Below are 127,368 nucleotides of genomic sequence, written 5' to 3'. Positions count from 1 at the left end.
TTCTGTTGTTTCCCAAATCACTTTAATGAGGTTTTTTTTTTCTGGTGCTTGTTTTCCATGCGCTACAAAGACATGTGTGTTTTTTTAGCTTATGTGTATGTGTGTGTGTATATATATATATATATATATAGAGAGAGAGAGAGAGAGAGAGAGAGAGAGAACTTTCTTGTCCTTGCTCTTGGCTCCCCTCCATATCTACTTCTCAATTCCTGTATTCTGTCCCTTCCCATTTTTAAAAAAATCTCCCCAATTTTTTTAAATTAAAAACCCTTTTCTCTTCTGTTAGGATTATAGTTAGTCCCCCCACCCCTTGCTTGTAGGTAGTTCAGTGTTTGCTTTTCTTTTGCTCTTGGGTGGGTGTGCTTGTGCCCAAATTTCATCTAGTTCTATGGAAACAGTTACAAGTTATAGCTCTTTGCTTTGAGAGATTTTGTTGAAAACAATGAAATTTTAACTCCGCCTAGCACAAAAACTAGTGGGCCAAACTGTTTGAAATTTGGCACGTGGGATCTACTCCATGGAGACTGAGAGGTCCCCACATTTTATGTATTTAGCCTGAAAACCGAAAAAGTTATGGCCATTTCTAGTTTCCAATGCAAGTCAAAGGGAAAATGTCATAGCAGAATGATTCGGATATCCGGATCTCACTCCACATCCAAAGCGAAGCAGGTGGGGTTCGAAGCAGCATCTGAAGTGAAGTAGGGCGTCCATGCACAGCCCTACACTACATTTGTGTCTGGCGATTGCACAGACACTCTCCTGCATTCACCATTCATGTATGCCTCCAGAGCAACTACTGCAGTTTGAAAAATACTGGCACAGCAATGTCCCACACACAGAAGGGGGTTTTGTGCAGATCCTCCCCTTCACACCTGGAGAGCGCCAGGTTGGGGAAGGCTGCTCTGGACTAATGGTTAACTTAATCTGTACTTTTTCTCTGTTGAAATGTTGTGATGAGCATGTTAAAATTTTGCAGCTTGTGCCTATCAGCCTATGTAGGTCTTTCACGGTGCAGCAGGTGTATAGCTACTCAGAGAATTAGGGAGCAATCCTATCAAGATAGGCAGCCGCCTCCAAACTCAGAAGCAAGGCAGGAGAGGCACAGGGGAATCATAGAATCATAAGGCTGGAAGGGGCCTACAAGACCATAGAGTCCAACCCCCTGCTTAATGCAGGAAGCCTGATTCCCAGGCAGACTCCCATCCAAGTACTAACCAGGGCTGACCCTGCTTGGCTCACCAGGCAGCCATTTTCGGCTGTCTAGCCATGCCGGCGGGGGTGTGTGTGTGACCGGGACAGGAGGCTGCTGCATGACACATTGGATGTGTCATACTGGCATCTCCACCTTCCCTGCCCTGGAACGCCCCTTGGAATGCCCCATTTTGGCCTCTCCGTGCTCCTCTTCGGATCATGGAGCACAGGGCTGTTCCGTGCTGCCTGAAAGGCAGCATGGAAGTGGGGGAAGGTCAGTTCTCCAGGAACTGACGTTGGAGCATGGGCTCTGAGGTCAGTTCCCGGAAAAAAGCTTTCTAGTGGCCGTAGGATTGCTCCCTCCACTTCTTATAAATCCTTTTCAATATCCCATGAATAAGGGATATTTGAAACACCTTACTGAACCAACCTTCCACTGGGAATAGAATCAGACTGAGGTTTGTTTGGATGTAACATTTTTTTAAGCTGCTGGGGATCTTATATAATTGAACCCCCTGTTGTATAGTAAACTAAATGCTGTAGCTGACCTATACAATCCTATGCTAACTATAGTATACATGTTTACTCGAAACTAAGTTCCATTATGTTCAATGGAGCTTACTTTCTAGTAAGTGTGTTGAGGATTGCAGTCTAAGTTTTTCTTCATGGTTTGTTAGATTTTTGCTGAACTCTTTTTAGGATTATCTGAACTCTATTTAGATTTTATTTATAGTTCCACATTTGCTCTTACAGCATCAGAGTCTTCGTCAATATTGGAAGCACTTATTGAGTCTGGTCAGGCAAAGTGACCCACAATCCATCTCTATAAATATTTGTTATTGGTGAATAAATATGATATACAGGGTTTTAAACAGGAATGGAACAGAGAATTGGATTGCCCCATTCTGCCTAATCAGTGAATTGCCGTTTTGGCGTCTATACCTGTCACGTCTATATACTTGTGTCTTATTCAGCAAAAATGTTTGCTTCATGTCTAGTGGACACGGAAATGTCTCTTTAATTAGATTGTCTAATTTGGCTAATTCCTGGCTGTGCAATGCAGCTAATGCTTCTCTTAAACATATGTTTTGACAATGTCCAGTAGTTGCTATTTTTTGAAAAGAAGTTATTATACCAATAAATTTTGTACTGGAACAGTCTTTAATAATCTCTGATGTACATGCTCTTTTAAATTATTTACCCACATCACGGAAATTAATGAATGGTCAGCATAAATGGATTCTCCACACCCTTTTGACAGCTAAAAGACTGATATTACAACACTCGAAGGATAAACACTCACCTCCTATTATGCAATGGATTGCAAACCTTACAATGCTTTCAACATTTGAATGCATGCATACAGATGCCACCTTTAAATGGACACTTAGGGTGCAATCCTGTGCATGTTTAGACAGAAAAAAGTCCTATAACTCCCAGCACTCCCCAGCATTGCTGGCTGGGGAATGCTGGGAGTTGTAGGAATTTTTTTCTGTCTAAACGTGCATAGGATTACACCCTTACTTGGATATCTGGTCCACTTATTTTGAAGCCTATGTATTATGGCTAGAAAGTTGTATTTTCATATATATTTGCATTTCATATGTATTCATTGCTATGGATATATACAAATGAAAAAAAAAACTCAAAACAGTTTCACATTCTATGCCATGGCAAAAAATGAAATGAAATGGAGAAGAGACAAAACTACACATTGAAAAGGGGAGCCCATGGGGAGCTTTCTGTTGACCTGGGGCCTCACAAATATGGGAAACCCCACATTTACCAGGGAGAACTCACAGACACAAGCAATACAGAGTTTAATCTGTTGCTTGTTATATCAGTGCCAGCTGACAACAGATATCTGTTGCTGATTCCCCCTACTGAGGAACTATAATGCAGAACACACCTCCTTTTGAGTTAGTCTTATTGAACCATAGTGGATGAAGCATAGGCAAAATGAATTTGAAAAGAGGTTTGCCAACACAAAACATTCAAATATTTTTGGGGCACAGGGAGTTCATCCAAACCATATCAACTTACATGAATTGCTCTGCAGTTGCTGAGATTTCCATGTGGATCCATATTAAATAGCTGTCTCTCTCTCTCTCTCTTTACTAATTTGCTTGTGTTGACTAACTTCCCCTGAAAATGCTAGAGCTCTCTTGTTAAAGGGAATTTATATCTAGTACAGTATTCTACGTATGTTAGCAAATCATATATGTTTGCATTGTTGCCCTGGGTGCATTATGGTAGTAACTTGCTAACAAGTTCAGAAACTTAACATTAAAGAACTTTTCGGCCCATGACCAGTCAACAGCGTGTACTAGTGCGAAACAGTAGGACAATGCTTGGTTGCTTGCCAAAACATCCCAGCAAGAATAGAAACGTTGTTTGCTGTATACATTGTTTTCTAAGGTTTTGCCTGCACTGGGAAGATTAGCTTAATTTTGTAAACTTCTGTTCTTAATCCTCTTCTGAGGTTACTAGCCCAATCACATTTAAGAATGCTTACTTAAAACACTCCTATCCTGCCTTTCCCCCCACAAAGTGAAATCAAAACGGCCTACAGAAGAAAACATCACAGAACAGAAACACCATTTGATACATTAAAACAGATCCAGTATAAAATTGTTGTTGTTCAGTTGTTAAGTCGTGTCTGACTCTTCGTAAACCCATGGACCATAGCACACCAGGCCTTCCTGTCCTCTGCTCTCTCCCGGAGTGGGCTCAAGTTCATATTCATTGCATCGGTGATGCTGTCTAACCATCTCATCCTCTACCGTCCCCTTCTCCTTTTGCCTTCAATCTTTCCCAGCATCAGGGTCTTTTCCAGTGAGTCTTCTCTTCACATTAGGTGGCCAAAATATTTGAGCTTCAGCTTCAGTATCTGTCCTTCTAATGAACAGTCAGGGTTGATTTCCTTTAGGATGGACTGATCTGACCTCCTTGCAGTCAAAGGGACTCGTAAGAGTCTTCTCCAGCACCACAGTTCGAAAGCATCAACTCGTCGGCGCTCAGCCTTCCTTAAAGTCCAGCTCTCACAGCCATACGTTGCTACTGGGAAAACCATAGCTTTGATTATACGGACCTTTGTCGGCAAGGTGATGTCCCTGCTTCTTACTATGCTGTCTAGGTTTGCCATAGCTTTTCTCTTATGGAGCAAGCATCTTTTAATTTCATGGCTAAAGTCACCGTCTGCGGTGATCTTGGAGCCCAAGAAAATAAAATCTGTCACTGCTTCCATTTCTTCCCTTCTATATGCCAGGAAGTGATGGGGTCAGATGCCATGATCTTCGTTTTTTTAATGTTGGGTTTCAAACCAGCTTTTGCACTCTCCTCTATCACCCTCAACAAGAGGCTCTTTAGATCCTCTTCGCTTTCTGCCATTAGGGTGGCATCGACTGCGTATCTGAAGTTGTTGATATTTCTCCTGGCAATCTTAATTCCGGCCTCTGATTCATCCAGCCTGGCATTTTTCATGATGTACTCTGCATATAAATTAAATAACCAGGGTGACAATATACAGCCTTGTCATACTCCTTTCCCAATTTTGAACCAATCGGTTGTTCCATGTCTGGTTCTTACTGTTGCTTCTTGACCCTCGTACAGGTTTCCAAGGAGACAGGTAAGGTGGTTTGGTACTCCCATCTCTTTAAGAATTTGCCACAGTTTGTTGTGATCCACGCAATCAAAGGCTTTAGCGTAGTCAATGAAGCAGAAGTAGACATTTTTCTGGAATTCTCTAGCTTTCTCCATGATCCAGCAAATGTTGGTGATTTGATCTCTAGTTCCTCTGCATCTTTGAAACCCAGCTTGTACTTCCGGTATCTCTCGGTTCACATATTGCTGAAGCCTAGCTTGTAGAATTTTGAGCGTCACCTTGCTGGCATGTGAAATGAGCGCAATTGTACAATAGTTTGAACATTCTTTGGCATTGCCCTTCTTTGGAATTAGAACGTAAATTGACCTTTTCCAGTCTTGTGGCCACTGTTGAGTGTTCCAAATTTGTTGGCATATTGAGTGCAGCACTTCAACAGCATCATCTTTTAGCATTTTAAATAGCTCCGCTGGAATACTGTAATCTCCGCTAGCTTTGTTGTTAGTAATGCTTCCTAAGGCCCACTTGACTTCACTCTCTGGGATGTCCGGCTCAAGTTCAGTGACCGCACCATCATGGCTATCAGGGACATTAAGATCTTTCTTGTATAGTGCTTCTGTGTATTCTTTCCACCCCTTCTTAATCTCTTCTGCTTCTGTTAGGTCCCTGCCTTCTTTGTCCTTTATCATGCCTGTCTTTGCACAAAACGTTCCCTTGAGATCTCCAATTTTCTTGAAGAGATCTCTAGTCTTTCCTATTCTATTGTTTTCCTTGATTTCGTTGCATTGTTCATTTAAGAAGGCCTTCTTGTCTCTCCTTGCTATTCTCTGGAACTCTGCATTCAGTTGGATATATCTTCCCCTTTCTCCCTTGCTTTTCGCTTCCCTTCTTTCTTCAGCTACTTGTAAAGCCTCATCAGACAGCCACTTGGCTTCCTTGCATTTCTTTTTCTTTGGGGTGGATTTAGTTGCTGCCTCCTGAACGGACCTCCTTACGGACCTCTGTCCATAGTTCCTCAGGCACTCTGTCTATCAGGTCTAATCCCTGAAATTTATTCCTCACCTCCACTGTATATTCATAAGGGATATGATTGAGGTCATACCTGAATGGTTTAGTGGTTTTCCCTATGTTCTTCAATTTAAGCCGAAATTTTGCAACAAGAAGCTCATGATCTGAGCCACAGTCAGCTCCAGGTCTTGTTTTGACTGACTGTATAGAGCTTCTCCATCTTTGGCTGCAAAGGACATAATCCATCTGATTTCGATATTGACCATCTGGTGATGTCCATGTGCAGAGTCGCCTCTTGTGTTGTTGGGGTATAAAATTACAAAAGATATAAACATCAGTCATCATTATGAAACAAAGCCAATCAATAAAAAGCTTTCTAGAACAGCCAAGTCTTTGCCAGACGTTTAAAAGAGCAGCAAAAAATAAAAATAAAAATAAACAAAAACGTTTGAGAACGTATTGAATTGAGAACTCCGGGGAGTTAAGAGTTAAACCCCAAGCTAAGGCTTTAGGTGGCTGTCTCATTCGCCGGTTCGTATTCATCTCCAGGACGCTAACTGGAGCTGCTGGAATTTCGGCCTCTGGTCGGAGCCTATTCCTACGCGCCACGGTTTATATTGCCCGTCCCCAGAGTTCACCCACGGCGGAGAACACATTTTTGGGTGCGGAGGAAAGGAGCATGAGATAGACAGCCCTCGGCAGAACGTCATTGCCGGCGCTACCGTTAGCGGCCGCCGAAGGGCCCTTTTCTTTTCCGGCTGTTCTCGGCGCCTTCTGGAAGCTTCGCGTCGGCAGGGAAGCGTTCGTCGGGGCCGACACGAGAGCGGAGGGAAGCAATCCGTCTCCATCGGGGGCTTCGGAGGGGCGCTCGGGCGCAGTCATGCCGGAGAACGCGAGCGCAAAGGGGGCACCACTGAGTGCGGCCGCGGGGAGCCGCAGCGCTGGCGGGAACCGTGGCTCCTACCAGGATCGGGACAAGCCGGCCCAGATTCGCTTCAGCAACATTTCTGCGGGCAAAGGTGACGGCGCTGGGCCCCGGTGGGGACTCGCCCGCGGTGCCCGGGGGGAGGGGGAGCGAGCGGAGCGCCCATTGTCTTCCGGCGGGCAGACGCGGCTGGGCTGGCCCGTCGTTGGAAGGGGAACGGGGGCTCCGCCTGCCCGTGCGTGGTGCGCCTGCCCCGCTCCTTTCAGCGGTGGGGAGGCCCCCTTGCCCGTGCTTGGGATGGTGCCGTTCGAAGGGCTGCTGGTCTTCGTGCCGCGGTTTTCTGGAGTTATTTTCGTGGCTGCGGGGAATGGGAAAAAGGGGTGTCTCTGCGTTCTCGTTGTCAGCGGCAAGATCTCCAGATTAAACTAGACTGCTTTCATAGCGCGCTACAGGTGTTATAGCTGCTTTCTGTGCAGATGAGCTCTCCGCGTGCTTACCCGAAAGTAAGTCGCACGGGTTTCAGCGGCCCTTCCTCCCGGAGTGGTCTCCATAGTATTGCAGTCTTAAGTAATAAGGCTTTGGGGGTAGCGTCTTTTCTGTTTATGAACCTCTTTAATGTGTCGTATATGTAGGTGATGCTGTAGGCATACGCTAAAAATGGATATTTGGATTTGTGCGTGTCTTTGTTATCAGAGCAAAGCTGTCGAACAGCGGTAGGCGGTGTGGTACGTGTGGGCACCAAAGTGCCCCTGGACATGGTTCTTGGTGCCCACCGAGGTGCCCTACCCCTCCCACTTAAAAATAATAATACATTTGCTTACTGGCAGCTGGGATGGCTGTGAAACAGGTTTTTTTGGTGCTGAAAACAGTGCACTCAAATGCATAGTTTGGTGTGTTGCCACCCAGACCCCACCTCTGCCTTGTACTTACTCTTTGGGGCAGGTTATTTGTTCTTTGCCATGCCTCCCATGGCAGTCAGTTTGTGGTGGTTGCCCAGGTCAGTTTCTCAAATGGTTAAATGTGTCCATGGCCCAAACAGGTTGCTTATCCCTGCTGTAGAATACGCAGGTGGTTTTGAGTTTTTATTTCTGAATACTAATACAGAATTATAGTCATCATAAGAGCCCTGTTGGATCAGCCCAAAGGCCTGTCTGTTCCAGCATCTTGTTTTCTGCTGTCAGCCGGATGCCTATGGAAAGACCAAGAGCAGGACATGAATAGCACCCCACCCCTCTTAGGGTTCTCCAGTAACTGGTATTCAGGGACATACGATTTCTGCTCCTGGAGGTAGGATATAGCCATCATGATGACTAGCTATAGATAGCTTTATCCTCCATGAATTTGTTAATCTAATTTTAAAGCTGTCAAAGTTGGTGGCCATCACTACATCTTGTGGCAGAAAATTCCACAGTTTCACTACGAGCTGTGTGAAGAATTACTTCTGTTCGTCTGTTCAGAACCTCCCACCTTTCTGACTTGTTGGATGATACTGGGTTCTAGGAGTGTTATGAGAGATGAAGAAGAGCTTCTCTCCCCACTTTTTCTGCACCATGCTTATCTTTATACACGTCTATTCTTTAGTTGCCCTTTTTCTAAAACACCTTGGACGTTGTAACTTTGCCTTGTAGGGGAATTGGTCCAGGCTTCTGATAATTTTGGCTGCTGTTTTCTGAAGTGTTTCTAGCTCTACAGCATCCTTTTTGAGGTGTGGCAACCAGTATTGTGCACAGTGTTCCAAGTGTGATTTGAAATAAGCATCACCTTCTGTAGTCCTGTATTTAGTTTTGTGTTGTTGAGTAAGGGATTTCTCTAGCTGTTGCATTGTGTTGATGTGGAGGTTGGTATTTTAAACACCTCGATAATATTGTTGCTACACAGCTGAGGGGCACCAGCCTGCTATATAGTTCTGTACAGGAAACAATAGTTATATACATTTTCCTTTTAAAATGTTAATAAGATTGTTCCTAAATAAAGATTCAAACTTGTGTGTGCAATACAGAGAATAAATGTTGACTAAGGGCACAATCCTATCCTGATAGTCACCAGCCTCTGAAATTGAAGGGTGCAGACTATCCTAGGCAGGGCAGCTGGAGCAAGGAGGGGATCTTCTCCTCCGTGCTCTGGTTACCCTGTATTTTTTACTAGATGGGCGATTTCGCCCATCTAGGCGCGGCTTTGGGGAGGGGCAGGGAAAGGGCCTGGAGACCCAATAGGAAGCTGTGTAAAGCAGCTGCCACGGTCCCGCCCCCTTTCCCTGTCTGCACTCTGTTTCCAAGCATGGAAATGTAGCCAGTGCGGAGAGAACCACGCCGGCTATGAGGAGGTGGGGAATATTGTTTCTGGGAACTCGGTTCCCAGAAACCAAACAATCCTATGGCTCTCTAGGCAGTGTATAGTGGCCATAGGATTGCTCCTTAATAGTGTAATCCCATACCCCCTCATGTGGGAGTAAGCCCCATTGAATTCAGTTGGATGTACTTCGGAGTAGATAGGCATTGTTAATTATTTTGAGTAAGCAGTGTATATTTTCTTTTTGTACAAAAGCAATGCCAAAGAAAGCTACACAACTGACCATATTGTTGATGTATAAAATTATATTTTCATCCCCATTTTAGCGGTTGCAGATGCTGTAAGGACAAGTCTTGGACCAAAGGGAATGGATAAAATGGTATGTCTTGAAGTATAAAAGTAAACTTGTTTTAACAGTGCCTGTGAGTTCCCATGGCTTCAGCCATCACAGCTATGAAGTTGCTGAATGTTCTTTAAATGTTCTCAGTGGAGAGAGTAAAGGCTCAATCAAAGAATATTGTCATGGGGAAGATTCCATGTCAGGGGGGATCTGTTATTTTGGTTAGGAATAGCCACACATAGCCCAGAAGATAGGGTGGATAAACATTATTTTTAATGGGATTTTAAAAATTTAAATCAATTTCATTTTTTTAAAGAAACATCATAAATAAAATACTAAATTTCTCCCTAACTTAAAGCATAACATAGTTACAACTAAATCACTTCATAAATATGTGAAAGCTAAATTTATAGTCTCATAAAAATATAGTTTTCTACTAATCAAACCTGAACATTAATTTCAGTTTTCATCTCATGAAAATGGCTCTTTCTTCTAATAGCTCTTGCTTCTTGAATTTATGAGCTTTCTATTTCTTTGACTAAAATGGTGTGTACAAAGACTTAGGCTACAGAGTGCATACAGTTTCTAGTATGCAGTATCAATCAGCACTTAAAGTTGTATTTAATTTGTAGGTTTCCTCTCTTTTGAGTTTGTCTTCAAAAGCCATTGGTTGTGCTTTTCCAGATCCAAGATGGCAAAGGAGATGTGACTATCACAAATGATGGCGCAACAATTCTGAATCAGATGCAGGTTCTTCACCCTGCAGCCAAAATGGCAAGTAACACTTAATTTCAAATTTCATGTCAGGCCCCAATGTGATGCCAAATTATGCACATATTTATGCTTTTCCAGTTTGTTAGCCATTCCCTGTAGAAAATAATAGGCTGTAGTACAATGAAGTAGAACCTGAGACCTTGTGCTGTTGCATGCCAGCCTTTTCCTTTTGAGGAAAAGGATATATATCCTTAAAAATATATATATGCTGTGATGGTATTTCAAGCTATCTGCAGTTTAGTGCAAATAATTTTTTTAAACATTTGGCAACATGTAGCTGGTGGAGTTATCCAAAGCGCAAGATATTGAAGCTGGAGATGGCACTACTTCTGTTGTGGTCATTGCCGGTTCTCTCTTGGATTCCTGTTCCAGACTTCTTCAGAAAGGTATGTTTAACTTTCTCTATAACATTTATATATAATGTTCGCATATATAGTCTCAATGGAAAACTCTTTATATTTTCTTACCTTGTTCATAAAGTGACCCCCCCTTTGAAACATGTTCTAAAATGAGAAAGTCATCCTTGTCACCTAATAGCTACTATTTGATTGGTTTGCCTTAGGCAATTCAAGTATGTATGTATTTATTTATTTATTACATTTCTATACTGCCCAATAGCCGAAACTGGGTGGTTCAGTTGCCCTGGAAGTATTCCTTGCAGGGCAACCACATAGGTATGTGTAACCAAACAAGGCAGGTTTTGTAAATCAAAAGGCTGGGTTGTTCTGTCTTTGCCACAAATGACTAACATAGGCAGGTTAATCAATTTTATTGTGGGCTAGTAACTTTTGTTGTCATTTGCAAGGCTAGCTAATGTGTGCTGGATTTGGGTGTTTGTTGCCTCCATATTTTTCTGCTTCCGTTACTCTCACCACTAATCAGTGTTGTATTTTGCCATCGCTAGTGACTGTCATCTATATACACTTGTACGATCTTCTAACACAGGTGGAGAAGGCCCTCCAGATGTTGGTGGACTGCATCAACTTCCATCAGCCCTAGCTAGCATAGCCAGTGTTGAGGGATGATGGGAACTGTAGTCCAACTTCTAGAGGGCCACACATTCCCCTTCCTTGCTCTAACAGCTGTTGCTCTCTATGGTATTGCCTTCTGTGATGGGCCTGATGTGTGGTTTGAAGCATCATGTATCCCTCAAGTTAATGGGGTGTGTGTGTGCCCAAAGTAAAATCGATAGCCTTTTTTTTTTTTTTTTAGTCAAGGCAAAACAAATTAACACCCATTCCCTCTAAAGAAACTTGGCAAACCTTGGTTTAAGTTTTAGGTTGTTGCTAGGGTTTGTTGTAAACTCATGTGTAATACATAGGTGTGAGGGTAATAATTGGAGATGGAATATATTAATGTGCAGAACTGCAAAATATATTTTATATGCTGATTTAACTGGAAACATTTTTCCCCAAACTATTTCATTTAAACTCTAAGAATTTACTGTGGTTTGAATAAACTTGTTTCTTAAATTCTGACTAGGAATTCACCCCACCATCATCTCTGAGTCATTCCAGAAGGCACTGGATAAAGGTGTTGAAGTCTTGACCAGCATGGGGCAGCCTCTTGAGCTGAGTGACAGAGAAACCCTACTTAACAGTGCAACTACTGCATTGAGTTCAAAGGTGGGCATAGAAAAGAGTGCTTGGAAGCAAGTGGTTACGGAACAGCCAGTATAAATACCAATTATATGTAACTGTATAATAATGAGACCCAAGTGGTGCCCTCCTTATATAATTTTAGAAGAAAGTGCAAAAGAAAAAAATCTTTTTTGTGGGGTGTTTGGTATAGGGAATATTTAATGGTGGTGAGAATGTTATGTTGTTTGCTTCAATTCTGCTCACAAACATTCGAGGAAGGGTGTTTGCCAATTCGAGCACCTCTCATCAGATGCCCTGACTTACTTGCAGAGTTGTCTTTAATAGTGAGAATTTCACCAGGTGCAGGTTTTCTCACTATTTGACTAGCTGCACTTTCCAGAATTGCTTTTTGCACAATGGTTTTAGGTACAGAAGCATTTTTGTCTTTGGGAATGTTATTAGACAGATTAAGAAAGTCCGTAAAGTAATCCTGTTTATGAAACCAAGGTACTCGACACTGACTAGTATAATGTTTACCTTTGCCACTTTTGCCCTAAAGGTGGTTGGTATCAATACTGATTCAGTTTGACTGATAGAATACAAAGATAGCCACAATTGGTCAGGAACCCCTTGGCTCTTATTGCATGAAATATACAAAGGAAGGACTGAAGTTGGCCGTGAGCCAGTGGTACATCAAGGGCAGGAGTTGTTTGAGCTTAGAGCTGAACTTCTGTTGTTGGTGCTGTCCTGTTTCAGTATCCTGGATAGAGATGTAAAATTTCTGGAAATTTTGAAGCCATGGAAAAATGCTGTTTTTTTCCAGAAAAAAATGGAAATGTTGGGGGAAAAGGGAAAAATAAGCAGTACTTATTTTTTTAATGCTCTTTACAGATCTAAAGTCTCTTTGTTTCTTTACGGCAGCCTTCCCCAACCTGGTGTCCTCCAGATATTTTGGACTTCAGCTCCCATCAGCCTCTGGCAGGATGGCCAGTGGTCAGAAATGCTGGCTATTGTAGTCCAAGACATCTGTAGGGCACCATAGTCCACAATGCCTCACCACACAACTGGGCTAATAAGCTACTGTGAGTAGCTTATTAAGTTACTGTGTGTAATTTGACCCCCCCCCCCCAACTGCAGTCCTCCTGCCTGAGCAGTGGTGCTGTTTCACCTCTGAAGCGCTGGAGGTTTGTAACCTGGAGGATCTGGACAAACCTTCATACACAGCCTCCCACAGTCAGGAGGCACCCGATCTACCATCAAAACCCTGCACGATCACTCACCAAGCAGCGAAAATCCCAAGTGTGGCCAAAAGGGGGATGTAGTTATGAAACCTTGGGGGTTTGCAGGATCAGGGCCAAACTTCACACACAGCCTCTCCTACTTGGGAAGCATCTGATGCACCATCAAAACCCTGCTCAATTTCTCACAAAGGAGCAAAAATCCCGGGTGCACCAAAAAAGGGGGTGGCAGCTAAAAAACCTTGGACATTTGCAGGATTGGGACCAGACTTGGAATACAATAGTAGGGTTGGAAGGGGCCTAAGACCATCGAGTTCAACCCCCTGCTCAGTGCAGGAATCCAAGTCAAAGCATCCCTGACAAGTGGCTGTCCAGCTTCATCTTGAATGCCTCCAGTGTGGGAGAGCCCACTACATCCCTAGGGAATTGGTTCCATTGTCGTATTGCACCAACTTCATGCACAGCTGTAGCACTCTTTTGCTATAATGCTTTAGTGAGTGAGCAAAAGGGCACTACAGCTTTGTATGAAGCTGTGTCTCAGTCCTGCAACCTTCAGACACAGCTGTAGCGCTCTTTCACTCATTTGGAACTAGAATAGGCAAAATCAAGGTTATCAGGAGCATAGGTAAGGGATGAAGATTGGGTCTTCCCCATCCATGATGAGATTGTGTATATGAGATTACAACTGTATATCTTTCTTTTTTGAATTTCACCCTGCAGCTATTATACTTTCAACTTACAAAATTAATTATAGTTGCTGTGTTGCTCAATCCAAGGTCTGTTTGGAGATCAGGAATGGGAGTGGCAAGTTGTATGCTACTTTGATTCTGTTTAAATCAGTCAGAATATATAGAGAGAAATTAAGAGAACAGAAAATGCCAAATACCTAGGATTATGAATACAAAAAACAAAATATGTTTATGTTGAAATTAATGTAACTGTCAGGTAGGTTGAAATGCATTTCAGTTGGATGAAGTTCTTGTGGAAGTGTGGCAAACTAAAGAAAGCATATTTAGTTAAATGTGTTTTTTCACTAAATCCTTGTAGGTTGTATCACAGTATTCTAGTCTGCTTTCTCCAATGAGTGTGGAAGCTGTAATGAAGGTGATAGATCCAACTACAGCTACTGGTGTGGATCTTAGAGATATCAAAATTGTTAAAAAGCTTGGGTAAGTAGTAATCTTCCAAAAATTCATGTTCTGCGTGTTGTTGCTGTTACTGCCTATTTTGCTTTACTTGCTCACTGAATACTTATTTCTAGGGGAACAATCGATGACTGTGAATTGGTTGAAGGGCTGGTCCTCACTCAGAAAGTGGCCAACACTGGCGTAACTAGAGTGGAAAAAGCAAAGATAGGTCTAATTCAGTTTTGCTTGTCAGCTCCAAAAACAGATGTAAGTTGGTTTGTTTAATTTGTTCATTATATGTTAATCTTGACAGATTAAGATGATTGCACTGTCTCACAAAATCTTAAAATAGGAATGAGCTAACATCAGTCTTGTGTGATTTATTGTTTTGTTACTGTTTAAGGCTGCAATCCTGTGCACGCTAACCTGGGAGTAAGCCCCATTGAACTTAGTGGGACTTGTTTTTGAGTAGATACGCAGTAGATTGTGCTGTAAGTAGAACTGCTGTGGCCCATCAGGATATATGTTAAATGTACAAAGTAAGGGTTCTTAAAGCAGGGGCAGGCAAACTTGTTGGGCCTGTGGGGAGATTTGACAATTTGAAAAAGTTTCCCAGGCACTACCGCAAATTACTGTGGGGCACATGGCCTACCAGAGCTCCCCACACTGAATTCTGACTTGGTGGGGGGTGGTCTTCCTCCACCCTTCAAGCTGTTTCTTGGCAGCAGTCTTCCCCCACCACCACTTCTGCTCAAGTCAGTAGAGGTGGGGAAAAGGGTGCCATCAGAAAACAGCTGGAGGGGGGGAGCCCACCCACCACCAGGACTTTATTACCCCAAGGGTCCTTGGTGGGCTGTGGGCTTCCCTCCAAGCTGGTTTTTTGTGTGTCAGGGGACTTTTTTCCTCACCTCTATTCAGGTCAATGGAACAATACCTCCTTCACCACCAGCCGTGCGCCCTCCCCACCCCTTGCTCAAGATTCCCCAACCCCTGCATGCTTTCTCCACCACCTCTGCCCACTTTCCTTAACTTTCCGTAGCGCCTACAAAACTCCCCCCCCCCCGCGCTTGGGATTCTCCCCCCACCCCCTGCTGCCTATCTCTGGGAGATGAAAGGGCAGCAGAGGGGAGGGGAGTGCAAGGGGTCTTGCGGCAAAACTTGGGGGTCTTGGCGGGTCCCTGCACTTGCCTTAAAGTGTGCTTAAACTGTGTCAAGAGATCTGTTAAGTATATAAGAGGTGCCTTGCAGGATCAGACCAAAGCCACCTAATCTAGGATTCTTTGCAAGAATCTCAACAACCAGCAGAAAGTAGTGGGCTACCAGTGGACTGCCCATGCATCTTCAAGTTGAGCCTGAAAAGAGCGCTTAGCATATAGGAAATCTGCCATTGGTTGCGTCGTCCTAAGAAAACCAGTGCTTAAAAGGACATTTTCCTGTTGAGCTTGCAGTTGATTGCTTTACTGTAGACAGTGAATTTTATGTTGTTATGCGAAAACACTCGGATATTTAAATTTTCTCTCTTCATTCTTCTGCTAGATGGATAACCAGATTGTTGTTTCTGACTACGCTCAAATGGACAGAGTCTTGCGGGAAGAGCGTGCCTACATTCTGAATTTAATTAAGCAAATTAAGAAGACTGGATGTAATGTGCTGCTCATTCAGAAATCTATTCTACGGTATGGTTATCCTAGTAGCTCATATCATATTAGTCTTGCTATTGAATAATGGGTAGTATTCAGGATTAAAATTGTTCTGATATGAAGTTGAACAGCTAGACTTGAGACTTTCTCTGAAAATTCTTTCCTTAAACTCTTCTGAAAATATGCTTAAAATATTTGAAAATTAATTCTAAGATCCCTAAGTAAAAAATATCAAGAGTTTTTGTTTCTGTACATTATATGGTGCTTTTCACCTGATTTGAATCCTGTAAATCCTTCTTAAAAGAGATAGCTATTAGTGAGGCTGAATTCTGTATTTTCTGGCTGGATTGTGACAGCCTTTTTCTCAGAACTGAAGTTGCATTTGAAGAACTACATTTCCCAGTGCCTGAGCAGTGTATCAGGAACTGGGGGTGCAGAGGAACCTCTTTCCAGTCTACCATTAGAGACAGAGCAGGTTCACCAGGGAGGTTTGAGGAAAGCTTGGAACCTATGATGCACCTGATGACACCCAATTGGGCTTAGAATAAACAGGTGTTTTCTGAATTTGGAGCGAATCCTCAGCCTTATCAGAGTAGGTTCCCTATCACTAATAACTATGCTGTGGTTGCAGTTGATTTTGTAGCTGATTCACTGTGTTCATTTCAGGGATGCTCTAAGTGATCTAGCTCTACATTTCTTGAACAAGATGAAGATCATGGTGATTAAAGATATTGAAAGAGAAGACATTGAATTTATATGTAAGGTAAGATGAGGTGGTGTTAGCTAGTTGTGTTTTAAGTGAATACTTGGTTATGGCTTTAATAGTTCTGATAGTCTGACATTGAAATTATTCATAATACTGAATGGCGCTGTCTTGGAATTTGTGACGCAGTTGTACATAGGCTGTGATAGGGAACAATATGAAAAAGAAGTAGCTGCTGCTATTTGTCTCATTCCTTACTGAGGAAATAGTAACATGGCACCTCACTAATAAAGGTAGCTTCTGTAAAAGAGGCTGTGAACTCTCCTACAGTGCAATCCTTTGCATGTCTGCTCAGAAGTGAGTCCAATTGGGCTTACTCTCAAGTAGGTGGGTAGAGGGCTGCAGCTGTAGTGTATGTGAAGTGAAGCATACTGAATCATATTCTACCTTTTCTAATGTGTGGTCTCTTTGTGTGTTTATTTTTAAAAGACCATTGGAACTAAGCCAGTTGCTCATATTGATCAATTCACTGGTGATACGCTGGGATCTGCTGAACTGGCAGAAGAGGTCAATTTAAATGGATCTGGAAAACTAGTAAAGGTAAGGAGAACTCTTGTTTAGCTATAGAGTCTGTCTTCTTATGAAACTCAGAGGAAGTAATGAGTATAAGGCATAAAAACTGTATTGCACAGAATAAAATTACACTGCATTAAAATTCCTGATCTCTCAACTATTGTCGTGCTGACCCCAAAAGGGTTTGTATCATTGCCAAATTATGTGGACTGTTGCACTTTGGCGTGTTGCCAAAGGGTGGTATTTTCAAGGGTGGGGCAGCTACTGAGAGAACACTCTGTGGGGCTCTTGCTGTCTAGACCTGACGAAAAAAGTATGTTTTTAGTCTGTCCTTTGTTGATATGAAGAGATTGTATGAGGGCCCAGGGTGGGCTCTAACGCAGGATTGGCTAAGCCATTTAGAACTTACAGATCAAAGCCAGCCTCTTGAATTGCATCTGGAAAATGTCGCTGTTGAAGCAGTGGAGTAAAGTGTTTCTACTGACCCAACCCCATAAGAGGGAAGGTTGCTACGTTCCTCACCAGCTGAAGCTTCCAACACTCTCGAAGAGTAGCCTCAAGTAGACATCTCACTAGCCTAGTTGGGCTGGATGGGCATGTACGATAGTCATCGGGTTCCCATCTGTTAAGGACTGCAGTCTACTCAGCAGGTGGGGTTGCTGGAAGGTACTCCTGGTCACAACTGTACGCTGGATTTTCAGACACAGGTGCAAATTAAGTTTCCCTCAAGGCAGAGTGGTTGGAGGGTGTGCCATCTATGATGAGTCCAATCTCCTCCAGACTATGGGGGTCTACAGAACACTATTCTGTCTTTCTTGGACTCAACATCAGTTATCTCCCCTGGACCTAGTTGCTCATTGCTGCCAAACACAACCACCACAAAACCAGGTTGTGGTGTGGTCTCTGGCAAGAGAACTGTTTTCTTTTGGAGTAGGAAAGGCTGACAGTTGATATGTGCTTTGTAAGAGAGGAAGAAATTACCATTGGGGCATGTTCTGGTTTGTGGGAGGAGACTTTGTGGTGGGCAGAGATATGGTCAGTGGAGAAGTGGGCAGAGCCTATAAGTCCACATCTAATTTCCTGCCAGCTTGGGAAATGTGGGAGGTGCTTCTCCTGAATACTCTTCCTTGAACTTGCTGCTATTTAATGCCAGGCAAGTTACAAATAAGATTACAGACCTACATGACTTACACCTGGAGGAGAATGCCAACCTGGTAGCAATAATGGAGCCCAGCAAGATGAGGCAAGTGGCCTATTTTAACTTGGCTTGTCCTGGGTGGCTAGTCTCATCAGTAGTAACCTCAGGGGAGGGTGGCTCTTAATCACCAATATTATTTTTCCCTGCTTAGTTTTCCAGTTAAAACAGAATCCAGTCTTGTCTATGTGGTAGCTTACATTTAGAGCCAGATAGATTGAGGATTCTACTTGTGTACTGCCAACCTAGCTGCCCAGTAGGCATCCTGATGGAGATGGTCTTGGGCATTGTGTTGAAGTTGCCTATGTTGATTGTCTTGGGGTACTTCAATGCTCATGCTGAGGCGAACTTATCTGGCATGACTCAAGATTTCATGGAAACCATGAGGCTATCCCAAGTTGTATTGGTCCCTACACATGTACATGGGTACATGGTGGATTTCCCTTTTTACAATGGCAAAGCCTCTGATGGTAATTTATTACTCACAGCATCACCAATAAGCAGGACAGCAATCTCCCCATCAGACCAGGTATTGAGCCTTGGAGCATTGGTCAATCTGGTCTTGCTTTTTTGACAAGCAGGTTGCATTTGTGGCCAGGAACACTTTTCAGCTCCATTTTTAACTTAAACTCGGTCCTTGGATAGAGATCTTGTTATGCTTATCCGTGCTTCTGTAACCTCCAGGCTTTACTACTGGAATGTGCTGTATATGACACTTCTCTTGAAGACAGCTTAGACGTTTAGCTAATGCAAAATGCTATAGAACAACTTGATAAATTTAGAGAAGTGCACACAGCTTGTTTTGAACAGCAATAGCTGCTAGTATACCTCTGGGATTGATTCAAAGTGCTAGTTCTTACCTTTAAAGCTTTTTATGGCCTGGGCCCCACATATCCCATAAATTACCTCTCCGTACATTGTCCCCAATGACAGCTCTGGTTGTCTAGGCAGGCCCTCCTTTGGTGCCATGTCTGCTCAAAGTGAGAATATTGCAGCTAGGAGTAAGGTCTTTATCTTTGTTGCACCAAGGCTATAGAATGATCTCCCCAAGAGGTGTACAATTCCTCCAAAAAGCTCACAGAGAGGGGAGTATAATACACATCTTTTCTTCTTAAGACTTTTGTATGGCTGGATAGTTATAGTAAGCTGGCACTTTTTGTTTCTTGTTTTTATAAAGCTGCCTTGAAAAGGAGGCCACTAGTTTTTTTTCCTGATTTTTTTTTTAAATTAAAAAAATCATCACCAGCATGCTGTTGGCACCTCTGTATGAGCTGACTTGGCAGACTTTCACCTGCCAAGCAATAGGTGTGGGTGGAAAAGTAGATCTCAGGGAAACTACAGAAGGTACCAAAGGACAATGAGCTGCTATCCTTCACCTCTCACTGTGCCTCTGCCAAATCTAACAAAACCATTAAGGAGTAGTCCACTGACCTTAACATCCTTCAGTCATACCATTAATACCTCGTGAGCGAGACTATCAAAATCTGCATACTCTGCACAATCTGCATAGATGACTGTAGAGGCAGGCGTGCAGTTGCTTTGGCTGACTTTTCTACTGTGTCGTTTGTTTAAAAACTATTAATGCATTGATTTGGAGAAAGCTTGGTACTTACCAATAACTGCTGTTTAAATTATGAGATAATATTATATGATACTTCTAATTCGTTCTGTGCTATAACGTAATGTAAAGTTCTATTTCCTCTGAAATTACACTTCTGGTAGAAATTGTCAAAATGACTGTATTCAGTTTTTTTTAGTTGCCATTGTTACTTCCATTGCTGTGTAGTTTGATTCTGAAAACCCTATAATCCACAAAGCAAGAATGCTGTGAAAACTGGATATTGTAATAATACTATGTTTGTACTTCAGATTACAGGCTGTGCTAGTCCTGGAAAAACTGTAACAATTGTGGTACGTGGCTCCAACAAACTAGTGATTGAAGAGGCTGAGCGTTCAATTCATGATGCTTTATGTGTCATCCGCTGTTTGGTTAAGAAAAGGTACAGCATCAGTGTTCTGTATCAGTAAAATCATCATTCCATCTAAGAAATACCTCTTAACATTTCAAACTGCGAATTATTAATTTCAGAGCCCTGATTGCAGGAGGTGGAGCACCAGAAATAGAGTTGGCATTACGCTTGAATGAGTATTCTCGTACCTTAAGTGGTATGGAGTCTTACTGTGTGCGTGCTTATGGAGAGGCCCTGGAAATTATTCCGTCTACCCTGGCTGAAAATGCAGGCCTGAATCCTATTTCTACTGTAACAGAGCTGAGAAACAGACATGCGCAAGGAGAGAAAACTGCTGGCATTAATGTGAGAAAGGTAATATACGAAGTGGCAAGACAAATACCACCCTGTATGATCTGATTCTTTTGTAGAATTTTGACTTTTGATGTTGGAGTTCACTATTTTGTGGGTGGGGCTGGTCTGTGACCGCAGTTCAATCAAATTCACTGCTTTGTGGGTGTAGTTCAGTGCTGGGCGACTTGTAGGCCAAAACATGGAGGGCCACAGCTCCCCATCAATCTTAGCTAGCATAGCCAGTGGTGAGCAGTGATGAGAATTGTAGATCAGAACGTCTGGAAGGCATGGGCCACAAGTTGCCCATCCCTGGCTTCGCTTCTCACATGCTGTTCACTGCATTGTGTGTCATTGAAACAAACCAGCAAAATACCTTGCACAATTCCAGTATTATTTGGCAGCAGGTGCAAATGAACACATCTGATTAATCTGGCTGTGCTCGGGTAGCATGTTCACTTTCCAATGTCAGAAAGAAGATGTTGACCCAATTAATATATCCCTTTTCATAATACATTGCTCTTGAACCTTATAAATCTGATATTAGATTAGCACATTTTGAGCTTCATAGAATATGACTGCCAGTAGAAATGGCTTGCAACAAGTTGCTGGTAAGATGCTATGTAATAGCTTAACATATTCACTAAATTAAGTTTAAAATGGTTGAATTGATGCAATATAAGCAGGCAGAGGAGGGAGTTATTAATTCTTCAGAGTAAGGGTAGGAACCTGGGTTTCCTGAGAAACCTTATCAAGTGGTTTAATAAGATAAGTAATGGCAGTCAAGCTCCCCAAAAGCATGCTCATCCTTGCTGATTTTTCCCAATAATGTGTGGCTGCAGGGGACCATCTAGGGATTGCACAGAGGAATTCCTCAGTGCAAAAGGCTCATGATGATGCATGCAAACAAGGAATGTGCTCTGGAACTTGACCTGAAATTCCTTGCAGTGCACAGGGATTTCTGTGGCAGACTGGCAGGGAGAGTTTCCTTGCCTGACAAGCCATGGCAAAATAGGGTTCCCTGGAGATAGGAAGTTTTGTAAAGCATCGTACTGTTTCTTTCTTGTCTAATGCATGGAGTTAAGTGTTCTGATTTGCAGGGATGGCTATTCTGACACTCCTGGTCTTGCTCTTCCCTCTTTGTCCTTCCTTTCATTAAATATAAGCCCTGACTTGTCAGTATCCAGGTAATTGTTCACCTTGAATAGAAAACAGTAATATATTATAAAAGTAATTTGCTTCAGAGATGGGGGTGTTCTAAAGCCTGTTCTCCAGGTCACCTGTTCCATCTCCTAAATTGGGACCTAAACATAGATTGAGATGTGTTCGTTCAACATGATCCTTTTGGTTCCAAAGTTTTATCTTAGATGTGAGAACTACTTGTCAGTGCTTACTTTAACTTGAAAAATGCCATCTACTGTTCTGGACATTCAATATAGGAATGTTCCATCTGCTCAGTGATTCTGTATCTGAGTCTTATTGGTCCATTCACTGCCCTGGACTCTTTGCAAGGAAGGGCAGGGTATAAAATAAAATGCAGAAATCTGGAAGGTACTAAGAGTTAAATATTTGGCTCAGTTTGTAGGTCCAATCAGAAGAAAAATGAGCTTCTGATTGTCAAAAGTTAATAGAGTAAAAACAGGAAGGTGGCTTGCTTTGTATTCATGATAGTGAAAGTCCATCAGTCTTCTACGGAAACGCATGTTAATAGATTGCAATAAGGATAAATGGGAATTCTGTTCCATTTTTTTGGTTGCATTGTAATGACGTTACAAGGATTTTTATATGAATCTTGGTGGCACAGTTTATGTTGCCTTTTATTGCGATTTTATTGCTGTTAAGACCTATGGTCAGAACAACGAAAAGTTGATTTAATAAAGATAACATCAGATAAAATTTCATTAAACAGTTGTCAGTGTCAGTAGTGGCTGGCATACATACCAAAGAGGAACAGAATGTTTGGTTTTTCTTCCAAACTGACAAGCGTGGCATGCTGAAAAATGTTTTGTAGACTGGATGAATATGGTTCACTGACTGGGTTTGGATGACACGATAACCCACAATGGTTTATTTAACCCATCATGGGTTATTGTGTCATCTGTCCAGATTTTTTTTTTTACCTACGATGACTTAATAGGCCAAAATAACCCATGCTGATAGCCCACAGTCTGCAGTAGAGTTTCTTTAACCCACCATGGGTGGCTATGTTGTCTGGCGGTTATTGTGGGTTATTTTGGCTGGTTACAGAGCTGTGGGGCAAGAGCAGTCAAAACTGCTGCTGCTCTGCTCCAGCTATAGATTGCTAAAGCACTTCAGCGATCTAAAGCCCTCAGCCCTAGAGTAATTGTGGCAATAGAGGCTGGGCTGAGGTCTTTAGATTGCTTTAGTGATCAAACAAAAATGCCCCCCCCCCCCCCCCGGGCTGGAATACAGGCTTGTCCAAATGACAAGCCTGTATTGGGGGTGGGGGGAGGATTTTTGCTTGTTACTAAAGTGATCTAAAGACCTCAGCCCAGCCTCTATTGCCACATGACTCTAGGGCTGAGGGCTTTCAAGCGAAAATGCCCCCCTCCCCCCGAAAGAGGCGGTATTCTGAGTATAGGGGGGATGGGCAAGGGTTTATTTGTTGTCCCCCCTTTTTGTAGTGCCTGGGATTTCTGCTCCTCTGGGCTAATTGTGCAAGGTTTTGGTGGTGGATTGTGTGCCCCCCAACTAGGAAAAGCTGCATGTGAAGCTTGATCCCGATCCTTCAGACCCGCAATGGTTTAGAGCCACCCCCCCTTTTTGCTGATCTTGGGATTTTTGTTCCTCTTGGGTAATTGCGCAGGATTTGGATGGTGGATTGGGTGCCTCCTGACTGGGGGAGGCTGTATATGAAGTTTTGTCTGGATCCTGCAAACGTCTGGCGCTTTAGAGGTGAAACAGTGTCACTGCTTGGGTAGGAGGACAGGGGGCGGGGGCAACGGGAGTGAGTCAGTTACACACAGTAGCTTAACAAGCTACCAACAGTAGCTTATTAGCCCAGTCACGTGGCAGGGCATCATGGACTATTTGAAAAAGAAGCTACTATGAGTAGCTTAGTAAGCCACCGTGGGTTAACGTGATGTCCAAACGTAGCCAGTGAATTGTTCGGCCATTGGATGGAGGAATCAGTGAATTTCCTTGAGACTCTCCATAATGAAAATCCTAAGAAATTGTTTCATGCTGAAAATGTATGCTTATAAACTGAGATTGCAATTCTTAAATTGTAGGGTGGAATTTCCAATATCTTGGAAGAATTGGTGGTCCAGCCATTATTGGTATCTATCAGTGCTCTGACCCTCGCTACAGAAACTGTCCGCAGTATTCTTAAGATTGATGATGTGGTAAGCAAAGTTTGAATACTAAGATTCTCTCAGATGTTTGTTTCATTGATGTCAACAAATTTCTCTTGCTGTCTTATACCATAATATTAATGTGCAAGTTGTAATGCTGTATTGTAGCTATAACTGATGATGATATTTAAAGAGCTATTATAACTATTAGTGGAAATGCTAGAATATAAAATAATATTGGAGATGCAATGATATTTTGAGAAATAATACAGTGGTTAAATGTATCATTCCATACAATGATATATCTCTTTTTCTTTGCAGGTAAACACGCGATGAGATGACTAAAGACAGTGCAGCTCAGCACGGTGTCATAAGATTGGAACATGGCTTATTCATTGAAGCTCAGTGTTGGGCATCTGCTTAACTTCCAGTTACATTCATGTACTTTTGTCAATTTAAATTAATAAAACCTCAAATTCTAAGGGCAGATCTTGTTTAAAATTCTTTTTATAACTAAACATTTGAAGATGCAATGCATCTGTTGCTAAAAACACTGCTTAATATTACTCGTATTAAGTTTGTATGCCAAAGTGAATACCATTAAAATGAATATCCTCTCCAGGCTGATTTACATGCTACAGGGAATCCCCTTTAAAATATCTAAAACTTATTTATTTTAATCTTGTGGATAAATTCTTTCTCATGTTCTTATGGGAAGGGAAAAAGGCCAGATTCTCTATTGCAGACAGGAGACTCTTGGTACAGGAGGGAGGCTTCGGTCTCCCAGACCCAGGCACCTACCGCACTGCCCATATTTTAACACAGGCGTTGCACTGGTCTGAACCGAAACGCTTGGAAACCCCTGTCTGGATGGTGGTGGAGAGGCAAGCTTTGGAACCCATGCCTGCGCTACAAGCATTGGGCTCCCTCTATGTGCGCCCTGGTCATTGCCAACTCGGCACCATCGCAGAGGCAAGGAAGGTTTGGGCGCAACTGGGGCTGACACTGGCATTTGATGCTCACTCTCATGCAGGCCTCGCACTTTGGCACAATCCCAGTGTAGTTGTGGAGGGTAGACAAATATGCTGGAGACATTGGCTTGCAGAGGGCATTTTTTGTTAAACTGGTTGATAGGTGAGCATCAAAAATTTATAAATTTGGGAATCTACCGATGACAGCTCCCCTCCCGCCCAATTACAACATGCTCTCAGAGCTCAGTTTGGCCCTGCTGCCTTCTCAGCATCAGAATTCCCGTCACCATGGACAATCCTCCAGTCAGTGTCCTCCCTCCCTAAGCAAACACAAGTGGTATTTACCCAATTTTAAAAGTTCCAGAGGTTTAATCTTTCTCATACTAGGGAAGCGTGGAACACCGAACTTGGCCAAGAGTGCCAACTTTCAGACTCAGTTTGGCGGGCCCTAAGTGCACAAATTTAAAAAAGCACCCTGGACTTGAAATTAAGATTAATCCAGCAAACAAACTCTCGGTAGCCATGAATGAGTGGGAGCAAGTGTGTTGGCTGCCTGCTCTGAGCTAAGCCCAGGGATGTTCCCTCTCTGGGTTGTTGTCCATGACACCAATACCCAGAATTGTGGGTTGTTGCGGGAGGAACAACCCACACTTGTAAACCATGGTTTCTTGAGTTACAAGTCAATTGTTTCTCTTCCAGCAACCTTCAGTTCTGGGTTTGGATGTCATGATAAACCAACCCAGGGATGGAGTGTTCCTGGGTTATTTAACTCGGTGGGAGCAGGTGGTTGGGATTTGGCACACTCATACCTGCTTCATTATCAACCCTGGTTAACTGTGGGTTGTTTGCAGTGTGTGAACTGGGTCAAAGAGTGCTTAACATTATGCCTATTGACATAAATGGTGCACATTATGTCTTGCCTATTGTTGCTCTCAGCATCTGGATCTTCTAAACCTAGTGTGTATCTCAGTGAAGGTGACTTTAATTCTGTGTGGGTATAAATTTTACATTTGTTTCTAAGTGGCATGATTGCCACATGATAACAGGAGACCATTTGAACAGAATTCTCTCATCAGTTCCTCTAAGGTATCACCCCAACCAGATTGTTCGGTGGTTTCCTAGCTTTTTGTGTGTGTGCGCAGTTTTTTCCCCATTCTAAAAGACTGGCATGCTTCTCCTATGCATGTTTAGACAGAAGAAAGTCCCATACGGCCAGCTGGTGGAATACTTGGAGTTGTAGGACTTCTTTTCTGTCATAAACATGCATAAGATTGTGCCCTTAAACTGCAATATGCTGGCATATTGTGGATTTTTGGCCCCACCCCCTTTGCTCCCACCTCCTGGTATGTGGCCCGTTGAGAGGTTCTCTGAAATTGAATTCTGTGCTCAGGCTGAAATAGATTCCCCACCACTGTTCTAAAGATTCCTGAAGAAAAGGGGAAGCTCTTAATTGTTATCTTAATGTTTTCTCGCTTATATTTATAAAAACCATTCTTACGTTGTCTGTCAGCCTTAAAAGAACCGCCAAGGACACTTAGAACAATTAAATCTTATTACAATTAAAAATGGAGAAAGGCAAATAAAAATAGATCCAAACAGGCAAGCTTAAAATACACTAAAAGCCTGGTGGAATAAAAATGACTTAATGTCTCTTCACACTTGGGAAATTCTTCACTTTTTAGAATGCTTGTCACATAATTATTTTCCAGCTGTGTTAGGAGTAATGCGTAGTCCTCAAACTGAGTTCCTAGATGAGATCAGTAATGGTTAGTAAGCCACCCAAAAGATAGTTTGCCTACCTTACAGCTGTTCCCCTATATACAGATGCAAGAGAACATTGGCCATGATATGCCCCATAACCCCTTCACAATGTGCAAGGAGGCAGTGCTGACATTCATAAGCCAAATGATGTGAATAAAGTTGCCTCGGCGTAAATGGTTTAAAAACAGCTAATTCCTGTTCTGCTAGTGGTAGGTCCCACTGGTGTGTGGACAGCTTAGGATACTGCCAAACTATGTAAATATAGCGTGCTTAAAGGCTAATCGAAAAGATGCCCCAACAAGAGATCCAGCAACTAAATTGCACATACATGACGCTGGAATAAGGGCATCTGGTAATAACCTGTTTCCTTGTTTGCAATATGTCTGCAATATGTTTGCATATAAGTGAATGGAACATACTACATCTGCATTATTTCAATGCTAGCATTGGGTTTGGGGACTTTCGAAGGTGATGGAGATTACAAACTACCTTTTTACTGGAACCTGAGTGGTGTGTTTTCGGGAACGTCTCTTTCTGTTCTGCCCATTTTCAACATGATTTCATGGATACCATTAGCGAAGTGCGTTACCTGCAGTAACTATATTCAGTCACTGTCTGAAAACATGTAGCATGGTGTTGCAGTGGAGACCCCTCTCTGATGTTGTATTTCATCAAAAGGATCAAATAGGCGATAGTTCTTAAAGCCTGCAATAATAGAGACTTGCTGTAAACCACCATCTACCGTTGAAATACGGAAATTTATAATACAGGGTGTCTGTTAGTGAAAAAGCAAACTGCCCTTGTCCAGTCTCTCTGGGCTACTAAAAATGTGGACAATCTTGAAAGGGTTGAATCTGCTTTCATTGATTTTGTAAATAACACGGACAATGGAATAACGGCCCCACTCCCCCCAGTTATGGAAGGGATTGAACAGACGATAATCTGAGGCAAACTCTTCTCCCTGGCGCCTTTCATTGGAGCAAATTGCATGCCGAATGTAACTTTAAGGAACAGTTAGTGTCTCAATCTGTGTCATGTCCTATGGATTTGCTCTGTAGCGCTCATCCAAAGTGGGGACATCGACGGAGGGCCACCCTGCAATAGTGCACAACGATCTTTCAACAACTCGGACTATGCCCAACTTGCACTGTGGACATAATACCTCTTAGCAGATAAGTAGAAGCAGATTCTTAGCAGAAGCAGATGCTGAAAGAACTAAGCAAGAGACTGACTCCTGTCACCCTTTGAGCAGATATATTCCCACAGTTCGTTGACTTAGATCTAAAAAGAGCTTTATGTCAAGAACGAATATTCTAGAGGGGACCAAAGAACAGAATCGCATACGTAAATGGAGGAATGAGCGTACAGACTTGAATATTTTAATGAAGGAAGAAATGGCTGCTGGAAATACTCTCCCTTATATAGTCTGCAGGATAATGAACAGGATTTTTTTTTCTGCTGTGGCACCCCGGCTCTGGAATGAGCTCCCTAGTGAGGTTCGCCTGGCACCTACATTGTATTCCTTTTGGCGCCAGGTTAAGACCTTTTTATTGTCCCAGGCATTTTAGTTTTTTAGACTTTTAGCTTTGCTGTTTTAAATCTGTATTTTAAACTCCTGCACTGCTGCTTGGTTTTATTGTGGTTGTATTGTTATATTGTGGTTTTAATGTTCTATATATTTTAAATTGTTTTATTGTGTGTGGTTTGGTTTTAATTTTTGTGAACCGCCCAGAGAGCTTCGGCTATTGGGCGGTACAGAAATGAAATAAACAGGATGCGGGTGAGGGTGCCAAGGAGTAAGACGAATTTATTTAAGTGGGGGTTGCTGGCTGACGACAATACATTATGTGAACGTGGAGAAACCCAAGACCCAGCGCATCTGACGGTGTGTCGATTACTGCCGGAGTCTGGTACTGTTGACGATCTGCAGCAAGCTAATGAGAAAGCTGTGGCGGTGGCTACATTTTGGCAGAGCAAAGTTTGATCTGGGCACGAAATAAATAAAAACCTCTTAGCCTCCCCTCCGTCCCAGACGAGATGGGGGAAATAACGCCGGGCAGTTTTCCTATCCTGAATCTGTTTTCACTTTCTGCTTCTCTTCCCATAATACGACCCAATTTTGGAAGAGCGCATGGATCCCTGTCCTCCGTGAGGCGGGTAATGACCCGCGGCCGCCACATCACAGCTACGGTGCAGGCCAGGAATTCTCCGTCGCCTCCGGGGAGCTGCGCCTCCGCGGCGGGGCGGGCGGCGGAGGAGAACCACGGCGCCAAAGCAAGCAGGAAGTCCCGCCTCCAGAAAGGCACCCGTCTGTCTGTCTGTCCGCACGCAGCTGTGGTGTCCTGTCGGAGACGCCGTAGCGTCCCGAGCAAGGCGCGTCGGTAACCACGGCTGGCAACCAGCTTCCTCCCGTGCTTAGTTCGGGGCAGCCGTCGCCATGGACGCGGCCCACCGAGCCGCTTTGCTCGCCGTTTCCTGTCTCCATACGCCGGTCAACCCGCGCACCAGAGCACCGACCGCGCTTTACGAGCGGGAGCCGGGAAGGCCCAGGGCGGGGGCCGGCACGTGGCGGGTAGGTCTGTGGCCGCCGCCGCGGGCGGTGCCTGTGGACGGTGGTTGCTGCCCCGCAGTGGCCTGGAGAGCGAATGAGGTGATGCGGGAGACGCGTCGCAAAGCGCTGGCAGGCCCTTGCGAGCTGAAAGGAGGGCAGCCTGGCACCATCCTTCGGCTGCAGCCATGTGCCAGCAACAGCTGCATGGTCGGCCCCGGTCGAGTTCAATATGAAAAACTGCTCGCATGAGCGTTCGGAGGCTTCTATCAGAATCACCCACGCTTTTGTGTATCCCCCCCCGCCCCCCAGGATACCTTGTACAGCTGAGGGACTGCAACTCATTCCACTGGTGAAGCTTTTCTCAGCTTGATGAGAGCTGCACCCAGCTGGATTTGTGCAGCTTGTATGGTTTTGCTTGTAACTGACATGGCAACTCTTTTTGTGTTGGGAATTGGGATGGTGTAGCGATAACGAGTGACATCTTTTCTGTGTTGTATGATAACCTTCCTATCACCCTCAGTGTTGACAGTCTAACACTACTGGAAGTCCACTTCAGTTTGCTAGCCTGCCAGGCTGTGTCATGGCCTGGGTAGACATGGGCCTCCCCACTCGGCCATGGAAGCTCACTGGTGACTTTGGGCCAGTCACACACTCTCAGCCCAACCGACCTCACAGGGAAGTTGTTGTGAGGATAAAACGGAGAGGAGCAGGATAATGTAAGCTGCCTTGGGTTCCTTGCAAGAGAAAAAAGGTGGGATATAAATGCATTAAATAAATAAATAAATAAATAAATTGTGCAGTATGTGTGACTTGCAGCCTTCCCTGCCCCCCCCCCCCCCTGTTGGCTGAGATGATCTGGCAGGTAACATTAACATGAGTGTGAAAGGTGGTAGGGAGAAAAAAGAGCTTGCAGTTTAATTCATTATATTCTATCATTATAAGAATAAATATTTACTTTTTAAAGTTTGCTGTTTGCAAAGAGCTGAAAAACTGCATGGTTTGAAACATTCCAAATTCTTTTATTAAGGACGACATACAAAAGTAATTCTTAATTTCCTTTCATAGTTCTTTATACTGTTCTATATACAGACATTACCACAGGTAACATTTCTGAGAATTTGTAAGTCGCAAGCAGTGTAGTTTAGACAATGGTATTGCTTAGATAAATAGATGCCAGATGGTTTTCGTACCCCCATGTCTACCTAAATCTCTTAATGAGCTTTACACTAAAGCAGATGACATGAGTTTATGCACAGCTAAACAGAAAAGTGCATGCATTTCAATACATACATTGTTTAAATTTCAGTATTTGTGCAATATTAGAAAGAAAAATGGATTTTTACATAGTAATGCTAAGCTCTTTCAGGGATGTTGCTGTTTTATAGTCCAATCCTATATATAGTCAGTCTCTTCTCAGAGTGCTTTGTTTTTTGCACAAAAGCTCCCCTGTTCCACAATTGCTGTTGGTGTGCAGCCTACCGGACTCACCTCCAAAAATAATCTTTGTCTTTAGTGTTTGCTAGGGCTTTGTGCATGACTAAAGGTGCCCTGGATGAGCCTGTAGCACCATCCCATGCTTTACATTTGAAGGAAGGAAGTGTGTGGTGTGGTGTGTATGTTGTTATTTATTGGTAGCAGCAGCGTTTATTTAAAGTGTTTCCAGGCTGCCTTTCAGGGCAGAAGCCCTCTGAAGGCGGAGAGCAGAGCTTTATGCCAGGCATATTATTTATTTATTTACTGCATTTTAATCTTGCTTATCAAAGAATTGCCTCCCAAAGCAGCTCACAGCAATAAAAAAAAAAGAGAGAGATAGGCTCTTCCATCAGGCTTACAGACTAAAATGACAAGGCACACAAGGGGAGGGGAGGGAAAAGGATGAGGAGGAAGATAAGTTTTTCAAGGTTAGTACAAGGTGGTGAGTTCTAAGTAGTCATTTAAATGCACTTTGGGCCAGGCTGATCTTCCCTTGCTGGTGTTCTTGCGTGAACGAGGCTGTTGTCCTTTCGGCTGACAGATGGGGCCAGAGCGTCCTTACCCCTTCCTTCTGCAATCTCAGGGCAACTGTCGGAGCCCAGTGTTCTTCCTAGCAGGGAGTGGGAAGTGAGCTCCCTGCAACTGCTCCTTCTCTGGCCGATGGATGGGTCAGGTTGGTAATACCCTTGGCTTGGTGTCATTCCTGGGAAGCGGGGGTTGTAGCCTCCCAGTGGCCTTAGGTCTTCTAGCTGATGGCAGAGGCCAGCATGTGTTTCTGTTCTGCTCTCCAGTCCCAGGGAGCAGATGCAATTTAGGAGATGCATTGTTTTAGGAATGCAGACTTGCAGGAGTTTGTGTAAAGTCTGATGACCAAAAAGGACTTTTATTTCATTTATACAGATGAGGAACTTTTGCCATAAGGACAGTGTCATGGAACTTGGATGCTACTTCCTGCAAATCTAAGCAGATTCAAATATGGGAACATGATGAGTTTGACAGCTGGCCTTGTGGCACTTACTGTTTGCTAAATTACTAACATTTTAATAAAGTTAATTTTATCATATGGAAATAAAAACAATATGATCTCTTTTTTAGGATTGTTTGAGTCCTGAGAGAGAGCAGAGTTGCACTATGCATGCCGATTGTGCGGACTGGATAGACCTTTCCAAAATGTACTTTTCAAATCAAGAATATTACTTAAAGCTGGAAGAGCTTAAGCATGCTCACCTGGAGACCATGGCAAAATTGGAAAACATGTATCAGAATAAACTGGACTTAAAAGGAGTTCAGCCTTTAATCAACATGGATGTGACCCATAGTATTAGGTATGGTTTATGTCTGCTATCGCTACGTCTGTGTTGTTTGTCTGAAGATGTTAAATATTACAGACATGTTGCAGATGAACCTGCATGCTGATGATCACACTAAAATGTTGTTCCTGTTTAACTCAGAAATGACAACAGAATAAGAAAGAGAACTGAAAAGGTTTGTTTCTTGTATTTTTTCACTTTAATCACTAGAAAATTATTACTTTTCTAAACTTAGATGCATTTCTATGCATTTAAAAAAAACATATCTTGCATTAATTCGATTTAAAATGTCCTTGAGCATAAGATAAAGTGTTTAATCACATGAACAACACAATTAGTTCAACTCCTGTGGTTCAACTCCAATGGGTTGGATCCAGACTTCCCTTCTGCAAGTGGAAGTTCCTTCTGTTCATGGCAGGGACCTAGATTTAGCAGAGGCTCCTGCTGGAAGAGGGGAAGAGTAATTTTCACTGATTTCCCCTTCCCCCTGCATCCCCCAGTGCCATCTCCCATGCTGTTCTGTAGGGTCCTCTGACTCTCTCTGGAGCAGCTTTTCAGGGGGCACAAGGGTCTGCAGGGGGAATCAGTGAAGAGTTGCCCCCCCATTCTGCCCATGGATAGTCTGGATCCAACCCAATAGGTTTATATATTGGATGAGAGCTATTTATTTATTTATATTTTTAATCTGCCTAATACCCAACATTTGGATGGATTGCTAAAAGTATAAAATGCATTGTAAATATTTAAAAGAATTCAATACAAAACAAGGAACAGCACAAGAATGGGAAAAGATATATAAAAACAGCCATAAAAGTCTAGAAGTAGGTCTCTAAAATACCTGGGAGAAAAGAAAGGACTTTACCTGGAGCCAAAAGGATAACAGTGCAGGTGCCAGGTAAACCTCTTTGGGGAGGGCATTCCATAAGTGGGGTGCTACACAACTGAGAAGGTCCTCTGTTGTAGACACCTGTCTAGGTTCCTTTGGCAGATGCACCTGGAAAAGGTCCTCTGAATGTGCCCTAAGGGTCTGAGCAGGTACATGCTGGCGGAGATGTTCCTTTAGATACTCCGGTTCCAAGCCATTTAGGGCTTCAGAGGTCAATATCAACACTTTTAATTGGGCTTGGAAATGGACTGGAAGCTGGTGCAGCTGATGAAGCACTGGTGTCACATTATCATATCAGCCAATCCAAGTTAGTAACTTCGCAGCTGTATTGAACTAACTGAAGTTTCCAAAACATCTTCAAAGGTAACCCACATATAATGCATTGTAGTAATCCAACCAGGAGGTTACAAAGTGTGGTTACTCTTGCTAGGCTATCTCTGTTCCGATAAGGTTGCAGCTGGTATATCAGCCTAAACTGATAAAGGGTGCTCCTGGCCCCCGAGGCCACAGTGATGGATTCCCAGAGCACCCCCAAGCTGTGCACCTGAAATTTCAGGAGGATTGCAACTCCCTCCAGAACAGGTTGAACACCACTCATTCAATAGGCAGAAGAACCACCTGCTAGCAGTACCTCCATCTTGTTTCGATTGAGCATCAGTTTATTGGCACTCATCCAGTCCATTATCCTACTCAGGCACCAATTCAGAACATCCAAGGAGAGGTAGAGCTGGGTGTCATTGGCATATTGATGACACCTCATCCTGCATCCCTCGATAACCTCCCCCAGCGGTTTTCATGTAGATGTTAAATAGTATGGGGGTTAGAAGTGAGCCCTGTGTAACCCTGTGACATGGAACAGAGCAATAATCTCCCAGCACCACCTTCTGGAAATAACCATCCAAGCAGGAATTGAGCCACTATAAAACAGTGCTCCCAACCCAAACAGCTGATCCAGGATATCTCTGGCCAGTTCCTCATTGCTTAGCAATTGGCAGTGTTACATTTGCACTGGCCCCAAGCTTAATACGTTCCCAAATGACTACTTTTCCAGTTAAATTAAATTGTATATTTTGTAAATTAATTGAAAATAGCACTATGTATTTTAACATTCATACAAAGGCCCTTCTGTAAAATATCTGACAAATACTAAAATGGCACTATGTGTTGCATCTCAGGATCTGCTGGTTACTCATTTAGTAACATTTCTTACAATTAGGGTTTTTCAAAGTTTCTAGAGCACTGTGCAAATATTGACCCAGTTTGCAATCTCTAGGTCGTTCTCTGTAATATCAGGACCTGGAACTCTGGGTTGTTCAGGAAGAAACAACCCAGAGTTATAACCCTGGCTTGTTTCTTCCACAACAACCCATCATTTTGGGTTCAGATGTCATTGAGAAGAACCCAGGGACAGCATGTCCCTGGGTTGTGTAGTGCACCAGAAGTGGGGAAGTGGTCAGGAACCAGGCTTGCTTGCTCCCAAACAACCCAGTTTTGGTAATATCAAGGCCACTGTTTATTTTTACTTCTGTACTCTGCCTTACAAGGGACCTGTGAGGGAGTTTTGATCAGTATTATACACATATGGCTAACCATTCTTAATATTTGTAAAGGGAGCTTTCCCATTGCTTCTTAATCCCAGCATGCCTCAGGGATTCATCACATGGGGGCAGAAATCCGCATCAGTACCAGGGCTTTCTTCATCCAGTTTCATCACAGGATTAGATCGGGCTCCTTTACACAGTTCTTTCTATCTTGTTACATTCCATTCCTTGCCTTTTCATGGGATGGCTACTTTTCCGTGAAAAGCCAGTAAACACACTGGGGGCATCGTGAAATTTCTTCCCTGGTTCCTGCCTCTTTCCCTTCCCTCGCAGATTCCTGGTGGCTCGGTTGTGATCGACACACAATGCAGGTGGACAGCAACCTCCACCGAATTGCCCGAACCCCGCTTCTGCAGGCGCCAGTTTCCCGGTGAACTGTTGGCATGCTGGCCATTTTGTATTGAGTAAGCAGCTGAAGTCGGGAGGAAAAGTTGTCGCATTGCATTTAGTCAAGGCATGGCAGCAAGCTGGCATGGCAGCAAGCTGGCAGGTCAGTATACTGACACGCCCACCACCCCGATGTTGCTGCTGTCGCCATCATGACCACAGACCCAAACAAAGAGGGGTTTTCACACTATGGGCAAAGTACAAGGGCAGGCCATGGCACTCCTGTTGTTTTAGGCTGAAAAAATACTGCATTTTTTTCCATTTGGGGATAACACAGGCTAGGCAAGGGAAATGGTGGGAAAATCACTGGAGGGTTACGACGCATGTAATGGACCTGCAAACTTCCATGAGTGGCCAATCCTGAATGTGCAATAAGTTGCAGGTTTAGAGATGCCCTCTGTGAAAGCAAGGCCTGTCTCTGCTAATGAAGCCTGCTGAAACTTTGTCCATTATCATTTTAAGATTGAAACCAACACATTAACTTGCTCAGGAACATTTTTTTTCTCTTTAAAAACCTTTTTTGAGCATTAGCCTGAGGAAGTTCTGTATAGCATTCTACATTATAAATATTGCATGGTCTTAATCCAAATAATATTTTACTAACCTGTGAATTTTATTACAGGGAATCAATATAACTGCCTTGTGTAATTTACATAAAATTAGGACTTTTCCCTTGCTTATGCTGAGATTTACCTAATAATAAGAGTGCAAAACCCTGATGTATGAAAAGGTGAAAAACATCTGTGGGGTTCATACAAGTGTGTTCAATCCAAGATTCCCAGTGCATTTCAAAAGAATTCTTCAGGGGGGAAAACTATTAAATGTAAGAAAACTCTATCTCTTCTATTCTGAACAATTTGGTAGATCACCCAGTTTGGAAAGAGATATTTCTCACACTTTGAGTAATGATTTGAACCATCCTCTGTATGCTTCCCCATTCTCTTATTCATCAAGACAGAAGTTCCACAACTTCTTTTATTCATCTCATTATATTTTGTTGCTTCCATAAAACTAACCTTCACAATTTTTTTGCCTTTAGATCAACATGGGAGACAAACTCATTTCAACTTCAGAATATGCATAAATCATTTTCTGAGCCTGATTTAAACAATTCTTTCTGTTCAAATTTATCTGATATGTCTCATAAAGAATTAGAGTTAGAAGAAAATTACAGCGAAGGTGGATCACTTACATTTGGTCAGGAGCAAATTGAAAATGCATGGGATGGGTGTTCTCTGGAGGATTATTCCCACTGCACCAGAAATATCTCATCCAAGTTACAGCCTTTGAAAATAAGCAGGAGGAAGAAGAAAAAATGGACCCCAAGGATAACAGTACCTGAGCCTTTCCAGATGACTATTCGAGAAGCGAAGAAAAAACAACAGGAGATCAAATCAAAGTCACTAATTGAACTGCAAAATAACTTGTTGAAGAAACAATTAGAGGAGGAAGCAGAGTGTCAAAAGAAATTCCGAGCCAATCCTGTGCCCGCTTATGTCTTTGTCCCTCTCTATCATGAAATAATGCAGCAAAATGAAGAACGTAGAAAGTCATTTAGAGAAAGAAGGAGAGAGATCCTTCTAGCCACCCAAAAGCCATTTCAATTTATTGAAAGAGAAGCACAAAAGAAGGAAATGAGGAAAATGCAATTGAAGGACCTTTCCTCACCTGAAAAGAAGGCAAAAGTATTCAAAGCAAAACCAGTTCCTAAATTTGTTTACAGTTCAGAAAGCAGTGACAAGCTAAAGGAAGAAGAACTCTACAGAGGTATTAGAATTCAGATCAGATCAGAAGAACTTCTACGCAATTCATCTCTTCCCAACAGCAGGTTAGGAAACAGAGGAGCCAATAAGCATAGCCAGCAAAACCACCTTGAACATAGTGGAGAATCGGAATGCAAACCAAAGCCCAAAGCCAAGGCCCCAGATTTTGAAACATTACATAAAAAATTCCAGAAGCAGCTTCAGAGACGGAAGAACGTGAAACATATCACAGTATGTGAACCCTTCAATCTCTGTACAGCAAATATCCCATCAAACAAAGAAAAGATTCTTGAGGACATCCAAATGGATGAAGAAAATTTAAAGGAAACACGTTGGCCCTATGCCTCTTCAAGATGTAAACCTCAAATGAGGCGCAAGAATACAAATTCATCTCCTGTGGGATGTGAAGAATCTACATCTCCAAGAATTACAGAATCAACAAGAAGACGATTACAAGCCATAAGGTGAGCCATTCCTTGGTAAGGACTGGGGCAATCATTATAAGTTAATCCCAAGTTGCTTGTGGAAAGTTAAAACATGTTGATTTTTAATATACCAAAAAGTTGTGTTAATTGTTGTGGCCATTCATCGGTGAAGTGTTTATAATAATTACTGGTACCTAGGGCTGCTATGAAACTGTCCTAAAAGCTTTGAGTCTGAATGCAAGGTGTTTGAACTTGGGTTGGAAGCTTAGGACTCTTGGTATCCTAAATGTCATTAATAGTACCTGCTAGGATCCATTAATAAGCCTACCTAGTAGCTCAAGTCTGTAATACAAGGAGCTGAAAACTCAAGACAGATTGCAGTGATGCAAAACCACCAGATTTACATCTTTGCTTGCCTCCACACACAGAATGATGGTCAATATTGGTGTATAGACGAATGTGTACCAATACATCATAGTGCAGAAAGTGTCAGAAAGAGACACAGAGGCCCTGATTGGATGTAATGGTGGTGTCTGGTAGCAAATCATGGGGTAATTACCCCATGAATTGAAGGGATGTGTGGTGCACCCAAGCTGCTGCTTGTTTCCATTAACAGCCCTTGAGTGCCGCATTTGAGGTTGATCTCAAGACATCCAAGCAGGAGCAGTTAGGGTTGTTTGTGGGTTAAACAACCCCAAGTGCCCCTGTATGGATGTCATGGCAACAACCCTCAAACTTGGCATTTGAGGGTTGTCAATGGAAACAGGAAGCGAGCGGCCTGTGTGCGGTTCAGGTGCCCCATGTATCCCTGCAATTTGTGGGTTAATTAACCCGTGATTTGCCACTAGATGCCACTGTTATATCCTAACAGGGCCAGTGATAAATGATCCTTCTCCCATTCTCCTTGCTGTTAGGTGTGAATGGGAAGGGGGAGAAAGAAAAACTCCTTTGCCCTCCCTTTCTCTTCTCGCATCACTAGCTGACTTATGTTCCTAAGACAAGGGTGGGCAACTTGTGGCCCTCCAGATGGAGGGCCCATCATCCCTCACCATTGGCTGTGCTGGCTAGGGCTGATGGAAACTGTATGCCAGAAATCTGGAGGGCCACAAGTTGCCCACCCCTGGCATAGGATTTGGGCAGACAGAAGGTGGGATGTGGAGAAAGTGGTCAAGACGTAAGTAGGATACTTTCTCCCCTTCCACATGCCATATAGGTGACTGGTTGCATGAGACCCAAGTAGGCACTTCTGTTTCCCCACAAAACCAGTGGACACTGGGATTTCTTCCCACCCCAGAGGTTTGTTGCAGTGGATGCTTCCATCGCAAACGCTGTCAGATGCTTGCAAACGCTTAAAGACCCTGCAAATGCCACTATCCCTGAATCAAACCTGATGGGGCTGAAGATTTTTTTTCAGACACGGCAGGTTTAATTCAGAGATTGGGCCAGGTCCCTGCATGAGATGGTTACAGCAATAACTAGTGGGGCTAGTGATTTCCTGTGTCTAATGGTCTTGGTTGTAAAGGTGGTGGCAGTGACTGTCTCTCTTGGAAATCTGTGAATGGCTAGTTCTCTAACAGGGTAAAGAAACCAGCGTTGTATATTCTCATAACATATGATTAACAAGTACATTATTTCTTCAACCATATGCATATATTCTTGAAAAATTCTTGCTAAAAGCTTTTCAGAATTTATATTTATTTAGCCTTAGTTTATTTTCTCATTCAGGGAATCAACTGAGGAAAAAAGGAAGGTGGAAGAAGAGCAGAAAAGGAGAAGAGCCAGACAGAAAAAAAGAGCAAGAAAACTACAGAGACTTATAGCCACCCGGGCTGAGGCAAATGATCCACATCAAAGCCTAGCTCAGACGTATAAATCGAAGTTAAAAATATTCAGGTATTCTGCAGTGTATCCCCCAAATCCAGACCCTTAGAAGCAAGATCATTAGTGCACTCGCAGGCAGACATAGTTTGTAACATAGACTAGAATTGCTCCATACCTTTTTGTTTTGCTAAAATGCTCACATTTATATTCCATGCCATTTCCATCTCATGGTATATTGAACAACAGGAAACAAGAAAAACAGAGAATGAAAGACTATCTGCAGGAGCTGGAAGAAATTGAAGAAAGGGTGGAAAAGAGGCCGCTGTTGTTGGAACAAGCCACGCAGGTTCCTGACCTTTCTAATCTCTTTGCTAAATGTATCTATGTTCATTGGGGTGTCAGCTTCCCTTTTGTATCTGATGTTCAATAATGATTCCTGAGGTGATTGGACTTATGCCACCTTCTCAGTCATCAGACTGCTGTTGCATCACTTCTGCAGGGCTCATTTCATGTATCAATGTCATCTCCACCAGCAACGAATGCTGCCTGTTTATTTATAATTGTGCACAGTAACGTGCCAACAAAGCTATCTTGCTTTTACTCTGCATTCCTGACCCACTTAAGTCAGTGTGAAGAGCAGAGGAGCCTGTATTTAATTAAATGTTGATCCTTTGCACAACTTTATTTGATTTCTGTTTTGCTTTTTGACCCAAAGGGACCTCAAGGTGGCTTAGATCAGATAATATGCAATACCATTGGTTCTGCTTCTACCCCTTCTGGTACATGACATTGCTCTGCGTAGCATATCCACCCTTCCCCCTAAGACTGCAGGTCTTTTACTGTCTCTGGGCAGAGACAAAGGAGCCAGCTATGGCAGCTGACAACATGTAACCTGGACGTGTAATACGTTTGCCAGCCAGGGCTGTGGGTGCCAAATTAAAAATGCCCCAATCTGAAGTGGCATGCTGTCTGAAATACAGTATTCATTTATATTTCAGAGTGAATCTTTTATGTTCTCGAATAAGGAATATTTGGCAACTAAATGTATAAATGTATATATGGTGATTTCTTTAAATTTGGGGATATCTTAATTATAGGTTCATCTTGTTGTTTCCCCTCCTCTTAAATACAGAAAAACGCACGGATAGCAGGAAACCAGCATTGGTCGGATATGCTTCGAGAACTGGGACTGTGTGAAGAGTTTGTTTCAAAGAAAGGCCAGACTGCTCCAGACGTGCTTTTGCTGGACCATTCTAGTGATGGCTCTGAAAGCCTGGCATCAGATGGAGGAAGGTAGATGTAGAGCTTTGTCATTACTGCTCTCGAACAGGAATAACCGAAGTTTTTTAGAGATTTTTCTAGCAGTTCTGAACTACCTAATCCAGAGCCTCATAACCTTTGTGCCTGTAGGCTCCCTCCTCGGTGTAGGCAGGGCTGACATCTGTATTGAAAAGTATGCAGAAACTGTCACAGCCCTTGTGCGAGGAACTGATGGGTAGATTTGAGGGATTGGTGGTAAGAATACTTGAAGTGAAGCAGATTGTGCTAGACCCTGAACGTCCATGGATGCTTTTGCTAGCTTGGATTATGCTGAGCCGACCTTTCCCTTTTCCTCAGTTCTTTTATAAGAAGATTACACAGGAGTAACAAAATCTGGCATTGGCAAAATACTAAGTCATGCAGCCAAGAGGTTTTATTCCCAGCTCAGCAGTAGCAGCAACAGCTTTGGCCTCCTCCAGTAGTTACCCTTATTTCTCAGCAACAGTCTCTAAGAAAGAGAGGCTGAGAGGGCCTTCACTTGAACCATCACTTGTATGTCCATTGTGCTAAGGCAGGGGTGTAAAACCTTTCGGCCCAAGGGCTGAATTCAGTTTTGGAGAAGCTTTTGGGCGGGGGGCGGGGGGCATTCCAGTAGTGGGCAAGGCCAAATGCAAAGGGGTGGGACCAAAATGCCAGTGTATTTTAGCTTAATTTATTATTTTATTTATTAATTATATTTTTAATCCACCCAATAACCAATGTTCTCTGGGCGGATTACAGACAGTTAAAAGACTAAAATTCCACACTTAACAGTTAAATATATAAAATACAATAGAAATATTTAAAAGAATAGAATGAAATACAACAAACAACACAGGAATTGATAGAACGGGCATAAAAATCTAGGTCTCAAAAATGCCTGGGAGAAAAGAAAGGTTTTTGCCTGTTGCTGAAGAGATGGCAACATAGGTACCAAGTGAACCTCTTTGAGGAACTTATTTATTGATTTATTACATTTCTGTACCACCCAATAGCTCTCTGGGTGGTTCACAACAATTAAAACCATAAAATATAACGTAAGATACATTAAAGCTTAAAAGTTTAAAACTACAGTATAAAATAAAAGTAACAAGCAAGATAAAACCTAGCAGAAATGCAAAGTTTTAAAATACAGTAACATGTTTAAAACAACAGAACTAAAAGACTAAAAATGCTTGGGAAAATAAAAAGGTCTTCATCTGGTGCTGGAAAGAGCAAAATGTAGGCACCAGGCAAGCCTCTCTGGTAAGCTCATTCCACATTCATTCATTTATTTATTTATTTATTTATCGTATGGCACATTCACATCGCGTTACAATAAAAACATAGAGCATAATATGAAATATAAAATATAGACAGGAAGATCACAAACGTATGTCTGCGTTACAGATAAAGTTTTTTGCTTCAGTTGTCACAGCCAGAAAAGCAGCAAAGTCTCCATTGTAGGCTTGGTTTTGACACTCTGTCACTATGTGTTGGATAGTTTGTTTTTCAGCCCCACAATCACAATTTGGTGATGTTATTTTGCCCCATTTATAAAGGGCATCTGCATGTCTACCACGACCCATGCGAATTCAGTTCAAGGTTGTCCATATCGCACGGGGCTGGTCAAATCCAGGTGGTTTTTCCAAGATGCAGGGCAAGCTTCAGCATTGTGGAGGACGGTTTCCTAGCCAATGTTGTTTCCATGTGTTGTGGATATTAAAATCATCTTCTAGATGAGCTTTAGCGGTAGAAATGGCTGGATGTCTCGATCTTAGCCTGTTTCGCTCCAAGTAGGTTACATCATTTAATATTGGTAGCTGGAGATTGTCAATAATCTTCCGATATCCTTGAAGAAGGGCACTCTTTTGTCTTGCATCTGGAGGTGGTATGTGGCTCAAAACAGGCAGCCAGTATGTGGGAGTAGGTCGTATTGTCCCACTAATGATGTGCATTGACTCATGCAGTTGTGTATCGATCTTTCTCAAGTACAGACTATTAAGCCACACTGGGGCACAGTACTTTGCTGCTGAGTAAACCAGACTGAGTGTGGTCGTTCTCAGCATATCCGCTGTCGAGCCCCAGCTAGTGCCGCATAATTTGTGTAGAATGTTATTTCCACTTCTCAGTTTGGCAGCAGTCTTCATCCGGTGTTCTTTATAAGAAAGTGTCCTATCCAGTGTGACCCCAAGATATTTGGGATGCATGTTATGATTGAGCCAGTTTCCCTTAAATTGAACATTGAGCTCTCTTCCTGCTGATCTATTACAAAGGTGGAAGCATGTTACTTCCGTCTTTGTTGGATTGGGCTGTAACCTCCTCATTCCACAACCAGGGTGCCACAGCAGAAAAGGCCCTCTTCTTTGTAGTCACCCACCTCAATTCCTTTGACAGGGGGTCCCAGAGAAAGACCCCTGAGGATTATCTTAGGGTCCAGGCAGATACATATGGGAGGAGACAGCCCTTCTGGTAACCTGGCCCTAAACTGTTTAGGGCTTTGAATGTTAATCCCAGCATTCTGAATCAGGCCAGAAAAGGGACTGGCAACTAGTGCAGATGAAAGAGTACTGGCATAATATGCTCACGTTGGCCAGTGTTTGTTAACAATCTTGCTGCCCTATTTTGGACCAGCTGAAGTTTCCAGACCGTTTTCAAAGGCAGCCCCACATCTAACGCATTGCAGTAATCCAGATGAGAGGTTACTAGATCATGGATAACTGTAGCAAGGCTATCTCTGTCCAGATAAGGGCATAGTTGGTATACCAGCCTAAGCTGATAAAGGTGCTCCGTGCCACTGAGATCACCTGTGCCTCAAGTGACAGTTCTGGATCCAAGAGCACCCCCACTTAAGAGAAAAAGTTCTTACTGCCTGTAACTAGGCCTTAAGAGAGGCATTTCAACCTTTTAGAATGGGAGAACTGCGCAAAAGCTGGGAAGCCACCAAACAATTGCTAATTAGGGGAAGGGGGATGGGGTCGGGGAAGGGGGCATGGCCTTCTAGGGAACCGCAAGTGAGCCAGATTTGGCCCATGGTCCTGAGTTTCAGCAGCCCTCTGCTAGGGCACTGGTCCTCTAGCTTGAGATTTATAATCAATCTGAATGGATGGGTTTATGGGCAACTCATATGGAGACTCTATGACACTTTCAGACAGACCTAGACCCATGAGTATGGAAACCAGCCACATCTATGGCTCAGCTTTGGAACATTGATCTGAAAGCCAAGAATAATCTGGATACTTCCTCACCTAGGAGGTGTGCTGTTTGAGTCCTCGCTTTAGGATGTCTTCATTTAAAGAACCAAGGAGGATCTGATAACTGAAGGACACAAGGAGGATCTGATCACTTGTTTCCTATCATCAAGAATATCTGGGATCTTTACTGTCAAGATTGACAAGCCGCAGGTGTTTAGGGTGTGCATACTGCTCCAGGGTTCCTCTCTTTTGGGGAGTCTTATGGCTCATTTGCCTTCTATACCAGTGCACCCACTGCAGAGTAGCCACATTCCCCATTCACTTTCATTGGCCATTCTAAAATTGATAGTTTTGCATCTGCAGATACCTGCTTTGGGAGCTACGCCATGTAGCAAGTCTGATAAGCACCCACCTTAAGGAAGTCTGCCTGCTCTGAAACTCATCTTAGGACGTGAAACTGCTTTTGGCTATCCCTTCGCTGCCTGCCCTCCTACTATTGAATGGGAAAAGATAGTTGGGCTTACTGTGAGATTCCCTTCTATATAGTTGTTAGGGGAACAGGCAGACCTACCCAGATGGAAGTCAGGTGGCATCTATTTGGGTGGAGAAAGTCCAATTTCCCTTTTTTAACCCATATAAAATATTTACGTTTGTAAGCTTGAGAGAAGGGTCTGTCTTTTTAATTATGTACAGTGCCTGCCAGTAGCATGCATTAATTTTTAATTTTTGTGAGCTGATTTTTGGAAACATTTCCCCCCCCAAAAAGCAGGATAAAAATATAATAAATAAGCCTTTCTTCCAAATTAAGTGAGTGTCACTTTCAGTAACAAGACTCTTTTTTTCTTCCTACAAAAACCATAATGCTGCATAATTTAAAATTATATGTAATAATGCTCTTAAATGAATTATTAGGTCACCAGTGTAATAACACAAAATCATGGTAATTGCTAAGTCTGAAAATAGCTCCTTATGGTTGTGATCTGATTGATGTTTAAGAACTTGCATCTTTAGTATGTTTTTAAAGGAATAAACTGTCCTTCAGAGCATCCCAATATGAAGAATCCCCCCTTTTCCTATAGTGATGATGAAAATAAAATAGAAGAAAGAGAATCTCAAGGAGAGGAGGAAAAGTCACAAGGAGAGGAAGAGAAGTCACGACTCCAGTCAGCCCAGTCATGTGAGGAGGAGGAGGAGGAAGATGAAGAGGCTGATGATGCCCAAGATGCTCCTGAGTATGAAAGTGAAAACTATGAAGAAGGTTCACTAGAAAAATCCAGTGATGATGAGAGCTAATTTAAATAATTGCTACTTCCATGTTGCTTGGTTTTGGTGCTTGGAGCTTAATCTGTTGCTTCAAATATGAGATTGAGAAAATATGACTTCTGGTGGTAATAGTGTTTTGAAGTGCTTTTAATGTGCAGGTCTGCTGTGAGCTTTGTTGGCTGACTTGACTTCACTCATTCATTTTATGATATCATGTGTAGTAGCTGGGATCTTTCAAATTTTCACCTTTCTCTACAAGGGTGTATATGTCTACTCACCTAACTTGTGCGTATGCTCATTTCCCAGTTTTGTTCCCTTCCCACAGTTCTAAGTGTCGTGCATTAATCCTGACACTGTTTAAAAGTGTACATATTAAAATCAGTATTTATACACATTATATTTTTAAAACTTTGGAAGTCCCTGGCTTTTCAGTTGACCCAACCCTAAATTGAATACAATGGAAATTTCTGGGTATAACATTCTTGTATGAATTGCATTGACCAACCATGAATTATCTAATGTAGCATGGTCAAGAGCATGAGCTTGTAGTCTCCATCTTGAATCTGGAGTGTGTTCCTACCGTAGGAATTAAATTAATAGCTGCATTAATTATATACAGCTGTGGGCACTTTAGTATACCCAAGCCCTCTTTAGGTGGGTTCTACAACCCCATCCCACCCCACAGGAAAAGAACTAGGTTCGTGATTACCAACCACTCTTGGGTTTAAACGGCACAGTTGTTGAAACTAAAAACACACGATCAGCGCTGGCTAGATTTTATAGTTTTTACTGACAAAAAGAAATTCAAATCAAGACAATTATACAAAGAAGATGGCACTATGATATTTGTAAATAAGGTTTAGAATATGAGCTGAAGACAAAACTTACAAGCTTGTTAACAACTTTCTGCTAGCAGAAGTGATTTACTGTCGGGAGTAACCCGCACCCAGTATCTTCTCTTTACTTTTATAGTTTTACACTTTAATCTGACGTATCATGTGATTGGTTACTGTATCCTTTTACTCCTGCCTCTTCACATCTATCTATACTTACCCTTTGTGTCACTTATTATCACCCCTTTCTCCTAGTGACCTTAGTCCACCAAAAAAACTCCCAGATTTCCACACCAAGATGATTGCACTCTTGCCATGTTCATATACCCTGTTAACTATAAGGTGACACATCTCTGTACTATCTGACCACAAACCTCCATCTTTCCTAACCCCGTGGCATTTACTAACTTCATGTACCTTTACCTGAGTTATAGTTCCCCTTTCCTGTGTTTCGTGTCTTCAGAGTTACTTCTTCCTCTTTTTATACACCTACACTTTATGAAGGCCTCAAATTTTGGTCAAGCAAAACTGTATTCTAATTTTATTTTGAGGGTATTAATTCCCTACACCAGGCAGGCTGTTATTTCTTAAGCTAAGAACATAAGAAAAGCCATGCTGGATCAGACCAAAGGCCTATCTAGTCCACCATTCTGTTCCCACAGTGGCCAACCAGGAGCCTGTGGGGAGCCCAGAAGTAGGACATGAAGGCAATAGCACTGTCCTGCTCATGTTCCGTACAAACTGGCATACAGAGGCGTACACCCTCGCTTCTCCATATGGATAATAATACTACTTTAAGGGGTTGTTGTAAGGATTACTGAAAGAGAATTACTGAGCTAATAGTGTCTGACATGCTATGAGAACTTTGAAAAAATATCTATGTAAATACTGTTACCTTCTTCATCATTGTCACTGTTAGAGCTGTTTTGTAGTGTGAAACCAAGCAAGCCTTATCCGTGTGCAAAAGCAGCTTTCCATACACACAGCCACTGCTGATACACATCTGCAGACAGTTGCCTCCTACATCATAATCCTCAATGAACTTGGTTCTCAAGGTGCCTCTGGTGCAGATGAGTATCCCCATCTAGAGCCACCAGTTGTTACACATGATTGGCTGCTCACAGCTAGAGCTGGAGAGGGGCACGAACAGTCCATCTACATGCAACTTGGTTCTAGTGCACCACTAAATAATTTTAAGTCAGCAAACATTCTGATATTAATGTTAAAAGGACAAGGGAAAGGCTTAACAGGATTTCACTTTGTCTTGGCATCGTGCAGTGTGCAGAGAGACTGGATATGGTTTAAATATTGATCATCTGTTGCAAAACAAATCCATGCATTTCTGAGAACAGCCTGTTTTCCCTGGAATAACTCAAGATGTGAAGAGAGAGCATGCTCTAATATGGGAGAATTAGCTCGAACAGAACTGATATGTGAGCCATGTGAATCAATACAGCACAAGATAAGAGTGGGAAACTTGCAATACATCTAGTTCTTGCCAAGTGTAAGATAAATCTCTGAAATAAAAAAATACTTTCTTCGTAGCATCTGCACACACATACCTCACTTCAAAATGACCAAAAGTTTGTTGTTATTGTTCAGTCGTGTCCGACTCTTACATTTCATGTGTAGTCTAAAACTTTAATTTTATCTTGGTCCTTCGCCACAGGCAGGGATAGCACCATCTCAAGGAGTGCTTCAGGTTGTAAATTCTGTAGGCAAGGATTTTGGTTGACTAAGATTGTACCTATGGAGTAACTTGGGTTGCCTTAGATTCCTAGGCTACATCCTTAATATGATCTCATCCTTTTATTTCTCAAAAAGCAAGTCCACTACTCTGAAAAAGAATTGTGAAAATGGTGTTTTCCTTGGGAATTATGGGATGGATCCATACTTAAGAGTAATTGAAATTATTGGGACTTGGAGACTAACTTAAGTCCCACTTATTTCAGTGTGTCTGCGCTTAAGTGCGACTAAGTCTAGTGTTTGACATTATAGTCATAAAACCTTTATACTGAAGATGCTTTGGAAAGTGAGACTGATTTTATATTCTGACAATTTCTCAGCAGGCTAGGTTGCTAAGACATAATCAGTAACAGCTGGAAATTTTGGTGGAAGGCTATGGAGAGATGAATTTGATATCGTCTGTATAATAATTTGCCTGCAATCCTGTATACACTTTCCTGGGAGTAAGTCCATTAAGCTCAGTGGGACACTTCTGAGTAGCCATATATAAGATTGTGCTGTTTAAAGAATCTTTGGGTGCTACCTGGCCAAACTTAAGCACTTCTAAATCCCATTGCTTTCAGTGTGTGTGAGTGTGGGGAGAGGCATGTGGTTTTTTTCTCCCACTGAAATCAAGGTTAGGAGATTTAACAGTGCTTAGACTAGACTGTGCTCTTCATTTGTAGATTATTTTATTGAATTTTTATTCTACCTCCTCCTGAAGGCTCAAGATGGATAGCAGTAAATTTGATTGTTAGAAAGCTAGTTGACCTGTTCATTTTGTTTTCATGTTATCTTTTTTCCTATTATAATTCTGTACTATTCCAGTGTGTGCTTATTGACTGTAACTAATTTTTAGATTGAAACCAAAGGACTAAAGTGTGTGACAGCAACTGTTTAGATGGACATAGCATCCAAACTATCTAGTTTTATTTATTTAAGATTTCATTAACTGTTATAAAAGCTTTCCAAGTCTCTGTGGAAGTCTGTCATCTGGAAATCTGGATCCTTGATTTGTAATTACATTTACCATTTTAGAGCTATAGGATGAGAATTAAAAGTAAAAACAGCATTCACTACTTATGCAATACCTCTAAAATCCATGGAGGTTTTGCCATTGATTTCAGCACTGTGCGCCCTACATCCATTGCATTAAACTGGATTATTTATTATTTAAAATACACACAGTATTTGTAAAAATCTTGTATACTCCTCTTACTGTTGAGAACCTACAAAATTCCTAAACACTTTTAGTACAAAATCTTCCAGTGAATAACTCTATAAATTGAAATAGTCCTCTTAGCAATTATGTAGTTTAAGCAATCTCAGTTCTCTGAGTGCTGGTCATTATTTAGCCCACATGACACAACTTATATGCAAGAGGGGAAGTATCAGCAGCAGTATAAAACTTTAGGGGAAAAAAACCCTTGTGGGGGACCCCTGTCCCAATAGCCCCAATAAGGCCTAAGTGGCCTGAGAAAAACAGACAATGGGGGTAGGTGGAGTACAGTGTAGTGGGTGGAATCCTGAACAGGAGTACGCCACACTGCAACATTTTGTTGCTAGTCCCAATTGTGTGTGGAGGTTTCCAAACTAAATCTAATTTCTGAAATGTCCTGTGCTTTGGACATTGTGACAGCTGACTAAGCCTTCAATCCTAAATGCACTTCCTTGGGAATATGTTCCATCGACCAAGCCTGCAATCTTAAATGCACTTCCTTGGGAATATGTTCCATTGAACTCAGTTGGGCTTTCAAAGGCATGTATAGGATAGCAGTACAAGTTCATTTTCAGGTGTTGTAAATATAAGTATAGCGATATGTCACTTGCTGCAGGATATACTCTTTTGTGTGGGACTGGTAACTTACATGCCCTTAAGTAATATTGTTTAGGAAGTGTTTTGTTCCTAAAGAGGTAGGTACTAGTAGTCTCTGTGATGTCTATCTTTTAGTTAACGGTGCTCAAAGGAAGATTGTCTAATAGTATCAAATCCTATACTGTTTATAGAATTTGATGTACAAATGATTTATTCTTGACATTTTGCTTTGATGCGTGTGTTCAACACAGCTACAGGCTTTAGCATTGAAAGTCTGTACATCTCCTTAGCACAGAAAGTCAAGCCATTTAAAACATACTAAACCCAAACTAGGTATCTAATTAGGCAACCAAATGAAGATACTATAGTTATTGATACAGCCTGACTCATGCCTCCACTGATTTCACTGAAAATGTTACTTTAGACTTTATATATTAACTAAGTGACATGTTTGAAGTTTCACTTTCCATGTTCTGAGTTTATTCCACATTTCCTCAGTGTCCTTATGTATGGTATTGCTTTGTCTAGAAACCATTTTCAAGTATACATGATTAATATTGCATCTAGTGGAAGGTTATGTTCCTTTCCTCTCTGGAAAAAGAAGAGGATTGTGTCATTAACGTTTATACCTGAAACATGTTGATTTAAGTTTATTTTCTTCAGTATTTAAATTAAGAAACTGTAAAATTGTTCAAACATTTCAAGAACCTTGTGAAGTGTAACTGTATTGATTTATACCAGCCTTTCCCAACCTGGTGTCCTCCAGATGTGTTGGACTGCAACTCCTCTCATCTGCAGCCAGTACCAATGATTTATGCATTTGAAAAGGGTTAGTGCTTATGCCTTAACCAAGCATAGGTCCATGTACAGAGGTGGAATGCACACACGCTAAATAGATTGTCTGCATATCTTTTTATGGGACTCATTTATGGTTTGTACTGGCAGCTCATTTCCCATTGAAGTCAATGGTAAAACTCTGATTTCAAAGGGGGCAAGCTTGCAGCTCAGTGAATAATCAAAAACTAGATTTCCCAGTGTGTTTTCTATTCTGTTTAACAGATACTCTTAATTATAAAGCCAGGTGGAACTACACAAAAGAAGATAAGTATTTCACTCATAGAAAATGGTATTCTTCAACAGGATGGAACATCTAATCAATGATGCTTCTCTTCATTTTATACAAACATTTGGGTTCAACTAGTTTCCTGTTCCACAGAGAACTTTGGATGTTTGTGTTTCTTTTTCTTTCTTTTTTTGAATATATTTTTATTTATTTTATCTTTATAAATGTAATAAACAATACCAAAATTACCAACAACCTGCTCAATACTACCATTTCCCAACAATGCAATATTCTGATGAGGACACCACAATAACGAAAAGAGAAGGACAAAGAAGAAAAAAAAGGAAAAGGGAGGAGGAAAGGAAGTGAAGAAAAAATATTCTTTCCCCTCCCCCTCCCCTTTAAAGAATTAAGTTTAAACTCCAATACCCCCTGGCCTCCGATGCCATTCTATTTTAAAAACTATATAACCTTAAAAATCTTACAGTTTAATAAACAACCTTACATTTCAATATCATATCATTAATCTTATATCAAAGAAACAGGTCTACAGAGGAGGGCAACAAAGATGATCAGGGGACTGGAAACAAAGCCCTATGAAGAGAGACTGAAAGAACTGGGCATGTTTAGCCTTGAGAAGAGAAGACGGAGGGGAGATATGATAGCGCTGTTGAAGTGCTTGAAAGGTTGTCACAGACAGGAAGGCCAGGATCTCTTCTCGGTCATCCCAGAGTGCAGGACACGGAATAATGGGCTCCAGTTACAGGAAGCCAGATTCCGGCTGAACATCAGGAAAAACTTCCTGACTGTTAGAGCAATATGACAATGGAACCTCACAACCTCTCATCGTCCACGACAATGGAACCTCTCTCACAATGGAGAGTGGTGGGCTCTCCCACACTGTAGGTGTTCAAGGCGAGGCTGGATAGCCATCTGTCAGGGATGCTCTGACTTGGATTCCTGCATTGAGCAGGGGGTTGGACTCGATGGCCTTGTAGGCCCCTTCCAACCCTACTATTCTATTATTCTATTCTATGATTCTATTCTATGATTCTATTCTATGATTCTATGAGTTCATTCCCAGGAGCCATTATTATTATTAATAATAATAAGATATATAGTGTTATATAATAAAACTTAATACAAACCTTCAACAGTCAGTAATTTATACTAGATATATGATCTATTTTGAAATAAATATAAAGAAAAGAAAAAACAAAAGATGAAAGAATAAATGAATATACAGTCAGGGCCAGATATATTGGGACAAGGATAACTGTTTTGGCAGTTGTCCTCTGTACACCACCACATTGAAGTTGAAAGGAAATACACCCAGATTGGAGCCAAGTCAGGACTTTCAGCTGTAATTCAAGGGGTTTGACAAAAGTGGGGCACTAACCATTCAGGAAGTATAGCCAGTGGCATACACACACCCCCATCATTGGTGGCCCATAAGTAATGGAACGAATGGCGGACAAGCAGCTGCATGGCCAGGTGTGGTCTGTTTCCTGGGAGCCCCTTGACCAATCAAGCAGATAAAAGGCCTGGAGGTGGTTCTGAGTGTTACATTTGCATTTGGTAGCTGTTCACTGGAACTCCCAACAAGAGGTCCAAACAGGTGTCCATGCGAGTGAAGGAGGCCATCATTAGGCTGAGGAAACAAACCCATCAGAGAGATAGCAAAAACAGTGGGAGTGGCCAATACAACAGTTTGGAACATTCTGAAAAAGAAGGAATTAACTGGCAAGCTCAGCAACAGCAAAAGGCCTGGCAGACCACGGAAGACCACTAAAGTGGATGACCGCAGAATTCTGCTCATGGTGAAGTGGAACCCTTTCACAATATCTAGCCAGGTCAAGAACGCTCTTGCGGAGGTAGGCATGTCATTGTCAACATCTACAGTCAAGAGATGGCTTTATGAATGTAAATACAGAGGCTTCACAACAAGGTGCAAACCACTGGTAATGCTCAAGAACAGACAGGCCAGATTAGCCTATGCCAGCAAACATCTAAAAAAGCCTGCCCAGTTCTGGAATAAGATTCTTTGGACTGATGAAACCAAGATTAACATGTACCAGAATGATGAGAAGAGAAAAGTATGGAGAAGGAAAGGAACAGCTCATGATCCAAAGCATACCACATCATCTGTCAAACATGGTGGAGGCAGTGTTATGGCATGGGCATGTATGGCTGCCAATGGAACCGGGTCATTGGTGTTTATTGATGACCTGACTGCTGATAAAAGCAGCAGGATGAATTCTGAAGTGTATAGGGCTATACTTTCTGCTCAGATTCAGCCGAATGCTGCCAAACTGATAGGGCACCGCTTCATATTGCAGATGGATAATGACCCAAAACATACAGCAAAAGCTACCCAAGAGTTTCTGAAGGCAAAGAGGTGGGATGTTCTTCAATGGCCAAGTCAGTCACCTGATCTCAACCCAATAGAGCTTGCTTTTCATGTACTGAAGACAAGACTGAAAGCAGAAAGGCCCACAAACAAGCAGCAGCTGAAGGCAGCTGCAGTAAAGGCCTGGCCAAGCATCTTTTAATGTTCTATATATTTTAAATTGTTTTATTGTGTGTTGCTTGGTTTTAGTTTTTGTGAACCGCCCAGAGAGCTTCGGCTATTGGGTGGTATAGAAATAAATAAAATAAATAAATAAATAAATCTTGAGGGAGGAAACTCAGCATTGGGTCATGTCCATGGGTTCCAGACTTCAGGCAGTCATTGACTGCAAAGAATTTTCATCCTGGTATTAAAGGCTATCCTTAAGTTTGAAATGATGTTGGTTTGTTCCATTACTTATGAGCCAGCAATGATGGGGGGAAGGGTATGCCACTGACTGTCCTTCCTGAATGGTTAGTGCCTCACTTTTGTCAAACCCCTTGAATTACAGCTGGAAGTCCTGACTTTGCTCCCATCTGGGTGTGTTTCCTTTCAACTTCACTGTGGTGGTGTACAGAGGCCAACTGCCAAAACAGTTATCCTTGTTCTAATATTTCTGGTCCTGACTGTATGTATAATCATTTATCTTCTTAGCTAGCCTGGATCATGTAGACTAAACACAAACAGTTAACAAAGCTTGTTTAAAAATTCCAGTTCATGGGGTTGTAACAGAAATCTCACGCATTTTTATGTTTAGCGGACGTTTGTGTTTCTTGAACAGCACCCTAACTATTCACAGAGCAAAATCTTTTGAAACCTGGGAGGAAGTTGGCGAAAGCATTGTTACATGGCTTTGGCAGGGGCTGGGCATACTTCCCATTTGGGGTGGGTGGGGGATCAAACATTTCACTAAGCATGCCCAGTCTTGGGAACATTTAAAGTTGTAGTCTGGGATGCTTGGGACCAAACTAAATATGATGCTATTCATGCAATTAGTAATTGGTGAGTGATTTTTTTGGAAAGGAAATAGCGGCACAGGCGACCCCAGTCTTGATTGTTGCCATGGTATGGAGGGGTGGGCTTTAACCCTTTGCTCCATCGCAGTCCTCCTACAGGTGCTGTTTGCATTGGGAGAAAAGCTCCCATTTGTCACCAACTGGAGCTTCATCCTCAAGTCAAATAGCCATGGGGGGAGGGCGATCTGGATTGGAACTGCGGTAAGGACAGATGGTTAAAGCCCCCCCGCCATCCCAATATGGATGCTTCTTTACACCTTACTTTAAAAACCATCATTCACACAATTTGTTGTTGTTCAGTCGTTCAGTCGTGTCCGACTCTTCGTGACCCCATGGACCATAGCACGCCAGGCCTTCCTGTCCTGCACTCTCTCCCGGAGCGTGCTCAAGTTCATATTCATTGCATCCGTGATGCTATCTAGCCATCTCATCCTCTGCCGTCCCCTTCTCCTTTTGCCTTCAGTCTTTCCCAGCATCAGGGTCTTTTCCAGGGAGTTTCCTCTTCGCATTAGGTGGCCAAAATATTGGAGCTTCAGCTTCATTATCTGTCCTTCCAATGAGCACTCAGGGTTGATTTCCTTTAGGATGGACTGATTTGACCTCCTTGCAGTCCAGGGGACTCGTAAGAGTCTTCTCCAGCACCACAGTTCGAAAGCATCAATTCTTCGGCGCTCAGCCTTCCTTATAGTCCAGCTCTCACAGCCATACATTACTACTGGGAAAACCATAGCTTTGATTAGACGGACCTTTGTCGGCAAGGTGATGTCTCTGCTTCTTACTATGCTGTCTAGGTTTGCCATAGCTTTCCTCCCAAGGAGCAAGCGTCTTTTAATTTCATGGCTACAGTCACCGTCTGCGGTGATCTTGGAGCCCAAGAAAGTAAAATCTGTCACTGCTTCCATTTCTTCCCCTTCTATATGCCAGGAAGTGATGGGGCCAGATGCCATGATCTTAGTTTTTTTAATGTTGAGTTTCAAACCAGCTTTTGCACTCTCCTCTTTCACCCTCAACAAGAGGCTCTTGAGATCCTCTTCGCTTTCTGCCATTAGGGTGGTATCGTCTGCATATCGGAGGTTGTTGATAATTCTCCCAGCAATCTTAATTCCGACCTCTGATTCATCCAACCCGGCATTTCTCATGATGTACTCTGCATATAAGTTAAATAAGCAGGGTGACAATATGCAGCCTTGTCGTACTCCTTTCCCAATTTTGAACCACTCGGTTGTTCCATGTCTGGTTCTTACTGTTGCTTCTTGACCCTCGTACAGGTTTCTCAGGAGACAGGTAAGGTGGTCTGGTACTCCCATCACTTTCAGAATTTGCCACAGTTTGTTGTGATCCACACAATCAAAGGCTTTAGCGTAGTCAATGAAGCAGAAATAGACGTTTTTCTGGAATTCTCTTGCTTTCTCCATGATGCAGCGAATGTTGGCGATTTGATCTCTAGTTCCTCTGCCTCTTCGAAACCCAGCTTGTACTTCCGGTAGTTCTCGGTTCGCATACTGCTGAAGCCTAGCTTGTAGGATTTTGAGCATCACCTTGCTGGCATGTGAAATGAGCGCAATTGTGCGGTAGTTTGAACACTCTTTGGCGTTGCCCTTCTTTGGAATTGGAATGTAAACTGACCTTTTCCAGTCTTGTGGCCACTGTTGAGTGTTCCAGATTTGTTGGCATATTGAATGCAGCACTTTAACAGCATCACCTTTTAGGATTTTAAATAGCTCGGCTGGAATACTGTCATCTCCGCTAGCTTTGTTGTTACTAATGCTTCCTAAGGCCCACTTGACTTCACTCTCGAGGATGTCCGGCTCAAGTTCAGTGACCGCACTATCATGGCTATCAGGGACATTCAGATCTTTCCTGTATAGTTCTTCTGTGTATTCTTGCCACCTCTTCTTAATCTCATCTGCTTCTGTTAGGTCCCTGCCTTCTTTGTCCTTTATCATGCCCGTCTTTGCACAAAACGTTCCCTTGAGATCTCCAATTTTCTTGAAGAGATCTCTAGTCTTTCCCATTCTGTTGTTTTCCTCGATTTCTTTGCATTGTTCATTTAAGAAGGCCTTCTTGTCTCTCCTTGCTATTCTCTGGAACTCTGCATTCAGTTGGCTATATCTTCCCCTTTCTCCTTTGCTTTTCGCTTCCCTTCTTTCCTCAGCTACTTGTAAAGCCTCATCAGACAGCCACTTTGCTTTCTTGCATTTCTTTTTCTTTGGGATGGATTTCGTTGCTGCCTCCTGAACAATGTTACGGACCTCCGTCCATAGTTCCTCAGGCACTCTGTCTATCAGGTCTAATCCCTGAAATCTATTCCTCACCTCCACTGTATATTCATCAGGGATATGATTTAGGTCATACCTGAACGGTTTAGTGGTTTTCCCTATGTTCTTCAATTTAAGCCGAAATTTTGCAAGAAGCAGCTCATGATCTGAGCCACAGTCAGCTCCAGGTCTTGTTTTTACTGACTGTATGGAGCTTCTCCATCTTTGGCTGCAAAGGACATAATCAATCTGATTTCGATATTGACCATCTGGTGACGTCCATGTGTAGAGTCGCCTCTTGTGCTGTTGGAAAAGAGTGTTTGCTATGATCAGCATGTTCTCTTGGCAAAACTCTATTAGCTTTTGTCCTGCTTCATTTTGTACACCAAGGCCATGCCTGCCTGTTATCCCGGTGATTTCTTGACTTCCTACTTTAGCATTCCAATCCCCTATGATGAAGAGGACATCTTTTTTTGGTGTTAGTTCTAGAAGGTGTTGTAGGTCTTCATAGAACCGATCAACCTCAGCTTCTTCGGCCTCAGTGGTTGGGGCATAGACTTGAATTACTGTGATGTTGAATGGTTTGCCTTGGATTCGTACTGAGATCATTCTATCATTTTTAAGATTGTACCCCAGTACTGCTTTTCCCACCCTTTTGTTGACTATGAGTGCTACTCCATTTCTTCTAAGGGATTCTTGCCCACAGTAGTAGATATGATGGTCACCTGAATTAAATTCGCCCATGCCTGTCCATTTTAGTTCGCTGATTCCCAAGATGTCGATGTTCAATCTTGCCATCTCATGTTTGACCACCTCCAGCTTACCTTGATTCATTGATCTGACATTCCAGGTTCCTAAACAATATTGTTCTTTACAGCATCGGATTTTCTTTTCACCGCCAGACACATCCACAGCTGAGTGTCCTTTCAGGTTTGGCCCAGCCGCTTCACTCTTTCTGACGCTACTTGGAAATACCCTCTGCTCTTCCCCAGTAGCATATTGGACACCTTCCGACCTGAGGGGCTCATCTTCCGGCGTCATATCTTTTAGCCTTGTGACACGTTCCATGGGGTTTTCTTGGCAAGAATACTGGAGTGGGTTGCCATTTCCTTCTCCAGTGGACCACATTTTGTCAGAACTCTCTGCCATGACCTGTCCGTCTTGGGTGGCCCTGCACGGCATAGCTTATGGCTTCACTGAGTTACGCAAGCCCCTTCGCCACAACAAGGCAGTGATCCATGAAGGGGTTCACACAATTATTAACATGTAAATGAAGTCCTATCTCTTGGATTTGTCCTAAATGGTAATGATTTTTGACATTAGTACCTAACTAAAGGCTCCATGTGGTACAGCTTCTAACAACAGAGTTATAATGAACTTGGGTTTTACCTCAGACTAAAGGACATGTTTGTACAAAGTAGTTCGGTGGCCTTTTTATCTGTAAAAGTATACATGTGCTACTGGTTTTACTATTTTCTTATTCTGTCAATCCAGTGGGTTATTGCTGCACAAAGAACAGATTAACATACTGGAATGTAGAACTGAACCAAAATTTCACAATAGCATAAGAACAGTGTACAGTAAAACTGAAAATAGGTGTAACTACTGTTCACTTATGGTATTTATCTTAATGGTTAACAATGGCTCCTAAGGTAAGTTCCTTAAGGAAAGGCAGAAGGAGAGTTTGCATCTCCTTCGCTGCCACTCATGCCTTCCCCAAATCCTCCTGAATAATGTTGTAGGGGGCTGTTTGGGGAGGAGAAAATTGCTCCAAACTGGGTGATCCCCCACTGTTCAGGAGGGCACCTGGAGGCTTTTGGGGGGCACAGGTGACGGCAGGGGAGAGGAGGGGACGGAGCTCTTCTCTGAACTTTCTCAAGTTAACTTATCTTAGGATCCAAGCCCTTGTCTTTTGAGAATGGATTGGCAGTGGTTCTTTTGTTCTCCACCCTGACCCCATTTCCACTTACTACAATTTTTTTTTTAAATTTCAGACCTTTTATCCTGCAAATGCCTGCCTGCTGGAATATGAAAATATTTACTAAGTGCTGGCAATTCCATGGGTTTGCAGTTACTGTCAGCAGCCTTTTATAATAGCAGCCCAGGTTTGTAAAAGCAAAATAGAACTGGGAATTGAGTCTGTGCCGTTGGACTCCTTACTTTGTTTTTATTCATCTCACCACATGCATTGTATGTCTTTTTTTGCATGCTACACTCTACAAGAAGAAAACATACATGCCTGCTCATTTATCTTGTAATGAGCAGTACATTCTTACAGCTGTTTATAGATTCCTGTATTTCTTATGACATTTTCCATTAGGATTGTTCCAGCCACGCATTTTCCATTTCCTTGAATAGCATCAGCACAGGCACTGGATGCAGAAATGATCTCTGAAAGGCCAAAGAAAACCAGCACCCAGTTACTAGGGATGTACGAAAGTTCTGCCACAGATCTCGGGGAGGCTGAATGCCAGCACATTCGGCCCCCCAAAATCGGTGGCGGAACGCCCCCCCCCCCCGGGATGAGACTTACCTTGGGTAGATCTTCCTGGCGGCAGCAGCTCTGGCGGCAGCTGCGGTGGCCGGTCTTCCGACCGGCTGCTGCTGCTGCCGCTGCCATTTCCAGTTAAAAAAAAACCAACAACACGTGATAGGCTATGTAAAGATTTACGTAGCCTACGTAAATGTTTACGTAGCCTATCACGGCTGACTTTAAAAACAAAAAAAACTCATGCGCGTACGCAAATGGTGGCGGCCACGGCCGCCGCCATTTGCGTTCTTTATTTTGGCACGTCTTATGCTACGCTATTTGCGTTCCCCTTATTTTTGCCGCCTTAGTCTATGTAAATGTTTACGTAGACTAAGACGTGCCAAAATAAGGAATGCAAATGGCGGCGGCCATGGCCGCCGCCATTTGCGTACGCGTGTTGTTTTTTTTTAAGTCAGCCGTGATAGGCTACATAAACGTTTACGTAGCCTATCACGGCTGACTGCAGGGATGCAAACGGTGGCGGCTACGGCCGCCGCCATTTGTGTCAATGCTAGCCAGGCGGAGCCAGCCGGCAGCTCCGCAGAATTGCTGCGGAGCACAGCCGGCCGGCCAGGATTCCGGGGGGGGGGGAGGAACGGAGCGCCTCCCCCCCCGGCGAGGATTCCGGGGGGAGGGACAGAACGCCTCCCCCCCAACCATAAACATAATTTGCGAAAGGTAAGTACCTTTCGTACATCCCTACCAGTTACGTCTGTGTGACTTTTACCCTAATGCAAAATGTATTGCATCAAATATGTTGATGTTTTTAAACATCTGGCCTAAGTTTTCAGTGGACATCTACTGCAATCCCTTCACCTGCACCACCACATCTTCCAGTCCCTTCATTCTGTTAAGGGCAGAGATGGGGAATGTGTGGCCCACCAGATGTTGGGTTGCCACTCCCATATTCCTCACCCCTGGCTATGCTAGTTAGGGCTGATGGGAATTGCAATCTAACAAAATCTGGGAAGGCTACACATTCCCCACATCTGTATTAAGGGTGTCACTTTGTAGCACATAAAATTGCACAATAAATTGTGTGGCGTGAGAGCACCTCGAAGGGACACAATAATGTATAACTTTTTTTTTTAACAGCCTAGGTTCATATCAGGGGGCTTTGGGAGTGTCACAGTTTCCTTAGCTTGCACAGGGTGTGAATTAAGCTCTGTTTATTTACATGACTCCACGTTGGTGGCAGTAGAACTTTCTGGTCACATGCCAGTTTGGGTAAAATTTTATAACCAGTCAGTTTGAATAAGAAGAGGATTGTCTGAAGCTGCTGCTGCCTCTGCCGCGTCTTTACTCTGCAATCCATTGGCAAGCTGAGGCAGGTTGCTCGAGGTTCAGGTTAGTGGCTGTCTGTGTATACCAGTGAAGTAACTCCAGCTCAAATTAAAAGCCAGAGCAATGATCATGTTGGACAGGATTCCTATGAGTACAACCACTATGCTCAGGAGCCAGGCTACCTTTGTTTTCATTGAGAAAAAAACAATGGACATATTCAGGTTTTTCTGTGAACGTGAATGAGAGCTAGACATTTTAAAACCCTCTAATTTTCAAAACAAAATTACCCATGTTTGGTGCCATCACTGACAGATTCCCATCCCCTCAGCACACAAAATGTTCTTACTGGAAAACTGAGTAAGTAGCATCCTTTCCTCTATTTGATGATAAATTAATCAAACATTGATTTCAGGTTGAATAGGCCAGTTAAGTTTTCTAAAGGCTGAAATATCTGTACCAACTGTGTCATTGTGGGAAATGGTTACCACTTCTGTATTATGAGTTGTTGAACTCAGCTGCCAAGCAGGAGACTGATCAATTGGCATTTTCTGAAGAACGTTTACTGTCTCCAGAAGTGAACTGTTCTGGATTCTCAACTACAAAGACAAAGCACATTACTGGATCTCCTGCAGAAAATGGAGGAAGGAACTAGAGGATTGGCTATCCTTGACTTGATCTTAACCAACAGAGATGACTTAGTGGATAAAGTAGCAGTTACAGGAACTCTTATTTTTATTTTATTATTATTTATTATTAAATTTATTAATCACCCATCTGGCTGGTCACCCAGCCACTCTGGGCGATGTACAACATATAATAAAACAGTTTAAAACAATAAAATTCTACCATAATATTTTCTAAAATACCCTAACCCACCCCAAATGCCTGCCTGAACAACCACGTTTTTAATGCACGACGGAAGCTCATTAAAGAGGGGGCATGACGGAGTTCCCTAGGGAGGGAGTTCCACAGAGTGGGGGCCACCACAGAAAAGGCCCTCTCCCTCGTCCCCACCAGTCTAGATGTCCTGGCTGATGGGACAGAGAGAAGGCCATCTGAGGTTGATCTTGTTAACTGGCCTGGGGGAAAGCGACCATGTTATACTTGAGTTCTTGGTTCTAAAGGAAGCAAAAGCTGAGTGTAGCCAAATGTGTACCCTGGATTTTAGGAAAGCTGATTTTAATAAACTCAGAACAATGATAAGTAAGGTCCCATGGCAAGCGACTCTAACGAGAAAAGGAGTCCAAGATGGATGGGAGTTTTTTTTTTTTTAAAGGAAATTCTCAAGGCACAATTGCAAACAATTCCAAGAAGAAGAAAAGGTGGAAAACAACAGAAGAAGCCAAGGTGGCTTCACAAAAAGCTTAGAGATGACCTGAAAACAAAAAAGGGCACATATAGGAAGTGGAAGGAAGGCCAAGCAACAAAAGGAAGAGTACAGGCAGGTAGTACGGAATTGCAGGGATGGTGTCAGGAAGGCTAAAGCTGAGAACGAGCTGAGGTTAGCGAGGGATGCTAAAAGCAACAAAAAGGCTTTCTTCAGATACGTGCATAGTAAAAGAGGAAAGAAATGGTGGTTCAATTATTTATTTATTTATTTCATTTCTATACTGCCCAATAGCCGAAGCTCTCTGGGCGGTTCACAAAAATTAAAACCAAACAACACACAATAAAACAATTTAAAATATATAGAACATTAAAACCACAATATAACAATACAACCACAATAAAACCTAGCAGCAGTACAGGAGTTTAAAATACAGATTTAAAACAGCAAAGATAAAAATTTAGAAAGCTAAAAAGCCTGGGAAAATAAAAAGGTCTTCACCTGGTGCCGAAAGGAGTACAATGTAGGCGCCAGGCGAACCTCACTAGGGAGCTCATTCCACAGCCGGGGTGCCACAACAGAAAAAGCCCTCCTCCTAGTAGCCACCCGCCTCACTTCCTTTGGCAGGGGCTCACGGAGAAGGGCCGCTGATGATGATCTTAAGGTCCGGGCAGGCACATATGGGAGGAGGCAATCCTTCAGGTAACCTGGCCCCAAGCCATTAAGGGCTTTGAATGTTAACACCAGCACTTTGAATCGGGCCCGGAAATGGACTGGCAGCCAGTGCAGCTGGAAAAGTACTGGCGTAATATGAGCTCGCAGGCCAGTCCCTGTTAACAATCTTGCTGCCCTATTTTGGACCAGCTGAAGTTTCCGGACCGTTTTCAAAGGCAGCCCCACGTATAACGCATTGCAATAATCCAGGCGAGAAGTTATCAGAGCATGGATAACTGTAGCTAGGCTATCTCTGTCCAGATAAGGGCGTAGTTGGTATACCAGCCTAAGCTGATAAAAAGTGCTCCGTGCCACTGAGTTCACCTGTGCCTCAAGTGACAGTTCTGGATCCAAGAGCACCCCCAAACTACGAACCTGATCCTTTAGGGGGAGTGCAACCCCCTCCAGAACAGGTTGAATATCACCTAGCTGGGCAGACGAACCACCCACTAACAGTACCTCTGTCTTGTCTGGATTGAGTTTCAGTTTATTAGCCCTCATCCAGTCCATTACCGTGCCCAGGCACTGGTTCAGAACAGCCACTGCCTCACCTGGGTTTGATGAAAAAGAGAGGTAGAGCTGGGTGTCATCTGCATATTGATGGCACCTCAGCCCACACCTCCGGATAACCTCCCCCAGCAGTTTCATGTAGATGTTGAACAGCATGGGGGATAAAATAGAGCCCTGTGGAACCCCATGGCACAATTGCCATGGCACAGAGCAATAATCCCCCAGCACCACCTTCTGGAATCAGCCATCCAAGTAGGAGCGGAACCACTGTAGTGCAGTGCCTCCAACTCCCAACCCAGACAACCTATCCAGAAGGATACCATGGTCGATGGTATCGAAAGCCGCTGAGAGGTCCAGGAGAATCAACAGGGTCGCACTCCCCCTGTCCCTCTCCCGGCAGAGGTCATCCCACAGGGCGACCAAGGCAGTTTCCGTTCCAAAACCAGGCCTGAAGCTCGATTGAAATGGATCTAGATAATCCGTTTCATTCAAGAGTGCCTGGAGCTGTCCTACAACCACCCGCTCAAGCACCTTGCCCAGGAAGGGGATGTTGGCCACTGGCCAATAATTGTTAACATCCTCTGGGTCCAGGTTAGGCTTTTTGAGGAGTGGTCTAATTACTGCCTCTTTTAAAGCAGCAGGCACCACTCCCTCTCTCAAGGAGGAATTTACAACCTCCTGGACCCAGCCGGACAACCCCTCCTTGTTTGATTTAATAAGCCATGAAGGGCAAGGGTCAAGCACACAAGTGGTCCATCGGACTTGGCCAAGCACCTTGTCCGCATCCTCAGGCCTCAGTAACTGAAACTCATCCAATAAAACTGGACCAGACGGTGCTCTGAACGCCTCTACCAATGGAACTGCATTAATGGTGGTGTCCAATTCATGACGAATCTGAGTGACTTTATCCTCAAAGTGCCGCGCAAACTTGTCACAGCGTGCTACCGAGGGTTCCACCGTCTCTCTCCCTGGCCCAGAATGTAACAGGCCGCGAACCACTCGGAAAAGCTCCGCTGGACAACACTGAGAAGATGCAATGCTGGTGGAAAAGAACTGCCTCTTTGCCACCCTCACCGCCACAGAGTAGGCTCGATAGTGGGCTCTTACCTGTGTTCGGTCAGACTCAGCACGAGTTTTCCTCCACCTGCGTTCTAGCCGTCTCCCCTCTTGCTTCATTGCCCTCAGCTCAGGTGTATACCAAGGAGCTGGCCGGGCTCTGCTCAGAGGGAGAGGGCGCTTGGGCGCGATCGTGTCAACCGCCCGAGTCATCTCTGCATTCCACAGAGCGACCTGGGCTTCGACAGGAGCACCAGCCATACCAGCAGGAAAATCCCCCAGAGCCCTCTGGAATCCATCGGAATCCATTAATCTCCGGGGGCGGACCATTTTAATAGGTCCCCCACTCTTGCAGAGGGGAAAGGCTGCCAGGAGTCTAAACCTAAGCAGGAAGTGATCTGACCATGACAAAGGGACAGATGTTAACTCCTCCACTTTCAGATCACCATCCACCTGCCCAGTCGAGAAAACCAGATCAAGCGTGTGTCCTTTTATATGCGTTGGGCCGATGACATGTTGGGACAGCCCCATGGTTGTCATGGCGGCCATGAAGTCCTGAGCCGCCCCGGATACAGCGGCCTCGGCGTGGAAGTTGAGATCCCCCAGGACCATCATCCTGGGGGTCCTCAACACCAAGTCCGAGACCACCTCCGTCAGCTCAGGCAGGGAGTCTGATGGGCAGCGGGGTGGGCGGTACACCAACAGAATCCCTAATCTGTCCCAGGTACCCAACACAAGGTACAAACACTCAAGATCTGCACTCGAATGAGCAGGAAGCCTGGAGAGGGAGATTGAATTCCTACAGACCACGGCAACCCCCTCTCCCCGACCCTCAAGTCGGTGTTGGTGCTGCACCAAGTACCCAGGAGGGCACAGCTGGGAGAGAGTGACCCCTCCCAGTTCCCCCACCCAGGTCTCAGTAATACACGCCAGGTCAGCCCCCTCATCCACAATCAAATCATGGATGAGGGAGGTCTTATTTTGGGCCGACCTGGCATTCAGCAGCAGCACCACCAGACCCGAGGGCAGACTGGTAAGGCTGCCAGGAACCATCACGTTGGGGGAAGAACCAGAAGAGGGGACAGCTGTAAGGTGTCTAGGCCCTCTTCTCCTCAGCTGGCCTGTTAATCCCCCAACGCCATACCTCCCCTGCCCGTGACCACAGTTATGGTGGCACCTCCCCCACCCCCTGAGTTGCCCAATAGTCCTCCCAGGCACATATTAAAATATTAGGATATAAAATACACAACAGTTTAAAAGAATATAAAAGAGATAAAAGAGAACAGCAGCTAAGAAGGAGCAGATAGTCCACGTTTGCCTCTTCCCCTTGTCTTTAAAGCTGCTGCCCTCTGCTGCTGCTGCTATTTGCTGCTGGTATTGTGGCTGCTGGTGTCTCTGGAGAGGCAGGTGGGTAGATCTTCAGGTCCTACGCGACTCCAAGTGCGACGCTAAGTGCTCCTTCCCGAGCAGCCTCTGGCAGCCCCGCCTTAAGTACCTGTGGGCGGGGGCAGAAGCAGGCTCAGGCTCAGGATCACCTGAGCTGCTGGCTGGTCCTCCTTCCCCAGGCTCCTGAATATTCAACTGAATAGTTGAATATTGAATTCAACTCTCCAATAAGGACAGTAAAATGATAACAGATGACAAGGAAAAGGCAGAAGTGCTGAATTCCTACGTTGGCTCAGTCTTCTCCCGAAAGAGGGTCTATGAGCCCCCTGTCAAAGGCAAAGTACAGGCTGAAGGGGCAGGATTGCAGGCTGAGATCGATAGGCATATGGTCAAGGAACACTTAATTACTTTGAATGAGTTCAAATCTCCAGGGTCAGATGAACTATCCTAGAGTAATAAAGGAACTGGCTGAAGAGCTCTCAGAGCCACTGTCTATTATCTTTGAGCAATCATGGAGGACGGGTGAAGTGCCAGATGACTGGAGGAAGGCTAATGTTGTCCCTATCTTCAAAAAGGGCAAAAAGGAGGAACTTGGGAAATACAGACCACTCAGTCTGACATCAATCCCTGGGAAAATTCTGGAGCAGATGATAAAGCAATCCATCTGTAAGCACCTTGAAAACAATGCAGTGATTACTTGAAGCCAACATGTCAAGAACACATCCTGCCAGATGAAATCTGATCTCATGTTTTGATCAGGTAACCTCCCTTGTGGTCTGTGGGAATACTAGGGATGTATGAAAGTCACTTACCTTTCACGGTTTATGTTGATGGTGGTGGGGGGGAGGAGTTCCATCCCTCCCCCCGGAACCCTTGCCAGGGGGGAGGCACTCTGGTCCTCCCCCCCGGAATCCTCCGCGGCCGGCTGTGCTGCGCGGCAGCTCCGCGGAGCAGACGGCCAGGCCCAGCCAGGCCAGAGCTGTCTGTAGCCGGATTTCCAGCTGCGGAGGGCTCTGGGTAAAAAAACCAAAAAACAACCCCCCCCCCCGCGTACGCAAATGGCAGCAGCTACGGCCGCTGCCATTTGCTTTCCTTATTTTTGCCATCTTAATCTACGTAAATATTTATGTAGACTATGACGGCGAAAATAAAGGGGAATGCAAATAGCGTAGCGGGCGCTATTTGCATCCCTTTTTGATTCACCGTTTTAGCCTACGTAAATATTTACGTAGCCTATCATGTCGTGGTTTTGTTTTTTTTTAACCTAGCCATGATAGGCTACGTAAATCTTTACGTAGCCTATCACGTCTTTTTTTTTTACAAGCCTGGAAATGGCGGCGGTGGCAGCTGGTTCGAAGACCAGTCGCTGCTGCTGCCAAAGCCGCCACTGGAGCCGCTGCCGCCCGGAAGATCCGCCACAGGTAAGTCTTGTCCCGGTGGGGGATCCGTGGGGGGTTGGCAGGCTGTTCCGCCACGGAGTTCGGGGGGCCGAATGCACTGGCATTCGGCCTCACCGAGATCTGTGGCGGAATTCTCTGACATCCCTAGGGAATACTGTGGACATAATATACCTCGACTTTGGCAAAGCTGTCGACAAAGTGCCCCATGATATCCTGATTAGCAAACAAGCTCAAAGTGGGCTAGACGAAACAACAAATAACAAATAGACGAAACAACAACGATTCTGGATCCACAGAATCGGACTCAAAGAGTGCTTATCAATGGGAACTTCTCAAACTGGGGAGAGGTAATGAGTGGGGTACCGCAAGGCTCAGTCCTGGGCCCAGTGCTCTTCAACATTTTTATTAATGACCTGGAGGAGAGGGTGCAGGGAATGCTGATCAAATTTGCAGGTGACACAGAATTGGGCGGGATAGCTAATACCCTGGAAGACAGAAACAGAATTCAAAGTGATCTTGATAGACTGGAGAGCTGGGCAGAAAACAACAGAATGACATTTAATGGGGATAAATGCCAAGTTCTGCACCTAGGAAAAAGAAACCAAATGCACAGTTACAAGATGGGGGATACTTGGCTCAACAACCCTACAAGTCAGAAGGATCTTGGAATTGTTGTAGATCACAAGCTGAATATGAGCCAATAATGTCATGTGGCTGCAAAAAAGGCAAATGCTATTTTGGGCTGCATTAATAGAAGTATAGCTTCCAAATACCAGGAAGTACTAATTCCTCTCCACTGGTTAGGCCTCATCTGGACTACTGCGTCCAGTTCTGGGAGCTGCACTTTAAGAAGGTTGCAGACAAACTGGAAAGGGTTCAGAGGAGGGCAACAAAGATGATCAGGGGACTGGAAACAAAGCCCTATGAAGAGAGACTGAAAGAACTGGGCAAGTTTAGCCCTGAGAAGAGAAGACTGAGGGCAGATATGATAGCGCTCTTCAAGTACTTGAAAGGTTGTCACAGAGAGGAAGGCCAGGATCTCTTCTCGATCATCCCAGAGTGCAGGACACGGAATAATGGGCTCAAGTTACAGGAAGCCAGATTCCGGCTGAACTTCAAGAAAAACTTCCTGACTGTTAGAGCAATAGGACAATGGAACCAATTACCTAGGGAGGTGGTGGGCTCTCCCACACTGGAAACATTCAAGATGAAGCTGGACAGCCATCTGTCAGGGATGCTTTGACTTGATGGTCCCTTCCAACCCTACTATTCTATGATTCTATGACATACGAGACTAAACCATTCTGACATTTGCCATCTCTAATATGTAACTGAAGGGTCTCTGCTGGGGAAGATGGGCGGTTTTTCAATTTCACTGGCACTCAGGGAATCTTCCAATGAAATTGTTCTGTAGCAGTCAGGCATATATGGAGATGAAAGAGCTGGGTACTTTGAATACAGTTGGCACCTCTAAAGGAAAATAAATGATCTCCAACATTTTAAAGCTGGAGAACCTTTTAGGGCACTACAGGGAACAGGAATTATTGCAGAGGTAAGCCTCTTATATCCACTCACTAGGAAGTGAGGTGGGAATGACCTTGTGCCACTTCTCACACAGAAAGTTAGGGTGATGACCACTGTAAGGCTTAAGAGCAAGTCACATATTAGTTACTTCACCCATACTGCAAGTCTTGTCCTCTCCTTGTGCATCAGGTGGGCTGTCTGCTTTCTTAAAAAGTGACATACATTTATATATCCTTCCACTTTACCAAAAAACCCCACAGACATATGAACAGGAGCTGTAGAACTGTTCCAAGGGATGTGACTAGATGTGCTAGTTATGTCACAGCCCCTACCTAGCCTCCACAGCCAGCTTTTTTTCTGGATCCAACTGCTCTTGCTGAAAATTTGCAGAACCAGTTTTCCAAAGCTTGCCCCAGGACAGAAGAAACTTTAGCTTATATTGAATGGAATGAGGGCACTGTCAACCTGGCCCCTCTTTTCTACAAGTGTTTCAAATACCGTCACTCTTAACTGTTCTGGGCCTTCTGAAAACATCAAAACAGGGTTAACTGTATCAGCAGCTTCTCTGTTCCAAATTGCCCCCTCCTGAAGTTGGCCCCCACCCCAAGGGAAAGACTTTTGTTACATGCGTATTCGTATAGTTTGAGTTAAGCCCAAAGTCAACATGCATCCAGGAGATGGCAGCATCATTTTAGCATTTCGGATTGAAACTGCAAACAGACTCCATTAATTTTAAAAAGGCCCCAGTGACCAAGTTGATAAGAAAAAGGTTAAATAGTTTTGCAGGAGAAGTTATTAATGAGAGGACTTAAAAAATATCAAAAGAAAAAGGAGTAGTGAAGGATTAGAAGTTGAATGACCAAAGTCTTCTGAACCCAAGTCATAGTTGTAAATATTTTTGACTCACCACACAGCCGGTTACTACTTTATCTTGAATTGATTTCTTGTTTTCATCTCTTTTCGCCTCTGCTTCTAATTGGGCAACCTCTTCTGCAAAGCCTCTTTTCTCTCTCCTTTACTGCAAAACAAATTTGTCATACTTACTCTGGATCCTCCTTTCCTTCTTGCAGTTTGAACAGTCTGAAGGCTTGGAGGTCTCAGCTGGGGGCTTTCTGATGCTGCCTTCAAAGAAGCCAAGTCCATGGAACCAATGTCCAATTTAATTTCTCTTTTGCCAGAAAAGGGCACATATAGAGTGTCTACGCAGAGTCTGAGGTAAGGACTGTGGTCCCTTGTTACTCTGACCTTTTCTGGGGCTGCCATGGATTCTGTGGCTGTTGAAATCTTTGATAGACTTTCCACCTGAGGTAAGTTTATCTTGTGCCCCAGAATGTATCTATAGCCATCTATATCTGGTGCATTATATTTGTTGCTTTTTTCCCATTGATCTGAAAGGGGTACCCAGACTGAAGTGAATAGGAGGAAAGTAAGTCTGCAGCTGTGGAACCCATTTTAATTACATTACTTTCTCAGACACCAATAGCTGGAAACAACTGTCTACATGTAAAGAAATAAAATAGCATAAACTTTTCAGAATTTAAAAGTAAAATTAACTCAGCTGTTTTAATTTCTCTTCCACTTTGCTTAATGGACTTTTTAAAAGTGTGGTAAATTGTAGAAAAAGAAAGCTTTTAAGAACTTAACGTAAGAATAAATATTTGCATGGAATTATATAATACATTTCAGCAATTCATCCAGTGCATCTTTTATTATGTATGTTTTATAAGAGCTTCAGCGATAAGGCAACTCATACGTTGAATAAATAAGTAAAATCTTGGCTTCTCATCAATGTGGGTTAACTATACAAGGAATCCAAGTTCTCATATAAAATGGTCCTTTCTACTTAGTGTTCTCTGTACTGAGAGTAATGGTTCTGTAAAAAGGTACTGATACACAAACCTCTCATAAGGTCTAGATTCTTATATAAAGACTTACCTAATACTTGTGTTACTCGGGTGGGATCCAGAAGGCCACAAAAGAAAGAAAGATTTGCCTAGGGATGCACAAGGCTTTGCACAATCAGCTGTGTAAAACAGGCAAGTGAAGCAGGTGGGTAAGAACACAAATGAAGGGGAGTGGGGGAACGGACATGGATGGGTGGAGAAGCCATGGCTGCTGCTTCTCCTGATTTAGCAGAGAACTTAAGGTGCAGGGGAAATCGGTGGGTTGCAATCTGGTAGCTCTGGAAGATACTACTTTGAAGCCCAGCAATCTGTTCATTATCTGTGTGTAGCTTAATAATTGCCCAAAGATCACTGTCTCAGGTTTACCTTTCTTTCATTTTGATGTTGTGTCATGCCACCTTCGTCCTGGGATTCTTCTGAGCAGAAACCACACAGATCATCTTAAATTAAACACAGAAAGAACCAGTGATCAATGGCCCATTTTAATTTTTTTTTCTTTTTAAAAAGATGGCTCTTGATCTACAACATGGTTTTCTAACCATTTCTATATATTCATAAAGTTGGAAAAAAGATGCTGTATTCAGACCTGGACCATGTCTCCATGACAATGGAAGGAGAAGCTAATGGAGGAGTACCGGATTTTTTAAAAGGAATCAGCTTTGCTGCACTTTGGTCCATGCAGGGCTCCACGAGCAGGTTCTCCACATCAGCAAGAATCACTTCCCAGAACGTGATTCGGGGTGGGGGTGGGGGTTGGAGTGAACATCATCTGACTGGCAGAGGCTGCTCAGCCAATTAGAGAGGCTTCCCCCCCTTCCCCCCTTTCTCCTTTCCCCTGAAGGTCCAGATGCACCTGCATTTCAGGAGCAAGCCTCGGAGCACAATGGGAGTTACTTCTGAGTAGACACACACATGCTTTTGTGAAGGATTCAACTACAGCAAGAGAAAGCATCAAAGAACCAATGTACAGGCTTCTTTCTTCCTTCCTTAATTATCCCTCTGAAAGTAAAAGAATGCAAGCACAATAAGAAGGGATTTGCTGGCATTCTTTGTTTTTTATTACTTTTTTCTTCCATTCTCTTTCCCCTATTTCAATTTACCCCTTTCTTCCCTTTTCTGTCTTTTCTTCCTTTTTTCTTTTACATTCTTCCTTTTTTCTTTCCATTCCCATTTTCTTTTACCTTTCTTCCTCTTTTTTTCTTCCATTTTCTTCCTCTTTTACCTTTTTTCTTCCATTGCTACCTCTTTTCCTCCTATACTTCTCACACCTTAATAACAGGCAGGGATCCAGAAAATGTAGGTTGCCAGGCTGCAAGCCTCATAAGCATCTTGCATGCTGTTAAAAGCTGGCTCCATGATCACTGCAGAATTGTGGGGGAAGACTGCTAGAGACCTCTGTGCAGGTGTAGGCTGCACTGGGCCATCCTCTTGATCTGTGCTATTTTCTCTATGAAGAAGCAAGAGCGAGCTCCATTTATCTGTTCTGTTCAGAAAATGAGCAATTCAGCTTATTTCCGGTTGCTTTAGGAAGCACTAGTTTGAACTTCCAGTCAGAGCCATGTTGCCCTGGCAAGCGTCCTGCGGAGGCTCCGCAGGTCGCCTCCTCAAACAGCTTTTAAAAGGTTGAAAAACCATTTCATCTTCCCCTGGAATTAAAAGGGGAAGCTAGAGTACCATCTGGATAAGATCTTGGAAGAACAACTCCTTTTGGGGAGCAGCAGAAGAGTTGGACTCTAAGGTCAGTTTTCCGGAGCGTCAACTACTCAAAGCTGTTTTGAAACTCCTGTGTAATTAGGAGACGTCAGGGCTGACGAGCTCCAAAAGTATTTATGAATTAAAAATACCAACAATATCTGAGGACCTGCAAAATCTGTTGAAGTGACTGTTGGTTTGTAATTATACTTACTTGCTTTCTTTACAGAAGAGGAGGATGGCAGCATCAAGGGGAAGGAAAAAAAGCCGTGGGACCACTGCCAACTCCCCCAACCCCTCCCTTGGCAAAGGTTTCTAGAGATGCCGGAGATGTAGAGGAGTTGCTGGCTCTGATAAAAACTTTGTCTTCTCAATTAGCAGAACAGGCTAAGAGGCTGGATACAATCCAAGATTCTATTACTAACCTTCAAGGGGCTGTGGATCTAATTAATAGCTCTTTGCAAAAAATGGAATTGAAGGTTAACGCTCTTCAGGTGTCTGCGCAAGAGACGGCTATGTATGCCTCTCATAATATCCTGTCTGTGAGAATTTCCCAACTGGAGGCATATACTTGTAGAGCGAACCTGCGTATCCTTGGTATCAAAGATCTGTCTGCTGATATAAGTCTGTCTAAATTCTTGGATAAATTTCTGCATGAGCTACTCGCTTTGCCATCTGATTATTTACTCGATATTGAGCATGCATACCGTGTTCCAGGTCCAGTTCATGGCATCAAAGGGACTGCCTATACTGTTATAGTTCAATTTGCAAGAGTTTCTACAAAAATTCTATTTTGCGCTTGGCAAGAGAAGTGAGAGAACTTTTTTGGGGGCCAACACGAGACAAAGTTATGTTATTTCTGGATTACGCTAAAGAAATCGCTGACAAAAGAAGGCAATTTACCAAGGCGAGAAATCAGGCAAGACAAATGAATCTGCAATATCATATCAAATACCCTGCTATATTTTGCATTCTTTTTGAAGGCCAGATGGAAAAGTTTTAAAATCATGAAATGGCGGAGGCTTGGCTAGCTGGTGTTCAAAGTAAAGCTGGGAAGACATCTTCCCCAGCCTCATGAGCTGGGAACTTTTCAACTATTATTGTCCATCGGATTTGTTTGCGTTATAAGGTCCGGGCAGTATGCCAGTCCAGAGGACTGTTTACATATATCGCCCTTTTTCTTTTTTCTCTCTCATTTCCTCTTTTTTTATATTAGACGTGATAGACTGTATAATGAAATTCCTGTTTGTGTGTGTTTAGATATGTATACATTCATATATAGATTTAGAAATGACTCTATCTAAAATATAGATAGTATAAAATATATTAGTGATTTGTTATTATTTCTTATCCTTTTTAATTTCCTTCCTTTTTATTATTATTACTATCATTATTATGAGACTTTGATTAGCAATATTTTTTGGCTAGTTAAATTGTTAAGCTTTACTATTATATGTTAACTGAAGGGCAATATATAGTTATTGGAAATGAATTGTAGGCTTGCTCCCTTGCTATAAGACTGATGATATGATACTGAAATGTAAGGTTGATTATCTATGCTGTACTGAATTGTAATATTGGTAATATTATAGGTATAACTTTTAAGTAGAATGATATTTGAAGTTTGTGCGTAATGGAGTTTAATTTTAATCCTTTTAAGTAACTTCTTAATATTTTTTCTTTTTCTTTCTTGTTTTCTTCTTCCTTTTCTTTCTTCTGTTTTTTTTTCTTTTTTCTTTTTCATTATTGCTGTGTCCTCCTTAGAATACTGTATTGTTGGAAACTGTAGATAATGACTAGGTTGTTGGTACTGTTTATTTCATTTATAAAGATAAAAAATAGAATAAAAGTATTTTTTTTAAAGGAAGCACTAGTTTGAAGAGCACCTTGGTGGTGGCATCCATGCTTCCAGTCACTCAGCCACTGAGACCAAGACAGGCACTGACTATTCCAGTTGCTACCCTTTACTCATCACTCTCCCCATGTCTTTCTTACCCCTTTAAAGCAGGAATTGCAAAAAATTCCGCTAGCCCTGTCCAGAAATCCCCCTGCCCCCAGAAAAAGAAGAAGCAAAAATGCTGTAGGAATGGGCTCTATGGTTCCTGCCATAGAAATGTCATTCCTAGAGCATCCCCAGAGCATCCTAGGAAGCAGTGCCCAAAGGTTCCAACTTGCTTCCTAGGAATCTGGGAAGGGAGCTTCTATGGCAGGAACCATAGAGCCTGTTCTTAGAGTGCTTTTTCCTGGTCTCTCTCTCCCCTGCCCCTCTGGAAAAGATGCTGGTAGCAGAGTGTGGGATGCCAGGATCCTTTAGCAAGAGAGAGGAGTATGGCTAGGAGCCAGGATTGCTAAATGGCTGGGTGGTTTGAGAACATTTTTGGGAGGAATGTTAGTTTTATCTGATCAAAGCAGGTGCCAAAGCTCTGAAAAGCTCTTGGATAGGAGTTGGATGTGAGTGAGGTGTGTGCGTGTGTGTGTGTGTGTATGTGTGTGATTGAGTTGTATGTGAATGTGCATGTATGTGTGTGTACCACCCCAGGAGGCACTTGATGTGACCTTCAGGGCTGAAAAGATTGTGTGCCCCTGTTATAAAGACAACTATGTAATCCTCCAACACTCTTAAAAGAAAGGATTTCCTCAACCCTGCGCCCACCCTCAGTTTCAGCTGGTGCAATGGTAAACCAAGCATCCTTGCTGCCATGATGTGGAGGGGGCGGGGTTTTTCTATTGGTAATAAGACTCTGGGTGGGTGGAACATTAGGCACTGGCAATTCTGTACATGCGTATGGGATGAGGAGAGCTCAAATGAAAGGCACCCTGGTACAGGATTAACAATGTGAAAGGAAAAGTATCTTCTATTTATTTCCCAGCGTTCAATTTTTTATTATTATTCAGCGGAACAAAAGACAGACAGACATGTATGGTAGAGGATCTGTGGATCTGTTTACTAAAAAATAGTTCCTAGAATATTTATATTTGGATACAAACAAAGGCACATTTGGCAACAGTTGATTGGATACAGAATACTGCATGAAGGCAGAGAAAGTTGTTCATTGGCTATTCATCAAATTTAAGCTAGTTTCACACTGTCTACATAATCACGCTTACTTGCCCGGAAATCTTGGCTACGTGAAGTTTCACTTTTAGCTAATGCTGTTTCTTTCACAACAAAGAGTGTTGTATCACCTGAAAGACTAACCATTTTATTATTGCATAATCGTTTGTGGACTAGAATCCACTTCATCATATGCATGGAGTGTAGTCCTTTATGCCTCTGATAAAATGATCCATGAATGCTTATGCCAGCTTTCCCCAACATGGCACTCCCAATATGTGTTGGACTACAACCCCCATCATCCATAGCCACCCAACACCCATGCTAGCTGGGGGTGATGGGGATCGTGATCTGGGTGTGCCGGGTTGGGGAAACCTGGCTTATGCCATAATGTTATGGTGCATTCCTCCCCATGTTAACACAGAAAAAAATCCTATAACTCTCAGTATTCCTCAGCCAGTGTGGCTGACTGAGTTGAAGGACTTTTTCTGTCTAAACATGCATAGGATTTTGCCCTTAGTTTTTTAACATCTGTGTCACAAGATTCTTTGTTGGTTTTGCTGCAGCAGACTAACACGACTATCCCTCTAGAAGTTGGGACATGATTGTGTGACCCAGAGATCTGAATGAGACCATTGATCCTTGACCCAGCCACTCTGCTTGGCTATACCATTGCAGTGTGTTGTCTCAGGGTGCAAATGGGTCTTTCCCTTGTGGGATCATAGTGAAAGTTTAGAACTGGGACCTCCTATGCCCGTGCTGTTTCACTGGGCTACAGCTAGGGATGGGCAGATTCCCTACTTTTATCCTGGCAGGGAATCCACCTGGGGGTCGGGGAGGTGATCTGTCCCTCCCCCCGGAATCCTCTTCTGCCAGCTCCACTCCGCGCTGATTCCATGGAGCCGGCCGCCGGATCTGTATTGCTGGCGATATGGCTGGCCGCCATTGCCATGCCGTATCGCTGGCTGAGTGTGGGCTGAGTCCGGACGCAAATGGTGTCCACTACGCCACCTATGGCCATAAAGCTCTTAGATTAAGCTAAATGCAGCCGTCTGCTACGCCATTTACGTCTGTGGTTTTTCATACAATAGGCTAGTGATACGGATACGACGAGAGCAGGATCCGGCTCCGGGCGGTTCTGGAGGGAGGCGGAGGTGAGTCGTGCCATTCTGCCATGGACTCTGGAGGCAGGATTCTTTGGAATCCGGCCTCACTGGGGTCCACGGCAGAATTCTCCGCCATCCCTAGCTACAGCTGCACATTAGGCCGCTTTAGTTCTTATATTCATGGGTGTGCTCCTTGGGTGCTGGACATGGGGCAGAGGAGGGGTGAGAAGGCAAACTGGCAGAGGAAATGGGTGCAAGGCAGAGATGAGGTCTGATCCCCAGATTACATATTTGCCCTCACAAAGCACAACACAATACCAATTTCACAGAAGATAAGCTGGTGATGTTCAGAGAATCACACACACACAGGCCACAGCATAACTAACAACCCTCCCCACACACATGCAGGCAAAACAACAACAACAACCCCACAATCCTTGCTCCTGCCCTTGCCTATCTAGTTCAGGATGTTTCCCACCTCTAGCCGCCCAAGACACTGCCTACCACCCCCACCTTACCTTTTCATTTTTTCTGGGTGGCTGGACATGCTTCAAAATGAAGTTCTGTGTTGCGGCCACCCACCATTTTTATTTTTTATGATGATCATGGGTTAGAAGAAGCCATTGAGGATTCTTCCGCTGCCCCCACGCATGTTGTGCATGTGACCGTCATTTGCATAATTACCCACGATGCAGTATGGGTTGCTGTGTGCAAGCCATGGGGTGTAAGGAGGGTAAGAAGTGACTCCTGCTGTGCAGCGTGCTGGGTTTAGACAATACAGCAACCTGCATTATGGGTAATTATGCAAATAGCAGTCACGCTGCAGTACGCGCAAGGGCGGGGGGAGAAGCCACGATGGCCACTTTTACCGATGTGATCGTCTGAACACCCTCAGTGTGCTCAGAGGCATTCTTGGAAGTAAAGATGGCACTGAAGGCCAGTGCTTCACTTTAGCATGGTAGCCTCAGTTTGTTTATATATAGCATGTAGGATGATTTACCAGGTAGGAGTCATGAAATGAAATCCATCACTGGATTGATTGGTACCTTCCTTGAATAGATAAAGTGGAACATCATGAGTGAACAACCTTGTGATTGACATATGGTTACCAGGGATGTTGTGCACATGCTCATTTGTGTTGCTGTGCTATGTTCTGTGTTTCTCCAGATATCGTTGTGGAATTGCTTCAGTTGTTGCTTGAGCATAGGATCCTGGCTATGTTACACCGCTATTAGCCCTGGTGGTGTAGCAGCTGCTGATGTTGAGGTGACATCAGATTGCACTGCAATTCACCCATCTTATACGTCAGGCTTCCAGTATTAAAATTTATTTATTTTATTTATTTGTTACATTTGTATCCCACCATTTCCTCCAAGGAGCACAAGGCAGTGTACATGATCCTCTTCCACTCCATTTTATCCTCACAACAACCCTGTGAGGTAGGTTAGGCTGACAGTCGATGACTGGTCCAAAATCACCCAGTGTGTTTCATGGCCAAGTGGGGACTTGGACCTGGGTCTCCCCAGTCCAATTCATTAATCACTACATCACACTGTTCTCAACTTTATGGGCACAGTCCTATTGGGATGGCTGTAAGCCTCTGAACGTGGACACTTACGGCCATCCAATACAGAATGGGAGGAGCAGCAGAGGTAACCTTGGACTTCGTGCTCCTCCTGCTTTGCATTTGGGCTAGACAGGCTTTTTCGCCCATCTAGCTGGGGCTCTGCAGAGCAGGAGGGAAGGAGGCTGGGGAGGCTTGGGTATATGGCAGGAACTGGCCTCCCCAGTCCCCTCCCCACCACCACTGGCATACCCCCTTTCCCTCCTCTCCATGCCGACTGTAGGGAGAGGGTGGAGGGAGCTCAGATTCCTGGCTCTGAGGTCTGAGTAGTGTCTCCAACCTCAGATCGAGGAATCCGAACTATCCTATGGCCCCCCAGGTTCTGTCTAGGTGCCATAGGATTATTCCCCATTTTAATCAACTATATATTGTGTCCCTCTTGAGATATCTGTGTGTGTGCGTGTGCGCATGCGTGCATATGTCTATGATTTCTCCTATGACACTTTAGATGTGTTTTTGCTCCCCATCCCAACTTGTGCTTTCCACCTCATTAGACAAAGTATACTTATGCAAATTAATGTATGAGCTTTTAATTTTGGAAACATGTTTACAAATTTCAGTTGAAATTGATCATCCAGGAGATGCAGAAGGATGGCATGGTTTTAGTGAGAATGCGGACTTCTCCAGCAAAGAGCAGAGATACTGTAAAGGAGATCTCTGCTATTTTATTTCAGTGGTGCACAGGCAAGAAGCAGGGCAATCTCTCTTTACCTGTAAATTCTCACATCCAGGCACTTTCGCTAAGTCAATGCAGCTGGGGGACTTGTCTTTATATCTGCAAGGATTGGCTAAAAATGAAAGAACATCACACTAGACATCTTATTATTATTATTTTTAAAAAAGAAAAATACCATGAAAGATTTAACTCCCAGGGACTCTTATCTCAGGTACTATGACATTTTAGTTAGGTTTTGGAGCTTAAAATCAAACCTAAAGATTCTTTAAAAGAAAAAAATAGCACTGAAAATATTTAATTTTATTATTAGCAGTAGTTTCAATGGATATAGTTACTGAATGAATCATTAGTTTAGTAGTGCTGGTAAAAATCCAGAGAGAGTTGGGCACTCTTTTAAGCACTTGATGCCCAGGTCCCAAGCACATTATGTAGAAGTTCTACATGTACCTTAAAACATGACATACATGTTTTTAAGATTCTTTCTCTGGCCTGGTTCACACATAACAAGAAGCCACCATGGGTGAATTTCCCCACAAGGTTTCTCACTGCAGTGGCCGCCATTTTGAATATTCAGTGCTTGGCAGAGTTCACTATAGCTTCTCGTTGTGTGCAACCCTGGCAAGTGTGGTTGTCGACAAGCTACCCCAACAACCCACCTTCGCCAGGTTCACGTGTAACAAGCAGTTTTGGCGTGCCACCCCCATGCCCCAAATATTCAAAATGGCCACCACTGCTGCAACAAGAAACCTCAAGGGGAAATTCACCCATAGTGGCTTCTCGTTACATGTGAACTGGGTCTTTGTGTTAATATTGTGTGGATTATTGTGTGAACTTGGAGACAGGGATATTATACAAAGTCATGACTAGAGACAGAGAGCAGGTCCAGCTGACCAGGTGAGTTCAGTGCTCTAGATGAGTGTCTTTTATTAACTAAAAGCATTGTTCCTTTAATAATGGCGTCTCCAACCTGGTGCCCTCTGGATGTGTTGGCCAGTTGCTATGGTGGCTGGGGATAATGGGAGTATAATCCAACACATCTGGAGGGCATCAAATTGGGGAAGGCTGCTTTAATACTAGATTTTCTTTGCACTTACTGCATAATCCTTTGTCACAAGCTGAAGAGCAGTCCCCACAAGGTGGTCCTGACTTATATGGAGTTTTAAGTGAATCTTCTATGTTTCCTCTAAAATGATAAATATGAAGATATAGGTACTATAAACAAGCAAGGATACGTTTGTGATTACTGCAACACCCATGTCCCATCAGTAGGTAATTAGAAAAATCTTTTTGCATTTCTTTAATAAATCAACTAATTGCAGGAAGATATTTTACAAACTCTTTTGTACTACTTTTCATACTATTACGTTTATGAATGATTTGTATTTGTACTGTCTCTGCAAATACACTCTGTGTTTTATTTATTTATTTATTTATTTATTATTAAATTTATTAATCGCCCATCTGGCTGGTCACCCAGCCACTCTGGGCGATGTACAACATACAATAAAAACAGTTTAAAACAATAAAATTCAACAATAAAAACATTTTCTAAAATACCCTAACCCACCCCAAATGCCTGCCTGAACAACAACGTTTTTAATGCACGACGGAAGCTCATTAAAGAGGGGGCATGACGGAGTTCCCTAGGGAGGGAGTTCCACAGAGTGGGGGCTACCACAGAAAAGGCCCTCTCCCTCGTCCCCACCAGTCTAGCTGTCCTGGCTGATGGGAAAGAGAGAAGGCCATCCGAGGCTGATCTTGTTAAGCGGCCTGTCTGGTGTTGCTGGAGGCGCTCCTTAAGATAGGCTGGGCTGGAACCATATAGGGTTTTAAAGGTCAAAACCAACACCTTGAATTTGGCCCAGAAAACAACTGTTAACCAGTGCAACTCCTTCAGCACTGGAGTGATGTGATCTCGCCGGCGGCTGCCTTTAATCAGGCGAGCCGCCGCGTTCTGTACCAGCTGCAGTTTCCGAACCGTCTTCAAGGGTAACCCCACGTAGAGCGCATTACAGTAGTCTAAACGAGAGGAGACCAGGGCATGTACTACTGATGGGAGCAAATGGTCGGGAAGGAAGGGGCGCAGCCGCCGTATCAGATGGAGTTGATACAGCGCTGTCCGGCTCACAGCTGACACCTGAGCCTCCAAGGACAACTGGGAGTCCAAAATGACCCCCAGGCTGCGGACCTGGTCTTTCAAGGGTAGCCGTACCCCATTCAACACCAGGTCAACATCCCCCAGCCTCCTCTTGTCTCCCACCAAAAGTACCTCGGTCTTGTCAGGGTTCAGCTTCAGTATTCATGACAAGGGGGAATAACACACCCAAAGAGAATGTGCAGATCAGTCATGGTACACTGTATCTGGCTATTTGCATTTGGCAAGAATAATCTACTCATGCCAATTATTTATTTATTTATTTATTTAAAAATCTAGGCTGCCCTTCATCCTTACAGACTCCAGAGTATCAATATAATTACAATATAATAACCTATCACCCTTCATATAACATAAAACTTGGAGTCAAAAACAACAAACATAAAACTGCAGACACAGGCAATAAGATCAATTTAAAGTGCCTGGGCAAATAAGAATGATTTGAACTGGAGCTGAAAAGATTGTAATGCTGGTGCAAGTCAAGCCTCCTTAGGAAAGTGTTTCAAAGTCGGGTGCCACCACAGAAAAGGCCCTCTCCTTCACCAACTGACAGTACTTGGAGAAGAGCCCTATGTGAAGTCTTTAATACAAGGGCAGGATAGTATGGGAGAATAACTTCAGGTATTTGGGTTCCAAGCCATTTAGGGCTTTAAAGGTAAGCACCAACATCTTGAATTGGGCTTGGAAATGAACTGGCAGCCAATGTAATATGGCTCTGCCTAGCTAAACCAGTCAGAATTCTAGCAGTAGAATGCTGGATGAAAAGAAGCTTCTGAGTTGTCTTCAAGGACATCCCCATTTATAATGCATTACAGTAATCAAAATTGGAAGGCTACCAGAGCATGCAACACTGTAGCCAATCTATCCCTATGCACTATCCCCTGGGAGTCATGACAATCTCCTTATCAGAAAAGGAGCTTGAACCTTCAGAGCCAGATGTCTTATCAGATTCAAGGAGCTTGAATCTTCAGAGCCAGGTAACAGGTTGCCTCAGAGGACCCTGGCACCTCCCAAGATGCCTTCAGATCTGCTTCCTCAAGAGGCAGAGAGCTCAGCTTCGGAGGCAAAGGGGGATGCTGAGCCACTACCTAGTCCCCAGGAATGCCAGTGCCTTAAGAGTCAAGCTATGACAGTGGCCAGGCGAAGGAGCCTTCCTGACACCTTCCTGGCATCAGGAAGGCTAAAGCTGAGAACGAGTTGAGGTTAGTGAGGGATGCTAAAAGCAACAAAAAGGCTTTCTTCAGATACGTGCATAATAAAAGACAGAGGAATGAAATGGTGGTTCAGCTATTCAATAAGGATGGCAAAATGATAACAGATGACAAGGAAAAGGCATAAATACTCAGTCTTGGCTCAGTCTTCTCCCAAAAGAGGGTCTATGAGCCCCCTGGCAAAGGCGAAGTACAGGCTGAAGGGGCAGGATTGCAGGCTGAGATCGAAAGGCATATGGTCAAGGAACACCTGCTTACTTTGAATGAGTTCAAATCTCCAGGGCCAGATGAACTGCATCCTAGAGTAATAAAGGAACTGGCTGAAGAGCTCTCAGAGCCACTGTCTATTATGTTTGAGCAATCATGGAGGACGGGTGAAGTGCCAGATGACTGGAGGAAGGCTAATGTTGTCCCTACCTTCAAAAAGGGCAAAAAAGACGAAGCTGGGAACTACAGACCAGTCAGTCTGACATCAATCCCTGGGAAAATTCTGGAGCAGATGATAAAGCAATCCATCTGTAAGCACCTTGAAAACAATGCAGTGATTACTCAAAGGCAACATGGATTAGTCAAGAACAAATCCTGCCAGACAAAATCTGATCTTATATTTTGATCAGGTAACCTCCCTTGCGGACTGTGGGAATGCTGTGGACGTAATATACCTCAACTTCAGCAAAGCTTTTGACAAAGTGCCCCAGGATATCCTGATTAGCAAACAGCTCAAAGTGGGCTAGATGAAACAACGATCCAGTGGATCCACAGTTGGCTACAGAATCAGACTCAAAGAGTGCTTATCAATGGGATCTTCTCAAACTGGGGAGAGGTAACGAGTGGGGTACCGCAGGGCTCAGTCCTGGGCCCAGTGCTCTTCAACATTTTTATTAATGACTTGGAAGAGGAGGTGCAGGGAATGCTGATCAAATTTGCAGGTGACACAGAATTGGGTGGGATAGCTAATACCCTGGAAGACAGAAACAAAATTCAAAGTGATCTTGATAGACCGGAGCGCTGGGCAGAAAACAACAGAATGTAATTTAATAGGGATAAATGCCACGTTCTGCATCTAGGAAAAAGAAACCAAATGCACAGTTACAAGATGGGGGATACTTGGCTCAACCACACTACAAGCAAGAAGGAACTTGGAATTGTTGTAGATCACAAGCTGAATATGAGCCAAAAATGTGATGTGGCTGCAAAAAAGGCAAATGCTATTTTGGGCTGCATTATTAGAAGCATAGCTTCCATATCAGGGAAGTACTAGTTCCCCCCTACTCAGAACAGGTTAGGCCTCAACTGGAGTACTGTGTCCAGTTCTGGGCACCACACTTGAAGAAGGATGCAGAGAAGCTGGAGAGGGTTCAGGGGAGGGCAACAAAGATGATCAGGGGACTGGAAACAAAGCCCTATGAAGAGAGACTGAAAGAACTGGGCATGTTTATCCTTGAGAAGACAAGACTGAGGGGAGATATGCTAGTGCTCTTCAAGTACTTGAAAGATTGTCACAGAGAGGAAGGACAGGATCTCTTCTCGATCAGCCCAGAATGCAGGGCACAGAATAATGGGCTCAAGTAACAGGAAGACAGACTCTGACTGAACATCAGGAAAAATGTCCTGTTAGAAGAATACGACAATGGAACCAATTCCCTAGGGAGGTGGTGGGCTCTCCCACACTGGAGGCATTCAAGACGAGGCTGGACAGCCATCTGTCAGGGATGCTCTGACTTGGATTCCTGCATTGAGCAGGGGGTTGGACTCAATGGTCTTGTAGGCCCCTTCCAACCCTACTATTCTATGATTCTGTGATTCTTTGACAGAGGACAGTCTCCTATTCTGAGGGCATCCTCTGTTTAAAGGGTTGCCCAGGATAAGGCTTTCTTCACATGGAGCTTTTATCCTGGGGATTGCTCCTTCACGGAAGTTTTGTGGGCTCTTTACATGATGCAGTGACCCTGCCATGACCCTCCTGCACTAAATGCCCTTTGTTCCATTTTTAAATAGATTGTAGATAATGAGCTATCAAATTACCCCGCTGTGTTTCGCTTGAGTTTCCTCGTGAAAAAAGTAAAAGCAGCAAGAAGAGGAGTGAGATCAATGAAAGATAATAGAAGACTCAGATATGGGGAGAAGGAGGGGGTGAGAGAAAAGGAAGCGGGTGAAAAAGGGACGCAGGAAGCCCCATTTTAAATGCAGGTTTTTAGGCTGGTGTAGAGATGCCCTAAGTCAGAAGAAAGCGCTGGGCCTTGAAGTTGCCCATCAACCTGGACAGCAGACTGAGCAGGCCCACACGGCACCCAGTCGCAGTCTTCCATGCTATGGTGAGATGTACTGTATTTCTATTTGAATTATAATAATTATTCCTAAATGTGCATCTGCACATATAAATTAGCATATGCATTTCCCCCCAGATAGTTACCCTCTCTTCTCTTTTTGGCGATACACAGCTTCTATCTGCCCCTGCAGTAAAAGGCAAGGTTGCTGCCAGCTCTTCAAATCAAATGTTCTGTCACCTTGGAGGGTCCTGGAGGGTCCTGGACCCAGAACAGGACTGGGAGTGAAGTCAAGGGGTGGAACTTAGGCAAACCTGCCCATTCCCCTGAGGCATATAGCTTTAACCCCTCCTCCCAAAGGAGGAAAAATAACAACTCCTCATTGCCCCTTGTTTTTCTGACAAAATACCCCAAAGAAAAAAGAATGATTGGTTTTGTTTTCTGGCTTGTTGGCAATAACATGGTTCTGAAATCTACCAGATCTATTTTAGTCTACCACTGAAATGGCTCTCTCCAATAATCCAGATTCAGTTGCTGTAATATGCTCTACATGGGGCTGCCTCAAAGACTTTCAGAAACATCAGTGGGTATAGAACATGGCAGCAAGAATGCTAGAAGGTTTAAATGTTTGGGACATGTTACATACATTCTATATACTTGATACTGGCTGCCTGTTTCCAGGCTCAGTTTAAAGTGCTGGTAAATTTGCATAGGACTGCAGCTTTAATTGTAACCCCCCCCCCCACACACACACATCCTATTTATCATTTTGCTAGAATTTAGGGTGTAATCCTCTGGCCGCTAGACAGCATCTAGACTGCCATAGGATTTTTTGGATTCTGGGTACCAAGCTCGGAGCCAGCGCTCTGAGCTTGGTTCCCAGAAACTCGTCTCCACTCCCCCCCCCCACCTTGTAGGAGGCACGTTTCGTCCCTGGCTCCGCGCTCTTAAGAGCAGCGCAGAGCAGGTGAAAAGGAGGCATTCCTGGGGGCAGGGAGGGAACCACGGAAGCGCCGTTACGCCGCTTCCTATGCACTGTCCACTCTCTCCCCACTCTGACATGTCCTTTTTTAGACAGAAAAAGTCGACCATCTAGCCACAAATGCAGGGCAGCCGGAGCATGGAGGAGAAGATCCCCTCCGTGCTCTGCCTGCCCTGCATTGGATAGTTGTATGTCTCCGAGTTCAGAGGCGACCGCCTATCCCCCTAGAATTGCATGCTAAGTCATAAATGTGTGCAGAATGAATAATGGCATATATAGTGACTGACCTGAAACTCTCCTGAAATATTAATAAAAAACTACCAAGGGCAGGCGTGCTCTTGATCCAGCCAATGTTATGTACATTTAAGCCCCACTGATTTTCTTTGCTATCAATGAGAGTCTAACTGGATTATGTCCTAAATATTACAAATAGTTATCGAAATCTTGAGTTAATACATACGCAGGGCAGTACTGGCAAACGTAATAGTGCTTGAAGTGGGTTCTGGGACAGTAGGCCTCATAACAACCGATCAGGTAAGAGTTGTACCAAACCACCTGCAGATATAAAATCATCCATGCAAGAAAATATGTTGAGATCTAAGTTTTCTAATCCCGATCTATGAAAATGTACATTTAACAATGACACTTAAAAGAAAATAGCCATAATATCACCACATTGCATTGTATATAATTTTCAGCTGGTGGGATATTAAAGTAATAAATAATTTACGACATTCTAACCACTGGGATAAGAAACATAACAATTTATATACAATTGTGAATGTGAATGATATGAGTGCCTGAAGAAACTGCTTGAAGCAAAGAAACATTGGAGATACCAGTAGAGGCTGATGGCTCCAATTTCAGTGAGGCTGTGCATCCATTCTGGGTTTCAGTCAGAACCAGCCAGAACTCTAAAGAAGCTATCCAAGGTGTTGAACCCTAGCCTCCAAATAGGTTCAGTACCTTGGATAGCTCCTCTAGTGGTCTGGCTGGTTCTGACTGTAACCCAGAATGGATTCACAGCCCCACCGAAATTGGAGCCACCATCCTCCACTGGGAGATACTGATAATCCCTCACTTGAACTTTAAAATAAAATTACATGTTCATATGTGGAAAATATGACTATTTTTTGTGAACTATCTAGGCCAGGCAGGCCTGCAGAAATGATCCTCTGAGCCAAAAGCTATCATAGATCATGGAATCATAGGGTTGGAAGGGGCCTACAAGACCATCGAGTCCAACCCCCTGCTCAGTGCAGGAAGCCTGATTCCCAGGCAGTCTCCCATCCAAGGACTAACCAGGGCTGACCCTGCTTGCTGCCCACTTGTCATGTATTGTGACCTGACTGTGACCCTTTCAGTTTTCTTTTTGTTTGTTTTCAGCCCCTGGTAGCAGCAAAACCAAGATGTGAGTGGGCTATCATATATAGAGTGGGGGTGGGGGTGGGGAACTGTGCTCAGTTTGGTGTGTCACAAGGTATACAGGCCTCATCTAGACCATTTGGGGATGCTGCCTACTACTAAGAAAACCTTGGCCTAATCTCAAGTTTAAAATATCCCCTAAACAAGTTCTGTGCCAGTTACTGTGCTCAGCTTTGTGGTTTTCTCAGCTGAACATGCATTTGACAAAATATATGAAATGGTGTTTGTGTTACCTGAGTGTAATGGCCAGTTATGGCACCTTGAGTTACTGGTCCAATGCCGTACTTGAAATATTTCTCCTCATCGTACCAACTCTGAATTACTGTAGCCCATGGAGTAGTTGCAGTTGACATGAAGAGGTTTTCACCACATACTATTCCATCTAGAAGCGGAGAGGATAAACATTAACAAAAAATGAGATTGGTGGTACAAGTTCGGCACACGAAGGGAGCCATTAGATGCTTTGGAAGAAGCAAACAGAAAAAACTCATTGCTTTCCCAGAATGACTTTACCTCTCTTCACTCCTTATGTAATAACCAGGTTGGAATGTATCTATTTGAAAGGAGGTGGGTGGGTATTTCTACTAAGGCTGAGGAGAAGGCATCATTTGACCCAAAATTCATGAAGTTGACCCAGTATTTTGAGGAGAAAGGGTTTTGTGAAATGGTCCCTCCCTCATCTTTGTTTTTCCAAATCATTTTGCTGATTCTTCAGCACATTTACTTGGGAATACATCCCATTAAACTTAATGGGGCATACTTCTCATTAGTCATGCATAGGATTGCACTGTTAATCTCCAGTTCCCCTTCCCCAGTCAAAGGGGGTCTACTTTTGAATGAAGCATGTTTTACAAGACGTTATCTATAGCAAAGTCCAAATCTGGAAACTGTTTTTCTAGTAGTTCAGGCTTAAAAATAGGGTTCAGTGGAACAGCGCACTATGATGGTATATCTTTAATAAGTCTGATTCAAACTGCCTTTTTGTGGGGAAGGGTATTTAACACTGCACTAAAAAAGTGACTATTTTTCTGTAGATATTCAGCTACTGTCAACTATAATGGCAATCCCCAATGAATGGCAAAGGAAGCAGTCATTTTGAATTCCCCCAACACCTCAGAACAAAGCTTCCTTGGAAAAACAAAATGTTGGCCACTCCAGTTTGTTCCTCCCAATTTTGCCTCACCCTTGAAATATAGCTGAATGAAAACAATGAATTTTAAGGTGGCTGAAACAGCTGAGAAATGGCCCTTGTCAATTAAGACCAGCTGTAATTTCTATCCCTCTCCCTCTGGAAATGACAACACAAGAGTTGAATTATTATGGTGGTCTTTAAAAAGAAGTTCTATATGTCCATGTAGGAACCTTATGAAATATGGCAGGGAGTTAGTACTACAGGTAAAAACTCATAGACTTGAATGAGATTGGACAGGGAAGGAGAAGATAGGAATATATAATGGAGAAGAAAGCAAAACTTGTGGGACAGAAAAAAAAATCATTTGGTGTTCCTTTATTTTTTTTGTCTTTATTTGAAATGCTCTTGACCCAGATGGGCTTTTGTGTTTGAGTTCTGAAACTCCACCTTTTCTGTAAACTGACTAGGTGGCCTTTGGCAAGCCATTCCTTTCTTAGTCCCAAGCATCCACCCACCCCTCAACTGCTGTATGGGAATTATAATGCTGGCCTATCAGCATTGCTGTTGTGTACTATCAACAAGAAGTACTGGATGCTATTTAAATGCATATTATGTACACATCTGCATAACACACCTGTACTGTGCTTACTGATAGCTCTACTTACTGACAGTTCTTTTCACTCGTGGACTGTGATATAAAGTACATTCACTTGCCCAGCGTTTGGAATTCTCAGCAGCTATAGGATTCCACTCCTAAATGAAAAGAAGATTCAATAAACTGTTGAGAATATATAATGCAAAAATGTAGAAAACAATCTTTCTGACTATTTGGGTGCTTCCTGATGGAGGACTCCTAGCATTGCTAAACAAAAAGCATTGTGCAGCCATTCCATCTTTTCTTCCCTGACATATTCTTTTCAGGGAAGAAAAAAGATGGAAGAAGCAGTAGGAAAACATGCAGCGCTGTGATTGCACAATAGAAGCCTCATCTAGAAGCACAGTTTTCAGCATTCTTCAAAACTTGTTATCGTCCATTCAGATGTTATGCTGATTTCCTCCAAAGTGTCGTTCGAATATTTGATGCCAGATCAGGAATGTGATCTTTGCTCTTTGGTGTGAACCCCCTTTGCTACTCCTTGATAGCCTTAACCATGATTTAGCATTACATCTGCTGAGCCCATGCCAACCCTGATTAATGGCACTAGCCAGATTCCTTGTTAACCAGGGTTTCTAAAACCACTTCAAGCCCGGATTAATATGTTGCTGTCTGGAGAGCTAGGTGATGTCTAAGCTACTATTTTGTTACTCCTTCAATAAGGGTGTGTTTGCTGCCCCCTAAAAACAGACTGAGGAAGGGAAAGTATACAGGGATATCTTTTTTTCTGAGGGGGCAAGAAAATGTAAGAAGTAAAAGCAAGCAAGGCTGTGAATTTCATCTGTCCAGGAGAATATGAAGCTAAGAAATGAGTCGGTGTATGCTTTGAGCCTGCTGCACCCCATAATTATGATTGCCTCTCATCAAGGTCAACCTTGCTTGCTTAAAAAGCATTTGCATGGCCAATTCCTGTGCTGACTCTTGTATCACAAGCTTATTTGCCTCCCCATTTGTGGGTAATACTTGCATATGATCTATCTGTGTCAGTTGCTTCATTAATATATATTAGTATTTTAATTAACAAAATACTTTACTTATGAACAAAATACTTTTACAAAATCCTTATCTCATCTGTCTTCATAGGAAAGCGTATGAGGCTGTTCCATAAACGAAAAGGCAGATTTCTCAAGGCAATTCAGGGAACCCTTGGCATGGCTGGGATTTGAACTCACAACTCCTGAATCTGAATCTAGCACTCCCTTCAATGGTTGCACTGGTTTTCATGCAAGAGAAACAAACTCCAAATGGCCAGGCTGCAATCCTAAGCACACTTACTAGGGAGCAAGTGTCATTTAGCTCAGTGCAGCTCATGTCTGAGTAAACAGGACTGAACAGCACATGAAATGCACAGCTCTGTAAGTCTAGCCGTATCTTTGATGATTGCTATGAATGTTTTCTTCTGGCATAGAAACAGAGTTAAGCATGTAAAGCAGCCTTCCCCAAGCTCATTCCCCAACCTTTCCCATTGGTCAGCAAGGAATATGTAGTCCAAGACATCTAGAGGGCACCAGCTTGGGAGAGGCACTTGCCGATGGACTTGCCATATATTACTCCTAGCTTTTTCTGTCCTACCATCCTCAGCATGTTGCTAGCAGTTGGATTCACTCCTCTACGCAAGGCATTGTGCTTGTCAACAATCTTTTGATGGTCTGCATTGGTAGTTGAGCCAGTAGCAAATTCTGCTGCATGTATCTAAAGTGAGAGAGTGAGTCATATTCCTCACATTAATATGATTATAAAATATTTTCCATTACATCCATACAATATTAACATTCTTTGGGCATCTCTACTCCAGCCTAAAATCCTGCATTTAAAACGGGGTTTCCGCTTCCATTTTAAATGCAGGATTACGACGACTCCCTTCTTCACCTGCTTCCTTTCCCCCCTCCCGTTCCCCCCTCCTTCTCCCCGTATCTGTGACTGAGTCTTCCATTATCTGTCATTGATCTCGCTCCTCTTCTTGCCGCTTTTACTCTTTTGAAGGAGGAAACTGAAGCGGAACGCAACGCAACAGGATAATTTGACAGCTCATTATCTGCGATCTATTTAAAAACAGAACAAAGGGCATTTAGTGCAGGAGACACCTTGAATGATCACGGCGTCATGTAAAGCGCCTGCAAACTTCCCTGAAGGAGCAATCTCAATTGCAGGATAAAAGCTCCATGTGAAGAAAACCTTTCTCTAAGAATCATGGCTGAGCTGCAAAAGAGCCTCCTTGCTCCTCATTTGCCCCCAGCTGGCTCTTCTGAGATAAATTAAATCTGGGTGGGAAATTTTGTAACTGAAAGATGCCTAGTGATTATATGGGAAACAGCTGGCTCTGGAACAAAGTTGTATTGGCCCTGTTCAGACACACATTGGGGAAGGGTGGTTAGGCTAACCATGATGCATGGTGGTTAGTGCTAACCACTGTGAGTGCTACTGCCACACGTGCAGGTAACCATGTTCCACAAGGTGGTTAGACTAACCATTCTCTAACCATCCCTCCTCCTGCAGGAACCTGCAGTCCTCTGGATGGGTGGCCATGCATCCCAGTGTCCTTTGCGCTGTCGGCCGTTTGGGTGCTTGGTGCTGCCAGCCATTTTGGTGCTCAGTGGTTCAGCGGCCTGCTGCCCCCTGTGCCATGGCACACGGCTCCCAGGCACATCCCACAGCATAGACTTATATGGTCTGAGATCTGTCTTTCCTGTTCCGGAGGCCTATAATCACAGCTGACCTCCATAATCTGCTGCCCCAATGCACAGCGCGTTCAAGCGTTCCCTGCGGCATAAACAGACACGGGCGGCTATCAGAAATCAGCTTCTGTCACTTCCAACAAGCATTTATGCCCCTGCAGGCACAGTGCCGGACTCCATGCTGCGTCTGCAGTCGCATTATAACAGGCGCCATTGCACATGGTGGTGCCTAGCCATGCCCCATGCCCATAGTGGTGGTGAGACTCTTTCTTTGGGCGCTCTTGCCATAGAGCTCTATGGCGGCTGTCAATTAACCATGGAAGCTGTGCAGACATCATGCTAAGCCATGATAGAGCCCACTAACCATCTTGCAGCAAGTGGTTAGTGAACACGGTTAATCCATGGTTAATAAACCACCATGGTTGGGACAGATGCCTTTTCAGATGTCACGCTAAGACAACAGGGTTAGCTCAAAACTCCTAACCATCATGGCTTAGCATGATGTTTGAACAGGGCCACTGAGTTATAATGAGTTGTCCCATTTGTTCATATGCACTTCAGTGGAGTCCTGCAGTGGCACTGAACTATCTCTGATATACATACTCTGGGTGGATCCACAGGTACTAAAATTGACAAGAGATTTGCCATTAATTTTAGTGGGATAGAAAACCATTGCACCATCTCTCTTTGTGTTTCAAGAATCCAGAACGAATTGTGTAAATCGTAGCTACGTTTATTTGGATGTTGCAATGAATTCAGTACATTTTATTCCAGTTTTGTGTGTTCAGGGATGCAGCTAGGGATGTACAAATTAGCAAAACCCAAGCTTACTGAAGTTCTCCTAATTCCATCTCAAAGCTCGTCTGACTTGCGCCTGTATCAAATTTGTACACATTCTTTTCATGTGCATTTTTCTAATGTACGCATACTATTGTTGAACACAGTTTTTTGAGGTCCATGAATCACATTGCAAGCTCAGAAATGTATGGACTTTGACCACGGATTGTATCTGTGTTCAGTTCAGAAGCTGCAACCTGGCTAAATCCTGATAAAAAACCAAACAAAAACAAATTTCTCATACATGCAACAGTAGAATGTATTTGGATAACTAAAATTAACGTTTAGGTTGACCAAGAATCTTGCCTTTGAAAACATATGGAGTAATCCAGCCAGAGTTCAGTAGTTTTATGTCTCTGTGAAGAAACTGATTTTTGTGAAGGAAAAGTTTAGTTTGTTTATATGTATTGTGTGTAAAACCAGAGCTGAGATGAAGGAGTTAACTATACCAGGAAAAAATGTGCGTGTTTTCATTTATTAGTATTTATTAATAAAACTTATATATCACTTAATGTAATAAAATCTCTAAGCAGTTTACATATAAATATTAAAAACCACAATTTAAAATACATGATTAAAAACACTTTCAACTACAAGTACCCTCCCCCCGCATCCAGCTTGCCTGGCTGTGGGAGGGATTTTGTGGGGTGGGCGGGATGTGGGCAAAGGCCACTGGTGTTCACCACTGATGTCAGGAGGGGAGGGGGGGCTAGCCAGCCGATATTTAGGCTGTAGCCCCCCTTCCTCCTTCATTCCTGTTCTTCAGCTCTTCACTGCGAGAGATCGCGGAGGGGCCGGACTGCAGCTACCCTCTGCGGGGCTTCCTTGGTGGCAGCAGTGACCTGATTGGCTAGGCAGTGGACGGGGGGGCTCGCCTTCAACTGGCTCACACTCGGCACTTTCCGAGCCCTTCGAGTGTCCTGATTTTGCTGTGGCAGGTGGCTCATGGTGGCAGCATGGCCTGACTGGCCCAGCGGGGGGGTTTCCTCCTAACTTGGCCACCTCTGATGCTTCCCGTGCCTTCTGATTTTGCTGGGCTTGGCAGCTGGTGGTGATGGCGCAGCCTGATCAGCCCAGCAGGGGGACACGCCTCCTGACTTGGCCGCTTTTTTTGTGCTTCCCACGGCCCAGGAGCAGTGACGTGGCCTGATCAGCCCAGCGGGGTTGAACATCCCAACTTCCCCCCCCCAGGGCTTCCCACATCCCAGGAATGGCCCCTTTGCCATGGCTCGTGGCTTGTGGTGGTGGTGTGGCCTTGTGGGCACAGCAGGGAGGCTTGCTTCATGGCGTGGCCAGCCTCTGGCGCCTTCCGCTCCTCTGAGGTGGCTGGAGTTGGCTGTGGGTGGCTGCAATGCAGCCGGCGATGAAGTGGGCTCCCATCCAACCAGCAAAGTCTTCAGGGGCTAATAGCCCGAGGTTTGTTGAAGAGTCCCAGCCTAGGCCCCACCCCACCCCCACCTCTTTGTTTTTTGTCTGGGCATTGGGCAGGGAATTCATGTTTCTTGGCCGGGTAGGCCTAGTGGGTCAGCAAAGCCCTGTCTGATTTTGCTGGTGTTGGGGGGGGGCATGTAAAAAAAAACTATAGGGGAGTGGAAAGGCTCGTAATAGTCACCTAGTGGCCCGGAAGCTCATGCAGATCTTCTGTGGTTTTTTGCTTTATTATGTCCCTCAAATAAATAAATAAATAAATAAAAATAAGTTGCAATGCCGCCTAAAAAGGTTCTCGAGGGGGGGGTAAAGGGAAGGCCACTTGCCCCCCAGCTAAGCGCCATTTTCGCAGAGCCGATTCCTCATTATCCGAGGACAAAGATCCAGACATGGCCCTAATCCTTTCTAGGCTAGAGGCAGCAGAGAGGGACAAAGGGATCCCAGTATCAGCCACCCCTGCTCAGCGTGTTTCCCAGAACACTGGGCTGCGAGTGATGAGAAGGCAGGCCCGGAAACACTTGTTTCTTTCTATTCCAGCAAAGCTAGATGCTATCAAAGCCACATCCCATGTTGCCCCAGCGTTATAGAAATTTCAGTTGTAATATGTCTGTTATCCTATAATTTTATAAGCTAGGCTATGTCTATTCTACCTCTGTGTGAAATTGTCATGCCAAACAAAGACGCAGTGCCTTATCAGAGACTCAGGAATGCCAAGAATATATTTACATTAGAGTACAAGACTACCTCTCCGCTACCTCTCTGCGCATGCCTAGGTATGTGAAAGGTGCTGCCTACTTTCCGTCTCCTTCTCAGATCGGTACAGCGCAAGCGTAAGACAGCCCCCAAAGATCTTGCCTATATAAACTTTTGGATCACATTACTTGATTGTGATCTTTGTTGGAGCATTAGCCCCAAAGGTTGCCTTATTCTGCAGAATAAAATCGCGTTGGACCAGATCTCTGCCTCCTCTCATTCTTGGTAAACAAATTAGAAAGTCTACCAGGGAAAGAACACAATTTTTGTAACAATTTTTGGCGATCTAGATGAGACTCCCTGTGTAGCCTGGGACCCAGGCAAATGCTGGATCAACCCAAGCGGAGGGCGCCCTAGACCTTGTTTGGTTCACTGTGAGGTTTGAGGCAGCTGTTGCCTTGCAACCCGGCTAGCAAAGGACTCCTAAAGAGATGAGGTGAGTGGCGGTCTTTTGGAGGATAGGACGCTGTCTGAGGGGTCACTATTAGGCTATACCATAAGGTAAGTAAAATCCACACTGTCTGAGCCATTTGGGGAGTGAAAATCTCTGAATCTTGTCCAATTGAGCCTTGCTTAAGCAGCAATTGGATAAAGAGGAAAAAAAAATAGGGCTGGCAGGGAGGGGATTGGGACGCTCCATGGAACAGAACAGCTGAGACCCACTGGGATGCATGCTTAAGAATTTTAAGTTGTTCAAGCTGGATTATGGTGTTGAAATGACAATAGAAGAGCTCATAAAATTTTGTAACAGAGAATTAGTAATGTTTAGAGTCAGCTGGCCGACTAGAGGAAGCTGGGGGGAAAAAATGTTGTGTCCAAGGTTTATGTTAAAGTAATTACTGACAGTCACTGAGATCAATTTCCTTGTATTGATGCTTGGATATTGAAAAATCCTAAGTGGATAAGAAAATGTGAAGGTTAGTATTGTAAAGTCATGATGGTATGCTCCTAGGCAAAGCCCAAAGCCCCTGTTCTCCCTGACTCAAGCCCCACGGAAGGTGCTTGGAGATTAAGAGATGCTGCCAAAGGCTCCCTGGGTTTCCCCTGCCCTATTCAGCCTGTTAGGTTGGGAGGAGAGGTTGCTGGGAGAGGGAGGGAAGCCCCCCCGTGGAGAACCCATCTGTTACATCCCCGCGTCTCGCTCCTCCTGTATTGAAAAATCCTCCACTGTGTTCAAGTTTGTTAGAGGAAGCAAGAACAGCTGAAAAAGTTATAAACTCTGAAGAGATTTGTTTAAAATCTTAAAGACTGTGGCAAAATTAAGAAACAAAGACAGAGCAAGCTCTTAAAATGTCTGGGTCTCTGTGAGCTTATCTCTGCCAGTCTGCTCAGAGCAGAGCTAAGAGGGGGTTGCCTGGCCCCGCTAGAAGATGTCTGTGAGGACCTAATAGAAATAGTAAGATTTGCAAAAGAATTGCCCAAGTTAAAACATCACAGCTGGAAAGCTGAGCAGCAGTACTGCTCTGTTCTTATCTGTCGAGGAATCTAGAGGAGGTGTAAGGTTACACCTTCCCCTTTTGAACTAATGAAGAGACAGAGAGCCTTTGCTAAAAACATCCCATTTTTATTGCCCAAAGCCTTCTTTGTTTGGATCCATTATTGTTTAGACTTTTGAGAGGCACTCTGAACATGGACTGGAACTTTAGACTGTTAGAGACTTGCCATGAACAGTACTGTGAGGCTTGTCATAGCCTTAAACTCCTGTTGTTTAACGTTGGCCTCCTGCTCCCCCGCCCGCCCTGTGGAACCCCCCGGGACAGCACTTACCAGGGGCGGTGGGGGCGGCGGAAGGTGCAGTGGCAGCAGCGGCGGAAGTTGCAGCGGCGTTGGTGGCGGAAGGTGCGGCGGCAGCGACGGAAGGTGTGGCAGCGGCGGCGGCAGAAGGTGCAGGGCAGCGGAAGGTGGGGCGCGGGCGGCGGAAGGTGTGGCGGCGGAAGGTGCGGCGGCGAGGGCGGCCGAAGGTGCGGTGGTGGGGGCGGCAGGTGCGGCGGTGGTGGGGGTGTTGGCAGCAGGGGCGTTGGCGGCGTTGGCGGAGGCAGCTGGTCTCCTGGCCGGCTGCGGCTGGGCGCAGCGCAGCGCACGCAAATGGCGGCAGCTACGGCGGCCGCCATTTGCGTTCACTATTTTTAGCTGTTCTAGCCTATGTAAATATTTACGTAGGCTAGAACGGTGAAAAATAGCGAATGCGAATGGTGGCCGCCGTACCCGCCGCCATTTGCATACGTGTTTTTTTTTACTTTGCCGTGATAGGCTACATAAATATTTATGTAGCCTATCACGGTTAAGTACAGGGACACAAACGGTGGCAGCTATGGCCACCGCCATTTGCGTTCCTGCTGCCCAGCGGCTGGATGTCTGGCTGCCGGTGGAACTGACTGGCGGCTCCGCAGAATCCCCGCAGAGTGGAGCCGGCTGGGCAGGATTCCGGGAGGAGGGATGGAGCGCCTCCCCCCCGTCGAGGATTCTGGGGGGAGGGACGGAGCACCTCCCCCCCACACGAAGCAGATCCGCAAAACGGTAAGTGACTTTCGTACATACCTACTTATTCTGCAGAATAAAATCATGTTGGACCAGATCTCTGCCTCCTCTCGTTCTTGGTAAACAAATTAGAAAGTCTACCAGGGAAAGAACACAATTTTTGTAACACCAGGGCAGATAGCATCGAGAACAACTCCCATTTCCAGGTGACCAACTACTGGGCAGTCTCCATCAGCCTACACGGTGCCGGGCATGGGACAGCCTGCTTCTACAACTCCTGCCCCAGCAGACCCTGGCCGGACTCAGACCCTGGATGCAGTAATGGCTTCTGGCAAGGTGAGGTTATGGGAACTGGGGTGGTGGCACCCCAGCCAGGATGGAACCCATTTCCACCATGGGGCTGGTTTCCCTGGATGGTGGGTATGGGTTGGCCATTCCACACCCTGAGGGGGGACATTCCTATCTCCCCGCCAGGAGGGGCAGCATTTCATATGCCGGGCGGACCGCCATATGCTTCCGGCCTGGGGCCCATGCCCATGGCCCATAGCTCAGCCCCATCAACGGGCGCCACTCATGTAGCTCATGCGCCAGTGGCGGTCCAACCCCCCTATGGCCCAGGCTCTTTAGCACCTGACTCCTCATGCGGGGTGGTGGCGGAGGAAACATCCACAGTCCTGGTGGCTTTGTTGCCTCCTGCGACCAACAATGAGGCAGCTTCTCAACAGGCCTCTCCCGCAGCGGCCGCATGCGCCGCTGTTTGGTGCAGCTCTGTGGGCGGTGACTCTGCAGAGTCCATTGGGGGGGGTAGCGATCCCTATGCTTGAGTTGAAAAGGGGGCAATCCCAACAGGGGCAACATCTACCCCCCTGGGCTACCACCTATTACCAGCCACCAGGGAAAGAATATTAAAAGGGGAATTCATGGACGTCTTCTCCCTGTTATTCCATGAGTTAGAAGTGAAGGAGTGGGAAAAATCCAGCGACAGGGACCAGGAGAGGGTCAGATGTAAGAAGGTGTCCTGCACATGGGCCAATTGGCTGCCCAGTTTCCTCATCTATATGGGAGTCATCCAGCAGAAACAGCCGGAGTGAGGTTGGGTCCTGACTAAGTATTTGGACATTATATACAGGGCCTACACCAAATACCCCCTTCATGGATCACTGCCTTGTTGTGGCGAAGGGGCTTGCTTAACTCAGTGAAGCCATAAGCTATGCTGTGCAGGGCCACCCAAGATGGACAGGTCATGGCAGAGAGCTCTGACAAAATGTAGTCCACTGGAGAAGGAAATGGCAACCCGCTCCAGTATTCTTGCCAAGAAAACCCCATGGAATGTATCACAAGGCTAAAAGATATGACGCCGGAAGATGAGCCCCTCAGGTCGGAAGGTGTCCAATATACTACTGGGGAAGAGCAGAGGGAATTTCCAAGTAGTGCCAGAAAGAGTGAAGTGGCTGGACCAAAGCCAAAAGGACACTCAGCTGTGGATGTGTCTGGTGGTGAAAAGAAAATCCGATGCTGTAAAGAACAATATTGTTTAGGAACCTGGAATGTAAGATCAATGAATCAAGGTAAGCTGGAGGTGGTCAAACATGAGATGGCAAGATTGAACATCAACATCTTGGGAATCAGCGAACTAAAATGGACAAGCATGGGCGAATTTAATTCAGGTGACCATTGTATCTACTACTGTGGGCAAGAATCCCTTAGAAGAAATGGAATACCACTCATAGTCAACAAAAGGGTGGGAAAAGCAGTACTGGGGTACAATCTTAAAAACGATAGAATGATCTCAGTACGAATCCAAGGCAAACCATTCAACATCACAGTAATTCAAGTCTATGCCCCAACCACTGATGCCGAAGAAGCTGAGGTTGATCGATTCTATGAAGACCTACAACACCTTCTAGAACTAACACCAAAAAAAGATGTCCTCTTCGTCCTAGGGGATTGGAATGCTAAAGTAGGAAGTCAAGAAATCACCGGGATAACAGGCAAGCATGGCCTTGGTGTACAAAATGAAGCAGGACAAAAGCTAATAGAGTTTTGCCAAGAGAACATGCTGATCATAGCAAACACTCTTTTCCAACAGCACAAGAGGCAACTCTACACATGGACATCACCAGATGGTCAATATAGAAATCAGATTGATTATGTCCTTTGCAGCCAAAGATGGAGAAGCTCTATACAGTCAGTCAAAACAAGACCTGGAGCTGACTGTGGCTCAGATCATGAGCTTCTTGTTGCAAAATTTCGGCTTAAAGAATGTAGAGAAAACCACTAAACCATTCAGGTATGACCTAAATCATATCCCTTATGAATGTACAGTGGAGGTGAGGAATAGATTTAAGGGATTAGACCTGATAGACAGAGTGTCTGAGGAACTATGGACGGAGGTCCGTAACATTGTTCAGGAGGCAGCAACTCTATCCATCCCAAAGAAAAAGAAATGCAAGAAAACAAAGTGGCTGTCTGATGAGGCTTGACAAGTAGCTGAGGAAAGAAGGGAAGTGAAAAGCAAGGGAGAAAGGGGAAGATCTATCCAACTGAATGCAGAGTTCCAGAGAATAGCAAGGAGAGACAAGAAGGCCTTCTTAAATGAACAATGCCAAGAAATCGAGGAAAACAACAGAATGGGAATGACTAGAGATCTCTTCAAGAAAATTGGAGATCTCAAGGGAACGTTTTGTGCAAAGACGGGCATGATAAAGGACAAAGAAGGCAGGGACCTAACAGAAGCAGATGAGATTAAGAAGAGGTGGAAAGAATACACAGAAGAACTATACAAGAAAGATCTGACTGTCCCTGATAGCCATGACAGTGCGGTCACTGAACTTGAGCCGGACATCCTCGAGAGTGAAGTCAAGTGGGCCTTAGGAAGCATTACTAACAACAAAGCTAGCGGAGATGACAGTATTCCAGCTGAGCTATTTAAAATGCTAAAAGATGTTGCTGTTAAAGTGCTGCACTCAATATGCCAACAAATTTGGAACACTCAACAGTGGCCACAAGACTGGAAACGGTCAGTTTACGTTCGAATTGCAAAGAAGGGCAATGCCAAAGAGTGTTCAAACTACCGTACAATTGTGCTCATTTCACATGCCAGCAAGGTTATGCTCAAAATCCTACAAGCTAGGCTTCAGCAGTATGCGAACTGAGAACTACCAGATGTACAAGCTGGGTTTAGAAGAGGCAGAGGAACTAGAGTTCAAATCGCCAACTTTCGCTGGATCATGGAGAAAGCAAGAGAATTCCAGAAAAACGTCAATTTCTGCTTCATTGACTATGCTAAAGCCTTTGATTGTGTGGATCACCGCAAACTATGGCAAATTCTGAAAGAGATGGGGGTACCAGACCACCTTACCTGTCTCCTGAGAAACCTGTATGAGGGTCAAGAAGCAACAGTAAGAACCGGACATGGAACAACCGATTGGTTCAAAATTGGGAAAGGAGTATGACAAGGCTGCATATTGTCGCCCTGCTTATTCAACTTATATGCAGAGTACATCATGAGAAACGCTGGGTTGGATGAATCACAGGTCGGAATTAAGATTGCTGGGAGAATTATCAACAACCTCAGATACGCAGATGATACCACCCTCATGGCAAAAAGCGAAGAGGATCTCAAGAGCCTCTTGTTGAGGGTGAAAGAGAAGAGTGCAAAAGCTGGTTTGAAACTCAACATTAAAAAAACGAAGATCATGGCCATCTGGCCCCATCACTTCCTGGCATATGGAAGGGGAAGAAATGGAAGCAGTGACAGATTTTATTTTCTTGGGCTCCAAGATCACCGCAGACGGTGACTGTAGCCATGAAATTAAAGGACGCTTGCTCCTTGGGAGGAAAGCGATGGCAAACCTAGACAGCATAGTAAGAAGCAGAGACATCACCTTGCTGACAAAGGTCCATCTAATCAAAGCTATGGTTTTCCCAGTAGTACTGTATGGCTGTGAAAGCTGGACTATAAGGAAGGCTGAGCGCTGAAGAATTGATGCTTTCGAACTGTGGTGCTGGAGAAGACTCCTATGAATCCCCTGGACTGCAAGGAGGTCAAATCAGTCCATCCTAAAGGAAATCAACCCTGAGTGCTCATTGGAAGGACAGATACTGAAGCTGAAGCTCAAATATTTGGGCCACCTAATGCGAAGAGAAAACTCTCTGGAAAAGACCCTGATGCTGGGAAAGACTGAAGGCAAAAGGAGAAGGGGACGGCAGAGGATGAGATGGCTAGATAGCATCACTGATGCAATGAATATGGACTTGAGCACGCTCAGGGAGAGAGCGGAGGACAGGAAGGCCTGGCTATGGTCCATGGGGTCATGAAGAGTCAGACATGACTGAACGACTGAACAACAACACACCGAATACAAGGGCGGTGCTTGGCTGGCTTACGATGAATCATTCCATATGCGGGCCGCCTTTGACTCTGCCTTGAGCTGGGATGCCAAGGACCAGGACCTGTGGCTCCAGTTTATGACACCAGCCAGGCTGGGTTTTGGAGACAGGTCCAATAACGAGCACATTTTATCTAAGCAAATGCCTGCTTCAGCCCCTAAAGCTGGTGCGGGGCAGGCAGTTCAACACTGTGCGCTCTGTTGGGAGTTCAGCTCCAGGGCTGTCTGCTTCAAATCCCTGTGCAGGTTTTACCAGAAGTGTTCCATTTGTGGGGGTCAGCATGCCTTCATTAGCTGCCCCAAGACTAGGGGTTTTTGAGGCCCAAGTCAGGAATGGCATGGCAGCAAGAAGTCTGGTGGTGGCCCGCAACCAGCACCAAAAGGGACCCAGTCCAATTTGGAACCGTTGGGGTGCCTCTTGAGGCGGTACCTGCTTCGGGACGATGCCCTTTATCTGGAGGAGGGATTTTCTCAGGGTTTTAGGATTCCATTTCTGGGCCAGCGCCGGGCCCAAATTCCCCAGAATCAGAAATCTATTGCTGGCTTTGAGCATTTGGTCAGGGAGAAGATCGATAAGGAGGTGGCTGAAGGGAGGGTCATCGTCTCATTCGACTCCCCCCCTTACCCAACCTGAGAGTGTCCCCTTCGGGCATAGTGCCAAAGAAGGCGGCGGGGGAATACAGGTTGATCCACAACCTATCTTTCCCTAGGGCTGGATCAGTGAACGATGCCATCCCCGAACACCTCTGCTCAGTTCATCACACATCTTTCAATGCTGCAGTCACAATAGTGAAGGCTTTAGGTCCCGGGACCCTCATGGGAAAATGCGATATCAAATCCACATTTCACCTGTTGTCTATCTGCCCCAATGACTTCGACTTCTTGGGATTCAGCTTTCAGGGCCAATTCTACATGGACAGCACTCTCGCTATGGGATGTTCGATGTCCTGTGCGATGTTCAAGAAGTTCAGTTCCTTCCTGGAATGTGCCTTGATTGACAGGGTGGGGTCGCAGAGTGTTGTACATTACCTAGATGATTTTTTATTTGTGGGCCCGCACAGTGCCCCCAGTGTGCACAGCTGATGCGGGAGTTTTCAGCCCTGGCCAAGGAGCTGGGCATTCCTTTGGCAGCCGAAAAGACCACGGGCCCTTCTGCCACCATGATGTTCTTAGGCACTGAATTGGATGCTGTGAACCAGCTTTGTAGGCTCCCCACTGACAAGCTCCTGGCCCTGAAAGGCAGGATCTTGTTTATGCTGCAGTCTAAGAAGGTAACGCTGCTTGCCCTACAGGAAGTGGTCAGACACCTCAATTTTGCCTGTAAGGTCATTACGCCTGGCAGGGCCTTTCTTAGATGCCTTTGTAACGTCATGCAGGGCCTGCATCTCCCACACCACCGAGTCCATGTATCATCTGACATGAAAGACGATTTACTAGTTTGGGTGCATTTCCTCAAAACGTTTAACGGCATTTCCTTTTGGAGGCAGGAGTTATTACTGGAAGCGGAACTGCAGATACACTCCGATGCATCTTGGGCCCTGGGCTTTGGAGTTGTTTTCAGGGATTGCTGGTGCTCTGAGCGGTGGCCTGCAGATTGGTTAGCTGTAGGCATTGGCAAGAACCTTACCTTTTTGGAACTCTTCCCAATATACGTGGCTGCACATTTTTGGGCTGTACAGCTCTCAAATTCTGTGGTGCATTTTTGGTGTGACAATCAGGCCACCGTTCAGGTCATCAATTCTCTTTCATCCCGCAATAATAGAGTCATAGTTTTGGTCCGGGCATTCACATTACAGTGCCTACGGTTTAATATTCTATTCCGTGCATGGCATATTCCTGGCTTGGACAACACCATGGCTGACGCTTTGTCATGTAACCAGGTCCAGAATTTTCAAGAACTGGCACCCTGGGTGCGGGAGGTGCCGGACACCATGCTAGCTGCTCTACGGGAGATTGGCTGGAATAGGCAGAGCGGGCCATTCTGCAGTCCATAGCCCCTAGCACGAGAGCATCTTACACCAAAGCAGGTAGGGAGTTCTTTATCTTCAGGGCAGCATCTCAGCTGCAGCAGCTGTGGCCCATTCTGGTGGATCATTTACTCCAGTTTTGTGTCCATGCTTACAGGAGGGGACTTTCCGCCTGGACCATTGGGGGCAGGCTATCTGCACTGGCCTTCTAGTCTAAGATGAGGGGTGTGGCCAACAACATGGCTGACTTCAGGGTCAGGCAGGTTCTCCAGGGCTGGTCCAGGGCATCCCCAGAGCCCCCCCGTCTCCAGATGCCCTCTGTCACCTGACATACTACTTGGTCTGCAGGGACAGTGGCTTTCCTTGTGTAACTCTCAGCATGAAGCCACATTGTTCCATGCAGCAGCATTGATAGCATTTTTTGGAGCATTTAGGATCTCCGAACTGGTGGTGGCAGCCAAAGGCAATCAGTCCGGATGGGCATTGCAATTTAGTGATGTCCAATTCTCTCAGCAGGTTGTCCACATATGGCTAAGGAAATCCAAGACTGATCAAGCAGGGAGGGGGGTTAGTGTGTCACTGTTCCCTGTCCCAGTGCAGGAGCTTTGCCCGTCACCACCTTGGGGGCATTCCTCAATGTGCGGGGGAATCTTCCCGGCCCTTTGTTCTGTCATATTGACTCTTCCCCCTTAACCAAATATCAATTCTAGACGGTCACGCGGCTGGCCTTGAAGGCTTTAGGCCTAGGAACATTTCATTTTGGTACACACTCATTCTGCATCGGGGCCGCTTCCACGGCTGCCTCATTAGGTTTCACAATGGACAAAGTCCAGTTGGTGGGCAGGTGGCACTCAAAGACGTATCGGGCCTATGTGACGCCTCTGCCAGGGCTCTAATTATGTGAGAATGCTGTTGTTCACATGTTGGTTTCTTGTTCTCCTAGATAGCTGGAGAGTGGGGGAACCAGTGTGTGTGCTCATTTGTGGGCACAGCATAGTATTCTGGGATGGTTGGAGGGCCTCCTCGTCAAGCTGTGGATCCCAGCTTGGGCTCAGCCAGTATGCCACCATTCAGTGGTTGGGCATACGCGGCATACGCTGGGAATGCCTCCTGCCCATGTTATTCCAGCAAGGGCTGATGAAGCTTCCCCCGCAGGTTCTGGTTCTACACCTGGGGGGGGGGGGAAACGTCTTGGGCCTGCTTGTAGGATCAGACTTGGGCCTGATCCTACAAGCCTTGGACGATTTACAGCTTATTCGGCTTCGCTGGCCCAGGATTTCCATCATTTAGTCTTGCCTGCTGCCAAGATTGGCCTGGAGGGGTGGTTTGGATCCCTGTGCACTGGATAGGGCCCGTAAGAAGGTGAACAGGGGAATAGGGAACTTTCTAATTGGACAGGGCGATTGCAATATTGTCCACCCAGACATTTCTCATGAATGGAGGGAGATCTACTAGCAAAGATGGTGTTCATCTAACCGACTTGGGCAACAATGTTTTTTTGGCTGATCTGAAGGGGCATCCTGGAGTTTTTACTGCGGGGTCAGGGGGGAGAACGACTAAGCAGAGGCTTGTTGTCCTCCAGTGGCGGTTCCGGGTGGGCACTTCAATGAGGGAGAGGGCTGGTGAGCATTCGAAGGCACTGTTTCAGGTGCCTGGTAAGTCCCGAGGCTTCCGACTCAGGGTTTTGTGGCCTGAGTTGGGAGATACGGCTTACCTTTGAGGCCGACTCTCCTCACGCACTCGAGTTCCATGGCCCGAGGGGGGGTGACAGGGGAAGGCCTCCCGACCCAGAATTGGGCAGATCTGCAGGGTGGTGACTGAAGAAGCCACTCCCTAGATGTCGAATGTCTCACCTGACACAAGGCCAGAATAGCTGGTGTAGTGATGTGCCCGCCTGTGCTTGCCTTCACAGATTGTACTATTTCTATAAATGTGGCCCGGTTTTACACCAAATCTACTCGTGTTGTCTCATCATCCCCCCCCCCTTTTTCACCCGCAGTAACAATCCTCAGGCTTCAAAAATTGAAACGGATCCCACAAGACAGGGGAAGACAATGCACTGGACACCTCAACAGAAGGTGTATCAACAAAGGTATTCAAGTCAGCATAAAGGTGGGCGATTTTGTCCGCAAAGTGATTTGCAAACTCAGCTCAAACTCATCAAGTAAAAGCCTTTTTTGCTCTAGACTTGAGCCAGAGGAGCAATACAATGTAAACCTAGCACGCTGGTGGTAGTCAGTTGGTTGTTATTGGTTCTGTTGAGAGGGGAATATGAGGCCAGGTTTCTGTCTTATATATAGGAAGTTTGGCTCAAAATTGGTACCATGTGTTTGGAGAATAGCCAAACATCCTAAAGATGTCTATTGGTCCTGAATTTGAACAGAGGTGGTATGATAGAATATCAAAAGCTGATTGGCTGGAGGTTTCTGACTGGAGTGAATATAAGGAGCCATTGAGAGGCATCTATGGGGATTTTGACTGGTGGTGGTGGGGAGAGTGTCCCAAGGAGAAGAGGAGTGTCTTCAGAAGAGGCTGAGAGTCTGGAGAAGACAGCCGCGGCAGCAGGTGGACCAGGAAGCTGAGCTAGAAGCAGGAAAGGCAGGATTAGAAGAAGGCCAGCAAGAATGAACACTCCTTGAGGAGCCTTTCTGGATTGCTGAGGCCTGGCAGCAGCTGATGGTGGAGGTCCAAAGTCAGAGCAGCTGATGGACTGGACTGAAGACTTCAAGAGAAGTCTGGTAAACTGGATCAAAGGTCCCCAGTGGTAGTCGAGCCTTACCAGAAGGAAGACATTGACCCGGTTTGCACAATTAAACAACCCATGATTGTTTAATTGCTCCTGCTCACTCCCCAAAACCATCTAGTTAACAAACTCTGAGTTGTTTAATTGTTTAAACTGGGTCTACATATCAGGCCCTCAGTACCACGCCAGTGATTTGAGGTGGAGCTTGATAGGGGAATAGACTTAGGTTTGATTAGGGGTAGGAACTATGGCTTCTGATTGGTGATATCACTAGCATACTCTATATATTTTAGTGTACCTCTGCTCTGTTTGTCTCATGCCTAATGACCAGCTACCTTAGGTTAAAGCTGTATATTAAACAAGGGGGTATAGTTTTCTGGTGGTAGCAGAAGTGAATGGTGGGAAATAACCTACCTGGCATGTCCTCCACATATTGGTGGTAATAGCAGTGGGATGTCCCAGTAAAGGAGTGCTCTTCCACAGTCCCATTTATTCAAATGGGAGAGAATTAGATATATGCCAGTACAGCTACCCCCCACCCAAAGTTAAGAAACTTACATCTTCAGCAGATGGTTGCAGCAGAACAGCAAGACTCAGCAAGACAATGTGCATAATTGTCTCTGAAAACAAAAGAACATCATGGCTTTCTTTCACATTTGCTCATTATACAATGTATTATGTATTTATTATTTTATTTATAGCCCAGCTTTCCGCCAAAAAATGGTGCTCAAGGCTGCTAACAATGAAATACAGATTAAAAAACTTAATTAAAATATAACATAAAAACAAAAAAATTGAAAACATACAATAAAAGAAATAAACAGCACCTAACCACTTATGCAGTGGGCTATGAAGATTGCCTTTAGGGTGGGGCCCCTGGCCTACACTCCATCTCCTTCCATTTCTGTACCACGTGTATCTGTACAATGATACATTAGCCTGTGATGGTTGCTCGTGGGGTAATAGCACTGAGCCACTCTATAGCAATGCCAATTTCATCCGAGGAACATTATGGCACTAGGACAACACAAACAGCTTGTTCAGACAGTCCTCATTTTGAGAGTGTGGAAGCTCTGCTTTTGCACTTCAAGTTCCTGAAAAGCAGATCTAGACTGCACGGTGCTTGGTCGTTTTCCTGGCTCCTGATGTCCAGGAGGAAGACGTACGGAACCAATGTGTGTGTGTGGGGGGGGAGGCGTCGAGCTCCATCACATGAGGCAAAAATCGCACCCCTTACTGAGCTTTCTTGTAGTGTCCTTCTGGAATCACAATGGGCACAGTACACGTGCCTCCGCCTTTCCTCCCCCCTTGCTTTTTTGGCTGTTTCCTTTGTGGGGGAAGTGCCATATGTTGGACTTATACGGCCAGCAGATGGCAATGCAACATTGCAGCAATACCGTGCTATCCAGGAAGTACACTTCCTTTGCACACCCTTTCATAGCGGTGCATATTTGTTACTGCACTTTCAGTGAATTAAATTATTGTAGAATAAATCCAAAATATGGCGGGAGAGGCACTGGAGGATGATAACATCATGAAAATGACCGGCAAACTTCAGTGAGTAACCAATCTTGATTCCACTACAAATGCTCCATGTGAAGGAAGACTTGTATTTTCTTCGGCATATTTCTTGCGCTATAGTGCCCAACCAGGCAGCATGGGAAACAGCTCTAAAAGACATGATGACATCATACCAAAATGGTGGAATTGGGGTGCATCCTGAATGATTATATAGTACTGAGGGCTTTGGACCAGTTTGCCAAAATACATAGGTTCACAAACAGCAAGATGAGGTAGAAAATACTGCACATTTTACCAGCTAAGGTTCTCTTAGGGAGAACTATAGAAGCATTAGAATAAAGCTCTCTTTGGGCAAAAAGGAACAGCAGTGAGAGGAAGTTTCAATGCCTGAGGGCATATTTATACTACAGATTTCCAGCCCACTCCCGTGAAGGTTTACTTGGAAGTCAGTCCCACTGAGTTCTATTGGGATTACTTCCCAGTAAGTGTGCATAGTAACTTCCTCTTTCCAGGGAAACCTGGGAGCTTTTCTGTCTGTGAGGAAACTCTAATAGAATTGTGACCAACCTCACAAAACTACAATTCCCAGGATTCTTTGGGGAAAACCATGACAGTTAAACTGGTATAAGTCCAATATATATTGGTAGTATAGATTTGCTCCAGGATTACTACTAAAAGAGCAAGGGTAACACTGTTTAAAAAATCTTACCTTATTATTCTGAGTAAGACTGGAAGTATCTTCTTTGTAGCTTCAAAGATGTTATGGAAATCAATGGATGACATTAGTCTGTTTATATACTTCCCTTACTTCCTGCATTGCAGAGTGACTCAATATCCAACAGTAAATTACACACCTTCAATTTGATCAGACAGAAGTTTGGATTTGTCATAGGTTCTTCAAAAACAGTTTTAGTCCCTGGAATTTATAAACAATTTCCCATGGAACAATAAACCTTTTCTTATTAAGACATTCATTAGTATCAGACAACATCTTATAAGGAAGTGATAAATTTATATTTGTGCCTGTCCTTTATCCTGGAGTATAATTTTAGCACCCACTTATCTGAAGACATCTACTTGGAAGCAAGTCCCAGTTCTTTCAATGAAACCAACTTCAGAATGTGTTTACGACTGCAGACTAAAATTCTGCCATCATGCTTGGTTGTGTCCTTAGAGCCTGGAATGTTCTATTCAATTGTTATTCATTTTTTACTTTGTTATAGGCATTTGAATAGTTACACAGATTGAACAATGTGTGCAAACAGATTGACGTATGAGACCAAAGACTGTTCATAGCAGGGTATTAAATTCAAAGGCCCTCTCTGGTAATTAAATTTGTAGATTACAAAAGTCAAGATATTATGTGTGGAATGTGATCTTTGCTCTCTGGTGTGAATCCCCTTTGCTACTCCTTGATAGCCTTAACCATGATTTAGCGTTACATCTGCTGAACCCATGCCAACCCTGATTAATGGCACTAGCCAGATTCCTTGTTAACCAGGGTTTCTAAAACCACTTCAAGCCTGTTTTAATATGGTGCTGTCTGGAGAGCTAGGTGATGTCTAAGCTACTATTTAGTAGGGATGTACGAAAGCCACTTACCTTTTCACGGATTCTGTTCATGGTGGTGGGGGGGGAGGCGTTCCATCCCTCCCCCTGGAATCCTCGACAGCCAGCTGTGCTCTGTGGCAGCTTCGTGGAGCAGCTGGCCAGGCCCAGGCCAGGGCCGTCCGCAGCCGGAGTTCTGGCCGCGGAGGGCTCTGGGTAAAAACAAAAAACAAAACGCGTACGCAAATGGCGGTGGCTATGGCTGCCGCCATTTGCGTTCCTTATTTTTCGCTGTCTTAGTCTACGTAAATATTTACTGGGCGCTACTGGGCGCTATTTGCGTTCCCCTTTCTTGTCTTCATCTTAGTCTACATAAATATTTACGTAGACTAAGGCGGCGAAAAATAAGGAATGCAAAAAAATAAGGAATTGCGTACACTTTTTTTTTTAACCCAGTCATGATAGGCTATGTAAGTCTTTACGTAGCCTATCACTGATGTAAAAAAAAAAAAAGACGAGACTGCAAATGGCGGCGGTGGTAGCCGTTTGGAAGACCAGCTGCCACTGCCGCCGCCGAAGCCGTCGCTGGAGCCACCGCCGCCCGGAACATCCGCCCCAGGTAAGTCTCGTCCTGGGGGGGATCAGCAAGGGGGCGGGTGTGTGTGTGTGGCAGCCCATTCCACCATGGATTTCGGGGGGCCGAATGCACTGGCATTTGGCCTCACTGAGATCCGTGGCGGAATTCTCTGACATCCCTACTATTTAGTTAGTTACTCCTTCAATAAGGGTGTATTTGCTGCCCCCTACAAACAGACTGAGGAAGGGAAAGTATACAGGGATATCTTTTTTTCTGAGGGGGCAAGAAAATGTAAGAAGTAAAAACAAGCAAGGCTGTGAATTTCATCTGTCCAAGAGAATATGAAGCTAAGAAGTGAGGGGGTATATGCTTTGAGCCTGCTCCACCCCATAATTATGATTGCCTGTCATCATGGTCAACTTTGCTTGCTTAAAATGCATTTGCATGGCCAATTCCTCTGCTGACTCTTGAATCACAAACTTATGATATACTGCTTCCCTCCCCATTGTGGGTAATACTTGCATATGATCTATCTGTGTCAGTTGCTTCATTAATATATATTAGTATTTTAATTAACAAAATACTTTACTTATGAACAAAATATTTTTACAAAATCCTTATCTCATCTGTCTTCATAGGAAAGCATATGAGGCTGTTCCATAAATGAAAAGGCAGATTTCTCAAGGCAATTCAGGGAACTCTTGGCATGGCTGGGAATTGAACTTACAACTCCTGAATCTGAATCTAGCACTCCCTTCAATGGTTGCACTGGTTTTCATGCAAGAGAAACAAACTCCAAATGGCTAGGCTGCAATCCTAAGCACACTTACTAGGGAGCAAGTGTCATTTAGCTCAGTGCAGCTCTTGTCTGAGTAAGCAGGATTGAACAGCACATGAAATGCACAGCTCTGTAAGTCTAGCCGTATCTTTGATGATTGCTATGAATGTTTTCTTCTGGCATAGAAACAAACATGTAAAGCAGCCTTCCCCAAGCTCATTCCCCAACCTTTCCCATTTGTCAGCAAGGGAAATGTAGTCCAAGAGGGCACCAGCTTGAGAGAGGCACTTGCCAATGGACTTGCCATATATTACTTCTAACTTTTTCTATCCTACCATCCTCAACATGTTGCTAGCAGTTGGATTCACTCCTCTATGCAGGGCATTGTGCTTGTCAACAATCTTTTGATGATCTGCATTGGTAGTTCAATTCAGTTTTATTGCATTGACAACCAGTCATTTGCAAAACAATGAACCAGGTCATACAGCTAAAACATATTTAAATTAAAAAAAATTAAAAGAAAAGAGACAACAACCACTGGTTACCTCCAGAAATTCAACAACCCTTAAAATTTAATATTAAAAAACCTAAGACCAAACCATTTTGTCTTATCTTACCTTGAACTAAGCACAATTTGGGGATTTGAATTCAAAGCCCCTTGTCTCACTTTCAAAGCAGAATTAATATATTTTGCCGTTCTAAAAGCAACATAATAGCCCAATCCATTTAATAACATATGCACCTTATCCCTTGATGTTTCCAACCTCTTTTTCTTTAGGAGTGGAAAAATACGTATATTTGGATCCCAAGTTTTCATATTTAGCACACTCTAGCAGAAAGTGAATTCGATCCTGTATTGTCTTGCAACCGAATGGACATAGCCGACATGGCCTGGATACATTATGAAATCTTCCCTCTACTTCCTTCAAGGGAATACTATTCAGTCGGCATTTTGTAATAAGAACCCCTAATGAATAGGGACATGGGTGTGCCAGATATTGTGCCACCTGGTTGACTGTAGCTGGCAACCCAGCATGTAATTCATTTGACCTGCAATGTGCCACCTTGGCTGTGTCCATGTGCCACGATGTATCTGCTATTCTCTGCTTTAGGAGCGATTTGGCCACATCATAACCCTTTGATAAAAGGAATTCATATGAGAAAGCAATCTGGGTCACATAGTCTCTCATTTTAGCTGACCAAGACCCGGCTGCATGGTTCATCTCATCAAAAGCGGCCTGAAGCAATGGTGAAGTTAGCTGAAAAATCAATCTGAGCCAGAGGTGAGCCGCTGCATTCATTACCAGGCCCGAGATGGGTAAGACCCCCATTTCAGTTCTTATTACGGCTCTTGGGTTGCTTCTTCCTACATATAGAGCTCTTGTGAAAAACTCATGTTGAACTGATTCCAGCTCAGCCGGGTTTGAATTTGCCCGTAGCGCTGTCCCATAAAGCATTTGTGGCAATAGATTACATCGATAAAGTTCAAAAAGTGGGGAAATTAAGTGCCCTCCCCTCCTAGCTGAAAACTTTAGGATTGCCCCAGTTGTAATCTTAGCTTTCTATGCCGTCCCTTTTATATGTTTATCCCATTTGCCAGCTTTTGAAAAAAGGATTCCCAGATATTTATATTTAGTTACTGACTCTAGGTTATGGCCATCCAGCGACCAGTGATGGATCTTTCTAGATCTACCGAATTCCATAACCTTTGTTTTCTTATAGTTCACGGTCAGCATTTCTTGCTGGCAAAACTTGGAAAGAGCCACCAGCAACCGTCTAATCCCCATTGAGGTGCAAGACAGGATGACAGCATCATCCACATATAATAATACAGAAACTGGATGGTGCCCCAGAGGTGGAAAGAACTGTGGACCAGACAGGGCATTTACCATGTCATTCAGATATATATTAAATAGCACTGGGGCCAGCAGGCATCCCTGTCTCACCCCGCTATTGACAGGGATAACTTTGGATAATGTTCCGCTGGTATCCAGTCTTAACTCGCATGATGGAATTTGTATATAGTCCCTGGATTCTCGCTCCCAACCGAGGTCAATCTGAAGATCTCTAAGTTTCTGCCATAGTCACACTCTTGAGATTGAATCAAATGCAGCTTTCAGATCCACAAATGTTGCAAATAGCACTTCGTACGGTGGAGAAGTATATTTCCCAATCAGATGGTGTAGGAGGAAACAACGATCTATAGTAGAGCGTTCCCTCCGAAAGCCCGCTTGTTCCTCAGCCAGGATTCCAGACTCTTCCAGCCAGGACTCTAATTTCTGTAAAAGGTATTTACTATAGAGCTTGCCAATCACGTCCAGGAGACTAATTGGTCTATAATTTCTCTAGAAACACCCTTATGGATTGGGATGACAACTGCCATAGCCCACTCCTTTGGGAATACTCCTGTGACATCATAGCGGTAAACAACAATGCAAGCAATGGGGTTCACCAATTAATCTGATCTTTCAAAAAGTCAGAAGTTATAGCATTTAAGCCTGGGGCTTTGCCTTTCTTTAAGCCTGTAATTAAGTTAATAACTGTTTCCAGGGTTATGGGGGGCCACGCTTGCTAGTTTACCAGGTCCCCTGGCTCCACATCTATCTCTGTCCCTGGTAGTTGAGCCAGTAGCAAATTCTGCTGCATGTATCTAAAGTGAGAGAGTGACTCATATTCCTCATATTATTAATATGATTATAAAATATTTTCCATTACATCCATACAATATTAGCATTCTTTGGGCATCTCTACACCAGCCTAAAATCCTGCATTTAAAATGGGGCTTTCTGCTTCTGATTTAAATGCAGGATCACAATGACTCCCTTCTTCACCTGCTTCCTTTCCCCCCTCCCCTTTCCCCCTCCTTCTCCCTGTATCTGAGTCTTCCACTATCTTTCATTGATCTCGCTCCTCTTCTTGCTGCTTTCCCTCTTTTGATGGAAGAAACTGATGGAATCTGATTTTAAATTGTCAGAAGCTGGTAATGAATAATTATCCTAAACCCATGGGCTTATTAACCCAGTATGAATGAAAATAACATTTGCTAGAGATTCTAAGCTAAGATTCTAAGCTAAGCCGCGGTGGCTTAGCGGTTAAGATGCTGAACTGCAGACCGGAAGGTCGGCAGGACAGCAGTTCGAGACCCGAGTGCTGCGTGGCGGAGTGAGCTCCCGTCTTCAGTCCCAGCTTCTGCCAACCTAGCAGTTCGAAAGCAAGAAATTGCAAGTAGATAAATAGATACCGCTTCGGCGGAAAAGGTGACAGTGTTCTGTGTACCTCAGTGTTCAGTCATGCCGGCCACATGACCACAGAAGTGTCTTCGGACAGCGCTGGCTCTTCGGCTTAGAAATGGAGATGAGCACCACACCCTAGAGTCGGACACGACTGGTTGGGGACACCTTTACCTTTTTTTAGAGATTCTTAGTACAATAAGTCAGGGTCTGCTTACTATAGTGGACATAAAATATGTGGAGTATATTTGTTACAACCATACCTGTGCTCGTGCCGTGGTTACCTTTGCCAACTGAAATCTAGCTAGCATGGTCTATGGCTCTAGAGCCATTCTATCCTAATGTGGAATTATAGTCTCAAGATTCTTTGAGAATAATGCACCACCTCAGGCATTGGTGACTGAAAGTAAAACAAAGTTAAAAAGCACATCATCAATGGAGAGTAATTGTTCAAGAAATCTAATGGATCTTCATTGTCTAAATGAAACATCTAACCATAGTCAAAATGATGACCCAAGCGAGGATGAATTAAAGAAACTTCCCCAAAATGAAAATATATCTTTTGTGAAGGAAGAAAAAATGTTAATCAAGTCCTTTTGCGCATTTCCTTCTCAGGCACACAATGAAATAATGCTAAGACTAGACCTATTGAAGTCACACTTCGCAAGTATTCAAACGAGGATAGCTGAGAGCTTGCCTAAAATAAAAGATTTGCATGAATTGGATGTTTCCATCTCATCTAAACACATAGAATGCCCCAAATGGGAAAGGTGACTTAGAGACATCTACGGAACACAAATGTGGTAAAAAAAGTAACAACTACAGCAGAACTTAACCCATTATTAAACGACAAGCAGATTAGGACCATTGTAAACTATCCGACAAAAACTGGTAACTGTAAAGGAAGAGAGCCCATCTCTTGGCTTGCTATAAAACTTTTAGAGGAAAATGAAATAGGCTCACCAATGAAACAAAATGTCTCTGCATATTGTCAAATAAAGCAAACAACTAGGGTAATTTCAAATGTCACTTTGCGGGAGGAGACTGGCCAACACGCCCTTGCCAGGTTTCTTGTTGCTCAACATGTTACTCCTTGTACAACAGCAGGAGTCAGCCTTGCAGAGTTACTTATGAGGTGGCATCTTAAAACTTGCCTTGACCATCTCCAGCCAGATTTAGCTGAAGACTTGCAAAGCAAATGGGAGCAAGTTCTGGATGCTGCCTTCTCAGCTCCTACTCTCTATTCATTTGCCCCACAAGATCAGATGTTTGCTAGGAACAATGGTGCTGGACCAAGGTGGGTTCCTTCCTCTATCATTGAGGTCACTGGACCTGTGTCATGCAAGGTCCAGTGTGCAGATGGGTCAGTGTGGCATCACCATGTTGATCAGTTGAGAAGGCATTCTGGCCAGAGTGGGTTGTCATCAGCAGAGGTAGCTGTTGAAGATCTATCTGGAACTGATCTGTTTCTCTCACCACCAGCTGAAGCACCAGAACCACTAAGCAATGGGAGCAATACTCCTTCCTTACCTATGGAAAGAAAGTCATCTGAGCAAGCTACACCTACTAGTCGAGTGCAGAGACCATGCCGTGAAAGGGGCCTTCCTCATTGGTTGAAAGACTATGATAGCTAATGGGGAAGGAATTTTTTTTTTTTTTGGGGGGGTAGTTATTGTTTTGAACCTTGGCAGCTTCTGTAGAGCTGAGAGTAGCAAAAGTAGGTGGAGCTTCTGCTAAGTTCTCACTGCTGTATGTGCTGAATAAAGAACTGTTGTGTTCGAGACCTCCTGATTCTGCAGTCATTCCTTCTACCTATACAACAAATATAGTCCCTGTTGCAGAAGTTATCCCACCAATGTGTGGAGGGCTGTGGGATGGCAACAAGGATGCACTGGAGAGGGCAGGGCCAGTGGCCTTGTCCCCATGCTTCCACCTCATGCTATTTTAATTGTGTGTGGAGTGATTTAATCATGTGGTGAGGGATGAACTTCTCATAGGGCTTTTGTTTTGCAGAGGTTCCGGGGAGCACATGTGAGATTGTGACGGCGTGGTGGTGGGGACAGATGATAAGATAAGCAGAGACAGAACCAGAATTGGCAGCTAGGAACTCCTTTCCCCCTGTGTTTGCTTACATTCCCCAGCAATGTTTCTGTGGCTTTGGAACTGGCCAAAGAAGCTAGTGATCTACCAAGATAGGTTTTGCTACAAACCCATTTGCTGCTTCATTTGGAGCTTTTAGAGTAAGATTAACTCTTTTTTTTAATGGTAGTTATTGATATAGTTAACTTTGGAAGGTGCTATAAAAGATGACACTGGAGATGATCTCTTGAGGCTGCAAAACCACCACCATGAAAATGTATGGGCTATTTTAGGTTGCAGGTGGCTTGTCAACCACTCCAACAACCCACCCTTGCCAGGTGCACCCTGAATATTCAAAATGGCAGCTGCCACGACAAGAAGCCCCAAAGGGAAGTTCACCCATGGTGGTTTCTCATTATGTGTGAACCAGGCCAAAAAGTAGCCATGTGTAAGCCAGGCTTTGACTATTGAGAATTCTCAAGCTCCCCCAAAGACAGGCAGAGAAAGCTGGAGGAGGTCAGAGGCCAACACAATCAATGGGAAGCTTTCAGGGTCAATTCCTTGTTTATTTCTTCTTGTCTTATTTCTCCTTTAGTACCTAATTCTCCTTTCAACCCCTAGAGACAATTACAACAAAGAGTCTTGTGGCACCTTAAGGACTAACAAATTTATTCTGGCATAAGCTTTTACAAACAATGTCCACGTCATCTGACACATGTTGAAGTGGACAGTGTCCATGAAAACTTATGCCAGAATAAATGTGTTAGTCTTTATGGTGCCACAAGAATCTTTGTTGGTCTTGCTGCAACAGACTAACATACCTATACCTCTGAAAATAGGGACAATTAGTCTCCAAAGGAGAGAGAGGACAAAGAGAGATAAACAACAGGCTGACCCAGTAAGCTTTTCTTGTTTGTCTCTGATCCCCTCCAGCTGTCTCTGTCTCTGAGGGATCGTCAGAATTTTCAAGAATCAAAACTTGTTTCTGCTTTTCCTATCTCTTCTTTAGAAGCTAATTATCCATATGTGCAGGAAGGAGCTAGCGTGGAGAGAATGAAACACTAGAGGAAAGATAAGCAGAGATAAAACAATGACTGGCAGCTAGCAGCTCTGTTTCCCCTGCAGTTTTTTTTTTTTTACCCGCCACCCCTTTCTCTGCGGCTTCAGAATTCTCAGCAGTCAGAGCCTGGCTTACATATGGCTTTGTCTGATGTGATGAGTGAGAATTAGCCACTAAAGGAGAGATAAAATAAGTAGAGATAAACAATGGATTGTCACAGAAAGCTTTCCTCTGTCTATGACAGGGGTGTAGAACCTGTGGCTCTCCAATTGTTGTACTGCAACACTCATAATCCCTGACCATTGACCATGCTGGCTGGGGCTAATGGGACTTGGAATCCAACAACATCTAGAGGGCCAGAGGTTGCCCACTCTCTGGTCTATGATCTCTTCTAGCTTGTCTCTGGGGAGCTTCTGGAGGGACCACAGCTCAGTGGTAGAGCCCCTATTTTGCATGCAGAAGGTCCCAGGTTCAATCCCCAGCATCTGCAGGTAGGACTAGGGGAAAAAATCCTGCCTGAAACTCTGGAGAGCTGCTGCCAGTCAGTGCTGACAATACTGGGCTAGATGGACCAATAGTCTGACTCGTATAAAGCAGCTTCCTATCTTCCTATTTTTACTTAAGTTATGATTAACTCAAGGATGTTTCTACATCAAGCAAAAAATCTGCATCCTTCCTTACCGGTGCTTTCTGCTTTTGGTTTCTTTGCAGGATTAGAATGGGCTGCTTTACACAGCAGACACATATTTTGATTTGAGGGAGCGCCTCCCTCCCTCCCTGGTGTGCAAAGGAGCGGGGGGGGGGAGTCTTGTTTTTGTTGCTTAATTTGTGCTGTACTGTTTCCTTGCAGCCCCCAGGAAAGCTATGACTTACTTCTGCATAGATGTAAGATTGTGCTGTAAGGCTGCAACCCTAGGCACACTTGCTTGGGAGTAAGCCCCATTGAAGTCAGTGGGACTTACTTCTGAGTATACATGAGATTGTGCTGTAAGGCTGCAACCCTCAGCACACTTGCTTGGGATTAAGCTCCATTGAACATAATGTGCCCTGAATCAACAGAAGATATTGATTCTGAGCTTGGTGGAGTGGGGGATCAGATCTGTCTCCCTTGCTTTCAGGGAGGCATTTTACCCTCTTCTCCCTCCGATCAGCCTGCAATAGAGAAATGTGCTCAAGTATTTACAAGGCAGACATGTGTTTTGAGTCAAGGAGAGTCCTTCCTTCGGCAAGTTCACAGCGCTATATCGACAGTACGAACTACCGATATGGCGCCATTAACTTTTATTACCTAATTATTATGTCTGATCTTTTTGAAAGGGGGATAAAGGGGGAAATGCGTGGGAGACATCCTGGAGGTTGACAACATTGTGTAAAGGACCCACAAACTTCTGTGAGTGACCAATCACGAGCCTGCAATAAATCGCTTGTGCTTTGCATAGGGATTAGAACTAATTAGCTGGGTCAGAGCCTTGCTGTACAGTTAGTGTACAAAACAAAATGCACAGTCACCACCTCTGACATACCATGATGTAACAGGTTTTCAGTTACAAACCGGCATTGATGTGGAATTCTCCGCCTGTGTGATGGAGCCCCTAGGATGGCCTAAAGATACTCTAGGAATGAGGCTTCTATGGCAGGGACCATACAGCCTGTTCCTAAAAGTGTTTTCCTGGCTGGGGGGGGGGTGATTGGGTTGGGTGGCTGGGGAGGAAGGGCACTTCAACACCTTGATGTGGTGACACTGAACAGATACTGTTGCTGGAAGACCAAGATCTGTTGCTGCTGCAGTGAGCAGTGTGTGTGTGTGTGAATGAATGTGTGTGTATGTATGCATACAGGTGCAGCCCCCATCACCCCAGAAAACACCCAATTCAGCTTTCGGGGCCAAAATGGTTGTCCACCCCGATATACCCTAACTATCTTGACTCTGGTGCCTGACCATCCCAGCACCTCTACTAAAGCCCGAGGCTATCACCATCTTTTCAGAGAGGGATTAGACATATTTCAATTACTTCATGAAACATATTGTAGGAGATAAATCATTATACTGGGGATAGCACTGTAGTAAAGGAGCTAGCTTGCTAACATGGCACTAAAATATGCTCCTTGGCTTTACAGCTTGTACAAGGGATTCTTTATCTCCTTCATACCTGCTTTGAACTTAAAAAAAAAAGTATCTTGCCAGTCCCACACTTTGTAAGCCAAACTTCATCATCTCATTAGGCCTTAGCAGTAAGCCTTTCTTCTTCCTCCATCTGGGACATTCAGCAGGTCATAGCTTCAACATGGGTATAGTTAAAGAATCGTTTAGATATTTTAACAGGGAAAGCAGACTTGCTTAACACACATCTAGGACATTTACTCTTATGTATGCATTGCAATTTATCTCTTCATCTCTGAGATAAATTCAACAACTGCTTTTTAGAGTGAGTTAGCTTGACCATGATACCAGGAATAAGCACTTTAGGAAGAATGTAAGAACAATGCACATTTTCTTTCTAACTTCCAAATATTCCCTATTTGTAACTTTTAAATCTAAGCTATTCAGAAAATTGAATGTGCCATGAAATAACCAGACAAGAAAGCTTCATAAAGACTCACTATGTAATTCTGAAAGTAGTAAGTGGCTCATCATATATTACATGACAGTATTTTCGTAGCCAGATGAACTGATTCCCACTAGAATCAATTGTCCCTCCACAACTGTTTTACTTTGCTATACAGAAGTTGTTCAGATATGACATCCAAAGTCCTTTTCTACTATAAATGAAGTTATATCATCTTTGAAGAAACTGACATATGATTATACATACCAAGAAGCATAATGTATAACATGGATAATCCTTGCTTGATCGGTACCTTTTTCCTGCAGTTCTTTTTAGAAATGCTGGATAGTAGAATGCAGGTATTTGTTGTCTGTAGTAGGTAACTTTGCTTCTTATACAGCTCAGTCTGTGCACAACACCAACTGGAACAAAGAAGCTCCAGAAGATATGAATGGCTCATTCATGGCCAAAGAGGAGAGTGGGGTGAGGAGGATCAAGGAGAGTGGTTAACTCTTTGCAGTTACAATTATTCAGCAAAGAATGATCAGATCTATATATAATGCATAAAGCACTGCATTAGCCTGGTATGACATAAAATAAGATAATCTGAGTCAAGTTTCCAACAGCGTTAACAGTACTGGCTCCTTTCTGCTCATCGTTGCCTTTTACAGCACTTTGAAAGCTAAACAATCCCAGCTGGGGTTGTTAATCTTGGAAAAAAAGGAGGGTGAGGGGAGACATGATAGAGGTCTACAAAATTATGCATGGGGTGGAGAAAGTGGACAGGGGTATTTTTCTCCCTGTCTCAAAATACTAGGACCTAGGGTCATCCTATGAAACTGATTGGTGGGAGATTCAGGACAGATAAAAGGAAGTTCTTCACATAGCGCATAGTTAAACTATGGAATTCGCTACCACAGGATCTAGTGATGGCCACCAGTTAGGATGGCTTTAAAAGGGAGTTAGAAGGCTCATATTAGACAACTACTGCCCAGTCGAAAATACCACTTTTTTAGGGAAGGTACTTGAGAGGGTTGTGGCGGAGCAACTGCAGGCACTCTTGGAGGATACTGATTATCTATTCCATTCTGGGTTTTGATCTGGTTATGGGACTGAATCAGCCTTGGTTGCCCAGACAGGGGGAGTGCAATCCTGTTAATTCTGCTTGATGGGGCAGGTTGATACCATCAGCTTTTGATACCATCGACCATGGTATCCTCCTGGATCAGCTCCATGGGATGGGTGGGAGCGGTCATTAGGGGATTTGGAGCTAAATGCCATCAGTATGCTGATGACACACAGCTCTGTCTCCCTGTGACATCTGAATCAGGAGTGGCTGTGCAAGTCCTGGATCAGTGCCTAGACTCAGTAATGGGCTGGATGAGGGCCAATAAACTGAAGCTGAATCCTGGCAAGACGGAAGCCCTGTGGGTGAGTGGTTCCGGAGTCCAGGAGACAGGCTCATTGCCTGTTCTGGATGGGGTTGCACTCCCTCTCAAAGGTCAGATTCATAGTCTGGGGGTACTCCTAGATTGTCACTGGAGGCCGAAGTGGCTGCTGTGGCTTGGAGTGCCTTTTACCAGATTTGGCTGGTCTGCCGGCTAGGGCCTCTCCTGGACAGGGATAGCTTGGCCACCATGGTACAGGCATTAGTAATCTCAAGACTGGATTACTGCAATGCGCTCTATGTGGGGCTGCCCTTGAGGCTGGTCTGGAAGCTGGAGCTAGTGCAGAATGCAGCAGCTTGGCTCTTGTTGGGAGCTGCCCCTTTTCAGCATGCAACTCCTTTGCTGAGGGAACTGCACTGGCTGCCTATTTGGTACTGGGCCAGGTTCAAGGTATTAGTATGAGTGTACAAAGCCTTAAACAACTTGGGACCAGGATACCCGAGAGAGCACCTCTCCCACACTGGAGGCATTCAACATGAGGCTGGACAGCCATCTGTCAGGGATTCTCTGACTTGGATTCCTGTATTGAGCAGAGGGTTGGACTTGATGGTCTTATAGGACCCTTCCAACCCTACTATACTATGATTCTATGATTCTTTACCAACCTGCCCCATCACTGAGGTCATCAGAAGGTATGTCTCTGGTTGTTCCACAGGGACCTATGGCCTGTTTGGAGTCCATCAGGAAAAGAACCTTCAGCGTGGTGGCACCCTTCCTGTGGAACTCCCTGATTTTGGAGGTCAGGCAGGCGCCAACGTTGTGCTATTTTTGGTACCTTCTGAAAACATTGTTATTTCAAGAGGCCTTCCCTGAGTCACTAGCCATGGTTTATCAAGTTCAGAACCTGTTCTTTTAAAATGTTTTAATTGTTTTAAGTATGGGGTTTTATTCTTTTATCTTGTTGTTCACCGCTCTGAAATCTTTGATGTGGAGCAGTATGGAAATATTGTAAATAAATAAATAAATAATAAAAAAAACTGCTGGGCTTTAAGTTAAGTTAAGAGGCACTCTGGCTTTTGTTCGGATTACCAGAATTGATTGAACTTGGGCACACTAAAGGCTTTGATCCATGGACGTTGGTGAGGTGCTTGTGCTAGAGTTAGACAGCAGTAAAGAGTGTGCTGATTTTTTAACACATGTCTAGTTGCTTAAGTAGCAAGATCCTGACACCCTCAACCACTGGGCATGCCGTGATTATTTGAAAATGCATGCGGCCCCTGGTTCATGTGCATTAGCTGCAACATCAGGACCTAAAATTCAATATTTGCCCCAGACAACACTTCAGATCTCACACAGAAAGTAACAATGATCTGACAATATCACCTGGTTCATCACCTATTGTTGACTGTGGCAGCAATTCTTTAAATAATCCACTTATTTAATTAAGGGTATGATTAATTATCTGGAGCTGCGCGGAAGCAAAGCACGATAGGAAATGGAATGTTTGTGTGCACTGTCCGTGTTCCTCTCTAACCCTCCCTCTCTCTACGATGCAGGTAACTCCAGCTCCAAACAAAACTTTGGTTAATGTAAAAAGCTTTGGTAATAATAGGGATGTACGAAAGTCACTTACCTGTTTGCAGATTATGTTGATGGGGGGGGTGTTCTGTCCCTCCCCCCGGAATCCTCGCTGGGGGGGGGAGGCGCTCCGTTCCTCCCCCCCGGAATTCTCCGAGGCTGGCTGTGCTCCACGGCAGCTCCGCAGAGCAGCCGGCCAGGCCCGGCCAGGCCAGAGCCATCCGCAGCTGGATTTCCGGCCGCGGAGGGCTCTGGGTAAAAACAAAAACAAAAAACCGTGTACGCAAATGGCGGCGGCTACGGCCACCGCCATTTGCATTCCTTGTTTTTGCCCTCTTAATCTACGTAAATATTTATGTAGAGTATGACGGCAAAAATCAAGGGGAACGCAAATAGCATAGCGGGCGCTATTTGCATCCCTTTTTGATTCCCCGTTTTAGCCTACGTAAATATTTACATAGGCTAAAATGGGGAATCAAAAAGGGACACAAATAGCGCCCGCTATGCTATTTGCGTTCCCCTTGATTTTCGCCGTCATAGTCTACATAAATATTTATGTAGATTAAGAGGGCAAAAATAAGGAACGCAAATGGCGGCGTCCGTAGCTGCCGCCATTTGTGTATGCAGTTGTTTTTTTTTAACCCACCCAGCCATGATAGGCTACGTAAAGATTTACGTAGCCTATCACGCCATGTTTTTTTTTTTAACCTAGTCATGATAGGCTACGTAAATCTTTACGTAGCCTATCACGTCTTTCTTTTTCTTCCTTTTTTTTTTTTTACCAGAGTGGAAATGGCGGCGGCAGCAGCTGGTCAGAAGACCGGCTGCCGCCGGAGCCGCCGCCGGAGCCGCCGCCGGAGCCGCCGCCGGAGCCGCTGCCGCCCAGAAGATCCGCCCCCAGGTGAGTCTCGTCCCGGGGGGGATCCGCGGGGGGCCGGGGGGGTGGCGGGCCATTCCACCACGGAGTTCGGGGGGCCGAATGCACTGGCATTTGGCCTCACCGAGATCCGTGGCAGAATTCTCTGACATCCCTAGTAAAAAACTGGCAAAGTATCAGACTCAAATATCTTCTTGAGGGTTTTGGGGGAAAATGGCTAAATGCAGCATAGATGGATGTTGTCCATGGTAGTCATGCTTTACAAAATCCAGCACTTTCAGCGTCCCCTCACTTGGACAGGGTGTAAAGCAATACATCCATCTTCGTGGAACCAATCTGCCTCTGCAACCGTTGCCACTGAATTGCTGCTGTGTCAGTGGCAGCAGCAAAAAAATAAAGTGGTGATTTTTGAAGAAACGACTTGGATGGTGAGCATGCGCCCTGTGTGCAGGCACAATTGCGCTCCCAAGGGGTTGTTCTGATGGACGATTTACTGGGAACTGGGAACGTCTGGAGGTTGTTGGTGGCAGATGACGTTGTGGCAAATCCAAAGCCATCCCACACTTTACAGTGGAAAATCTGTATTTTCTGAGACTACTTATACTCTGTTTTTCCCCTTTAATTCAGGTTCTCTGCGCTTCTCGGGCTATGTGCTCCACACCTACTTTGGCATGATAGCCTTGCACAGGGGTGTGTCAAGGGGTGTTTCCCCTGACTGTATTTCCCCAAGGTTTCTGCCATTTTGCACACTTTGCCAGTCAATGCAGTTGCTTTTTCTTGCCCTAAAGCACTCTTTTGCTTCTCTGTGAAATCGCTATCCTGATGCTGTGCTCCTTTGACATTCTGTAGTTTCTCTGTTATTATGTAAAGTCGCAGCAGTGATTGTTCGGGAGCTTCTCGTCACATTGAGCAGGGAGAAGGAGAAAGTGGGGGTAGAAAGGGGGTTGGAAGGAATAATTTCCTGGCAGAGTACTGGAATGGAGTAGAATGGGGGGAAACTGAGAGGCTGGGCTGCTTTCATGGGAAGCCTTTAGATGAGAAGCCTTTTGCTTTCTCAAAGCAAAAGTGCGCACATTGAGGAAAAGTGTGTGTGGGGGGAGATAATATAATAGCAGAAGGGAGCCTTCAGAACTGTGAATTAGTTGCTCTCCATTCATAATAATGTAGTACCTGTCAGGATTGATTCTGAGTGCAGGGAGATAGTTAGCAGCTCAGATTCAGAAGATGAGCAGCCAGAACTGGGGGAGGCTTTTTCACAAGCCAGTTCAGTTATGGGAAGACGTGCTTCTCAGGTTACCAACTCCCAGATGGCTGGGCACAAAGCTTCCTCCTTAGCCCCCTCTTTGAGAAGCAGTGAGCAGGAGGAGGAGGGGCTTGAGGACTGTGACCTAAGAGACGTGAGGCAGAGACGCAGAGCTAAGAGGGAAATGTCAGGGGCGGAGCTCAGACAGTCGAACCGGTTAGTGATGCGTGACAGGCTATGCAGGGAAGCAACACGCGAGGAGCGGGCCCTCCCTGCCTAAGTTAGCCTAGCCAGATTGCCACCCTTTCAAACTGCGGGCAACTTTCGGTGATCCCATTTGGCAATCCTTTGTAGCCAGAGAGTCTTCGAGGACTTGCATCTATAATGAAACTGTGAATAATGAATTAAAGGCGTGAGACTGAAGCCCCTCATTTTGTGTGTTTGTGAGAGTTTAAGGAAAGAGGGGGCCAAGGGAATTGTGACAGCAGCAGGGGGAAGCCTGGACAGGCTCCAGGAAACAAGCCTCTCTAAATGCTTGACCAGCCCCTGCCAGTCTGATGTTCAGTTCTACTCCCCCGACCCTACTTGGAAGTATGTTCCTTTCATTCACTGTGTAACCCCTGAAAACAGGATTTTAATGGTGCTGTATGCTCAGCTTTTCTTGCTTGGTTTGTCCCTGATGGACCAAAGCCAATTCCATGAAAATCCGGGTGATACCACAGTGCGCTTCTCATTCTAATCACATGAAGACAGCCCTCCCCTCCAGCTTCCCAGGAGCATGATTCTAAATGTAAACAAGATGTGTGCTCACGGAGTGCCTTGTTTTCTTAAAAATGTATCAACAAAGACCATCTCTATGCCCCCTCCCTAACAACTTGATGTCTAAAATAACTTCTCAAAATATAATCATATAATCATAGAATAGTTGGGTTGGAAGGGGCCTACAAGACCACCAAGTCCAATCCCCTGCTCAATGCAAGAATCCAAGTCAGAGCATCCCTGACAGATGGCTGTCCAGCCTCGTCTTGAACGCCTCCAGCGTGGGAGAGCCCACCACCTCCCTAGGGAATTGGTTCCATTGTCGTATTGCTCTAACAGTCAGGAAGCTTTTCCTGATGTTCAGCCGGAATCTGGCTTCCTGTAACTTGAGCCCATTGTTCCGTGTCCTGCACTCTGGGATGATGGAGAAGAGATCCTGGCCTTCCTCTCTGTAACAACCTTTCAGGTACTTGAAGAGCGCTATCATATCTCCCCTCAGTCTTGTCTTCTCAAGGCTAAACTTGCCCACTTCTTTCAGTCTCTCTTCATAGGGCTTTGTTTCCAGTCCCCTGATCATCTTTGTTGCCCTCCTCTGAACCCTCTTCAGCTTGTCTGCATCCTTCTTCAAGTGCGGTGCCTAGAACTGGACACAGTAGTCCAGATGAGGCCTAATCAGTGCTGAGTAGAGGGGAACTAGTACTTCCCGGGATTTGGAAGATATGCGTCTAGTAATGCAGCCCAAAATAGTATTTGCCTTTTTTGCAGCCACATCACACTATTGGCTCATATTCAGCTTGTGATCGACAACAATTCCAAGATCTTTCTCGCTTGTAGTGATGTTGAGCCAAGTATCCCCCATCTTGTAACTGTGCATTTGGTTTCTTTTTCCTAGGTGCAGAACTTGGCATTTATCCCTATTAAATTACATTCTGTTGTTTTCTGCCCAGCACTCCAGTCTATCAAGATCAGTTTGAATTTTGTTTCTGTCTTCCAAGTTATTAGCTATCCTGCCCAATTTTGTGTCATCTGCAAATCTGATCAGCATTCCCTGCACCTCCTCCTCCAAGTCATTAAGAAAAAGGTTGAAGAGCACTGGGCCCAGGGCTGAGCCCTCTGGTACCCGGCTCATTACCTCTTCCCAGTTTGAGAAGATCCCATTGATAAGCACTCTTTGAGTCTGATTCTGTAGCCAACTGTGGATCCACCTGACTGTTGTTTCATCTAGCCCACTTTGAGCTAGTTTCCACATCCGGATATCATTAGGGATGGCGGAGAATTCCGCCATGGATTTCAGTGAGGCCGAATGCATTGGCATTCGGCCCCCTGAAATCCGTGGCAGAATGGCCTGCCCCCCTGCGGATTCCCCTTGGGACGAAGCTTACCTGGGGCAGATGTTCCGGATGGCGGCGGCTCCGGCAGCGGCTGGTCTTTTGACCGGCTGCTGCAGCCGCCATTTGCATCCTGGTCTTTGCCGTGATAGGCTACGTAATTATTTACGTAGCCTATCACGGCAAGCCAAGCAAAAAAAAAAAAAGGCGTACGCAAATGGCAGTGGCTACGGCGACCAACATTTGCATTCCCTATTTTTCACCATTTTAGCCTACGTAAATATTTATGTAGGCTATTACGGTTAAAAAAAGGGGAATGCAAATAGCATAGTGGGCGCCATTTGTGTTCCTTTTTTCCCCGCCTTTTTAGCCTACGTAAATATTTATGTAAGCTATTACGGCAAAAAAAAAAGCTCTTTGCGTTCCCCCTTTTTTTTTGCCGTAATAGCCTACGTAAATATTTACGTAGGCTAAAACGGGGAAAAATAGGGAATGAAAATGGCGGCTGCCATTTGTGTACGCCTTTTTTTTTTGCCCAGCCGTGATAGGCTATGTAAATACTTATGTAGCCTATCACGGCAGCCTGGCTGGATGCAAATGGCGGCCGCTACAGCGGCCACCATTTGTGTCTGCAGCAGCCCGTCCGTGGCCGGACATCTGCCTGCGGACAGCCCTAGCCGGCTGCTCTGTGGAGCCCCAACGGAGTGGAGCTGGCCGGGCAGGATTCCAGGGGCAGGACTGGATCACCTTCTCCCCCCATCGATTCTGGGGGGAGGGACAGAGCACCTCCCCCCCCACCACGAATCAATTCCATGAAAAGTTAAGTGACTTTCGTACATCCCTAGATATCATGGGGCACTTTGTCGAAAGCTTTGCTGAAGTCGAGGTATATTATGTCCAGAGCATTCCCACAGTCCACAAGGGAGATTACCTGATCAAAACATGAGATCAGATTAGTCTGGCAGGATTTGTTCTTGACAAATCCATGTTGGCTTCGAGGAATCACTGCATTGTTTTCAAGGTGCTTACAGATGCTTTATCATCTGCTCCAGGATTTTCCCAGGGATTGATGTTAGACTGACTGTTCTGTAGTTCCCAGGTTCCTCCTTTTAATAGGGATGTACGAAAGTGACTTACCTTTTTCAGATTATGTTGATGGTGGGGGGGAGGCGTTCCATCCCTCCCTCTGGAATCCTCGACGGGAGGGGAGGCAATCCATTCCACCCCCCCGGAATCCTTGATGGCCGGCTGTGCTCCGCGGCAGCTCCACGGAGCAGCCGGCCAGGCCCAACCCAGGCCAGAGCTGTCCGCAGCTGGATTTCCAGCCGTGGAGGGCTCGTGGGGGGAACCATGTATGCAAATGGCGGCGGCTATGGCCGCCGCCATTTGAGTTCCTTATTTTTGGCTGTCTGAATCTATGTAAATATTTACGTAGACTATGATGGTGAAAACAAAGGGGAACGCAAATAGCGTAGCGGCGCTATTTGTGTCTCTTTTTGATTCCCCGTTTTAGCCTACATAAATATTTACGTAGGCTAAAACGGGGAATCAAAAAGGGACACAATTAGTGCCTGCTACGCTATTTGCATTCCCCTTTGTTTTCGCCGTCATAGTCTATGTAAATATTTACATAGATCCAGATGGCCAAAAATAAGGAACACAAACGGGGGCGGCCATAGCTGCCGCCATTTGCGTATGAGGTTTTTTTTTTTTTTAACCCAGCCATGGTAGTCTACGTAAATCTTTACGTAGCCTATCACGTCTCTTTTTTTTTTTTTTAACAAGACAAATGGCGGCAGTGGCAGCCGGTTGGAAGACCAGCCGCCGCCGGAGCTGCTGCTGCCCGGAAGATCCGCCCCAGGTGAGTCTCGTCCCGGGGGGGAACCACGGGGGGGCAGGGGGGTGGCAGGCCGTTGCGCCACAGATTTCGGGGGGCCGAATGCCAGTGCATTCACCGAGATCTGTGGCAGAATTCTCTGACATCCCTACTTTTTACCCTTTTTGAAGATTGGAACAACATTAGCCCTCCTCCAGTCATCTGACACTTAACCCATCCTCCCTGATTGCTCAAAGATAATAGACAGTGGCTCTGAGAGCTCTTCTGCCAGTTCCTTTATTACTCTAGGATGCAGTTCATCTGGCCCTGGAGATTTGAACTCAAGTAAGCAGGGGTTCCTTGACCATATGTCTATCGATCTCAAGTTGCAATCCTGCCTCTTCAGCCTGCACTTTGCCTTTGACAGGGGGCTCATAAACCCTGTTTAGGGAGAAGACTGAGCCAACGTAGGAATTCAGCACTTCTGCCTTTTCTTTGTCATCTGTTATCATTTTGCCATCCTTATTTAATAGCTGAACCACCATTTCTTTCCTCTGTCTTTTTCTATGCA

General features: G+C 44.3%; 4 protein-coding genes across 9 annotated transcripts; 2 read left to right on the top strand and 2 right to left on the bottom strand.

Moving 5' to 3' along the window:
* Positions 1 to 6,533: 6,533 nt before the first annotated feature.
* On the top strand, positions 6,534 to 24,280 carry CCT4 (chaperonin containing TCP1 subunit 4). The gene is made up of 14 exons (XM_084822859.1): positions 6,534 to 6,819; positions 9,341 to 9,393; positions 10,039 to 10,128; positions 10,406 to 10,514; positions 11,611 to 11,753; positions 13,994 to 14,115; positions 14,208 to 14,340; positions 15,610 to 15,749; positions 16,380 to 16,476; positions 16,906 to 17,016; positions 20,054 to 20,184; positions 20,274 to 20,508; positions 23,736 to 23,849; positions 24,120 to 24,280. Exons 1-14 carry the CDS (start codon positions 6,681 to 6,683, stop codon positions 24,132 to 24,134), a joined length of 1,632 nt encoding a protein of 543 aa, XP_084678985.1. The 5' UTR covers positions 6,534 to 6,680; the 3' UTR covers positions 24,135 to 24,280.
* Positions 24,281 to 28,303: 4,023 nt separating this feature from the next.
* On the top strand, positions 28,304 to 58,221 carry FAM161A (FAM161 centrosomal protein A). 6 transcript variants are annotated; one of them, XM_084822811.1, is made up of 7 exons: positions 28,304 to 29,102; positions 31,650 to 31,879; positions 35,778 to 36,965; positions 38,652 to 38,819; positions 38,994 to 39,093; positions 39,880 to 40,040; positions 57,577 to 58,221. In XM_084822811.1, exons 1-7 carry the CDS (start codon positions 28,968 to 28,970, stop codon positions 57,674 to 57,676), a joined length of 2,082 nt encoding a protein of 693 aa, XP_084678937.1. In that variant the 5' UTR covers positions 28,304 to 28,967; the 3' UTR covers positions 57,677 to 58,221. The 6 variants fall into 6 exon arrangements, with proteins under 6 accessions (XP_084678937.1, XP_084678928.1, XP_084678954.1 ...); XM_084822802.1 differs by lacking the exon at positions 57,577 to 58,221 and adding an exon at positions 44,299 to 51,254; XM_084822828.1 differs by lacking the exon at positions 57,577 to 58,221 and adding an exon at positions 43,177 to 51,254.
* Positions 57,855 to 64,056, bottom strand: LOC146358904 (uncharacterized). The gene is made up of 3 exons (XM_084809130.1): positions 63,127 to 64,056; positions 59,854 to 59,992; positions 57,855 to 57,973 (listed from the first exon to the last, which is right to left on the bottom strand). Exons 1-3 carry the CDS (start codon positions 64,054 to 64,056, stop codon positions 57,855 to 57,857), a joined length of 1,188 nt encoding a protein of 395 aa, XP_084665256.1.
* Positions 64,057 to 77,206: 13,150 nt separating this feature from the next.
* Positions 77,207 to 91,656, bottom strand: LOC146358903 (serotriflin-like). Its single transcript, XM_084808988.1, has 7 exons — positions 91,519 to 91,656; positions 88,770 to 88,889; positions 87,208 to 87,295; positions 85,644 to 85,792; positions 84,446 to 84,540; positions 78,465 to 78,553; positions 77,207 to 77,482 (listed from the first exon to the last, which is right to left on the bottom strand). Exons 1-7 carry the CDS (start codon positions 91,654 to 91,656, stop codon positions 77,355 to 77,357), a joined length of 807 nt encoding a protein of 268 aa, XP_084665114.1. The 3' UTR covers positions 77,207 to 77,354.
* Between the last annotated feature and the right edge of the window lie 35,712 nt (positions 91,657 to 127,368).

The sequence above is a fragment of the Heloderma suspectum genome, chromosome 1 (genome assembly GCF_057233095.1).
Source record: "Heloderma suspectum isolate Gila_16-S chromosome 1, 16-S_ref, whole genome shotgun sequence".
Taxonomy (NCBI): Eukaryota; Metazoa; Chordata; class Lepidosauria; order Squamata; family Helodermatidae; genus Heloderma; species Heloderma suspectum.
This window is presented reverse-complemented; position numbering and strand designations above follow the sequence as displayed.

Coding starts and splice junctions, on each gene's coding strand:
- LOC146358903 (XM_084808988.1), bottom strand. CDS start 91,656: ATGAGCCACCTGCCACAGCAAAATCAGGACACTCGAAGGGCTCGGAAA. Junction 87,296..88,769: donor CTAGCAACATGCTGAGGATG/GTAGGACAGAAA, acceptor CTTTTCATTTAG/GAGTGGAATCCTATAGCTGC. Junction 78,554..84,445: donor GTTTGCCAGTACTGCCCTGC/GTATGTATTAAC, acceptor TTATCATTTTAG/AGGAAACATAGAAGATTCAC.
- FAM161A (XM_084822802.1), top strand. CDS start 28,968: ATGGACGCGGCCCACCGAGCCGCTTTGCTCGCCGTTTCCTGTCTCCAT. Junction 29,103..31,649: donor CGGGGGCCGGCACGTGGCGG/GTAGGTCTGTGG, acceptor TCTCTTTTTTAG/GATTGTTTGAGTCCTGAGAG. Junction 36,966..38,651: donor AGACGATTACAAGCCATAAG/GTGAGCCATTCC, acceptor TTTCTCATTCAG/GGAATCAACTGAGGAAAAAA.
- CCT4 (XM_084822859.1), top strand. CDS start 6,681: ATGCCGGAGAACGCGAGCGCAAAGGGGGCACCACTGAGTGCGGCCGCG. Junction 15,750..16,379: donor ATTCAGAAATCTATTCTACG/GTATGGTTATCC, acceptor TGTTCATTTCAG/GGATGCTCTAAGTGATCTAG. Junction 20,185..20,273: donor CGCTGTTTGGTTAAGAAAAG/GTACAGCATCAG, acceptor TATTAATTTCAG/AGCCCTGATTGCAGGAGGTG.
- LOC146358904 (XM_084809130.1), bottom strand. CDS start 64,056: ATGGTTCCTGGCAGCCTTACCAGTCTGCCCTCGGGTCTGGTGGTGCTG. Junction 59,993..63,126: donor GGTATACACCTGAGCTGAGG/GCAATGAAGCAA, acceptor TTGTCTTTGTAG/TTGAGAATCCAGAACAGTTC. Junction 57,974..59,853: donor TTCCCACAATGACACAGTTG/GTACAGATATTT, acceptor TTGGCCTTTCAG/AGATCATTTCTGCATCCAGT.